The 141,802-nt window shown below is 53.5% G+C and overlaps 2 protein-coding genes and 1 long non-coding RNA gene across 5 annotated transcripts; all 3 read right to left on the bottom strand.

Annotated features, from left to right (window-relative positions):
* Window positions 1-37,187: 37,187 nt before the first annotated feature.
* ADCYAP1R1 (ADCYAP receptor type I) lies at window positions 37,188-78,024 on the bottom strand. Of its 3 annotated transcripts, XM_081147564.1 has the most exons (18): window positions 77,813-78,024; window positions 70,253-70,383; window positions 68,706-68,811; window positions 62,854-62,961; window positions 60,277-60,297; window positions 59,201-59,242; window positions 56,752-56,864; window positions 55,983-56,080; window positions 55,300-55,432; window positions 54,332-54,485; window positions 53,874-53,934; window positions 53,270-53,339; window positions 51,664-51,755; window positions 48,320-48,403; window positions 45,831-45,914; window positions 42,654-42,783; window positions 42,031-42,072; window positions 37,188-40,554 (listed from the first exon to the last, which is right to left on the bottom strand). In XM_081147564.1, exons 2-18 carry the CDS (start codon window positions 70,301-70,303, stop codon window positions 40,366-40,368), a joined length of 1,578 nt encoding a protein of 525 aa, XP_081003690.1. In that variant the 5' UTR covers window positions 70,304-70,383; window positions 77,813-78,024; the 3' UTR covers window positions 37,188-40,365. The 3 variants fall into 3 exon arrangements, with proteins under 3 accessions (XP_081003690.1, XP_081003691.1, XP_081003692.1); XM_081147565.1 differs by lacking the exon at window positions 48,320-48,403; XM_081147566.1 differs by lacking the exons at window positions 45,831-45,914; window positions 48,320-48,403.
* A 39,771-nt stretch (window positions 78,025-117,795) lies between these two features.
* On the bottom strand, window positions 117,796-128,128 carry GHRHR (growth hormone releasing hormone receptor; the record flags this gene model as incomplete). Its single annotated transcript, XM_081146985.1, has 13 exons — window positions 117,796-117,921; window positions 119,604-119,645; window positions 120,646-120,775; window positions 121,317-121,408; window positions 122,069-122,138; window positions 122,711-122,771; window positions 123,054-123,207; window positions 124,619-124,751; window positions 125,448-125,545; window positions 126,577-126,674; window positions 127,340-127,447; window positions 127,570-127,672; window positions 128,072-128,128. 13 exons carry the CDS (start codon window positions 128,126-128,128, stop codon window positions 117,796-117,798), a joined length of 1,272 nt encoding a protein of 423 aa, XP_081003111.1.
* A 2,307-nt stretch (window positions 128,129-130,435) lies between these two features.
* LOC308561850 lies at window positions 130,436-136,137 on the bottom strand. Its single transcript, XR_013999560.1, has 3 exons — window positions 135,648-136,137; window positions 134,825-135,166; window positions 130,436-131,256 (listed from the first exon to the last, which is right to left on the bottom strand). It is a non-coding gene; the product is annotated as an uncharacterized lncRNA (long non-coding RNA).
* Between the last annotated feature and the right edge of the window lie 5,665 nt (window positions 136,138-141,802).

The raw sequence follows: 141,802 nt of genomic DNA, 5'->3' as shown, positions 1-141,802 counted from the left end.
GCTAAGAATCCAACCCACTTCTCCACTATACAGGACAGTATTATTTTGAATTTTTTCCGTAATGGGTCAAACCAAAGCTCTTGCTCTCTTCTTTGGTTTGGATGCTGTGCTGAGCAGCTGTGCGTGATTCTGGGCCTCATATGGTCGCAGTCACCAATGACTGACAGAATGACAGTGACAATGTGACATACAATATCGTCTCTTATCAACATGCTTGCAGCACCATGGTTGTGACTCGGTGGGTGTCCAGCTGTCTTTCCTTTCTACTGGATTTTTGACATATAACAAGGTGTAATTAATTTTTTTATATACTTGCCTTTTGCATTACCGGAAATTCGGTGAGTGTAATTTATTATTAATGCTGCTTCTCTTCCGTGCTACTTGAACAAATGCTCGTTGTTTCCATTTGTATTGTGTGCTGTCGGGTGGGGGAAATGGTAATAAAGGCAGAGGAGAATCAGGCCTATCTGTGCTCAGTGCATTCATCACGCTGGAAAGCTAGCATTTCTTGAGGATCTACTATAGGGTGCGTTTTTACGTGCACCATCACTTCTAACCCTTGCGCCAAACCACCCGAGAAAAGTATATTTATTCTCATTTGACAAGTGAACAAAGCAAAACCCAAAGAGATTAAGTCCCTTGCTCAAGTAATGAAAAAGAGGGAAATGAAAATTTCCAATAAGCAAGCAGCAGGAGCAAGATTCGGAGCCAGAGAACATTATCCAGATTGTGTGTTTTCCCCAAAGCTTTTAAGTATTCCTGTGTGCCGCTACTGCTCTTCAAAAACTCACCTTGGGAAGCCAACACATACCCAACTCTTCATATTTTTATTACATGGCAGCATCTACTTTTGTCACAAAATACAGCCTAGACTTTTCACATTGGTTTCACTTTGTTATATTAATTTTTACTCTCTTATGGGTCTTCTATCCTTTAAAAGGGTTCTATTTTCTACTTTGATGTATTTTGACTTTAAAAAAAAAAAAGAAAGAAAGATGGTGAATTTTCCCAAGAAGGGGGTTAAGTAGGTTTTGTTTGTAAGTAGAGCGGTTGCAGGAGGGTCTGTGAGTTGGTGCCTCGCCCGCGCTGCGCCTTCTTTGGCTCTCAGGGTCCCGAAGAGGGCGGCTCATATGGATGTTGGGGGGAAGAGGGTCCTTCCCCTTCTAAAATGATGAGTGAAAAGGGTCTCTGGAGACAGGAGGCCACCTTTGCTGCTGTGATGGGTGAGATCTCTTCTGATAAAAACCAACAGAGCGGGAGGCAGAGGAGAGAGACAGTCAGAAAGTGGGTGTCCGCTCAGCTTGTCTCGACCTTCTCGGTGACAGGAGTCTAAAAGCTCCCTCTCTCTTCAGCCACTGTGAACTGGATAATTATCCTCACAAATGCAGGCATCTGCAAGAGTCAGAGGAGATATTCTGCACTAATTCATCTTTCTTAATTCTGTAGTGTTTTCCTTCAAAATTTCCAAGGTCAAGGCTGCATTAATATCTCAAAAGCTGCATATATGCTGATTATAAAGGGTACTTCTGCTAGCCCGTCTTTACTTATCTATGTGTTTTTAAGTCATTGACCTGCATTTACCAAGTATGTCAGTAGTTATGAGGAATTATGAGATTTCATCCATCCACCATAGCAATGTGTTGATCTGTAATTATGTGCCAGAGTTGAGTTTCTGTGCGAGAGAAATTGGCCATGAGACAAAACTAAGTCTTCTTAGAGTCCGTGCCTGTCGGTAACGGTCGCTGTGAAAAGCTACCCGGGTCATTCAGATCAAAGGCTCCACTCCGCGGCCTGGACGGCTTAATTTGCTTGTCTGTGCTAATAAATGTAACATTTTTTAATGTTCTGTCCATATTTCCAAAGTTCTAAAATGGATCCAGAACTTTACTGTACCCTTAAGGGGTTCATGTTTTTCTAGTTTTCAGAGATATTTAACTATATTTTATATTAATTAGAGAACCTTGCAATTTATCATGAGAAGAATGAACCAGCAGTAGAAACAGCACAGGGTCTCAGAGCTTGGAGTCCAGTTATAAACTGACGTGGGTTCCAAGGCTGGCTCCGTATTAATGGCATCAGGGTGACCTTAGGCTCATTACCTCAGCTCTTTGTAACTCCGCTTTGTCACGTCAAAAATTGGGTTAATAATAGTTTCTACTGCCCAGATTTGTTGTGATTATTAAATGGGTTAAAATTTTTAAAGTGTTTGAAACAGTGCCTGGCACATAAGCAGGGCTCAAGAAATGCTATTATTATTGGGTTGAAAATGCAGAACTATAGGTATGTAAATTTTAGCCCATTCTTCCACCCCTGTCCAAGAAACAGGTCATAAAACCTTCAAGTGATAGGTGCCCTCCCTATACCTGGAGGACAAGAGCAGCCTTATCTTTGAAGACAAAGGGAAACCATCCAAATAAAGGACCTTGTCAAGTTTCTTCTGGTTCACCATAATTACTTTATTGTATTTCTATCCTATTTCTACACAACTATCCAGTCCATCAAACCAAAGACATACTCAGGTCTACCTGTTTCTTTGGGTCTTCATTTCCTTTTGAGGTTTCTTGTGTCATGGAAAACTTATATTTAATAAGTGTCTGTGCTTTTCTCCTTTTGACCTGCCTTTGTCAATTTAATGTTCAGACCCAGCCAGAGACTCTAAGAGGATCTAGGAAAACTTTTTCCTTCCCTACAAAATCATCAAGCCAAGAGAAGGAAGCCTCAAAGTACATCTGCTAGTGTTCAATTATATAACAATGCTGACCATCTCAGGGATCCAGTTAAAGAGATTTAAAAGGATTTTCTCTCCACCTGCCCTATAGAGCATAATCCTTGTGCCTCTGGGGCTTAGGGAAGCGTAAATTATGAGATTGAACATCATAATGCTCATCAAATGTTCCATCCCAACATTTCTTCCCATATAAAACCTCTCTGAAGGTTTTAGATCAACAAAAAATTATCTTGTATCCTAAATGAAATTTGTATGAAACAGGTCACAAAGGCTGCTCTTTTCCTTTTGTTTTAGATCAACAAAAAATTATCTTGTATCCTAAATGAAATTTGGTGTATAGACCATGTAGCATTCCTGATATTAAGTTTCCCTTGAAAAAAATGCACCTTTGAATTTGAGGATGTGTCTGCAAGCATTGGTGACTCAAAGACAGAGGTGTTTAATTATAGCCGTACAAGAAATTAATATGCATCTGTTCTACAAAGATTAATTTTAGTTAAAGTTTTATCATAAGTGCCTTGATGTTGTAAGATTAAATAGTGAAAAGGTTGCTGGAGATGCTATTTGCTTTGGGGGTTGGGGTGGGGCTGGGGTTGGAAATTGGGTCAGTGGAGCTCATATATTAAAGAATTGTCTGTCGGCTACTGAGTTAGCTGTCACAGTCTATCTCAATCAAGCAGAACTCAGCTCTCCAGAAAGCTGTTATTGATCAAAATAAAAATCTACATTTTATTTGTGTTCAAACAAAGATCCAGGGCTAATATCAAATATATTTGATCACGGAGTGTGCGATAGTTAAATATTCAAGTTTTACTGTACCACAGCCTGTTAAAATTAAGAAGTCTTGGTCTCTTTAGAAACACAGATAGGTTTAATTATTCAACTCAATTTGAGAACAGAAGTGATGGTGAAGGAATGACGGTTTCTTCGATGATGATGTCCCATCTCCAAATAAAGAAAACAATAAAAACGAACCACAACAAACTATCAAAGCAGTTGAGCCTCATCACAGAAAACTTCAGTCTTCCATAATCAATCAATATTTTCTAAAAGACACGCACGTTTTTCTTCATCTTCTGTTTAAATAGCTAAAAAAAAAAAAGAACCCAGCATCGCGATGGACAGACCCCGCTGTTAAAGGAAACAGTGGCTCGGTCGTGTAGGCCATTTTAACAGACGTATCGCTTTAAACGGAGCCGTTACATCTGTCTCGCCTTCTCATTACACATGCAAAAGGAATACAATTCACCAATGCCTCATAAAAAAGTAAAACCGAAGTGATTTAAATGCATATGTATGTTCCGTAGCCAATGCAGCATGCAATCTGCTATGTTTTTTACATGTCCTGGGCACAAATCAGACGGAAAACCTGCTCTCCGACGAGAGGGGCTCGCTTCTCGCCGGAACAAAGTGACGGTTTGTGCAGACGGGTGACAGCGCACACACTGCCGCCAGCGAGCGGTCCTCAGGCGCCCTCCTGGCCCGGGATCCACGACCAAGGTGACGGCTGCACCTTTGGATGCGGGTTGTCTACTGAAATGCATGAATCTCGCCCTGCCTGGCCAGTGTGCTCAGTGGTTAGAGCTGCGGCCAGTGAACCAAGGGGTCCCGGGGTCGATTCCCGGTCAAGGGCACGTGCCTGAGTCGCAGGTTAGATTCCCAGCCTCGGTTGGGGCAAGTGCGGGACGCAACCAATCGATGTGTCTGTTTCACATCGATGTTTCTCTCTCTCTCTTTATCTCTCTCCCCCTCTCTACCTCCTTCCATCCCTTCCACTCTCTAAAAATCAATGGAAAAAATATCCTCAAGTAAGGATTAACCCCCCAAAATTATATATATATTATTAGATTTATATATATTATTAGATTTATATGTATATTAGATTTATATATGTTAGATTTTTATATATATTAGATTTTTATATATTAGATTTATATATATGTTAGATTTATATACGTTAGATTTATATGTACATAAAGCTAATGTATAGGAGAGATTTTCACTCATATATAAAAATTTTTTTCTCTTTCTTCATAAAAGGGAAAATATCAGAAGTATTTTATTTTACTTTTTTTACTTTTCAAGATGTAGGTAGATTTGGTCCCCCGAGGCCTCTCCTGGGCCTGCAGGTGGCCACACTCTTGCTGCCTCTTTACAGGGCTGTTCTGACACACACTCCAGGCGTCTCTTCCTCTTCTTGTTAGAACACCAGGCATATTGGATTAGGGCCCATCCCCCTGGCATCTTCTCAATATAATCATCCTCTGTATACCTTTTCTCTAAATATGGCCCCTTCTACTGCTTGGTGTGAAATGTTTTTTATTGGATTACATAATGATGGTAGGAAATACTAGGGTTTGTTTCCTTTATTATTTGTGTGTTGCTCAATGTTTATACTTGGGGGGTGGAATGACTATGTTATGTTGGTTTCCAGGAATGTTATTAGTTTGTGAAATCCAAAGGTCTACAAACCACTGGTGTATTGGTCAAGAGCACTGTAGCCCCTGGGAATAGAACATTCCAGCCCCAACTCCACCAGTAGCATCTGGAAGAAATTTACTTACTTTCCGGACCTCGGTTTCCTCACTGGCTTTAAGGGGTTTGGGGGCAAATTAAATTACTTATTGCACAGAAATTGCTCTTTTTCACTCAGTATCTGACACCTGATAAGAGCTCAATAAACATGTTATTGTCAGTTATTATTATTATTGCTATTATTACTATTATCACATTGGTTCAAAGCATAACAGAAAAGAAGCTATTGAGACTTCTGCACCCCTCTGGGATGTTACACCACCTGCTCTTAGGATACAGTGTGATTCCTGGATTCGACACTGATGTAGGAACTGAGCAACTTGGATAAACCTGGCCCTCCCCTAACTTCCCATGGAACTACTGCGTCACCTCTCATCTGCAAAATGAAGGACGGGGGGAGATGGTTTCTAAAGGTCCTTCAAAGCTTGGACCTTGTTTGTCTGTCTGAGTCATTTCCAAATGGCTCTAAGCTCCCCATACATAATCTCTTCATCAGGAAGAGGGAATGCGAGTGGGACGGCACAACTCAAACATGCTTGCTTTCCAGTTGCTTTTTTTTTTTTAGGGGAAATCCACATAACATGAAATTAGTCATTTTAAAGTGTACAATTCAGTGCTGTTTGGTACATTCTTAATGTGCAACCACCATCTCTATCTAGTTTCAAAACATTTTCATCACTCTGAAAGACAGCCTCGTGCCCATTAAGTAGCCACATTTCCCTTCCCTCGACCCTGGCGCCACCAGTCTGACGTCTGTCTCTACGGATTTTCCTGTTCTGGGTGTTTCAAATATATGGAATCATATACTATGTAATCTTTTGTATAAGGCTGTTTTCACTTAGCATGATTTTTTAAGACTTTTTCATTGATTTTTAGAGAGGGAGAGAGAAAGAGAAACATCAATGTGAGAGCAGAACATTGGTCGGCTGCCTCCTGCACGCCCCCTACCAGGGATCGAGCCCGCAACCCCGGCCTGCGCCCTGACCGGAATCAAACCGGAAACCTTCCAGCATACAGAACGATGTCCAGCTGACTGAGCCGCACCAGCTAGGGCTCGCGTAGCATGTTTGGAAGTTCATCTATGTTGTAGCATTACCAGTACTCACTCCTCTTTAGGGCTGAGTAATAGCCCTTTAGATGTAAATACTACAATTGGTTCATCCATTCATCCATTCATCCATTGATGGGCATTACGGCTGTTACAGCCACTTCTTAATCACTCATTGTCATTAATGATTTCCAGTGTGGTGATTCCTTTTTGTTTTTAATTTGCCTTTCCTGGCCCAGCAGGGGTGGCTCAGCGGTTGAGCATCGACCTAGGATCCAGGAGATCGAGGTTCAATTCCCAGTCAAGGCACATGCCCGGGTTGCGGGTTCGATCCCGTCAGGGGTGTGCAGGAGGCAGCGGATCAATGACTCTCTCAGCATTGATGTTTCTGTCTCTCTGTTTCCCTCTCCCTTCCATCTCTCTGAAATCAATAAAGATTTTTTTTTTTCATTTTAAAAAATTTGCCTCTCCTCTTTCACAACAAAAGACATCCCAGATCATTCAATGCATTGGGGAGTGTTAAAGGACCCATATTCCAGCAGGGCCCTGCTTCAAAAGATATTTTTTGGTGCAACAGCATCTTCTTTTCTCAGAGAGTGGCCTCGTTTAAGACGCGTGCTCTAAAAACAGCTCTGGTGCTCAAGAGGTTACACTGACATCATAATCTTCAGTGACAAATATATATAAACAAATATAAATATGTTCCAGGCAAGAAAAAATAAAACAGAATGTCTCAGTGAAACCTTAGGAGGGCCGACGATATGGACTGTCCTATCAAGAGAGAACCATGGTCCGTCCAGTCAATTAGATGGCAAAAGTGGTCCATCTTCATGGCCCTTGTCCCCTATCTGGATGGAGCTATCAGGAAAGACGTCTACCCTGGGTGTCCAAGGGCTGCCTCCCACCTCTTCTACTCCGTCCAGTGTCTCAGTCCTCTCATCACCGGCCAACAGCATGAGGGCCTTTTCCCCAGTTGGCTAACCCACGCCCAGGGAGATACTCGGGGTCTGGCTCCTTAGCAGTGTTTGGGGTCCTCTGAGTTGATGATGTGGTTTGGAAGTAAACCAAGTCCATGACCTCTCACGCGGGTTGTCCAAATGTAAGAATGTCATGACACATCCTTGGTTGTGCTTATCCCCCCACCCCGAGATTCTGCTGTTTCACATGATGAATCCTATCTCTGAAAACGCTTCCCCCAAAAAGTTGTGTCTACATCCCACTGAGGCAAACGGAGGTCTGGCAATGATCCAGTCCATCTGATCAACATCGCTGGCGGAACCAGATCATTTCAGCTCCAAATTTCCCCATTAATCAAAAGAGTCTGGTGACGGCTACATCTGCTTTTACTTTGGGTTGTGTGGACACAGTCTAATTGTGCATTTCCTAAAAACAGAATCGTATCATCTGTAGCGTTCACAGGGCTCTTCCTGCCCACGTTTCTTCCCCAGCTTGTTTGCCTGAGCAGATAACTCGGTAATTAAAATTCATAATCAACACATGTTGAGTATTTTTCCTCTCCCCTCTGTTTTACAGTCCTTTACCCTGACTTCTGCGTGGTTTGCCAACTGCTCCAGTTTTCAAGTTATCTCCCATGGGGCCATCACACCCCATCACCTCTGGAGGACAGTTCTGACCATACCTTAAAGGCCAGCTGGAGAATAAAGCAGTGAGTAGTCAGACAAATAAGGGATGGAAACAGCAGAGAGCGTGGTTGGAAGAAAGATTTACCGCTGGGTTTCCCACCATGACCTCCCTTTGCAGAAGGGCTGTGGTCCTAGTCAAGGCCGCGGGCTTGTGCCCCTGGAAAGGAACCTGGCTGAGCCAACCTCGTGTGGAACCAGGAGTGGCCTGGCAGGCTGGCGAACAGCTAAGGTAAGAGGGTCCTTTGTAAAATGTTCACCGGGGGGCACAAAATGCATACGTTCTGCAAAGGAAAACCAAGCTCATGAACCTGACTTGGGTTCTTTGGGAGTTGACTACATAGGAGCCATGCTCAGCTTCAGAGAGGAGACCTCACGAGGCTTCTAAAGTAACCTGAACCACAGTGTCACTAATTTCCTTAACTGGAAACAGACCCAAGAGCCAAAGCTTCCTCTGGGGTCCTCGCATGACTCCCTTCACCATGCTGGTCGTTTCCTTTCTCCTTGTGACTTAGGAAAGCCTTCCCCATGAAGGGACAGCTCTCACTTCCCTGAAACTGCCCTGTGACTCCATCTAGGAGATGAAGCCACCACCAAAAGCCACACCCTGACTGAGCTGCCAGCGCCCCCCCCTTCCACTCCCCGAAGCCTTGCTCCGGGCCACACAGTGGGGCTCCGAGAAGTGGCTGGTTCTTCAAGGTTGAAAGCCCTGAGATCCAAAGGCTGCTGTTGCATAATCTAATTAGAGAGCCACTTTTAACACTCGAGCATTTCTCCCAGGCCCACCTTCTTCAGGGAACAAAAATGAGGATGCCACCTCACAGTTCCAGAAATCTGTGACTCCGAGAGGGTATTTTTAACGCGCCCATTCGAAACAATGTGCCATCACGCTTTCCCTTGGGCTGTGGGCGCAGATGAGGGGCCGTCTGACAGCTGAGCTCTGGACCCGACAGGTGTCGCCCAGGGCAGGCCTTGGATTTTTCAAAGGGTAACGATTGCACATGTGGAAAAACACACATGCGTTTTCAGGATGCACGGCTCAGTATAGCCTCCGCACGTGTATTTCATAGACCAAAAAAGAGACATCTAACAATGGAAATTCTGTCGCCTTATCTGTTTCACTCTACCTCCCATCTGGGAAACACACGCACACACACACATACACGCAGGCACTTTACTTTCTTCTTGAATTCCAAGTAACTTTTAGGATTGCAGCTAGTCTTCTTAGAGTGCTCAGAAGGGCTTTAAATGTTCCCCGAATCCTGAAGAAAATGGGGCCTGGAATTCTTTATGGCAACCAGAAGCTGGCCCAGGAGCAGGAGAGCTTCCTGCAGTTGCCAGGTAAATAGGACACGGTGTTCCCCGCAGCTAAGTGGCCATGTGCCACTTCCCGTGGGCCAAGGGGGCGGGCACCTTTAGTCACACTGCGGACAACCTGAGATGGCCAGGGCAGAGCATCCTCGAGGCAGGACCGCCCGCTCAGCTCTCTCTCTGAGGAAAATCAGAGCCTTTGGCCTTTCTACAGCCCCACTGACCACGCTAGCCTTGGGGGTGGGGAGGATTCCAGAGCTCACCACTGTGGCAAAGAAGTCATTTCGAGCAGAGGCCTCTGTGTTCCTGAACAGGGCCTCCCAAGGAACTCAGTTGTCTTAAATCCACCCTTCACCATGCTGGTCGTTTAATCCACCCCCTTCCCAGAACTTCCTGCAACCAGGGGACATTGACCCTTACCCTTGAAGATGAGACGTTGTCATAAAACTATCATATCTGCCACCTTTTCTCTTAAAGCCCCGCTCATCTTTCCAAAAAGACATTTGTTCGCCCCTAAGTGCCCTTCTCCCCTTCCCCTTCCCCTATTAAGATGGGTGTAAGCCCCAAATGGCAATGGCTCCCTTGAGCCACACCTTCTGTGAACTCCCTTAGGTACCTTTTAAATCTGTCTTTTCTCTTGCTAATCTGTATGGTCAGCTTCACCTGCAGGGCAAATCCTGAACCTAAGAGGGTAGAGGAAAGAGTTTTCTCCTCTACATTTGCCCCCAGACCCACCCTCTCCCCTCCCCCTTGGCTCTGCCCTGGGAGATTCCTCTGTGTAGACTGTCCCAATGGGTTGCCTCATCCTCTGGCTTCCAGTTGGGTTTGGCCAATGGGGGGCATCAGAAAGAGCTCAGAGAAAGAGGCAGGTCATGCTATTGATTCCCCCAGCCCCCCCCCCCCCAGTGCTGTGAAGTCACCATGGGCTACATCCCTTAACTGAAAGGCCTACCTCTTATAAGGGAGCCCGCCCCTCACGACCTCTCTGGCTCCAGGTTCTGGTCATTTCTCCCTCCTCTTACCCCCTCTGGCCTAGGGGTGATAGAAATCTCACTGGCCCCTGGGTACTATAGCACCCCTTGAATTTTTCTATACCCTACTCCACCTTTATATATGGTTGCATATAAACTCATTTAAGTTACCCAACTTGGATGCACTCTTTCCTGCCAGAACCCTCACTGGTATATGGGAAAGACAGAAGACAATCATGGACTTGAAGGCAGTCTCATTGCCTTTGAACCTGAGCCCCATCTCTGGGAAGTCAATGAACTCCTACTCCCCCAAGCCCTCCCTCCTGGTAGGCCAGCAGGGTCCTTGCTGAACCCTTCATGCTCCTTTGGAGCCATGAAAACACAGTCACTTCTCTTGCCACATTGGCCACTGTCCATGTGTTTATTACCAGGATGAGGGACGTAACACCCACTGTGTGCTCAAAAGGGCCCTGCACAGTGGCTTCACCTCCAGGTCCCAGGACAAAGCCCCACAGGAAGACAAAGTCGCCACCTAACATGACTCTCTCTTTACAAGTCAGAGGAAGGCTTTATCTTCTCTTTTGGAACAAAACTCTCCATTCTAGCATCCACCTTAGCCAAAGGCCTCTCTGCTTCCTCTCTTCGGTACCTCTCCCAGAAAGAGGTGTCCCACCTTGTCAACGGCATGTCCCACCATGCCACTGCAGGAAGGTGACCACTTGCTTTGTCGGGTGTTATAACCAAAGATGGAGCAGTGGCTCGCCTGGCCCCCCATACGATAAGGCACAGCTCTAATTAGAATATGCTCGCCCGCACTGTCCTCCTGTTGCCTAAAAGATTCCACAGAAACTCCTTGGACTGCCATCCGAGGTGCATCAGCATCTGGCCTCATGCTCACGCCCCCACACAGGCCAGGACAAGGGAGTTTGCTCTAAGGTACCAGACCGCCGAACTCACCCCTGAAACTTTCTGAGTGCGTTGGGAGGAGAGAGGAAGCAGGTCTGTCCCACTGACTGACAATCCCTTCAGTGATTAACTATTGCGTGTTTATGCGGCGCTGTGCTAGGAATTAGGAAACTACAAAGAACCGGTGCTGAAATCTCATTAAAGAGGAAACACTTGGCACGGGAAACTGCATATAAAATGTGAAGCTCAGTCCCAACGCCTGACCACAATGAAAGACGATGCTTCCTTAGCTGCTCAGGCTTTAGACTCACTCAGGTGCTGTGTCCAAGGTCACAGCATCGAGCACCAGCGCCAGGAATATTGACTCGGCAAATATTCAGCGAGGCGAAGGCCAGGCACGTGAATTCGGATAACACTCCCTAGAGCCCCCGGGGTCCACCCCAGGTCAAGAACCCTTGAAATGTGAGAACCCGACAGTCAAGCTCTTCAGGGACAGGAGGGTGTTACAGGCACTGTACAGAGGTTTAGAGGAAGGGGAACCTGCAGCTGGAGCCTGTGGTCAGGGAAGTTTTCAAGAGGAAGGTGGGCCCTGGCCTTCGAAGGAGGTGTAGGGTTTGGCTACATGGTTATAAGAGGTGAGGCCCAGCCAGGGTTCAAGGGTAGGTGTGCATATATATAAATCTTACTTGGAGGGATAAGAAACATTTCTATCAATAGTATGGACAAAGCCTTGGCGGGGGGCCAGATGCAGAGTGGAGGGGAGCAATGGGGGGAAAAGGGAGACATCTGTAATACTTTCAACAATAAAAATAAATTTAAAATGAGAAATATTTCAACCAAGCGGAAACTTAAGCTGCTATGAGGGTTAGAATCTACGTTTCCCGAAAGTGAGTACTTAGTTTAGACCAATATCCGACTCTCCAGAAAGTCTCTGAATTGGCATCCTTCCCCAGCACTTTGGACAGTGACAGGCAAATGATAAGCGCTTCATTAATATTTGTGGAATTAATTAAATTATTAATTAATCAATTCCGAATTGAGTAACTGAAGCTCTAACTTCAAAAGTCTCAGAAGGTAATTAATGGCTGTGTATGAATCATTTATGTCCAACTTCTCCTTGTGTTCTACTTCTCCCAGGGAGCGAGACAAGTTATACGGCTCTTTTGTTCCTTTTAATAATATATATGCTGCTCCTGCTTCCATAAAGCATTCTCAGGGCCCACTGAGCGAGCTGAGGAGGCCTTGGAGAGCTACAGACAGAAGCGAGTCACGGAGAGGCTGGCGTAGCAGACCGGTTCAGACCATGACTGTGGGAGCCGAGCAGGCCTTGCTTTGCAGCTGACCAGCTGTGTGACCTTGGACAGATGAGTCAACGTCTTTGGAAAGTTGGGGATAATAATATATAACTCATAAGAATGTTTTAAAGATTAAACAACACCAAGGCCATAAAGACAATTTAGAAAACCCTAGGATAACAGCATGATCAGGACCAGCACATCTAACAATGTACCTGGAGCCATCCCTTGTGACAAATGAGGACATCAAGACACACATTCAGCTGAAGCAGCCGAGAGACCCACACGACAAAACTCAAAGACCAAACCACGCAGAGGTAAGTGACCCAACCTTGGTCGATACTGGGGGTTTTTTATTTCATTTACACAACTGCACTGAAAATGCTGGACATTGTGCCGTCTGCTTACACTCCTTGCTGATAGGTGGCAAAAACTCTCTGCATTTCATTTTTCACAATTGCCGAGACACAAATGATGTCGCCAGCCCACTTTCTTTGCATTGGCCCAGCCCGTGTTTACAAGGTTCTCTGCTGGCCACCCCACCTGGTTCTATTCCCAGCCCTGTGCCACCAGCTTCAACAAACACATGCATCTGCTCGTAAGAAACACACTCCGGTCTTTGTCTCTTCCAGGCACAGAGACAAAACAAACAAGTAAACAAAAAAGGTTGATATGATAAAAAGTGAGCCAACCATGATTTTTGGCTATAGGACTCCAAACTGGCTAAACTCATTTTCAAAATCAAAACAGACTCGACTGGGTGACTGCACAATGTCATGGACGGGAATCCAGTTGAGTGGGCTCATAACTCGCCAAATAAAAGTAATAATAAGAGTAGTTAACATTTGTAAGTATTAGACTCTATGCCAGGAATTATGCTAAATCTCTTGTTGGATTATTGCACTATCCATACGACAACCTAATAAAATATAAGACCCGTTTATCAACATTTAAAAATTTTTTTTCATAATCCCCACCTGAGGATATTTTTTCCATTGCTTTTTAGGGAGAGTAGAAGGGGGAGAGAGAGACAGAGACAGAGAGACATATCGATGCGAGAGAAACACATCGAGCGGTTGCCTCCCTCACGCACCACGACCTAGGCCAGGGATCGAGCCTGCAACCAAGGTGTGTGCCTTGGCCGGGATCGAACCCGGGACCCTTCGGTCTAACCACTGGGCCAAACCGCCTAGGGCTATCAATGTTTTTTTAGACAAGGCAGTAGTCACACTGAGGGGTAAGCAGTTAGCCTAGGGAAGAGGCAGATCATGAAACCCAGTGATATACTCACCTCATTTCTGATGTTCAGCCACTGCATTTGTGCATCAGGAATGCCATGGAGAAGCGCATCTTCATTGTAATGTGGCGGTCATCAAAACGTCCTAAAATCCTGTGGTCAAGATCCAATCCTTTAAGCTGGGAATTAGCAAAAAAAACAAAGGTATGATATACTCATCAACTCTGGTCAAGCAGTATTGATTACCATCAATATTATTATTAAATTTTACAAAGGGTCGTGTCTACTTAGGTCCCATATTGCTCTGTCTTAATAAAAACATTACTGACTTGGGAGGAAAACATAGAACATTTCATATGTCTACATGTAACATCCTTACATGTTATACATATTACAAATCATATTGTAAATAATTATGAATGAGAAACTTAAGATTCAAAGACCCTCGATAGGCTGGTTCCTTTATTCCACAAACAATTGTTTTGTTAAGCATCTGTGAAATGCCAGGGGCTGCGATGGGCACTAGAAACAGAGTTGAGAGGCACGGTCTCTGACCTCAAGGAGTTCATCATCTAGGCAAACAGAAGAACGGTCTGCAAAATTAGCAAGTTGGTATTGATGAGATAAATGAGGAAACCAGTTTGGGGCCTCAAAGCATCAGCGAATCAAGGACAGGAAGGGGCCCGATCTGGCTCAATGGTCATTAACGTGAAAAAGACTTTGGAGTTTATTTTGCTACACGGTCCATGACTCAAGAGCCAAATGTTGCTCTGAGACGTGCTGATGGCAGTGCAGTGTCCATAATAAAGCAGGTGATGAACTAGCGCTCTGGGAAGATCGGGTGTGATTCTCTCTGATCCACAGCTCCAGCCGGGTTCTCCTCTGGGTACCGAAATCTAAGAGGGGATGAGAGACATTTACAAACTGGGCAAGATCTAGAAGCTAGTGGGGACCAGGGGAGCGATGAGTCTGAATCGTGCTCCGAGGAACGGCAGGAGACCTGAGACAGAGGATCCAAGGAGCCTCGGTGCTGTCTTCACTTATCTCCAGAGCTGTGAGGTAACAAGCAGATTAGATGTCAGCCCTTCTCCAGAGGCAGATGGAGCAGTGATGGGGGGAAAGTGTGCATGGCAAGATCTTCAAGTGCTACAAAGGCGGCAATGCCAATGGAAAGAAGACAGAAGAGCCCAGATAAAGGCTGTGGTCCATTGCTGGCCCGGCTTTCTTACCAATCTTGTAGAGGGCGTCTGCACAGAAAGAACGGTACCCACAGATGAGTAAACTGAGGCACAGAGAGGTTAATGACTCAGGACCTTACAAATAGCAGTAACCTTTTGCCTCCCACCCCATCCCCATCTGACCACAGATAATCTACCTCTGACGTTGGCCACCTTAAGCACATGCTATTTGTCATCTAGCCCCCTAGCAGCCACTTGGTACATCAATCCCTGGCCTTTAAAACGAATAAGCATTCATAAGGTGTGTTTTTTAATAACAAGTAAGATTATGCATAGGGGAGCTAACCCCCAGTTGAGACTCGTGTGTGGTATCCAGGGCTGTTTGTTTCTTCTCTGGGCCTCAGTTTCTCTGCGAGATGAAGGGTTGAAGGAAAGGGTCTCGAGGCCCCTCACAGCTCTGACACTTCTGTGGCTCCCAGATGCCCTAGGTCGGATGTGGCATGAGCAAAAATGAGCGTTTATTAGGAAATATTACTCAGCCATCTATCCTCATGTTCGTTCGTTGTTGCTGTTTTCCTTTGAACCGTTAAGAAGCGAGGCTAATCCCACTCAGTCATGAAGGTGCGGGAAAATTCGACCCCTCCCGGCTTCGGCGAGGCCCGCGCTCGGGAAGGAAACCGAGGAGGGCGGCCGAGGCCAGCAGGCAGCACTCGCACCCACGGCCACCCAGATCCTTGGGAGCAGCCTGGCCCAGGCGCCCGGCTCTCCGCCGTCCGGGCGGCAGCGATCGGGACAATCCCTGGATCAGACTGACCCCTAGGGGCAGCCCCGCAGCCCGCAGCCCGCAGCCCGCAGCCGCCCGGGCCACACAAAAGGCGCCGCCGGCTTCCAGCTGGAGCGGGAAACTCTGCCAGGAGCGCTCTCAGATGCAGACACCACAAAGCCAAAACATTAACATTTTGCTTGATATTTATTCAGCTTCTCCGCCTTTAATTCCCCCTCGCCAAGTAGCCTCCAAATGTGTCTCTTGGAGTATCAAAGTGATCACTTTGGATTAAAGTATTCTTTCTCAAAAGATACCTTAATTAAAATGTTTGGGGGGGGTGGAGGGTGGCGAAGAGACCTCCGTACTTTTAACTCCTCTATGAGAAAGAAAAGAGCTAAAGGAAAGGGGAGACGGCCTCTTCACAACACGAGATGCCAAGTTACTTTTAAGCCTTTTATTTGCTTCTTTCTGGTAATTGTTCAAACACTTTGGGTAAGGATGTCAATAATAGCAGCAGTAGCAGGTAGCATTTCCTGAGCGCTTACTATAGGCTAGGCCCTGGTCTAAGTGCTTTCTATTCATACCCGTTTAACTATGAGGCAGCTAAGGCACAGAGAGGTTAAGTGACTTGCCCAAGGTCACACAGCTGGCAGGTTGCAGATTCCTTGTAAGCCGTAGCTCTCAAGGTATTTTTCAAACCTAAATTTACACTCAACAACTTTATCCATTAATAGCAAAGTTCTGTTACCACTTAGTTCTGTTACCCTGCACCCCCACACCCAGTTCACAAGGAAAAGTGAGGGGTTTCTCATAGAGAAGGAAAGGAAGGGAGCGGATCTACGTGGTTGGGTCACTGCCATAGGCAAGGACTCAGCACTGGAGACCAATCCCAGTTATTCGGGGCACCCCTTAAGGTTCCTTTGGACGAGACCCTTAAACTGTCGCTCAGTGTCCTACCCTCTGGAATGGGAGCACAGAAATTTACTAGGTCCTTCGTCATAGGCTCTTGTGAAGTTACGTGAGATGGTTTATATTTAGGGCCCAGCACAGTGCCTGGTACAGGGTTAGCCCTCAGAAAAGGTACCTGATTTTTCAGGGTGGTTGTCATCGATTCTTACTGAGCCCTGGCTGTGCAGGTTCAGGGTGGTGGAGAGAAGAACACGTAGGAAGTTGATTTCCACGTGCAGGGCTCCCTTGGGAAGCCCGCTACACAGAAGGAAAGGGGAGAGTCATACCTAAAATCTCTGACGCCAGGAAACAACCAGTGGGGTGGGCCCTGGAGGAGGCGTGTTCGGCCCCATGTGGGGAACGTGACTCATCCCCCTCTACACCCAGAAGCCCGCCCAGCGCTCAGTGGCTAAGAAATGGTCTTGACATCACTGATAAAGGATTCCTGCCCAAAATGTCAAGCCTGAGTCTGATTAAGCTGGTGGCCCTACCTACCAATTCCCGGGTACCGCGGAAGACAGAAGAGCATGGTAAACCGGGCTGAGGGGATGCAGTCCGCAAAGTGCGTCAGGAGAGGACATGTGTGCTATCATACTTGATGTGGCTGTGTTTGGATGACACCTGATTTGCTGTGGGGTGTGTTCCAATGTCTTTTTATAAAACGGTGCTTTGTCAGTCTTACGATGAATACACCATTCTCTACTTAATTTCAGCTACAACATTGCAAGTAGACATGTCTTTTCAAGAAGAAAAAGCAGACTTTGATGTACTTTCGTGTCTCACAATTTCCAGGGAACCCTCGGATGCTAGTCTGTGAGACGGGTGCTCCCTGGAGCACCGGGCCTTCTTGGCAGAGCTGGAAAAAGCAGCCAGACCACCTGGAGCTTGTCTGGAAGGGGAGATTTAAAAGGCCCTGAGTGAGAGGGAGAACCTTCCTGTGCAGGCAGAAAATTGAGTCCCTGCTGCTCCCGTGAGTTCTCCATGCGTGATTTACTGGAGATGGAAGGAACTCTCATCTCCAGCAAGATGAGTGAGAGGCCCAGAGAAGCGGGGCGATTAGTCCAAAGTCACGCAGCTGGGTGTTGGCAGAGGCAGGTCAGGCCTGCAATTATATTCCACTGGGCCTTAAGATTTCTGAAATCTTGTTTTATTGCATCTCAGGAGCAATAAAAACATTCTTGATAATTCCTCCATTGAGGATGAATTTCTCATATTTTTCAGCATAAGAAAGCAAAAATCAAAAGCCAGCTTAGCAGTCAAAGTACCAGCCTCCCGACTTAGTTGGTAAATAACTGGACTTTACAAGGGTCCACTCCACAGTTTTCAGAGGGATGGACGTGATGAATTGGCATTACTCTCGGGAGGGGGCCTGTGCCCTCTGGCCCCAGGCACAACTCCAGCTCTTCTACACCCGCTTGGTGAACCCGCGATGTAGAGTTTTGGAAGAATGAACTTGACCTAATTATGTCTCCACACCAAGACAAGATGATCTTGGTAAGCTTTTGTTCATTTATTTTAAAGGCCTGGTGATAAATTAACAGGTGCAGGGTTACTAGGTCCCAGGCAGACATCTGAGGACCAAGGCAGTGTTGGAAAAGTCTCTGTCCTCGGGGCAGACGGGAGAGGCCACTCCAGCACATTGGCCAGGCACCCTGACGGAGGTACTGGGAGCCATGGCACCGTCACGCCTGCCAGGGGCACTCGAAGACATCTGGTCACTCTTTTGAGAAGGCAGAGACTCAGGACATCAGGGAACATTAATTTAGAGAAGCAGGATGAGCAGCTCCATGTGTGTGGCATCCAAGGCAGGCAGGGAGCACAAAGAAATGGGCCTGATCTTCCTGTCCGGGCACGATTCTGCCTCTGGATCAGGCTGAACGGTCAGCCTTTGGGATCTGCTGCGCAGTCGCCAAAATGGGAAGGAAAGGTACAACGGTGTCCCAGCAGCACCGGTAGGAGTCAGTGTGGCTTCTGCCACCTGGGCCACTCCCCGCAATCTCATCCGAGAGACTGGCGGAGAGGCCTCCATGTGCGGTGGGCGGCGGAGGCCGAGATGACCTCGCTCCCTGGGCCAGCCACTGTGCTAAAACTACCAGAGACGTGAAAATAAAGAAGACCTAAGTTCCTAGGCTTGGTGACGGCATGCTCTAATGAAGAGTCCCACCAGATAAACAGTTATTTACAACGTGTGGTAGAGTCAGGATACAGGCATGGAAAAGGGCTGTGGGGTCTTAGAGGAGAAACAACGACTGGGAAGGAGACACCACAGCAGTGACATCTGAGCAGACGCCGTGTGAGATTATTCACCAGGTTGGGACAATGTCATTCCCAGGACATTGTCAGCCAGCATGTGCAAAGGTGCAGCAAGTTTGCCAACAGAGGAATCCAGTCTCCGGCCTCCCTCGACGGCTTCACAGCCTTTCGTACGGGTGACTGAGAGCTCTGATAGAGGTCCCTCCCCAGTGTGTGATCTAAGCACTCACAAGACTTGTTTTGTTCACGCCGACCCTTATCGTTGGCCAGTGATGGAACGAGCAAGAGGCAGAAAAGTCAGTCCTCTCTTTAACTTACAAAAGTACAGGGAAATACACTTTCAAGATATGGAGCTAAACAAGTCCGCCCCAGTCAGACGCATTAGGACTGGAGGTATCTGCAGCTGAGCACATGCCGTGGGGACCCTCTCCCGGTATTGCCAGAGCAAGGAGGTAACCTGGGGCTAGAGTTCTCTAGTCCCCCAACAAATCTCCAGCCACCTTGGGTTGCTGTCCTGCCATTTGTTAGAAAAGGCTCATTGCTTGCCTGTCTCTTCCTGCAATGGAAGATGTTATGCACCTACCAATTTCTATTTTTATCTTAAATGCTCAGTTGGGAACTTTAAACTTTGTTTTGCTAACTCCCTTGCAACTGAAGCCGAGCAACAGCACGTGATCTGGATTCTGTGATGCTCCTCTCCTAAAGACTTTCACTCCCAAGAGCTCGAACTCTTGGCACTTGGCACAGACACGTGGTGTGAATGTGTTGGAGGGCTAGATGTGAAAGTTTCCATCAGAACAGCACTTGGGGTATTAAAAAGCCCCGCCGTCATAAACAGGGCACCCCCGCCCTCCTGTCGGCATTTTTTGCTGCCCTTGATAGTCCTTCTGATTCCCACAGTGACCCCAGCAGGAAAGCAGCTAAAAACAGAGGTGGAAAACAGAAAGAGAAGCTCCCCGGAATATAAAAACACACTGGAGGTTCCCTTGTGGGATCCCTGCGTGCGAGTCTCTTCTCAAGGTAAAAGTGGTCCCAGCTACTTAACTGCACTAGCAGCGAGGGAGGCGCTGTGAGATAAGGAGAGACAGAGGTGGGGACAGAGACAGAGACGGAGACGGAGACAGAGACAGAGACAGAGACAGAGACAGAGACAGAGACAGAGACAGAGACAGGCAGGGCTCTCCAGAGAAACAGGACGGGCAGGATAGGAGATAGAGATAGATGTAGAGTCACTTCTGCACATTGTTTGCAAGACAATCACCTAATGTAATATTTTGCTGAGAAAATAAGATTTTTTTTCTGAGCACACACGTTTCATTAGGATTAGAAGAGCTCTGAATATGAAAGCAGTTTATGAACTATGATCGACTACATCTATCAGTTATATTGTTCTACCTTATTAGGCCCTTGGTGTCATCAACAGAACCAATATCCGCTGATCCACAGCCTCCTGGCTGACGAATTGAGAACTGTTGCTGATAAGAAACCTCAGTTTGCAAAAGCCATGCTGGGAAGCGCAGAGCAGGTTACGCGAAGGAGATTTCCCCAAGTTAGCGTAGGGCTGCGATGGACACGCGGGCAAAGGGGCCCCCTTTCCTAAGCAGCTGTGAGACTCAAGCAATGAAGGAAAAAAGCAAGCTGAGTCAGAAGAGAAGCGATCTTTCTCATGAGTTGAAATTGTCTGATTTTATTTCTTTTTTCTGGGCCATTTTCCGCAAGAGAATGGGCTGTTAATAAGAAAGCAAAATGGTATTGGTACCTTATGTAAAGTTAGTAGAAAAATGGAAATGTAATCATTAAATGCTTTAGATAGGACTAGTTCATAAAACCAAACCCTCACCTCTTCCTGTAGCTTCTACAAAAGTTTTCTGCCAAAGAGCAACCTCAACAGGAGCCCAGCGGGCACGCGGCTGCTGCGAGAGGAGCGCGTCCTCCTGCGGGAACCTGGCGCCCGGCCTCCGGCAGGAGCAGCTCGGGTGCTCGGAGACGGATGGATTTCCTGATGGAAACCCGCGCTTTTGATCTCCAGGGTCTGCACTTTGCTGGCTATGTTTCCACTGTGGCATTAGGAGGGGGGGCAGAGGCGGGGAAGTGGATTTGGGGGAAGCAGATTGATCAGTGGGACTGGGCTGCTTCGGAAAAGCATCGCGTGGCCTTGTTTCCCACCTGAGACAGAGCCCGTGCTCTCCCCACATCCTCAGCTTCCCTCGGGACAAAGGGACAGCCCCGAAATGCCTCCTCCCCGAGTCTGAAACACCTAGCCCAGCGAATCCCAAAAGCTTAACTCAAGATGGTCCCTCCAGTTGGAATGAATTGGTTTAATAACTTCAATTGCTCGGGGGGGATTTGTTTTATTTTTTAAGTGAGCTGGTCCCTGTTTGTGAATAAAAGTTTCCCTCTGGGCAGGCTCTCTTTTCTGCACACAATTGTAGGAAAACTGAAATCCACGTTTCTTTTTTAAAAATATGTTTTTATTGATTTGAGAGAGAGAAGAAAGGAGAGGGAGAGAGAGAAAGTTGGATGTGAGAGAAACATCCATTGGCTGCCTCCTGCATGCCCCCTACTGGGGATTGAGCCCACAACCCGGGTGTGTGCCCTGGCGGGGAATCGAACCCATGACCTCTCAGTGCATGAGTCCAGAGGCTCAAGCACACCAGCCAGGGCTAAATCAGCATTTCTTAAACGTCTGTGAGGTCATCGCTTTGAGAACATAATTGAAGCTACAGGATCTCTGTATAGAGTGACACATGCACACACACACACACACATACACACACACACAGAGCTCTCACCTAAAAACCCTCGCTCTGCATAATTTTCCACAGTTCCTCACATTCCCATAGTTTCATAACATCACATATGCATTCACATGAGCTTATGCCAGTTGTAGCAAAGTTAAATGCATGTCGCAGAATCCTTGCTGGTAGCTTCCCGGGCGGGTTCAAGTTCAGAAATGACGTAAGGTGTGGATAAGCACAGCAGTAGAGCCTGGAGGTTAGAGCGTGAGCCTCGGTTACCCTGCTCCCTGCTGGGTGACCTGTTGTGACACCTCAGCAAGTTACCTCAGCTGCTTGCTTTCTCAGCTGTGAGAAGGGCTACGATGGCACTGCCCGACCGTGCCAGGCCTGTGGCAAGCTCTCGATAAATGTTGGCAATTATTTTATGCTCACATGGCTCAGCCTCGTTCCCACATGAGCCGTGTCCTGGAGGCGGGACGTGCCCATTTCACCCTCTGCCCATCCCGGGCTCCGTGCAGTGCCTGGCCTGGAGGTGGTGCTCAGCTTTGACTTAATTAAGACTTTAAATATTTGGAAGCAGCTTACGAGGTCCCCCCACAGCCTTAACTCTCCCCTCTCAAAGGCTAGCTCTCCCGTTTCTACAGAATTCCTCATCTAATACGGTTCCCACACTGTCACCATCCCAGTAGTCCTTTGGTTTGAGCACAATGTTCCAGGTGCAGTGTGACCAGGTCAGAAAGGAAACATCAATACCCTTGTGTTCACTTCATTCATCCGCACCTTCCATTCTTGTTTCTAGAAAATTCTTGGAGATTTAAACATGGGAATCGCATCTAATACACAGCTCAGTGCACTTGACCATTGCTGGAGTATTACATTTTCCTTTAGAGAAAAGCCATGCCAGCTCTTTCTAAATCCGTGTGGCACTAACTGCAGCTCACCCATGCAGCGGGTCATTTTCCGCCCTTCACTTTGGACAGTTTCTTCCACTTTGACCTAATTTTCCAGCAAAGTTCACCCGGCCGGCGCGCATCTCTCCCTCCCCTGGACCCCGGAGCTGCAGAGGCGTGTGGCAGTCGTCCCCAGAGGAACTTGGCCTTCAGACACCAAGCACAGGAACCACGAGGGCGGGGGACATAGAAGGAGAAAGGTTATGCTAAGCAGAGATTTTAAAAAGCAAAACGCTGCTTCCCAACTTCTGCAGGCAAAGCAGCTGCACAAATGTCTGAGACTCTGTGCTCCTCCCAAGCGCCAGCCGACAGGTTCAATTTCAGCTCAGTCCTTGAAAGAGCTCAGGGAGCCCGGGGTAGCTGGTTGTGCTATAAATCCATGCTACAGCAGGACAGGAGGGGGGCTGTCCCCTAATAAATATTGATACCGGCTCTGGGACTTTCACACAGTGACTGTTTTCAAAGGGAGAGTCTTTTATCTGAAGGATCAGATTGGCAGGCCGTGGTTTGGAAGCTCTTTCATCAACAAAGTGGGTGGAGAAACACCGGCATAATTATCTTTTAGCTGCTGTTTCTTTTTCCGACCTGCGATTCCACAACTCTCAATCCACTAGTCTCTTTCTGAAGTTCCGTTCTCCAGGGGGTCGCGGAAGGTCTACCAACTTCTTCAAGGTCAAGCTTTGAAGTCAGTGCCTCGGTGTGGTTGTGGCCCAGTCAGAGAGGCTCACGGGGTGTGGCGAGTGTGGCCCTTGGTGGGATGACTGGGGATCTGACGCACAAGAGGGGCTGGCCACTGCGGGGAGAAGCTACCAAAGGCCCTCAAACCCACGGACTGTTCCCACTTACAGTTTCACAGAGAACAGACACAAGCCCAGGGGAAATTGGGGTGCAGCCCCAGGGAATCTGAGAAGGCAGGAGGGAATTTAGGTGGTGTCTTCATCTCCTTCCCCAGAAAGTCTTGCCTCTGGAAGGGTAAGGAGGCTGGGGCCGTGGCCCACGGGTGGGTTGGATGTGTAGGTGCATTTTACAAAGCCAGCAAGGTGGCTACCGGCCCGAGGCTCAGGCATCCCATGGCAACTGAGGGGACATTTTTGGCAAGATATCCCTGAATGGGGCAAGAGAGAAAAGAGCCCACGCACAGAATGCGACACAAGGCAAATCAACATTGGTACATGAAAAAGAACATCGGGCTCCTTCAGAGAACACATAAAAATCCTAAACTCTTAATATTATTATTTTTTTTATTAAACCCTGTGTAAACTGTTGATAGTATAAAATTCATGACTTACGTTCAGCGTGGAAAGCATTGTCCCTTTCATAGTTTTTTCAACATTTTAACATAAATCTGCCTCTTGAATTTCGTGGCCAATATCCTTTTGCTCATTTCTAATTCTGTGTCTGTGTTTTCTTTTTTTCTTGACAAAATCAGCCTAATACTTATCTATTCTATTTTCTCTTTCAATGAAAAAAAATTATGGGACTTATGTTTTGGTTTAACTTATTTTTGAAGAACATTAGTCCAGTAAATATATACCACAAGATTTGAGTGTTATGGGAAAAGATAATGAATCTGGGTAATACAGAAAGTAAGGTGACAGAAAGTTTTATTTAATGTGGTGGTCAGAAAAGAGCCCATTGGCAAGGAGTTTCTTTGAACAGGGACCTATGGCAGGGAGGGATCTAGCCATGTGGCTCTCTGAAGGCAAAGTGTCAGAGACAGAGAACAGCACTGCAGAGGCCCTGACGTGGGAGGATGCTGGGTGGCAGAGATACAGTACGAAGATCACGGGGACGGGGTGGGACATACAAAGGGGGAGAATGGGGGGGAAATGCTGGAGAGTCTGCACTGGACCAGATTACGTGGGGTGGTGTAGGCCAGTGTAAGGACTTTGGAGAGTCTTAAGAACAGGAGTGTCATGGGCTGAGTTGTGTTCCCCCAAAATTCACATGTGGACATGTGACTGTGCTTAAAGATAGGAGCTTTAAAGAGGTGATTAAGGTTCATTGGTGGGTGGGCCCTAATCCAATATAACTGGTGTCCTTGTAAGACCCCAGAGATGCAGGTACAGAGAAAAGGCCAGGTGAAGACATAGCGAGGGCAGCCATCGTCAAGCCAAGGAGAGAGGCCTCAGGAGAAACCAACCCTGCTGGTACTTTGATCTTGAACTTCCAGCCTCCAGAACCCTGAGAAGACAAAATCCTGTTGTTCGAGCCGCCCACTCTCTGGTACTTTGTGAGGGCGGCCCTTGGAAACTGATCCCAGGCATGCTGTGATCCGAGTTCCATCTTTCCTGCAGCCAGGCCTTCCCCGTCTCCCCCTTCGCCTTAGGGCATCTTACTATGACCCCGCCGGAATCTTCGTCTCTCACACCCAAGGTCACATCTCGGGGTCCCTGGAGTGGTCCAAATGTGGACTGGTTCTCTGTTGTCTTCTCCCAATCTGGCATTTGCAACCGTGCGTAGAATTCCTTCATGTTCCCGGCATGGAGAGGCATGTTCCCCAGCTTCCAGGGCTGTCGTAGCTCTGCCCCGTATTGTATTCGAATGGCCGTGTCCCCGAGAATCTGCACACACGGTACTATGTGCACACACTTCCTTCAGCTCTGCGGGAGGTTTGGCAAACCGCCTTCTTGAATGAATACTGGCTATGGTAACAGATTTGTTGAGGATTTCTGGATGTAGCAAGGTTTTGCATTTAATAGTCTTTCTGGGTTATGAAAATCTTCTAACCTACCTGGTAATGAAGCTGCAGACAAACAACATCTGGGCAGATATTTATCTTGTTAAGTTAAACATGCACCTGGCCCCTTAATTATCAACTATAATTGACAACTTCATCATCGCAGAGCACTTTTCTGTCCATGCCACAGTGGTGCAAGTAATTAGGTAATAATTAATGATTCTTTAAGTGCATTATTTCCTGTGAGTTCAATTTTCACTGTATGTCTATTTAAAGAGCAACAACTCTGTTTTGCCCATGTAGACAAATGTGAGAATGAATGAAAACCGCCTTGCTTATCATGGGGATCTCAGAGGCTCATCCATAATCACATCTGACCTTTTTTCTACTCCACGGAGTGCTCCTCTTATTGTCATTCAGCCTTACCAAATAACCATAAAGTTTCAGAGCTAATTAGAGACACCAAACAAATATACATTCACAAAGATTTACCGTCACGTCACATGTGATCGGGAAACGTGACTATATCAATAACCATCCTTGGGGAAAGAAAAAATAAATTATGGTGCATTAGTTAAACAAATATTATCAAAAATTTTACATAATTCTGAAGGTTATAAAAATATGAAAAAGTTTTCAAATTAAGAAAAAGAACATCAAATTCTCTGATTATAATTAGATAAACTATGTATGTTACTGGACTAACCATGGGAGGGAAAAGTTTAGTGGTATCCACAAATGAAACTTATCTCACTAGGATACAGTAAAATGCATGTTTTCTTATTTCACTTTTTTGTTGTTAATCCCCACCTGAGGGTATTTTTTCCATTGATTTTTTTTTTTTTTAGAGAGAGTGGAAGGGACGGAGAGGTGGCAGGGAGAGGAAGGGAGAGAAAGAGAAACATCAGATGTTAGAGAGGCACATGGATTGGCTGCCTTCTGCACGCGCCCTGATAGGGGCCGGGGATCGAACCTGCAACCCAGGCACTTGCCCCTGGCTGGGAATTGAGCCTGAGACCCTTCGCTGCACAGGCTGATGCTCTACCACTGAGCCACACCGGCCAGGGCTCATTTACATTTTTGAATAGGCAATACATCCAAAAGATATAGAAGGATATGCACTGAAAAGTTAATGTTCCCCTCGGACCTGTCTCCCAGTGACCTTGTTCCATTTCCTAGGAGTAACTTTTCTAGAAAGTACTCATTTTTACTAGTCTTTGTATATTGTTCCAAAGACAGTTTATAAATTGATAAAAAAGACATACGCATCATTTTTTTCATACCAGTGGTAGCAGTAATAGCACACACACTGCTCCACACCTTGCTACTCTCACTCAATATCTCTTGGAATAATTCCATGCCATTACATAGAAAGCTACCTAATTATTTTTAATGGTTATGATGTTTTATTATATGAATTTATCATAATTTATTTAACCACCCCATATTCATGTACATTTAGGTTCATTCCAGCTTTTTGCTATTTGAAATAATGTTCCAGGCAATAGCCAAGGTGATGCATTTAAAATGAAAATGAGATCAGACTTCTGATTTGAAGGTGGCATTATAAAGCTACAATTTTTCCCATTATTTCCCTGGAAGTCTTCATACAATAAAAAAGAAGACTCAGAAATATAAACACAGAAACCATAAACATTTTCTTTGTAGCAATGTTAAAAAAGAAAAATCCCACGTATCTCTATCTAGTTCATAGAAAAGAAATAAAGATTAAATGAACTTACATACCAAACCCTGGGTCATAAGAAAAACCTGTCCTAGCCTTACACAGGGGCCTTAATATGCTTCTACAGAAACCACTGGTCAGAAGCTGGTTGAATGTCCTTTGAAGATTGGTAATCAGAGATTTATGTCTCTGGTCATCAGAGAGCAGCTGGTTTCAGGCCAACTCTCCCACTAAAATCAACTAGAAATGCTTGGGAAATATATTTTTTAAATATGTATTTGAAGATATTGGAGAACTACCAAGTGAGGGCTTGAGGAAACAAAAATTCTGGAGAAAGGACATTTACAAAAAGGTAAGCTTGGTATTGACTTCCTACTGCTGTTTGGATCAAGGAATTTGATAATTGACAAATGGTGGATAAGAGACAGAGAGACTGACCAAGGGTGTCCCACATTCTCAGACGACTTGGGGGAAATAACTGAAGGCGGTGTTCTAGCAAACACCCCAGGATTTCAATTGAGAGCCCTAAAGGAGCTTTACTACAGCAACAGAAATGAACCTGAAATAGACCATCCCTTACAAAGGCTGAAGTCCAGCTTCTAACTAATTCAATATGTGACTGCGCTAAAATGATTGTACCGAAATGATTATATCCTACCCTAACTGCTTACCAGAGGCAAAAATAAACCATCCCTAGGCATAGATAACACCATCCAGAGCATCTCCAAATACACACTTAATATGGGGATGTAGTAAAAAAATTGTTACATCAGGAAATAAAACCAGATGGTTTAAATCATGGGGGGGGAGGGGCACACAAATGACAGAAATAGAGCCACAGGTAATTCAATAATGGTTTATCAGACATGGTCTTTAAAATAAGTGACTGCTGTTGTTCAAGAAATTAGGGGCAAGATGGCAGATTTTGTTAGAAAATTTTACATTGTAAAATAAAAAATAAAATATAAAACTGAAATTGGAAACAGATGTGCCTGGACCTACATCACCACTTCTGCCTCACAGTAAAATCTGCCATCGGAAGGCTGAGGAGTTGAAAGACCTGTACTAGAAGCTCCACAATTTGAACACTGTCAGCCTAAAATAAATGGTTAATTAATGTAACAAAAAACCCAGATGTGTACAACAGCAGTATGTGTGTGTATATGTATATGTATATGTATATGTATATGTATATGTATATGTATATGTATATGTATATGTATATGATGTACAGAGAGAGACCCTATAGATAAATAGAGATATAGGTAGAGAGAGAGAGAGAATTTGTTAACTCTGAATAGATCAGAAGAAAATATTAAAAATGTAGCATGAAAAAAAAAAGAAAGACAGCGAAACCATTTAATATGTCTAATTGTGGTCTAAGAGAGAGCGTAAAAATGAACGGGACTGAAGCAATATTTGAAGTGATACTAGATAGAAATGCTCTTAAACTGATATCAAGCCACAGGCCTAAGAAACACTATAAACTCTGAGCAGGAAAATGTCAAGAAAAAACACCCCTAGATTGATCACAGTAAAACTCCTGAGCAAAACTGTAAACCGGGAAGAGGTGTTGAAAATAGCTGGTGGGAAAAGGAAACATTTCCTTCAATAAAGCCAGATGAGAATGAACACTTACTTCTCGATGACAATAATGAACCCAGGCAGCGGCGGAATGACATCGTCAAGGTGCCGAGTAAAATAGCTGCTCAACTTGAATTTTTCCCAGAAAAAAAATATCCTTCAAAAATTAAAAAAAAAAAAAAAAATTTCAGACAATAAAAAACTGAAGGAATTCAGCAGCAGCAGATTTACAGTAAATGGGACACTAAAGCACCTAAGGAAAATGATCCCGGATTAATCAAGGAAATGCAGGAAAAATAAAAAGCAGAAGAAAGGTCCATACAAGAGTGAACCCAAATAAATGTAATCGTATAAAACTAATAACTGTCCATAGGAATCAGTATATAAGACTAAAATGTATAATAATCATTCCAGGGTCTTGGCATTCACAGATCAGTGGTAAAAGTACTAATTTACCTTTTGTTTTAACAAGTCAGCATTTGAAGATGACATGATTGTGTGTAGAAAATTTAAAAATTTACAGATAATTTATAATGCTTAGTAAGTACATTTAACAAAATTGTTTTATGCAAAAATTAATTGTATTTCTTTAGACAAGCAACAACAAAAATCAGAAAGATCATAGTATACTGATGTTTTTCTGGACAAGAAGGCCTGGTTCAAACCAGTGACCGAAATTGTGCCTATTTGTTCACTAAACATTTCCAAGGCGCCATGGTTGCCACCAGCGGCTCCCGACGACCCTTACAAGAGTCTCCAGTGGCTCCAGGGGCTCAAGTCCATACTCTCCATTGACCTTGGAGACAGTTTAAACTCATCAGCTCTGCACAGGGGTCTCCAGCCACAAGCCCCACCTGGCCTCCCCACCATAATAAAAGTCTTCCCCTCCTTTCAAAAGCCATCTTCTCTCAACCCTCTGCTGCTTCCTCTGGGGCAGGCTTCTCAACCTCAGGGCTGCTGACATTTGGGGCTGAATCATTCTTTGCTGAGGGCGCTGTCCTGGGCGTTGCAGGATGTTTAGCCCCGTCCCTGGCCTCTACTTACCACCTTCCCTCCCCCAAGTCGTCACAACCAAAATGTGTCCAGACAAAAGTCCCATGTGGGGCAAAAAAAAAAATCGGAGGGTGGGGCAGGGAGTGGGCCCTGTTACAGGCTCCTGAGCAGCAGCGAGTAGGAAGGGGGCGTCCTGCGGAAACGCCCCTGGAGGCGCTCAGCGGGAATCCGCGCGGCTCTCAGAAGGCACCGCGAGTTCTGCTCCTACAAACGCGCCGCACCAGCCGTGGACCGGGCGCTGCTCTGCACGCGCGCACCCGCACCCGCAAACCCGCACACACGCGCACTCGCACACATGCGCGCACCCGCACCCACACCAGCACACACGAGCGCACCCGCACACCCGCACACGCGCACGCGCGCAACCGCACCCGTGCACCCGCTCCCACACCCGCACGCACGCGCGCCCCCGCACCAGCGCACCTGCACACCCGCGCGCGCGCACAGCAGCGCTCCGTAGGGAAGGCCCTTGCCCCGTTTGCCTGGCTCCCTTCAACTCGTCTTTCACATTCAAGTTCGCCCCCAGCGCCAGCCCCCTGCTACCCGCAAACCCGCCGGCGGTCAGACGAGCGGCACGTGGCGCGGGGCTAGTGGAGGGGACGCGAAGGAAGACGCGGGGGCGGGAGGGCAGAAATAGGATGACTAATAGGGGCCTGGACTGATGGGGTTATCAGGGTATGGTCCCCCCTCCCTTCCACTCTCCCTAAAAATCAATGGAAAATCTACCCTAGGGCGCAGATGAACTAACTAAACAAAAGGGCAGCTTGCGGCGCCCGTGGAACAGCCCCGGGGGGATGCTCAGGGGAGGCGCGGGCTCCAGAGACCGCAGAGAAAGCAGCGGCCGCCCCTCGCCCGGGGCTCAGCCTGCCCCTGGGGAGCCCCGAAGTTCCCGCGCGCCCCACAGGCCCTCGCCCTCCCCCGGCCCCAGGCCCAGCTCCCTACCAAACGTGCGCACACACACACACGCACACACACACGCGTTTCCTCGGCCTTCAACATCACGCAAAAGCTGCCGGTGGAAGAAGCCCAACTTTTACGCGGGGCGCAGAGGGAGGCCCCGTCCCAGGCGCCGCCTTCACTCACCCGGCGGGGACCCCGGAGCTCTCCACGGCGCCGACTCCGAGCGCCGGGTGCCATCTAGCGGCTGACCCGTGTCACCAGCGGAATTGCTACCGGCTGTGAAGCCAGGGGCGGGCCGGGGCACCCCGAGGGGCGGGACGGCGCGGGTTCGGGGAACAAGAAGGAGGGGGAGCGAGTGGGGCTGTTCTGGGCCCCGGGACTCACACATTCAGCTTGGAGCGGGCACCTGGACTGCGCCCAGGACGCCTGTTAGCGGCCCTCCCCAGGGAGGTGGCCTCTCAGCGCCTGGCCACTGCCCTGTGGTCCTCCTGGGACCCCTCCCTGGCCCCTCACTTTGCCTGAGTGGACGATCCCCGCGGCCGGTTAATGTCGTCCCTTGCTGATGTTTTTGTCCTGATTATTAGCAGTCTTATTTCCAGTGCCTGGATATAGTGTTTCTTATTTGGAAATCCAACAAGCTTTTAATTAGAGAAGCAACAGGAAGGGATATTAAGCCGTATTAATGCCTCTGGAAACCCAGCACAGCTGAAAGAAAGATCATCTCATAGATAACAGCACGTTGGAAATTACGGGAACAGCTTCCAGTAAATAACTAAGTGGAAATTCCCAGAGAGGGTCAATTGTAGTTAGTTAGTATTTGTAGCAAAGTGCGGCTCTTAATAACGTGTCTGTTTCGTATCCTTGTGGGAGGCAAATAAGAGTTGGGATTTCCACTGTAGATCAGGATGATTCTGGTTCAATCTTAAGGGCCCCAGACCCTGCAATCATGAATCTAATAAAAGTTTGTCTTAGAAAGAATCCCTTCGCCATCAACTCCCGGAAGGGTCCAAAGATACTTTTTCTTTCCGAGGAATGTCACCAAATGACCCCAGGTCAGGCTATGAGATAGACTCTGAAATAGATTATTTAAAAATGGCCACAATTCTTTCCTCCCCTGTATTTACTCCTTGAGTCTGGGCTGGTTCATTTTGTCCAATAAAATGCAGTGAGTAGCAGTAACAAGACTTTGTCCTACTTGCCGCTGTGTGCCCAAGGCCTGGGAGAGTGCCGGGTCGCGGAAGGCACTTGTGAATAGGCGTTTGTGGAATGAATGAATATCTCTAACGGGCTCATATCTAACCCAGACCTCAAGGCATCTTTCCCCTGAGCCTGAAACTTTAGATATCATCTCTCCCAGGCCTCTTATATGGCACATGTTTCCTTCTGGAATCCCTAGAAGCAGAGCCCAAAAAGGAGACTCTTGAGCAAGCAACTTATGGAGAGGGTGCCCTGGGGAGAAACTGCAGGGGACCGAGGAAGCGGGGAGAGGCAGAGGAGAGAGCCGGGCGAAGATGTCTTTTTAGCAGAGTCGGCCTTCTCCGGACCCTGCAGGGAGCTCTGGCTTGTACATCGCACAACAGAGGTTGTCCCATCCAGAGGCGCGGGGGCTGGCCTGTCGGACCCCTGATCGGCCAGCCACTGGCCGCAGGCCACGCTGGATGGGAAGTGTGGACGGAGAGGCAGTGCTACCCCCGGGCATCCCTCAGCAACGGTCGGGACCAGGGGGCAGGTGAGCCCCATGAGCAGCCCACCTGCAGCAGCTGGACCGGTGAAGGAGCGCTGGGTGGACACCAGCAGCATCTGCTAAGCACCAACTGCATCTTCTCCCTTTGCCTTCCTTTAGCTCTTTAGTATCTTCCCTATGAACAACTTGCTCCTTGAGACCAAGAGCCTTATCTCTGTCACCTTCGTGTCTCCCAAAGCAGGGGAGGGCGGACATATGTCCATGAAAATCTGAGGAATGAATGAGTGGCTGGGTGAGTATACACGTGTTTACAATGAAGTGTGAAGACCCTTAGACACACACTCACTGCTTGAATGAACCCAAACATATGTTTCTTACATTTAGGTGGCCTTCAAAAAAAATTTGATCAGTGTGGGTGAAAGGGGGGGTACGTATAAGCTTAGTGACCTAAAGCAACCTCACAGGGTGGTATGGTATTGCCCCATCCCCCAATGGTCCACCGTTTCAACAAGATGATCATAAATTCCTAACTGGACAGGTCATGGTGGGCACTCAGGCCTGGGGCCTATAACTTCTTTAGCACTAGGTTTGGAAGCAAGCCTTGTCCACTGTTCTTGTGCATCTAGGTTAACACACCATTAAAAATGCCAGAAGTAACCCTCTTTTCCAGACCCCTCAAGATGTAACCACCCTCAAGGGAGCACATAATCTCTTTAACTATCCTGTCATCCAATCCCCACCTTGCTTTCTCCCCACCTTCAAGTAATCTTTCCTATGCTCTCAATTCCAAATCTACGAAAGACACTGCAAACCTGCCATTCTCCCGAGCACTTGAGATCTTGCTCCCAGGCATGTTGTCATTTTGGCTCAAGTAAAATCTTATCAAAATCGAATATACACGCTTGGAAGCTCTTACTTCGAAATAGGGGGGAAAAAGTATTTTTCATCTACAGGAAATGCAAAGGGTTAAATCCACTATGAAATCTCTCTTGGCCACGTTCTTTTCACAGACAATTTAAGTTTTTCCTCCTGATGTTAATTACAGTAAATATTTTCACTTGCTCTGGCCCCTGGTTATCTCACGCATGAGTCACTGTGTGGAAACAAAGGGCTCCTGTGATTTCCAGGAGGGAGCCCCAGGCTGCCCTCGCTGGTAACCAAGTGACCGGCAGAGGGCAGAGCAGACCCGCGCGCTGACTTTCCACCCCTGGGATCATGACTGGGAACTTACCTACACACATATGGATTGGGAGAGAATTTGCTCTCGGCTTTCGAGGCTTTTTATAGTTGCTGCTGCCTCACCAGCTTGCCATTCAGGGTAAATGACCGGTTGTGTCGTGACCTGTTTTAAGTATTTCTCTGCTTGTGATGCAAAAAAATGAGGAGCCTGGACCACTGGCCAGGCCACTGGCAGAGCCCACTTTGTGCTTGCAGGTGGCCTGTGGCCTTGATGTCGCTGGGAGGCTCATGGAAGCCTGGGTCTCACGCAGGCCCACAGAGGGTGTAGACTTCTCCTCAGGACTCAGTGTGTGGGCCCCTCAGGCGTGGGGCTCCAGCCAGTCTGGGGTTCCAGTCAAACCAGAGGATTCAGGCATCCTGGGGGCCAGGGCTGGGCCTGACATTTTGATTGCCTGAGTGAGTCACAGAAGACACAGTTTCCTTAAATTCACCTAAAGATGTAATTCATTCCATCTTCAACCTCATCCCTTGTGCTATACCCCTTTCCCTCCAGTGAAAGAACTTCTTTCCAGAAAAAAATGTAAAAAAATACATTATCCTTAACTCATGGTTTGAGTCCCAGGCATCTAAAGCACATAGAACTTAAAAGATGTGCTATTAACATTTCTTGTATCAGAGCACAAAACCCAACGTGGCCTCGGTGCAGAATTCTATAAGAAAACACCAGAGGTGTTTCACCAGATTCGGGCTCATGGAAAGCTGCTCAGAAGAAAGTGAAGAAATCTTTGCTGATACTACTCTCGCTGCTTCTAATGTGTCTTTCCTCTCATCCAGTTTGCTTATTAATACTCAGGCTCAAGAGCAAATTCTCTTGGGAAAGTTTACTTACCAGACCCCCCCCCCCCCAGGTATATCAGCTGCCTCTAACACATGTTGCAAGAGACTGAAAAGCTAACCCCATCTCATATGTCCAGTAGTGCCGAGCTGACCGTGAGCATTTTGGGGACCCAGTGAAGGGGAAGTTAAGTTAGAGCTACATCCAGTTGGGGTAACAAATAAGCACTGTACTGTTGCTTTATTATATAGTTAGATTATTACTATCCATCCGGGAACACCCTGTACTTACTTAGCATGATATACAAACACAGGGGGCCAGGGATCATGTCGTAACATGAAAATGTCCTATGGGGGCAGAGCAGTGGTGGAGAAACTAAGTTTGACATGCACAGGGCCAGGCAAAGAGTACTATAGAGTTATTAGTACAAACATGTTTTTCTGAATTTTATAGTATTTAGGATGGTTGTCAACTTGTCTCACTCTAAAAGAACCCTAATTATTACACCAATTTTGAATTTAAATGTTTGCATTTTTATTAGAGAGGACCCTCCAAAATTATATGAGTTTCAGGACCCACAAAGCCTAGACCTGCCTTTGCCCGCGTCGCAGGCCGCGGGCTCTCGAAGGCCCCCGCTCTGGGAGGCACAGGGCCTCGGAGCTGTCTGTGGTGCTGGAACCCAAGTCCTCGCGCCTCTCTCCAGGGTATTACTGCATAAGAGCATCTATGCCGATTAATTGTGCCCGGGTACGAAGAGTGGGGATTATCAACTGAGGTGATGGTTAACGCACAGGAATGGGTGCTTTGCCCATGCAGTGACCGTCTAGAGAGAGGAGGGTGGGAGAGAAGACCACAGGTAACTCCCGACTGTCAGGGAAACGCACAAGACAGGGCCACCCGCAGAGCACGAGTGAAGGAAAACACTGACCGGGGAGCCCCTCCGAAGTCTAGGCCTCGGGTAGAGAGGAGGGACCTGGTGGGGAGGGGCAAGTAGCAGGAACGGGACAGACGGGGGTGGGGGCTGTCTGAAGGGAAGGAGAGAAGAATGACTGGGGGTGGCCTGGGAGGGACCCTGGGGGCAGGACAAAGCCTCTTCCCACTGAGTTGGTGGACAAGCTGACTAAGCTGAGACTTCCCTCCCAAGTCCCCATGGGAGAGCCTCTGAGTCACAATAGATGGAAATGATGGTTTTGTACCCGTCTTCTGGCACCCACGAGGACGTGACGACTGTCGGCATCTTGTTTGGGTTTGCTTTGTTTCTGCTTCGAGGTGGGTGCTCAGTTCCTTCGGAAGGTGGGGTTGTTTAGGTGGTGAGAGGTCAGTGTGCAGCCCCCCGTGAATGAATTGCACCCAGCTCCACTGGCTGAGACTGGGCCCCAAGGGAGCAGAAGGCACCTCAGGGGCGCAGTCACGAAGGAGCAGGGACCGAGGAAAGCAGAGGGGTACAAACGTGCCCTCACCCCTCACCCCTCACCCCTCGCCCCTCGCCCCACAGTGGCTTCCTGTGGGTGGGCACAAGCCATTCCCGCAGTTCTGAGGACACTCCAGGGTGCCTCGGTGGTTCAGGATGGAGACCGCACCCTGGTTTGTTCCCAGTGTGGCAGAGGGGACAGAGACATCCACAGGATCACTTGGTCTCTGGTTCCTCACAAGGGCGGGTGAGCCCAGTGACCACCACTTACACCCCTAAAGATTTGCGGGTCTGAGGCCATGGCACAATCTACTGTCTGCTGGCCGGAATCCATTCTCTCCTTCCAGCGTTATGAGGGGTGCAGTGACGTGTGGCCATGTGGTCACCTGTTGGCCAATGCGATGTGAGCCGATGTGAGGCTTCTTGAAAAGTGACTGGACCAGAAAGAGAAACTCTTGGCCTTCTCCCTCTCCCCCCAGCCATCTGAGGCAGAGCCTGCCGGCCTCCCCGCTGGGACACCCCCACAAGACGCCTGGGCACATGTGACAAATGGCCTCTCCGGCTGTAGGGCCACCATGCTATCTCCCCACCGACGCCGGCTCTGCACCTGCTCGGGCCTGCAGTGGCAGGCAGTGCAACACAATCGCCCAGTTACGGCCACCAGGAAAAACGATAAGACATTTATTGAGTCATCTACAGCAGCTGGACATCCGCAAACCCCAGACAAGGTTGAGAGCACAGCGTTGATAGTGGCAGCGGTGGCAGGGGGTCTGTGGGGCTGGTCTGTACTGTGGGAGAGAAACCCAGGCTGACCCAGCTCCCACAGGGGTCCTGGAGCCACATCTGGATGCCAGGGGTCGTCCCGCTGCAGCCCTCGGAAGGGCAAAGCCACAGAAGACGGACACAACACAAGACACACACGGCCAAGCAGACATGTCCCAGGACTCGCGTTCGAGGAAAGGAGAGGAATGGGCACTCGGCCCGCTCAAGGGATGTCCCAGATCTTTGAAGGATTTCCAAGAGGGTGGCAGGGAAATGCTGACATCACCTACATGGGAGTCTCCCTATCCTAACCCAAGAACAAACTGAATCAGCGACGGAGGTCAACCTGGAATTGCGTGTCCATCGGAGTCCCTGGCCTCCGCCTCACCCCTGGTGCTGGTGGTCTTTACAAGTGGGATCAAGGTTAACCCGGGAGGGCTCAGAGCAGCTGACAAGCAGCGAGGGGAACCTTTCAGGGGTCTTCACCCCAGTAGCCATTCCCACACCTGTGTGGTTATCGAGCCCTTTGTCACACAGGGTGTCTCACTCTGACCCCATCCCTGTCCCGTGGGATGGAACGCAGATCACGTCCGCCCATTTCTCAGATTGGGAAGCAGCTGCCCAGAGAGATCAGCCAGGGGTTGAGGCCCAGGGTAGCACGCAGGTCTCCCCACACCACAGTGGCTCCATCACTCCTCTTGTACTTCTGTGGCCAGAGCCCCTGTCCTGCGTGAGGCTGAATGTTCTCTGAATAGAAGCTTTACCGGGGGTCTCTCAGGCTCCCGTGCAGGGCTGGGCTCATACTAACGGGCTCATCTCCTCACTCATGTGTAAAGCACCCTGGATCCCAGCGTGGTGGCAGGTCCGGGCTAGGCCCACCTGTATTTTTTCATCAGCCTAATGGGTAGGTTTGACCTGCAGATCTCCAAGGTTCCTCCCAGCTCTAGTACCTTGTGAGTCTCCCCAAAGAAATACAGGGAAGGAGTCAAGGCCAAACAACAGATAGGTGGCAAGCTGGGAGAAACCCAGGTCCTCACTCCCTGCTCAGGGCTCCCCCAGAGCAACCATGGTCGCGAGGCCGAGCAGGAATCCATGGTGATGAAGTGCTCACTGCTTTCATTTTGGAGCCCCCTTGAGGGCTTCAGGGGTACTCAGAAAAACAAAGGAAGCCTCTTCTAGCCTTCTTTCTGGGAAGGGACAGGGTCAGGAGGAGGGGATGAGAGCACCCTTGGTGGGTGATGATGGAACTCAGGTGATGTCAGCCTTGGACCCGGCTCCAGCTCCCCAGCCTTACTCCCTGGAGTAGCCAGTTGAGACCTCTACTCCTCTCCAGCCTAACTACTCCCAGGGCCATCACCCCTCCTCATTCAATGTGCTTTCTTACCTTCTTCAGACCAGGCAAATACCAAAATCCTTGCCCAGGGCCCATTCCCAGTAGATGACTGGTGTTTAGACAGAGAATCCAGAGGTGCATTGAGCTGGACAAATCATCTAGTCTTACTGCCCATTTTACAGATTTGAAAACAAAGGATCAGAGAGGGAAAGGTTTTATACCCAGCCCTCATGCTCTCCTTGCACCGCCTGTGACCCTGAAGGCCAGCTGCCTACGCTCCTGGAACATTCAAAATACAGCAGGGGCATCTGCTCACAAGACGGGCAATAGCTGGTTGAGAGAGAAAAACAAAGTGACAAACCAACAGGAACCTGGGACCTCCACGAGGACCCAGGCCCAGGCTCAGCCGCAGTACATGGAACTCGGGGTAGATTTCGTTGTTGCTATTTTGTGATGATCTATATATAAAGTCAAAGCCTCTTCCTCCCCAGTGAAGCAGACCTGCTGATGGGGCAAGGGTAGAGAAATAAGGTCCTGGGGACCCTCCCAGGATCTGGAGGTGACCACTGCCCACCCAGTCATGGCATCTTGCCCTGGCCAGGGACAGGGCTGGGTCTGACCTCATGCCTAAGGCACCTGTCCAACCGTCCCTGTCCCTCCCCTCCAGCCCACCAGCTTCCACTGTGGTGTCCAAGTGAAGAGACACACATTCCATTTCTGTGATTAAACAGCACCGCCCCCCCCACACATACAAACATACACATCAAAACCTTGGGTGTACATGTAACAGTGACACACACCCTTCTACCTGCTTTCGACCTGAACTGAAGAATTACTAAAACATAGAGCCTGGAGAAGCGTTAGAAGCTCCCTCATCTCACAAACAGGGAAACTGAGGCCTGGACAGGGAGCGCTCAGTCCACAGTCTCAGTGGTCTGAGCCTGACAGGGGCAGATCCTATGTCTCTGAATCCCATCCTGTGGCCCCTTCCAAGCAGCTCAGGCCCCTCAACAGGGCCCAGAGTGCAAGGTGGCTGGTGGACACCAATTTCATTAATGCGCTTATCTGCCAGAGCAGGGGCAGGGGGCGGTCACGAGATCCGGTGCCAGATGGAAGGACCGCGGCACACCCCAAGGCCAGCCTGAGTCACAAACGTGCCCAGGAAATGGCAGGCAGCTCCTTCCTCCCCCAGCTTTGACGAAGACCCAGGGTTACAGTTTTCTAAACCACACAGCGAAGCCCTTTCCAGCCACTCCGAAGGCCTCTCCAGACATGAACAGCTCCACAGGCCCCAGGCCCCTTCCTCCTGCTAAAACCAGGCAAAGTCTCATTCCCGCCCACCCGCACGCCGCAAGCATCCAGACCACCATCACGAGCCACATCCAGACACACTGGGACAGCAACGCCAAAAGCTGACAGGGCACGAAGCCGGCGCCACACGCGGGGCAAGGCGCTCTAGCATGTTCCTCCACCTCCCCGGCCCTGCTCCTGGCCCAGTTCACTCTCAGGCTGTGGGGAGCCAGGACTGGCACCAGCAGCTTCCGCTAACAGGCGTGGTGGGTGTGGCTTCCCCTTCAGTATCTAGGACACCTCGGCATCCTTCCGTGGTGACTCAATGGCAGGAGCACACGGGGGGAGGTCCTCACTGAGGTCTCGAAGAGATTTCAGTAGCTGAGCCCCAGCCCAAGAAGCTGGTGGCTGGGGCTCCTCATTGTCCATGGAGGTGGGGTGAGGGTGGGGGTGGAGGAGCCCTGGGCCCCGGAACTGGGCCCACAGAGGTGTAAGGTGCTTCAGGACTCACTGACATCACAGGAGAGCATCTGTTTCACCCTAGTCATGGTTTCTACATGAGGGGAAGGGGAGCTGGGGGGGCTCAGGGATTCTAAGTGGCGGGTGGGGCTGGGGAGCAGTTTCTCTGAGGCATCCATCTCTCCCTCTACAGCTGATGCCCAGGGCAGGAGGGGCAGAAGAGAGGCCACCAGATGAACCCCTGCCAGCCGTGAGTCGGGGTAAAATAATGGAGATGGTGAGTCTTCTTCCACAGGTCCTTCCACACTCTTTCCATCTCCTTCCCAATCATATCCACATTTCTGGCTCAGCAATTTTCCTTGGGCCAAGTGAAAAGCACCAGAACGTTCCCTGACCTTTAGCCTTACACCCAAACTGCAGTCTCAGACTAGAAGAGCCCTGGAGCTGTCCCTTTGCCCAGATACCCAGGAGCTGGGCACCCGGATATTGTGATGTTGGGTGAGCAGGAGGGGCCTTCACATCTGGCCCACACTGAGGACGCTCTGGCCATCCATGCTAGACCTCTGGCCAGCCTCAGGGACTGGCGAGCACACTCAAGGAGTCCACATTGAGAAGCAGGCAGGCCTCACCCGAACCCCCAAAGCAAGGTCGTCAGCCTCACAACCAGGTCAGGCGATCGCTGAGGCTGGAGGAGATGGGGTAGGTGGAGCTGGGACCTGCTTGAGGTGGGCAGGGACACTGGACAAAGGGATCAGGATGGGACAACTTTTCCAGACTTGAGGAGTATTTACATGTCTGGGGTCAGGGTCCAGGGGTCCGTGGTGGGTGGGCCCAGCGCCAAAATGGGAAGGGGGGAGATACCCATCTGCGCCTGCATTCTTCTTCCCCCTGGGGGAGCCTGGCTTCCAGCCCAGGGCCTGCCCGGGGAGAGAAAAGAGGCAAACATGCGTGGCGGGCGCCCACCGGCAGCCCCAGCCTGTGTGCGGACGGGAGGAGGGCGGAGGGGCTCAGGTGGCCAGGTTGTCGGCCGGGAGGCCGGCCATGCGGATCTGGGAGCTGCTCTTGCTCAGGATGGAGAGCTGAGTGCCCCCGTTGACCCCGCTGCTGGCCAGGGACGGGTGCCGGTGCTTGAAGTCCACAGCGAAGTAGCGGTTCACCTTCCAGCTCCGCCACTTCCGCTTGATCTCCGCCTGCACCTGCAGGGAGCAGCAGGGGCAGTCACCTCCAGAGGGACATCCTCTCCGACCTCACCCACTTGCCTCCTGCCCTGGGACCCTTCCAGACTGGCACTGCCACCTCCAGCAGCGCCCAGTCCACTCCCAAACTGCAGCCGGCAGCTCCGGCGACCCCAGTGGGAAAGAAAGGCCTCTGAGGAGCTGACTGCAGCCCCTTGCCCATGTCACTGTCTGAGCCAGGCCCACTAATGGCTTCCCAGGGTCCATGGCCTTTCATGTCCACAGTCAGAGACTAGCCCATAGGAGGCGTCGGGGAAGCTTTAAAAAGCTGGCCCTGGGGGCAGACAGATCGGGGCAAGGAGCCCACTCTTGCTGACCACCACATTGGGCTGCATGCTAGACACACCTGGAGAGTGTAAAAAACCCAGACAATCAGACCATGCTCCCCACAATCACATCCACACCTCTGGGTAAGGCCTCCGCATGTTTGAAAGCTTCCAGGGGCTCCAGCATGCACTCGGGCTGAGAACCGTAAATCATGCACCGTAAAACAAGCACACCCCTGTTTGCTCTTAGCCTAGTGGGGGGGCACCCCATCTCAGCCTCCATGTCCCACTCAGTCCACACCTTAGTCAGTGCACAAACTGCACAAATGGAGATGCGCGCCCCTCCTGTGTCAGCTCCCACATCCATGGCAGGCCCCGGGCAAGCCTGTTACTCCCATTCTCTGTCTCCCTGTCTGCCTCTCCTTGCCTGTCCTTGTCTCTGGAGGGCGTCTTGGGATCACTGAGCCCAATCTTCTTATTTCTCACATGCATAAGCCCGCCGAGGCCTCACAGCCAAGACCCAGGCTCTGGTGCTCCTGACCACGCTCAAAGCCACCACCCAGCCAGTCCCATCTCAGCACCTCTGTCCTGGGTTCTGCTCAAAGCATCGCCCTAACTGGTTAGATCCCGAGACCCCAAGAGCACAGCACTGGAAATGGAGTATTACTAGAAGGTTTCTGCCAAGTCCCCACAGTCCCTTCTCTATAGGGGCTGGGGCTGGGTTTGGGCAGGCAGGCTGTCTGTGGGGAGCAGTGCTGAACTGTGGGCAGCTCCCCGATCAGCACCCCGGCCCACCACAGCCTCACAAGCCATAGGCACCATTCCTATGCCTTCCCTTCCTCACTCTCAGTTATTTACTAAGGCATATCTATGGTGAGAGCCCTCCCAGGTGGGTCTGTACTCCACAGCAGATGCCTTTATGGGGGTGGGGGGCTCTGCTCCAGAGGCTGGGCTTGGCTACACAGCAGACAAAGTGGGAAAGATTCTGGCACAGGGGGAAGGCTGTAGGAGACCCTGGCACCATGCCACCCCCACCCCCCCGCATACAGTCTGGGAGCTGGCAGAGCCCTGGCCTGGATTATAAGCCCTGTGAGGCCAGCAGGCCACCTCCTTATCTGCTCCCCAGCAAGCCCACCTCCACCGCTGGGAGGCCAGTGGGCCAGGGTCTTACCTCCCCATTGAGAAAGCAGTAGAGAACAGCCACCACAAAGCCCTGCGGAGAGAGAGCAAAATCACCTGAGCGTGCTGGCCAGGGGCCTCCCACACAGGGTTTGTGGGAGGTGGCACCAGGAAGCAGAAAAATACAGTCACCTGGAGAGGGGCACCTGCCACCGGGGAATCTGAGGTAAGATGGGACAAGTTCTGCTCCACCGAGATGGCCACAGCCATGGAGACCAGTGGCTGATGAGAGTCCCCTCCCATGGACACACCTGGCTTCGGAGCTCACAGGGTGCATGATCCACAGACTGAAGTCAGGACATGGACACAGAGGTCTCTGAGGCCACTCCACTCGCACCTGTAGCCACTGGTGAGGGATGGGGAGCTACCGCCTTAGAAGGCCCAGGAGAGGCCTGGCTCAGGACCCCAACACAGTGACGGGAAGACATCAGCGTGTCTTCTCACGGGAGCCAGAGCACAGTCAGCAGAAAGGGCTCTCCCAGCTCCCTGCTAGTCTAGATCACTTATTTCAGAGATGGAAACACAGAGGCCTTGTTTAGACTAAAGAAGTTTCTAGAACCACCAGCAGGTTAGGGCCCGGGCCCTGGATTCCTGACTCCTGTCCCCAACACGCACCTGGAAGGAGCCCAGGCCCAGCTCAAACACCAGCCTCTCCCTCTTGCTGACATACTCCGGGGAGAAGGCAAATATCGTGTAGTGGATTCCAAACAGCGGGATGAGCAGCAGGGTGGATCGGGCCAGGCGCCTGTCGGGAGAGAGTAAGACATCTGTTCCGGGGGCCACCAGCGCTTGGGCCAGAGCCACAGAGGGCAGAGAACCCCAGTCCCGGCCCTTCCTCTCCCCCCGAGCTAGAGCCCCGTCCACAGACCCCCTCAGGGTTCTCCCAGCTCCAGAGCTCCCTGGGAGGTTCTGGAGGCACATCCCCCCGTCTGCAGGGCCCATGCCCCACTAGGCCACATCAGTATCTTGCAGACCCAGTAAACATGCACATGTGCGTATGTGATTTGCAGACACCCTCGTGGGGAAAGTGAAGTCAAGGCAAACACAGGGATGGGGTTTGGAAGGACGACAGGATGGGGCCTCAGCAAAACAAACATTCTCCTGTTGCAAAGGGAGCTCCGTGTGGCTGAAGAGTCACCTTAGGGGCCACAGGGGCAGTTGTGTTTCTGAGTCCAGGGCTAGCCAGGGGCACTCATGGAGGGTCACAGGGAGGTGCTGAGGGCAGGGAGGTAGAGTGAAGAGCAAGGAGAGACTTGGACTGGATCCTAGGACTGACTGACTGTGGGCATGAATGATTCCCACCCAAGCAGGAGGAACCTGCTACCAGGAAACTGAGTCAAAGAGAGAGAAAGTTGTCAGCATGGAGGCCAGGTGGGCAGGGAAGAAAGGGCCAAAGGGATCTCTTGTCCCCAAGCCAGCTCTTCTGGGGTTCCTCTGTCTGCCACTGACTCCCTGGCCCGGTGGGAAGGGTTTTGTTCTCAGGGGCAGGGCACAGAAGCCACGAGAGCATGCACAGTGCGCATTCTTGTGGGCCCTGCTCTACGAAGAGGGGCCTCCCAGAGGGTCTCCAAGCGTGGGACCCCATCTCCACCTACCCCAGCATACTGGCTCTCTCTGAATCTCCTGAAGAGGAGGTGTGCCCTGGAGGTGTGGTTCACCCCCTGGGCCCTCTGAGTCAGGGTCCACAGGTGGGCAGCTGGGCATGGGGGCTGCCAGTCGACTTGGGGCAGTTACACTCTGCACCCCTCCCTCTTCCCCATCCCAGGTTTTCCGGGGGAGAATGTTCAGTTGAATCTGGGCTCTAGATCTCAAAAGCAAATCCATGGAGCTCGAATGAGGCCCTTGGCTTTCCCAAGGGAAGGAAGGAGGGAGGCAGGGAGGAGACGCGGAGAAAAGGGAAGAGCAACCTGGGGAGACCTTCATGTGGACCAGGGCCCATCCCTGGAAGGAAGAAGCCCCTCGAGGGCTGGGCGCCAACCCACTCTCCCCCTGCTCACGGGCAGCCCATTCTGCAAGACCTGGGGTCCCTGGACCAGGGCTGGTGCCAACATGGTCTGAGCTGTGGCCCCTCGGAGCCCAGGTCCGGTGCTGCAGTGGTCTACCCCTCCATCTGCCTGTTCTCAAACGGCGGCTCCTGAAGGCAGACCTGGCACCTCACCTATGCCCCCCAGCTTCCGGGGCCAGCGCGTGCCAGGCACGGCTCTCACGCTGTGGAAGCCTGTCCGGGAAGGAGTACCTGGACCACACAGGCCCGTATGAAAGCCTCAGGGACCTTTCACCTGAAGGTGACCTGGGCTCTCGGGCCCTGCTCATGCCTGGCACCCAGAGCCTGGCACCCGAAGACAGCAGGAAGTGTTGGCTAAAGAATGACAATTTGAAAAGAAGGCAAGTGGTTTGGAAATGCAGGCAAGTGTTCATTTGGGGGGGGGACCCTCTGTGATGCTACCTAAAGGGACTACTTTACAAGAGCCTCTTAATTGAAGGGGCCTGTGGTCCCTGCCCTCCTCCCTCCTGCTTCTTCTCCCACAAATGGGACCATTTCCAGGGACTTGTCCCTGCAGTGTGAAAAGTGCCCTGGAAACCAAAGAGCCAAACCTCCCCAGCTTTTGTGGTGGCAGTGGGTGGCACGGGATTAGTGTGGTGGCAGTAGGTGGCACGGGATTAGTGTATGAGAAACAAGTGACCTTTCAGGAGTTGGATCTGGCCCTGCCCAACCCCTGGCAGGTGTGGTGACTGGTATTGGGGTGTCCTACCGCACAGTCCAGGGGTAACACCTTCCCTCTGGCAGCCCTGAGGCAGCCCGGAATGGGCGAGGACTCTGCCGGGGACCCAGGACATCCCAGTGACCCCTTTGGCAGATGGGGAAATGGAGGCAGATGGGAGGTCGCTAGGACCTAGAATTCTGGGACCTCCGTACTTCAGAGCTGACCAGAGGCCTTGGAGTGGGGACATACGGTGTGAACCTCAAGACGCTTCTCTGAGGACAGTCACAGAGTCAGCGTATGATCTGATTAACCCGAGAGACAGGGACACAGGGCCTTGGCATCTGTCCCCCCGCCCCGAGGAGGCATCCATGGCAGAAAAGTCCTAAAACATATCAAGAAGGGCTTCCACCAGTCAGAGCTGCCCATCCTTGCTTAAAGGGACGTCCCAATGAGGTGGCCGCTCCCATCAGAGACACCCTGGGGCCGAGAGACAGGACTCCCTGGGTTCAAATCCGCACCCTGCCAATTATGTGACCTGGAGTGAGTCACTTCACCTCTCTGTGCCTCAGTTTTCACATCTGTAGAATGGGGATAATACAAGCACCCACCTCATAGGGTTCATTCAGAGACTGAACACCGACCAGCACGTGAGTGTGAGCGTGGTCGCTGCAGCGAGGGTCCCTGTCCCAGGGAGGGGGACCGTATGAACTCAGTCTCTAAGACTGGCAGAAATAATTCGGCAGTTCCAAAGACTGGACCCAGGGAAATCGGGCATTTGGGAAAACCACACATCGAAGCAGCAGTGATCGAGGGTTCCAGGCCCTTGCTCAGCACCAGCCAAGCCACGGATGCCCCCTCAATGGCTGCAGCTCTGTCCCCACAGCCTCCCGTCCCAACCCCCCCACCAGGGTGCAAAGAACTCACAAGACACACAGACGCCAACATGCAACAGCCAGGAGGGGGCCCAGGCTGGAGGCACAGGCCGAGCTCTGCTCTCCCCAAGCCCAGCGGCGGGACGCAGGCTCCAGGCGACGGCAGCATGCGTCTCCCTCCCTCCAGGACACGGGCCACAGCCACGCACACTTACAGAGTAATGGTGGACAGTTCTGACATCTTGCAAGAGTGCTGCTGAGCCCGCTCTGGCCTGCAGTAGCATTTCTGCACGCAGCTGCTGGGTGTGACAAGATCAGCACTGGTGTCAGCCGGGGCACCGGGCAATGAAGAAACTGAGGTGGGACTTAGAGCCGCACGGTCACGGGGAGGGCAGAGGAGCCCAGGGTGTGGAGGCAGGACCGGGCAGTGACATGAAAGATGAGGAAGCCGAGGGCCAAGGCAGGGTCAGCTCTGGACACAGAAATACACGCCCACACGTGTACACATCTGTGCACACACATGCACACACACGAGCACTGGGACCACTGACATGGGGGCGGGGGGGGCAAGAAAACACGTGTGTTTGGAAGGTGTGGGGGCCTGGGCTAGGTCTTGGAGCCAGAATTTGTCTCCAGAGTTGGCTCGAGGCTCAGAGCGTGGCCTTGCTAAAGGTCACCCAGAGAGGTGGGCAACTGGAAACACACCACTGACCCCGTGGTGCCCGGCCTTGGGGGACGGAGCCTGGAATAGGCCAGCTGTGGGCTCGATTATGAAGCCCGACTCGATGTCCACTGATCTCCCCCCTACATTTCTCTTCTCCCCCCCGAACCTTCCTCTGTCTGAGCCCCCAGGCACCTCGGTGTGTGCATACGGGGGCGGTGGTGAACAGAGGTGGCCTGGACAGAAGGGACTCTTAGTCTAGACCTAAACTATCCTATATGACAGCCACTACCCATCTGCGGCTATTTGAATTAAAATTAAATCAAATTTAAAATCTACACCCTCATTGGCCCCAGCCACATGGCAAGGGCTCGACAGCTACATGTGTCTAGCGGGTCCCACGTGGGACAGCACAGATCGCAGGCATCCACCACTGCTGAGAGTTCCAGCGCACGGTCCGGCCTGACTTCCTGAGAGAAGTCCAATGGGCAGGGGCTGAGGGGGCATCTTCTGGGCACTGCCCCACTGCCTGCAGAAACGAGTCGTCTGCAGGGGCATCTGCTCGTGGGCCAGGGTGCCAGTCTCACTGGACATTCCACTGGGCAAGGCCCAGAACTTCCACCTCCACAGAGAGGCCTCAGGCGGAACGTCCGTCTCTTCTAGCCCTTCTCTGTCCTGCTTATGCTTGGGGTGGTATGAACTAGGGAGACCTTTTCCTCCCCTGACAAATAAGTAAGATTGGGGTTAAGACTGCACTAGACCTGCCCACTTCACAAACCTTCCTCAGGCGCCATGTGGCTCTGAGCTCCGGACACCTGCCAGTGACCTGACCAATCTTGAGGGGGGAGGTCTGATACAAATGAGGACAGAAATCCATGAAGAGATTCACAGATTCGCTCTGTGATTCCAGCTCTGAGAGCAAGCCTGGAGGACCCTGGCATCGGGTGACATGTCATTTTGCTGAGGCAAACATCTGAATCACACATTTCAGAGATGGGACAAGCCGAGGGCTGCCCAGCATTTGTGCCTCAGTGGGGAGCGCGGTTCTCATTTAATAAACAGCATCTCAATTCCCACCGCACTGTGAGGTGGGTGGTACCGGCCCATTTTATAGACGAGGGATGCGGGATATGGTGCTCAGCTACTCAGAGTGGGGACCCCAAACCCGCAGCATCAGCACCACCTGAGAGCTTCTTAGCAGAATCTCAGGTGCCCCCCCCCGCACCTGCTGGCTCAGAATCTGCACTTTAACAAGACCCCCAGGTATGTGAGAAATTTCCTCCTGTGTCCTCAATGAACGTCAACGAGTGCTTCGTATACATAGGGACAGGCGGACACATGTATGTATGCTGTTCTTTCAATTACGCACATATAAGTATGTAATTTTAAAAGCTTGGCTGGCTATTCAGGAATGGAAGCCGTCCTGATCCCTCAACCTTGGCCTACGTGAGGCACAGAAATCGGGGTCCAGGGGCCCGAGAGCCCAGACTGCCAATGTCACCTCCTACACACTAGGCTTCCACTTTCACGAAGAATTCTAAACCCTCAGCTGTTCTGTGAGGCCTCTCCTCCCGGAGCTCCCAAATTGTCCCTGCCCTTCCAGGACCCTGGATACAGTAAAAATAGACTCTGATTTCTTCAAAGTGTGCTCGAGGCGGAACTCAGCTGCTGGTAGACATGTGCCTCTGATGGGGGCTGGGGTGGGGGAGGAAACGGGGGAACCTGGCACCGGGGAGGGCTCTCAAAAGAAAAACTCTGGTCCCCAGGAAAAGGCAGGCTAACCCTGACCCCGGCCCCGAGCTGAGCCCTAACCCCTGCCCAAGACCAAGTGGAGCCTGAGCACACGCTGAGCCCTGACCCCGGCCCAGACTCCATGCCCAAGTCCTGGCCCGGATGCTCATTGTGAGTTCTCCAGGCAAGAGTGTGGGTGGCTCAGGGCCCCCGCCCAGCCCAACAGGTCCTTCTGGGGCCGGCCGGGAGCGAGCGCAGTCTTGATCTACAGAGGACAAACCCTTATCACCTGAGCAGCTGGCACCAACCTACAGGAAAGGGAGTGAATGCTGGGCTGAGGGCACAGGCAGGGGGTCCTCTCGGGCTTTCTTGGGGACTCCCAGGCTTACATTTGTTCTGGAAACAGAGGAGAAAACCGAAAAGCTGTTGGTGGATCCGAAGGGCTTCTCAGCCCCACACATAACCCTGGTGGCCCGAGGGGACTCAGGCATGGCCCTAAAATCTCTCCCACCACACCCTGCCCTTTCCAGTCCCCCGCAGCCTCCCCTCCCCCACAGGGGACATCTGTCAGCTCCATGCCTGCCGGGTGGGCAGTTCCGTACAAGGCTGGGACCCACTGGGGCCTTTTCTTCCAGGAAGCCTCGTTTATGTACTTGCTTAACACCGTCTTCCTGACTGGGAAGTCCCTGAGGAGGGAACGATGGTGCAGTCAGGCCTGGGGTCAGCGGCCTGCCTGCAGGGTCGCTGTGCCCTCCGGCTTTCCTATAGCCAGCTCCCTCCGCTGTGACACAGGCAGTATATTTCGCATACACGCACTTCATATACCTGTCTCGCCAGATCCTCTGGGTGCTCGTGAGTATTAAATGTGCATGCACTGCCCTGGCTAGTGTGGCTCCGCGGTTAAAGCATCGGCCAGAGCACCAAAAGGTCTTGGGTTCGAGTCTCGATCAAGGGCATGTACCGGGGTTGTGGGTTTGATCCCTGGCCCTGAGCCTGCTGCCTGCGGGAGGCAACCAATCAGTGTGTCTCACATCGATGTTTCTCTCTCTCCCTCCTTCCCTCCCTTCCACTCTCTCTAAAAATCAATGGAAAAAATATCCTTGGGGGAGGATTAACAACAATTACAAATTGTGCAGGGACTGAGTTGCAGGTGTTTTCCAAGCTCTAAGCTCTGAGCAGCGCTGTCCCTTTGGTCACCCCTCACTTTCACCACCAGGGCCTTTTTGACCCTGGAAACCCCCACGCTCGTCCCTGAATTCAATCGGATCACCCTCCCCACCTGGTGGGTAGACCACGAGTTTCTAACCTTTGGGCTTGAGATGAGCACAGTTTCACTTTCTCTATGAAAAGGATTTGCTGAGATTGGAAGGGGAATTTTTTTACACAGTAGAAGCAAACCGATTAGCTGGTTCCTTAAACACTTGCGCTTAAGCGTCCAGGCAGCCCTCCTCGTATTGTACTTCGCAGACAGGGCTTTTTTCTTTTTTGCAAATTGAAAGTTTGTAGCAACCCTGCCTCCACTGAGTCTATCGTTTTCCCAACAGCGTTTGCTCCCTTCGTGTCTGTCACATTTTGGTAATCCTTGCAACATTTCAAACTCTGTCATTACTATTCCATATATTACGGAGATCTGTGATCGGTGATCGTCAATGTTACTATCGTAATTGTTTTGGGGCACCACAAACCGTGCCCATATAAGACAAACTTAATCGATAGATGTTGCGTGTGTTCTGACTGCTCCAGCGACTGCCAGTTCCCCGGTCCCTCTCCCTCTCCTCCGGCTCCCCTGTTCCCCAAGACACAACAATACTGAAGTGTGTTCTGGCATCAGCAGTGTCCTTACTCAGGACGCAGCTGAGCCCCTGTGTGTCTCTGCACAGGCAGGGTGAGGGGACGCTGGAAGAACCCCCAGAGGAGAGGTCCCAGGACCTCCGGAGGGGAAACAGATCCTACGAGGAAGCAGGGAAGGGTAACTGAGGCTGCCGGAGCTCAGAGGAGAGACGAGGCTGCCTTGGCTACACACTGGCTTCAGGCCTCTGAGATAAGTGCTCGCTGGGAGCCAATCCACCCTCGAGCAGGGGAAACTGCAGCCAGACACAAGGACACAGTTTCTGATGCTGGACAGGGAGGTGAGGAGGCGGCAGGCCCTGCTGTGTGGGGCCTGAGACGAGGCAGGAACGACCTCTCTAGGGCGCTTAGTTAGTTGCAGAAAACAGGCCACACTGGTTCCCCAGTGCAGGGCCTCGGAGACTTAATGACATATGATGATGAATAACTTTTGACTATATAACATACACATATAAGCAGAGGTGGGTAGAAACTTGCAAAAGAATGAAAAAACAGTGAATGAATAAATGAAAAGAGGTCTTTCACACTATAATGCAATCATCCTCTATGCAGAAAAAACAAAGCTTAGGAAGCCAGGCCCTGTGCTGACCTCCCACCCCAGGGTAAGGGCTGCCACAGGGGGCGGCGCCTGGGCTGGGCACACAGACCAAGGGAAGCCCCGAGGAGCCTCAGGAAAGGATGCCGATGGGTCTCTGAGCTCCTGCCTCCCTCTCTCTCTCCAGCAGAATGACTAGGTGGGGAGCCCTCTGCTAGGCCCTCCCTGCTGCCCTACTTGTCTCCCGGGGCAGATATTCAAGTTCTGAGCCCCAGGTTGGGGTCTCCGATGAAGGCAGGACAAAGCCCCTCGCGGATACAATGAGAATAGCTCAGCACCTTCTAACCTGCTCTCCTCTTTAAAGCCTGAAGCAACACATGTGGCTTATACCCTGCCCACAGACAGACCCCCAAGACTGCCCCCAGATTCTCTGTGCCCATCCGGCCCCTCCAGCCAACCACAGGGGTCTGACGTTCTGCCCCAGCGTTAGAAGTGCCCCCACAGCCCGCACACCTGGCTGGTCATGCTTCTGACCGCGAGGCAAGAAGAGTGAGACGGCAGGCCCTCCGTCTGATTCAGAAGGGGTCGGGCGCCGGGAGAGGGGTGGGGAGAAGCGAGGAGGGAGAAGCTGTTGGGGACACGACTGCAATACACGTGTAGGAAACAGACCAAACGGCAGTGGGAGTGAAGAAAACCCTACGCTCAGCAGTAAGAGGTCACCCGCGAAGCCCATCGATCCAAACATATCAGATGCTCCTTCGCTGGGGGAAGAGGGAGTCATAGCGCGAGGGCCAGACCCAGAGGCGGAGCTGCTCCAAGGGGAGGCCAAGAAAAAGAACCCCTCTCCCATGGCCCAGACCAGCGAGAATGCCCACGGGACTCGCTGGCGGGGCTGGAGCATCACGTGGGCTGGGATGGGAGCAGCAGGCAACCAGGGGCGTCATGAGCTTCCCAAAGAACCAAGATCCCCAAAGGAAATCCGACTGCCGAACAACCAAGATCTAACTACCCTCGGGCGTCTGACAACTTCCATCTTGACTCTCCCAGGGTGACACGACATCTGTCAGTCTCCTCCATCTCTTTGTCCCAGGAGCTCCTGGGTTGGCTGAGGACAGGCGGGCGACTAGATTTTAAAGGCACTTTAATCAGAAAGAGACCCTGCAAATGGCCACGCTAGGCTACCCCGTCCCCAAAACCCAGGCCTCTCCCGTGGCCTGTGCGGGGGCCCACATAGCCATCGGGGTGGTGGTGGCATTCACCCCGTGGTACTTACAAGTAGATGCTGGACTCGTTGCCTCCCATGTCCGGAGACTGAAGCTTCTGCACGAGGATGAAGATGATGCCGACGAAGAGCCCGAAGTTCACCTGAGGGGCGGAGGAAGAGCAGAGGGAGGTGACTCTGGGCAGAGGCTTCCACACTGTGGCCTGTGCCCAGGCTGCCGGTCCCCCAACGGGGCCCTCCCCCGTCCCACGGAGGTGCCATCGAGACTCGTAATCCAAGGTGACGTCCGCACGGTTGCGATGATAGGAGCGATAGAAGCAAACGAATTCCACAGGGCTGAGAAACGGGAAAGAGTGTCCTGAGCGGCCCAGGAAAGTGAGCCATTTCTGGGAGAGAAAGGGCACATAGGGTCGAGGTGATGGAAACCTTCCAAAGCCAGGCAGAGAAGCTGCTGCAGAGGTGAGAGCTGCCCTCTGGAGTAACTCCAAGTTCAGAGTCGCTGAATGTGGGCAGCTGGAGTGGACAGCCACACGCGCTATCCATTAAAGGCCTGCCTGGGAATAGTAACAGCAGTTACCTGCAGATGACGATCAGGGGCAAAAGCTCTAGACCAAGTGGGAAGCAATGTGCTGCTCCGTGAGAAAGGCTAGCAAATAAATAAAAAGGAGGCACCATGAGAGGACCTATGAAAACATGCCACAGTGTCACAGTAACCAGCCTGAGGGGGTGCTGGCCATGGGAAAAGCTAGTAGATTAGCAACATCGAATAGAAAATCTGGAACCAAATAGGATACAGTGAGTGTTTAGGATACAATGGCATTTCAGGATAATGGAGAAAGGATGATCTATTTAATACACAGAATTGAGAGCCTGGAACGTCTATCCATTGGGGGGGGAAATAAAATTAGATAAAACTGGGTATCATTTCAGATCAAGAAAATAAAATTTCAGATGGTTTCAAGCATGTAATAGCCCGATCAACAAAAATGTGACAAAACAATTAAGAAGCGTTATCTTTCTATCATAGGTCCGGAAAGTCCTTCTTCAACAAGAAACGAGGCTCAGAATGTGTAAAGAGAACGTCGATGCTTTGACTGCATAAGATTTATGCCATCTTGGAAATACACTTACAGCATGTTTACCAAATGAAGCGTTACAATCCTTCAAACAGAAGAAAGACCACAACTAGGCTAGAAAAATAAGCCAAAAGATAAATAAAAAGGAAATAACCAGGATAAAAACAAATTGTCAATAAATGTTTGGAAAAATGCCCTGCAGCACTAGCAATATGGAGAAATGTGCATTAAGGCACTGAGCAACCATTACCCCCCGTAAGACTGTGCAAAAATGTAAATGATTTTAATATTACAAGTGCAGCAGACAATTGACCCAGCCATTCCCATTCTAAGGATTTTTTTCTAAATAAATCTCAGATATGCAGAACTATCCTTACTAGTATCTTGGGTGATGAGGAAAACTGGGGTGGTATAAATGGCCCACTCTCAGGACAGCTAAATCACATGTATGTCCATGTTGCAGAATATAACACAGCCAGGAAAAAGGAGGCTGGCTTGGCCAGCGACCTGTTCACTTCCTCTCCTGAAATGCCTTTGCGCCCAAGCCACCATCTTCCCTGCTCTGTCCCAGGGACACTCACCATTATGGAACCAACCACAGGGCCTTTGATCACCCACCACAGAGGAGTGCTGTCATTCATGTCCCAGCAGCTGAGAGAGAGAGAAGGGAGAGATTATGCTCAGGGGACAGGATGCCTGCAGGACAATGTCCTTGGCCCCTGGGTGGTGCTTCTTTGCCTGCAGCTCCCTGAGGAGGGGCGGCTGGCAGGAGAGCTCTCAGGTACCGTGGGCCTTCCCTCTGCTCCCCTGTCACAGCAGAGATTGAAGCCCAAGAGTCAGAGTCACCAAAGGGCTCCTGGGAGAGGGCCACATTCTCTCTTCACACCTGGGACTTTTGGATGGGGGACATTCCCCTGAAACTTCTTCCTCCCTCCCTAAAAGGAAGACAGATGCTCAGCGCTGGGACCAGGCGCAGAGCGGGGCTCTGACCATGCCCATTCCCACTGCCCAGCTGAGACGTGGCTGGGCGGATCCACCTGTGGTGGGCACAGGGCGCAGTGGGTGCCCAAGGCTGGGGGTCCAGTCTGGGCCCGGCGTTGGTTGGTTTATCTGGGGCAGTTAACGTGGAGTTGGGGCAGCTGGGGAGAACCCACATGGAGGACCCTCCCTGGGGCCCGCACTCACCCTGTGTTATCAAAGTAGAGCCTCAGCCCAGCCCACACTGACACACAGATCGTTGGGGACCCTGCAAGAGCAACAAAAGGAGCCCCGTGACAACAGGAACACCAACAGATGCAGTGTCCCCTCAGACTTGGGGCTCCTGGTGGCTAATGGGCCCACTCAGACATGGGGTTCTGACCCACAGGCATGACCCCTCTCAGACCTGGAGTTTTGGGGACCCTGACTATCTGTTCCACCCAAGGGTTCGTGTCTCCCCCAGACCGTGGGCTATCTCCTCCCAGAAGGACTCCAGATGGAGCATGTCCTCTCAGAAGGTGGACTTTCTGTGGACAGAAGAGCAAGGAAGACTCCAAGGAGCAGATGTGTGCCATCAGCGGGGACGGGAAGTGTCTCCTCCCCTGACCTGACACCCCTGTGGGATGCTGAGGACATCCAGCCCTGAGGCCACGCCAGTGACCTACCCCAGCCAACCATGGTGTACCAGTAGAAGTATCTCCTCTCGGGAAAGAAGGTTTCCACCAGCAGGGTGAACAGGTACAGGCCCTCGATGAACAGCCAGAAGTAGTTGGACACGACGCAGTAGTGGAAGAAAACCATTACGGCCTTACATTCCACCTGCCGGGAGGGCCGAGGGGGAGAGAGTGTGAGCCCCATCCCCTGCCTTCCCCCCAGAATCCAGCCCTGGGACCAGAGAGGATCCCAGGGGCCCTGAAGCTCAGGCTCACACACCCCATGGGTCTGAAACACTCAACATTCCTGGCTCCGAAGAGTTTAAAGTTGCAGCAGCCCATGCTTCGAGTGGAAGCTGCCCATGGGGGCAACACTGCCCATGTGGGAAAAGACAGGGTGGGGGTGAGCACAGAGCCCCACCCCTCCCCAGGCTCATTCTCCCCTTTCCGACCCCTTCCCCGGCCCCACAGGCTAGAGGAGTAGGCAGGTCCCTATGGGAGGCCCCTTGATCAAATGAGGGCTTTAGATATCACAGGGGTGGGGGATACCCCTGGTCCCCAGAAATCTCACGGAGACCTCCTCCACGTGTGCCCTCCCGGGTCAAGGCCCTGTGCTCTGGGCCGCTCTGTCATCCTGCCCCATCCAAGCCTGTCTTCTCTGCTGACCTCCGAAGGCTGGAGGTCTAGGGAGGCAGGTGGGCTAGAGAGAAGGCCAGCCAGCCAGCCCGCCAGCCTCGGGGCTCCGTCACGGCCGGGCAAGCCCTCTCTCAGCCTGCATTCCTCCTCAGCCAAGTGGGCCCGGCCTTCCCACCTGACCTTCCACTGCTCTGCCCAGGGCATGCACATGCCAGGTGGCTACGGGTGGCCTCGTGATCTCTCCTGGATGCTGTGTTCGCTGGGGGCAATGGTTAACCTACAAGAAAGCCCCCAGGCGGCGGGTGCCCCAGGATGGCGAGCCCGGCAGGGCCCAGCGCACTCACGGTGGAGACGAAGCAGTGGCTGCTGTCGTGTTCCTCGTACAGGATCCAGTCCTTGATGAAGACGGAGATGGCCCTCAGCATGAACGACCCGAACAGGTTCATGTGGATGAAGTTCCGGGTGCAATGCAGCTTCCTGCACCGGCGGAGGGAGAGGCCTTGGAGCGCCGAGCCTGCAGCACGGCGACCCGACGCGGGGGCTGCTCTGGGCCAACCACATGGCCTTGTGTCCACGGGGCCTTCCCTCTAGACCACCCCCTTCCTCCCGCCTCTTTAAGGTTCAGGCTGAGCCTGTATTCCTCCTCAGCCAGGTGGGCCGTGCCTTTCCACCTGACCTTCACCTGCTCTGCCGAGGGCGTGCACACGCCAGGGGACAGGCATGGGATCACACAGGGGAGTCCCCGGCTACCGGTGGCCCCCGTCACCTAGCCCCGTGACTCAAGGCCAAACTCCTCCCTCCAATGACCCCTCTATCTAGACCAGGAAGATACACGCGAGGCATGTAGGTCTCCCGCCCTGGGCAGGCCCGCTGTCCTCTCCCGCAGTCAGGTTCCCCATCAGTTATCCTAGGAGGGGGGGAGACGCCTCCCGATGCAGTCCCAGGACTGACATCCGGGGGGTGCAGCACAGGCCCTGAGCTGGGGTGGCCGCGCTCACTGGAGCAGGGCTGGGGCTGGAGATCTCACCGGAAGCGACACAAGATGGCCATGGCAGTGGTCAGGGAGACGAGCGACGTGCTGTAGCCAACCGTGTACAGGGCCTTCACCGACAGGTAGTAGTAATCCTGGAGCAGGGTACAGGACAGGCGGGGCTCCACCTGGGGCCTGCCCCAGCCCCAAGCCCAGTCTCCCAGGCCAGGGCCTGCCCACCTCTGGGCCCAGCGCCCAGCTCCTCCTTCCTCTCTCCTCTTGCTGGTCTCACCTCCTCTACGAACACACTCAGTGCCTCTACCACAGGGACCTCCCCAACCTCCCAACCCCCCAACCCCCCAACCCCTGCTGAGCTGCTTCCTCCCCTCTGTACAGTGTCTGCTCTCATCAGATGCTCAATAAATGCTGTTGAAAGCAGAAGCACTGACCAATCCGGTCACCCGCCTTAGCCTGGAAAAGGTCCAGGAGGACCCCTGCTGGGCCCAGCAGTAACCCTCCGGCGGCTAGGCCACTGGAAGGCTGGATGTCCTGGAAGAGTAGCCAGGGAGGTGGGGGACACGTGGTGCGGGCTGGAGGAGCTCAGGCAGTGAACCAGCTGCTTCTCAGTCCAGAATGAGTGAATGTAAGTCCCGCCTTCCATGCATCTGGCTTGGGTACACAGCCGGCGCTCATAAATGCTACCCAGGGACCTGAGATTCCTATAGTCCCATCAGGAGTCCCATCAAGGCCTCTGGTAGGAACACCCTGCCGCCCGCCTCCTCAGCCCCCCACCTTCACCACCTCCAGGTGGGGGGCAGGCACTCACCTGGTCCCCGCTCTCAGATTCATTATATTCATCAAACCCACAAGCATCAAAATAATGAGGGAAGGGCTCTGACCAGCCGTCCTTCGTGCAGTTCCGGCCTACCACCCTCATGCCTGCAGCAGAAGGAGAACTCAGAGGCGCGAAGATGACTTAAGAGGTCCCTGAAATTCTTACTCCAAAGTTGCTTCACAGGTGGGGCTTCCCGGAAACCCATATGGCCCTCTGAGCAGCACGGCAACTCAGGTTCATGAAACCTTCCACTATCCACGGGAAACAGTGATGACCTCAAGCTCGGCCTTTACAAAGGACAGGGGGTGAGGGAGGTGCAAGCTGACCTCTTAACAAGGGGGCAAGGGACTGGGCTGGGCTGGACCCAGCCTCCCCGCCTTTTGGAACTGGCAAAGGCTCACCAGGGACAGGCCTGAGCCCCTCTCCTGGGCCCTGGGTCAGCACTCATGGAATTCTGGTGAGCTGAACAGCCTGGGATCCTAAATGCAGATTCCAGACCTATGTTGTCCCTCCACCCCCACCCGGGATTCTGGTCCAGAAACCACCTCAGGTGACCGTGGAGCAGAGTTCCCCTCATACGTTCGGAAACTCCACCCCAGGTGACACTTTCACTGGGAGCTCTGGGCCTTCCCACAGCTGCAACATCGGCACCAAGGGGACACAGGGCTTAACTAATGAGGACCAGACCTCATTAATTAGCACAGGTCTTATTTGGATATACACTTTGGTTTTTTTAAAAATAAGTTTGCCTTCCCAGGTTTAGAGGTCTGTTTCCTGTCACTAATGTACTTTAGTTTTCTTTTTGATGGACATTAAAGCCCATTTTGTGGGGCACTGGAGGGGGTAGGAGTCACTGTGGTGGCCAGGCTGGCGTTCACCCCACCTGGGGCTGTCTAAGCCTTTAACAACTGCTTGGTTCATCCCTCCCTCTCCCGGTCATCTGTAAGAGTGACCCACCGATGGCCAGGGGTAAGGAGAAGGCAAGCAGCCCCCTCTGCCTCCAGCCCAGCCCCTTAGTGTGGCCCCAGACTGGCTCCTGTTCCCAGACTGGCTTCCTGGGAAGTCATCTGGTGCATTAGGATATAGGGGATGGTTCTTCCATTCACAGGGTTTTGTGTACAACAAGAGACATCTGCAGAAAGGGGCCCCAGCACCCAGGCTGCTAGAGGCATCCATCCTCTGTGGCCAAGGCCACCTCTGGGGAGCGTTAGAAGGAGGCAAGAGCAGAGGCCAAGACAGGAGACCCCAATCCCATTTTTCTATCCACATGTCCTTGCCGGTTGAGTGGGAGGCTCTAAAAGCCAATCTTTTAGCCCAGAGAGGGAAGGCACATTCCGGGGCTCCAGGGAGCCACAGAGGGATGGTGACTCTGCCATAAGAGAGCTCTGCCCAGAGCGGGAAGACTGTCTCCACAGCTCCTGGGACTCTGAGTTCCGTGACACAGGATGGGAGGGCATCCGGCAGGCCCAGGGAGAGGAGGAGTCACTTGTCTCACAGCTCCATACCCACTGCTCCTGCTTTCTTCCAGCAACCCAGGCCCGGGCTGCTGCTAGCAAGCTCTTTCCAAGCCCTGTGACCACTTCTCCAGAGAGTCCACACGTCCCAGGGGACCGTGGCCTTGGCCACATCCCTCCCCTCCCTGGGCCTTGCCTCCTCTCCATTTCGCCCACATCAGGGTGGTGGGAAGAAGAAAGAAAAGCTGCTCCAAAAAAACCCTTTCTTTAAGTGTCCTAGAGGTAGGAGCTATTTCCTTTCTTTTATTCTTCTTTCCCTTTTTCTTTTTATAACACAGTGTGGGCTTGTGGAAGTATCAGCCTCTTTGCTCAGCACTCTGCCATGAATTGGCCACTCTTGCTCCAGTGCTCTCCAGACTGTCGGGGCCCCACAGCGACTGCGCCTGGTGACTTCAGCAGCCTCTCTGCCCCCAGCAACTTCATAGGAGCTCAGAGCAGGGCTTCTCAAAGTGGGCACCCTCCCCGGACCAGCCCATCAGCATCACCTGGGAGACTAGCTAGGAATGCACATCCTCAGGCCTGCCCCAGGCCTAAGCATTAGAGACTCTGGGTGGGGGGCCCAGGAATCTGAGTTTTAACAAGTCCCCTGTTGGGGGTTGGTCACAGTGAAAGTATGAGAACCACTGTTCTACACGTGGGAGCGCAAAGCTATCAGGAGCCACCTAAGCCAGGAGCTCTTTATTTGGGGTCCACGATGGGGCTTCGAGAGGTCAGTGCTGCCCTGAAATGGATGCACGATGTTCTGTCTGAGCACTTGAGTGCGAGTTTCCAGGGAGAAGATCCACAGCTTTATCAGAGAAGGAGAGGGACCTGCTAAAGGCCACAAGCCACAGAGAGGCATCGTCCAGTCTGGTAGAGGGGTCCCCACGCTCACACGTCAGTAGATGCCCCCAACTCTAGCCAGCCCACGGTTGACCCCGACTTACCTGAGAGATCCAAGGAGTTCAAGTCTTCGAAATCAAACTCTCCTGCAAAACACAGACACGGGCATGAGTCAGAACACCCGGCCCTCCGCTTGCCAGGGTTGCCCACTGCTGGCTCTCTACGCCAGAAGGCCAAGGCTGCCCCTGGTCTGGAGGACAAGGGATGGGGTCTCAGCCAGGAGGCGGCCTAGCAACGGCAACCGCACACCTTCCTGACACACTGCACGTTCTAACGTCGATCTCACTTGCTTTGTGTGTCTGTGATGCTAATGATGCGGCTGACTCAGTTCTCCGCCCTGGGCTGCAGGAACTGGAAATGGGACAGTGTCGGGGCGAGGAGAGGGCCTCCCCCAGAGTGGGAGAGGAAGGAAAGGCTGATTGGGCCTTTTCAAGGAAAAAGCGAGGAATAGCCACAGGAGTCCTGGACTTGGGGTTGCTTTCCTCTTGGGTGCTCGCCCCTCCAAACCGCTCTCCTCAATGGGAACCCAGGGCTTTAACCTCAAAGACTTTATCCTCAGTCCTTTTTCTCTCTCTCCTTACTCTTTCCTCCCACCTCCACCTAAGCTGGCTCCCCTCCTACCAATGAACCTCCATTTCCCCTCTATTTCTCCAAATCCTGTTTCCAAAGTCCAACTGACATGCCACCTCTTCCAGGAAGCCTCCCTGGACCTTTACATTGCATGCGGCATCCTTAGGTCACTTTTGTTCTGGAGCTTGTTGTACATTCCAACTCCGAGGCTACTTGGGGGTGTCAGTGTCTGTGTGGGCTCACGCGCACACTCAGGCCTGCACGTGCACACATGGTTGGCTTGTAGCCCCTCCATGGGTGAGTCTCGGCCTGCCAAACAAGCCCATGAGCATCCCGAGGCCAAGGGCCGTGTCTTCCATCTTCCTGTGCACCCCAACCCACCTCTAGGATGGCCAGAGGGGGAGGGCGGAGGGTAGAGGAGGGAAGAGCCTGGTCCCTAATGAGCCTCTCATTCCACCCCCACCCATTCCCAGCAGTCGGAGCTGGGCTCCAGCTAGATGGACAGATGGACAGGTGATCAGCAGTCTGTCTTCTCCAGGGTTCCTCTTACCGATGGTTTCTGTCTCCCAGACTGAAACAGAGAAAAAGAGAGAACACACAGGTGAACAAGGGCTGAAGTGGGGTCTGCTCTCATTGGGCCCTGCTGATTCCCCTCCCCTCCCTCTTCTCAAACGCACCCCCAAACTCTGGAGAGAGGCTCTGCTGGGGGCCCAGACCATGTGGACTACAAACAGGGGACCAGCCAGACACTGGAGATTTCTACCTCTCCCTCTAGACCAGGACACAGTTACAGAGAAATGAGCGGAGGCATCTGAGAGGAGAGAGAGTTCTCCTGTATCTCCATAGCCCGCAAGGCAGCAGCTACCCCAGCGAACACCAGCTTCAGCCCTGGGGACCCAGAGGTGAAGTGAGAAATGCCATTCTCAACTTCCTAAGTAGCTGGCAAGTCTCGCTAACTCGGTGTTGTGAATGAGAAGCTAAAAGGCCCTGTCTTAATGAACCATTTAAGATTCAGGTGTAAATGACACACTCACCGTGCAATTGCCAGAGGGAGCGGCAGAGTCTAAAGGAACGTTTATCTTAAGAAAATCTTATTTTACTGCTGATTCAGTTTGCCTTTTTTTTTAAATTATTATTGACACCTGACCCAGAGTAGATGTTCAGTAAACTTTTAAGTAAATGAATGAATGAAAGGAGTCCATGGATAGAGGGTGTGATTAACCTGGTTTCTACGGGAATGAATTCGAGACTGGGATGCATCACGGGGCAGGTGCATGTCTGACATCCCACCACTCACTGCGCTTCCCTCCTGTGTCTCCTCTTTCAAAATCCACCTCCTATCCTGCTCAAGGCGGGATGTGGTGGCACCCAGTCCCCTAGTTGTCAGGATGGGAGAGCTTGACTGCCACCCTCCTTCTGGGCTGGCAGGAGGACTGGAGGTAGGAGGTGTGGCTAACAGGCCCCAGAAGGGGAAGCAAGGGAAGGGGGACGCAAGGTGGGGGCGTTGCAGCTAGACACTGCCTTCTCTGGTCTTAGGATAGAAGCCCAAGAGAGAAGCCTGGCACCCCAACACCTGTCACACTGTCTCCCCGACACTTCCCGCAGGCACCTGCCACTCCAGCAGAGTTGAGGTTGGTGGAGTTCCAGGTGTAAACCAGAATTTGCCTCTCTCCCCAGACAGGACAGGGAGGGGCCAGCAGAACTCTGTAGGGGAGTGGGGTTTGGAAACTCTCTACTTCTAGAAGGACATCAGCCGAAGCCTCAGGTGAAGGAGGAAGCTGAGGCGCGGGCCGCAAGGGACCTGCCCATGGCCACACACGTGACTCAGGTGCCTCCTGCAACCCAGGGCTCAGCAGTCAGTGGGTGGTTCTCAGTAAACCGCCTGCCTGGAGCCCAGCCCCCACTCAGTGCCCTCGACTTGCCCACAGAGGTTCGGTGGAGGGCCAGAGTCTGGCCCTAGGCTCTTCCCCGGGTCAGCATGGTCTGGCCAGACACCAACCTTCTTTGGGAGTCCACAAGGCCTCCGCTGAAGGCAGAAATAATCTCACACCCAAAGGAGAGATGTGGTCTCAGACCGCTCCCCACACAGATGTGGTCATTAGGGCCTCATGCCTGTGGTTAGAGCACTGACTTCTCCTGCTCCATCTCCCTACATCCTGAGTCACAAAGCCCACCCACTGCCCACCCACGGACTCCCACATGGGCTGGGGCCCCTGAATATCTCCAGAGCACTTGGAGATATCCCCCCACATAAACACACCTCAAACACAGACATGCCCCAGACTGAGCTCTTTACAACACTGTGACTACCCAGCCTCTCCTCACAGGGAGGTTGCCATCACATGCTGGTCACCCAAGCTGGCATCTGCAAGTCACACAGCTCCTGTGCATCCAGTATCATCTCACAGGCACCCAAGGAGCTCCTGGGAGATGGGACCCCCAGCTCCTCCTCTCCTGAGCCCCCATAGCTGCCCGAAGACAGCGAGGACCAAGAACATGCTCTGCTCAATGCATACAGGGTGCCTGACAGTGAGGGCCTGGGGCCTGTGCCTGATCTAAGTGGTGTACAAGTGTGGACATGGGCTGGTGTCTTGTGTCCAGCTGCCTGAGGGGGGTCTCACTGTGTGTCCCTGCGTGTGTCTCCCTGGGCTTCTGAGCATCTCAGATGAGTAATAATGACAATAACATCAGCTAACCACTGAGTATTAAAACGTGCCCAATCCTGTGCTAAATGACTCCCATGTGTACCACTCGAGTCCCCAGTGACCAGGCCACATTCCTGTTTCAAAGACTAGGGGTCAGAGGACACAGGGGTAAATGCCTTGCTCAAGGTGGGCAGCTGGGTAAGTGATGGAGGCCACGTGTGAGAGCCCAGCTTTGCCCCACCCAGGATGTTGAGTCCCCATGTGGGCCTGGCAGACATGTCTGAGGGAAGCCTCTGTGTCCATGTGCAGGCTGTCTGTGGTTCCATCCCTCCTGCCCCGATGGGAGCTCTGGAGCTGGGAACAGCTATCAGTATGTAGGTGCCCAGTGTCCTGATGCTCGTGTCCCAGAAAGAGGTCTGTGGCCCAAGTGTGGGGAGTGGGCTGGACTGAGTGTGGCCGGAAGAGACCCCGGGGGAACCCACCTTGGTCGGGATCGAAGATCTGGAAGAATTTGGGGCAGCTCACAAGGATGATCTCGCCCACATGGGCAGGCTTCCAACACGTGATGTTGTCCCACATCCCGGGGCAGCCTGTGGGAAAAGAGCTGTGTGAGCCAGGCCCCGCCAGCAAGTGCCTCTCTGTGGCCTTGTCACCTCATTTCCCTAAGACGGTCCCAAGGCCCAGCACCATGGGCGTGGGGGAGGCAAAGGGATGGGAGTTCATCAGGGAAAGAACGTGTAGGAGGGCACCCTCTGGACCCCGTTTACAGGAGGGCAGAGGACATGCATGTAGTGATGTGATCATGACAGAGAAGTGAAGTGACAGACAGCAGAGCACGGAGCGTCAGGAGAGGGTCTGCATCCTGCTGAGGCGTCTATACACACGGGCTGTGGAGACGGCCACTCTGCCAGATAAGGGACAGCCAGCAGTGACCCTGTGTCCCGCCTCCCGGGGCTACTGCGAGGAGGAATCAGTTCATAGGTGTAAAGCTCCGAGCCTCCGGGCAGAGCACCAAGCTCACTCAGTGCACATCCCTTACCATTGATATCATCAACTTCATGATGACAGTTGGGTGTCCCTGGGAATCATTCCCCCAAGAGGGGCCTGGACAGGGAGATGGACCCAAGCTCTGCAAGGTGAGAAGAAAGGCCAGCAGAAGGCCACTGACAGGTCACAGAGGAAGCCTGGATAGGCGCTAGGCAGGGAGGGGGCCTGGGGCAGGCCTCCTGAGCCCACAGCCTTTCTGCTCAGGTCCATGACAGACCAGCTTTTGGGTGCTGTGTGGACCAGAATGTGCTCTGTCTCTCAGAATTGAGACCTAGCTATTTTGGAATTCACACCCAGTCACAGTAGCCTATAGCATCCTGCTCCTGGAATGACCAAGTTTGGGAGCCCAAAGCACCACAGAAAGCTCTGAGGGCCCTGGCCGGTGTGGCTCAGTTGGTTTGAGTGTTGTCCCATGCACCAGGGGGTCTCCAGTTCTATTCCCCATCGGGCACATGCCCAGGTTGTGGGGTTGCGGGCTCAATCCCTAGTAGGGGAGGTGCAGGAGGAAGCCGATGAATGTTTCACTCTCACGTGATGTTTCTCTCTCCCTCTCCCTTCCTCTCTAAAATCAATAAAAGCATATTTTTTTTAAAAAAAAAGGAAACCTCTGAGGACAACAAACCAAGAAGGCAAGGACACTGGGGGCCACATGAGAGAAGCTGTGTCCCAGGTCTCACAGCAAGAGGCCAGTCATTGATGGTTCCTGCCCGCCCAGCCCAACCTGACATCGGGTCCTTGAAAGGGACCCAGGAGCACAGCATTAGCTGCTGTGGCCCATGTTGACCGTGGAACAGCCATGGAGGGTAGTTACATCTGGCCCATGTCCCAGGAGCCACGTTAATAGATATTCCCTTAACGCGGACCAGCCGGCCCTGGCAAAGCCAGCTGCTACCGCCAGCTGACGCTCCTGAGGTCCTGGGGCACCTTAGATGGAGGTGAGCAGGCACGGGGGCTGAGGGGTGGGGGGGGTGCAGGGCCCAGGCAGGAATGGCACGAGGAAGGAGGGACTCCCTGGGTGGAGGTCCCAGGCCTGGAGGCAGGGGAGGGGATTCATTCTCTTAACTATTTTCTGAGCCCCTGCCACTTGGACACCCCCAGCCTCCCTATTCCCCTCCCGTTGTAGCCCAGTTCTCCAGTAAGTCTGCCTGCCCCCTCCTGGCTCTGCCTGCCCCCCACCCCAAGCCTCTGTGGAACTTAGAGGAATTCAGGCTGGGGGCTGGGGCGGGGGGCAGGTCGGGGGGCAGTGCCTGCTTGGTGGGAGAATGCCCAATCTCCGGGGCTGCACCCACTAAGCCACCTACACAAAGCAGCAAGGAGAGGCAGTGCCTCGTGACAAAAGCGGGAGAAAGGACCACTGGGGCAGGCTGAACAGAAAGGACGCGAGAGCCATTAGCCTCAACTGGAACAAAATGAGACACTAATCTCAGGTTGTCATGGTGATGATTCTGTCCAGTTCCACACTGTGTTCAAAACCCACGGGAGCAGAGGCACCGAAGGGACTCAGACAAAGGCACAGTCGTCCCTTCGAGGATGCGTGGGTATTGTCAGAACAAGCCCATCTTAGCATACAGTTCGAAGGTAAAAAATGATTGCACTTTTCTGAGAGTTATTTTACAGTGTTTCTGACCTGTGAAATGGGAGCTCAGTGCGGGGTGGTGAGTGGGAGGACTCCAGATGCAGCCCTCCCCTCGAGGTCAGCAGTTCTCAAAGTGTGGACCCCGGTTCAGGAACAGCACTGGGAACTTGCCAGAAATGCAGATGCCCAGGCTCCATCCAGACCCACCGAGTCAGAAACTCTGGGGCCAGGCCTAGCCATCTGTGTTCTAACAAGCCTTCCAGAAGATTCTGATGCAGGCTCGAGTCAGATTTGGGGGTGAGCTCCCCGAGTGAGAGCCCCTGCAGACCCCACTCCTCCCCGACGCTGGGTGCCTGTTTAGTCTCAGAGCAGCTAGGAGGTGGAGGCAAGAGGCTGATCTTGCTCCAAGGATGGGGAGCCTGGGCCCAGCCCTGCAGTGGTCCCTCCTCCAGGCCTCTCCTCTTCTGGTGAGAGTGGAGGTGGGGGCTGGGGCCAGGCAGTGTGCACCCCAGACTGGCCTCAGAGGCCAGGTAGAACAGCAGTGAGCAGGCTTCCTCTGCCCCTGCCAAGGCCGCTATAGGCCTCCCTCTTCCATCTCCTCCAGAGTCTGGGGACCCGCAGGAGGACCACACCTGACCGGTACCTGCTGCGTAAATGCAGGTCAGGCCTCCTGCTGATGGAAGCCCGCAGCCCTGCAAAGAGGAGGTGCAGGCTGGCCGGGCTGAGGGGAGAGAGCAAAGCAGCCAGCCCAGTAGGCAGGGCCTACGACCCGCGTGGGTCTGGGGCCCTCGGGGGTGCAGAGCCAGGTTCCCATGCACAGGGGTCCTTTCCTTTCTCTCTGGCACAAGGCCACTGCGGCACAAAGGGCACCCCCAGCTGGGCCTGCAGACCTGGGGCCTGTCCCAGAGCTGGCTCGGGCCCTCAGTGTGACTTGGCCAGCAACTGCCACCTCTGGCATCAGCCTCTCCACGTGTCACGTGAGAGAAATGGACTGTGTTTTCTCAAGTCCCACTTAGCACTGAGGGGGTTGGAACAAGGGACAAACCACTAAATGCAATCCTCACTAACGGTCCCAATAAACATCTTCAAAACATGCCGAGGATGCTGCAGACAGAAGCCTCGAGCCAGAGGGCTTGCTCTCAGCCTCCAGCACCTTGCCGGGGTTTCCTGCCTCCCTCACCTGCCTGCTCAGCTCCCACACTTTCCCCACTCGTCCAGCATGACCCTGCCCCTCGGCTTCCACTCTGAAGGCCCCTGAACACGTTACCACCCGATGTTCTCTGGGGAGGTGGGGGTCCTGGCCTCCGGTGAGGGACAACGATTTAAGGAGTGCTGGTGCCTTCCTGGGAGCCCCCCACCATCTCCCCAACTACACACAGTGCCACACACCTCACCTCTAACAGATCAGCCTCCTCATTCCAACATGAAATACTTACATATAAATACATTAAAAATACCTAAACACACTCAGTCACTGGAACAAACTGACGGATTTTTTTTTTTCATTTTCAAGCGTGTTTCAGGGACATCAGCTGATGTGTGGCCAGCGTCCTGTGCGCAGTGCATGTGCTTGGGGACAGAAGGGACAAGGGAGGTACAGAGAAGGGGGACAGCAGGAGGGCTGGCCTCTCTCGGTTCACCCAAGCACAGATTAATAACATAATGTACAACTGCTGATTCTTGGTTACACTCAAATGGGACTCTTGGCTCCCAGCCTGGTTTACCCGTACCCGGGGAGCTGTTCTCTGGCCCCAGGTAGCATGAGCACCATGTCCGGCCCACTCCTTCCCCCGGTCTCCCCAGTAAAGGGGTCCAGGAACAGGCAGATGCTCACTCCCTCCCCCCACCTCCTGCTCTGCGGTTCCCAGCCTAGTGTGTTCTCCCCACTCGTCCAGCCTCAGCTTTCACCTGCTGTCACCTGCCTACTCGTCCCTAGGGCCCAGCTCCGGGGCTCTCAGCCCAGCTTCTCATTGGAATCACCTTGGGGCCTTTCAATTCATGAGGGGCTGAGGTTCTGCTTTAATTGCTTTGGATTGTAGCTTGAGCACATTTTTCTAAAAGCTCCCTGGTGATTCTGACGTGCAGCAAGGTTTGAGAGCCACGGATCTAGTTTAAACACCATCTTCTCAGTGAATTCTCCCAGAATCCCTTTCTTCCTCTCCTGAGCACACCTGGGGTGAGATCCCCTTCCCAGCACTGGCCTGCCCCCTCCAGGGAGGCCGTCCAGTCTCACTCACTCGTCTGCCAGCACACCCCTGTGGGCGATCCTTCTTGTCCTCTTCCAGCCCGGGCTCCACAAACACCTGTGCAACAGCCCCACCTCCAGCCTCTACCCTTTCCTCCCAGATGCTTCTTCCTGCCCAACCCCAAGTGCACCTGACACCTACGATGCAGGAACAATGGCCCTGGGCTGGGAGGCAGGACACCTGGGCTCCAGGTCCACCTCAGGGCCCCATTTTCCCATCCCCTAGACCAGAGTCTTGGACCAGATATTATTTCGGTCTCCTGCAACTTGGGTACCTATTTGGGCCCCCTGCCTCAGTTTCCCTGGCTGGTGAGGCCTAGAATCCACATCCAGCCTCAGTTAAAGCTGAGCCAGAGCTTGGCTGGAGGGCAAGGTCAGCGTGGCCAGGAGCAGCTCCATTACCGGTTAATGTTCACTGTCTGGCTGGGGAGCTCGGCCTGGAGGGACCGTTACACATAACTGGGCTGCAGATTAATCAAATATTTAAACAGATGGTGCTTAGAAGATCCTCCCCATTCATAGGAGGAGGGAAAGGTGGGTCCTTCTAGTCTGGGCAGAGAGCCCCACCTTCCAGTGACTGAGGTGTAAGCGAGGATGTTGAGGCCTCCAGGGATGCCCTCCCAAGTCCCCAACTTCCTATGCAGACCCTCTCCCTGGCCCTGCTGGGAGTCAGGAAGTCGAGGGTGCCCTTTCCCTGTGGGCCTCAGCGTCCTCTCTGCACAGTGCGGGAGTTGGGGGGAGGAGGTGACACAGGACCCCTCGTTCTCAGCCAGGGGCCTTGCCACTGCCTTGGGACATTTGGAAATGTTGCGAGGCATTCTGGGTTGTCACTGGGATCAGGGAAGCCATGAGCATCTGATGGGGGAAAGTAGGGCTGCTAACTGTCTTGCAGTGTGTGGCCCCTCCGGCAGAACGGCAGCGCCCCGCCCCAGGGGTGCTAATAGCAGCCCCAGGACAAGTACCACCCAGTCAGACCGAGCACTGGGGCTCCCACTACTGCCCCATTCTCTGGCTTCCAATGGAGTGAGCAGAGATGGGGAAGGACCCCACACCTCCTGCCTTGGGTTGCCCAGATGCTCTCCAGCTTGGGCACCGGTAATAGCTATTCCCCTGTTGCTACCAGGCCCAGGCTACCTGCTAATGAGCTTTCTGACAGCCACTGCCCAGCCCAAATGTCAGCTCTATCCCGCCCCCCGGGAATCAGACGTAGCCCCATATACATAAAGCCACCCAGAACAGCCACTTCCACAATGAGGCATCCAGGGCCAGCCATTCCCAAGGAGGGCAAACCCAGTGTCCCTGCCCAAAGCAGATCCAGGACTCCACCACCCCAAAGGGCTTTCTGAAGGACCCAGGGACCCGTCCCCACCATCTTTCTTTACAAGGTGGCTGGAGGCTGGGACACCCATTCTAAAGGCTAGCCTGGATGAGCTGGGGACACCATGTCCTCCCACCACCCTACTCACCTCGGGAGGAGTTGTTCAAGCCCATCAGCTCATTGGCCCTCTGGATCTTCTCCAGACACAGGGCTCGCTCCTGCTTGAACATGCAGTCGGAGTGCATGGCAGCAATCTGCAGGGGACACAGGGATGAGTGGTGGGAGGGAGGGAGCAGGAAGGTTCATCTATGAGCACCGTTCCCTAAGCCAGGGGGGTGGGGGGGAAGCAGGGAAAGGACAGTGACAGAGAGACTTCGGGGCCAGCAGGGACCCTGACATCCACTCTGTCACAGATACCATGAGGGTTCTTTACCAACTCGGTGTGTGGCCTTGGGTGAATCCCACCCCATCCCTGGGTCTCAGTTTCCATGTCTTATAAAAATAGTAGCAAACACATATACAGCTCTTTGCCACATGCATGCATTATTCTGTCATATATCATGTGTGTATGACATATATGTGTATATATATATCCAGAGTACTATAAAAGTAGGTACTATTTCTACTATTTCTCGTTTTACAGATGTAAAACTTAAGCACAGAAATGTTAAGTAACTTGCTCAAAGTTACACAGCTTAGTAGATTGTGCAGCCAGGATTTGAACCCAGGCAGTGTAGCTCCAGAGACCACGAGGCTACTACTGCACTTTAGGGGAGCAAGCAGGGAGTGGGAGAGAGGAGGGGCTGGGAGAGTGCATTATCTCTCTCCTTTGGGGGCTCAAGAAGGTACAGGTGAAGCATTCGGTGGGCCTACAAACCACTCTCATTTATTCTTGCCCCATTTTACAGAAGAGAAAACCGAGGCTCAGAGAAGTTAAGAAACTCCTGCCCAAGGTCCCACAGCTGGTTAGTGGCAGATGCTGGATTCAAGTATAGGGCCAAGTAACTTCAAAGTCCACTCGTTGCTATCATGACAGCTGGGTCCTGATGCTGTCGTCACTAACTCAATTTAGGGGACAGGAATGGTTCCGTAATGGGATGTTGGGGAGCACAGAGGCAGGCACAGGCATCTGAACTGCCAAGGGCCGTGTTTGGTCTGGCCCTGACTGTTCACACAGGTGTAGGTGGCTTCCAGAGAGGGGACTGGCCTGTCTGTGGTCACAGAATAAGACAGGGCAGAGGCAGGACTCTCAAGACAGCTATACCCAGCTGGTATGAATTCCCAGCTCGGGGCAGGGGCCAAGGCCTGGGAACCCTCCCACCACCCTTTCTCTGGGAGAGACAGGAACAAAGAGCAGGCTTCGGAGCTCTGACCTGGGCAGGGGACAGGGGTCAAAAGAGCCTTCTGCAGCCCTGCCCAGGGCCCCTGCCCAGTGAGTAGGATCTGTACTGCACCGCCCCCATGTCAGCATCATGATAGATCTGTAAACCACGTAGCGATTTCTGGCCAAGTCAGTTGAGGGTCTTGAAGATGGGGTCCCCTTTCTAATTCACATAAATGCACTGGATGGGCCAGTGGGGCTGCTGGCAGAGATACCAGCTTAGGGCACACCACAGACTCAGGTGCTCTGGGGCAGGGACTCAGGTGAGCCTGCGGCTCCGGCTGGTGGTGGAGGGTTCAATCCTGGGGCCTTACCATAGGTAGCAGCAGGAGAACAGCCAGGGAGGCCTGCACGATGCTGGCCATGGCGCTTCTCAGCCTGCCAGGAGACTCAGGCCAGGGCCACCTGCCTCCCACTCAGCAGCCGCTGGTCAGCCACAAGGTGTCTGGGGTCAGAGAGAAAGGAGAGGCATGAGTCCTGCAGGTCCAGTGGCAGAGGAGGGGTAGGGCCAGTCTGCCCTTCCCCCTGACCATCTCCCCTGCCTGCCCCAAGCCTCTTAGCCTCCGCGGGGAGCTCCTCATGCCTTCGTCCATGCTGTTCTTTATTCTCTGTCCCACAAACATGTGCTGAGCACCCACTCAGTGCCAGGCACAGGGCACACATGGGAGCACATCAGGAGAGGCCCCCACTGGACTACTGGGATGGTCTGGATGGCTTTCTCCTCTGTGGCAGACAGCTGCCTCCCCACATCTCCCTCCACAATGAAAGTTTAGCTGTCACACGTGTGTCCACCTCTGGAATGGGTGTGACAGTGAACTGCCACTTGTCCATAAGGCATCGCAGGCTGTCCTCTCTGCTCCTCCGCCCTTTCCAATGCCAGACAGTCCGAAAGGAACCAGGATGCGGGAGGAGCTCATGGAGCCAGGCCACCCCCCAGCTCCAGACTACTCATAAGGAAGAAGAGCACTCTCACTTGCTCGCTCATAGAAGGCCACTCTGCTCCAGCTGCCGAGCCTGGTCCCCTAACCAACACAGCCTCCTGCACCCCGCCTACACCCACGGCACCTCCAGGACAGAGCCTTCACCTCCGCGACACGCAGAACAAAGTGGCTGCCCAAAGGCCAGCTGAGGCCTCAGAGCTGCACAACTGAAGCCACCAATGGGGCAACAGCGTGTAGGGAGTCGGGCAGAGAGGCTGTGGGAGCCCCAGCACACTCCCTGGTCTGGTCCGCTTCTAAAACTGATCATTCGCACATATTCCCATCAATCCAGTAACTCCACGCCTGGAAATCTATCCTGGAAAAATATTTGCACTTGAACAAAAAGAGGCATGAGTGGGGATAGTCGCTGCAGCATAATTTAAAACAGCATCAACAGCAAACAAATGAGGCAGCAGAGCATCCATCAAGCAGACACTGTTAGTGGGCCCCGGCACAGCCATCCAATGGAATACTACACAGCAATTTAAGAATCATGTTTATTACTATTAAATTTATTGAAAGATTGAATAGGTCGATGTCAGGGCCACCACTAACTCACAGGTGCACCCTGACACTAGTCCTTGCACACCCCCACCAGTGGGCAGAGCTGCCATTACCCCAGGGCCTTATGCCCTGGCCCTCTGCCCATCCATGCCCCCCTCCCTCTCTCTGCCTCGCTGAGCTGCCCTCGGCCTCTCCAAGCTCAACTGGGTGACAAGCAAGCACCCAAAGTGGTCAAACAGCCACAGGCAGGCTCAATGAAAGGGGCCTATCTTACCCACCTGCAGCTCTGCCTGCTTAGGGCCACTCAGAGACACCGAAGGAGGACTTGGGTATCCCCAAGAGGTGCTCTGAGAAGCCCAGTGGCCATGGGGATGCTGACCCAGCCTCTCCCCTGTGGTCCAGGAAGAACCACCCGGGCTAGGAAGGCACTGGCCTCAGGACTCCTGGGTACTGGCTGTGCTGGACACTCAGGCTTTAGTCTGCACCCCCTCCCAGGGCTCTCCCACCCCTGATGGTTACAGGCTGTCTCTGGCATGACTTAGCACTAGTGGTCCCCAGGGGGCTCGGTCACCTCCACTACTGCTGGGGAGCTCAAGGCCCTTTCTGACCTACCTGGGGAACACAGGAAGGCCTGACCCACCCCTCAGCAGATGCTGGAGGCTGCCTCTCTCCGCCAGCAGGGGGCTTAGAGAAAAACCTCAGAGCAGGTCTCGGAGACCTGGAGCTGACTCTCAGGCACGGAGACCAATGTTGGGCCAAAGGGTGGTGAGATGTGAAGTCAGGGAAGCCTCCCCTAGGACAAGGCCTCAAGCACCTCTCTCAGCCCCTCTGGCAGGGATGCCAGCAGCCTCAGCCAGCAGCCTGTGCCGACCCTGGTCCCAGATGCGCTCTGATCTATTAGCCCTGCGCTCAACTTGGGCCACCCTTCAGAACCCCTGGAGAGTGTTTAAAATACCCCTGCCCAGCTGAGCAGGACGCTCTAGGGCCAGGGCCGGGCGTTGGTGTTGGTTAAAGCTCTCCAGGTGACTCTCACGTAGAGCAGAATCACAAAGCCTGACACTAGCACCTTCATTAGCACCAAGAGTGGTAGCCCCAAAGATCTAGTGACTTCCTCGGCTCTGGCTGCTCTAGAGGCAGGGGTGGGGAATGTCGGCCCATGGGTCATATAGGGCCCCCGCAATCATTTGGTCTGGCCCTGCCAAGGCAACCACAGGCGGGACTCGAAATTCAATAAATCTAGGAGCTTCATAGCTAAATTTTAAGTTGATAATTTTGTATGGCCGAGAAAGATGTTATAAATATCCAAATGGCCCTTGGCAGAAAAATGGTTCCTCACCCCTGCTAGAGGGCAAATAGGTGGCAGCCTGCAAGCAAGGAGTTAGTGTATTGAGAACTGGCTGACTCCTGATTCTCTCTCTGCCTCTCTCTCTCCCTCCCTCCCTCCCTCCCTCTCTCTCTCTCTCTCTCTCTCTCTCTCTCTCTCTCACACACACACACACACACACACACACACACACACACACACACAGCCATAGACACAGACACAGACACAGGTCCACAGAGAAGATCATAAGGACATTTATCCCCAGGGCACCCACTTGAAGGCATCAATACAAACAGCAGTGTGTCAAAGGAGAAGATGCCTTCAGGGCTAACAGACAACCAACACACACACACACACACACACACACACACACACACACACACACACCCCTTCCCAGCAATGCAGAGGCAGCTCACAGAACAGAGAACAAAGATGTGGGCAGCCACAATCACACCGCGATTTCAGATATTCAGGTATGTTTATCAAACGACTGGCATATATCATCACACACACACTCACGCGCACTCGCTGTGCAAAGGCACTCAGCTATGTAGAGGCAACGAGACCCAGAAGGATTCAGATGCTGGTGGAGGGACTCTGACTCCCCCAAGCTGCCAGCAACCCTCTCACTCACGGGACAGGGCCTGGCTACTGCAGCCTGGGGTGGGACACTCTCCCCTCCTTCACGACGGACCCTGGGCCCTTTTGGCCCAGCCACAGAAGTCGTTCAGGATGACCTGGTCACCCATCTTCCCAGGCTCTCTCTCTTGGGTCCAGGCTCTGCCTGGGTAATTTAGCAACTGATTGGAGGACAATAAACTCTGCCTCCTGACATTTACTGTGGTGGACTTAGGAACAAGACACTTAGCTCTTCTGTGCTTCAATTTAATTATCTGTAAAGTGGGGATAATAATAACACCTATCCCATAGATACTATGGTGAGGCACCAACAAATTCGTAGAAGTAAAACTATGGAGTATATAGTTACCTGGGCTCCCAGCAGGGGCTATACATGTTAACTAGTAGTAGTATTATCTTACCAGTGGTGTTCAGGCTTTGCACCGTCTTGCTGTCACCTCTATCCCCAAAGCCCTGTGTCATATTCGAAACGGGAACAGCAGGCCAGCTGCACCTTTCTTTACTAATGACTAACATTAATTAAACACTCAGTATGTGTCAGGCACGCTTCCAGGCAATAAATATGCATTAACTCATTTCACCTGCACAAACCTATGAAGGACTCACTACCATTATCCTCACTCTGTAGCTGAGGCGACTAATGCACAGAGAGGCTAAGCAACTTCCCTAAGGTCACACAGCAAATATGTGGGAGAGCTGGGAAGTGAACCCAAGCCACTCAGGCCCCATCAGCCCAGCAATAGACCTGGATAGGGAACTGACAGGAGCAGCCAAGTCCTCCAACAGCCACTTTGCCAGGCACACAGAAAGTTGGCGTCATCAGTCAGCACCCAGAACTAGTGGTGACTCACCGGCTCCCAACTCCCCTCACGGAGTGGGAAAGGACTCAGACCCTCCAGCCATCCCCCCACTGCCCCACATCCTGCAGGACCCTTTCTACAGCACCCCAGCTAAGAACGTCCACCCCTCTCCAGCGGCTGGTCCAGGCCCCTGGGGAGCTCTGGTATCTCTCCACCTGTCTTTCCAGGCCATCCTTAGTCTTGTAGACACTCCCACAGTGGGAGGGCAGCACCCCACCCTCCCTTTCCACTGGGACACACAGCCCTGGTCTCTCTCCTGCCCTCGTCTGGAAAGTAGGGGCATGTCCAGGTGTCCCTGCGGTCTCCCTCCTGCAGAAGGGCACAATCCTGGGCACAGAAGGTGAATAGAAAAGGAGCTTCCGGTGAATTCCAGGGATGTTTTGTTTTGTTTCAGTCACGAATGTGGTCTCCAAGTGTCCTTCGGGTGGGAGATTTGTCACATGGACATAGAGGAGGCCTATCTAGGGTGGGTGCTCACGCCAACGGAGGATGCCTCTCCTGGCACGGACCGATTACACAGAGGGGCACTCCGAGCTCCAGGCGGAGCGGAGGGCAGCATCACTCAGCCCCTCGGTTCTCCAACCTCTTAAACCACCTCTCACCTTGTACCCAGGTCTTGGCAAACCCCTCCACAGGCCCGGCGCAGCTTGTCATCTCTTGATTTTTATAATTCTAAATGGTCAAGAGGGAAAAAATGAAAAGGCTCCCATTTCATGAACCATGGAAACTGTATGAAATTCAAATCTCAGTGTCCATAAATGAAGCTCATCAGAACACAGCTATGCCCGTCTGTTCCCGTGTCATCTGTGGCTGCTTTTACACTACACCAGCAGAACTGAGTAGCTGCGACAGTGTGTCACTAGCTAAGCTTAAAATACTGACAATCTGGCCCTTTGCATAAAGCTCGCCAGCCCTCGTCCTAGTCTCGTGCAATACAAGCACCTCCTGTATTCAGTCCAACGTGCACCTGGATCTTCATTAAGGAGGATTCCTGTGACCTCCCCTGGGCAAACGTCGGAGTCCCAGGCATGTCTAGACCTGTGTGAGGGTGTGTGTCCCGGTGTCCGTTTGTCTTTCTGCTGTCACATGTTTTGCCCCAGCTCTATGGCAGGTGTCATGGGAAGCCTATATGCCTCCCTGGCTGTGTGTCACTCTCTCTTTGTGTGTCACTGTGGGGGTGGCTGTCACCATGTGCCTGTGACGGCATCCAGGGCTCGGTACAAACACATCGCAGTTGATTTGCTGCCTGCGTGTTGCCTGGCAGCTGGACCACTAGACTCAGATTCCTCTGTGCAGAGGTGGCCGAGGCTTCCAGGGCCTCAAACCCTCCCAGGGTGGAACCCCATCCCCACCCCACTCAGGCAGCCCGTCTGGGGCATCAGACTTCTGCTCACACGCCTCCCTGACAAGAAACCCACTGTCACACAGGTGTAGGCTTCATGCTGGGTGGCCCCCTAGAAGGGGGGGGGGGGGGCAAGGCGTTGCTGGTGCTGAGCTGAGCTGAGCTGACCTGAGCCTCATCTCGGCTCTCCCTCTGGCAGACAGCACAAAGTGTCTGTCCTGGACTTTGTCGGTGCCAGCCCTTGGTCAATGAAATCTGCCTCCCTGCGAGGCCAGAGACCTGGGAGACCTGAGGCCATGTCCCCGGGAAGAAAGCCACCTTGCGGCCTTAGCTCCTGTCCTTCCTGGCCTCTTAGTTGCAGACGCTGATTGTAAGTACCCATTTTGTGTGTGTGTTTGTCCAACACAAATGGAGAGAGTATCCCAAAGGAAGAGCCTGGCAGAGAGGGTGGCTGCAGGAGGAAAAAATGGGTTCCGAGGCTTTCTCCAATCAACCCCCTGCCAGGCTTTAGTCTGATTAGTCCTTAGAATGCAGAAAAAAGGTCCTTCGAGAGACTCCCCACAGACGCCTCCCCTCATTGTGAACGGGGGGAACAGACTCCCGGATCTTGTCCCAGACAAGAACCAGGGATGAACTGCCCACGGTGGGAGAGGAAGAGATGGGCCGCCTCCCTGGTCACCCCACACACACTTGTTGATGATGGATTGGTTGGAAGATCTGGCCCAGGGCCTGCCCAGTGTCTTCTGTCTCTAATTTATACGTTCATATTTCGGCTTGTATCCAGACTGGCACCTCTGCTTGCCCTCTCCAAGGTCAGTGGGGAGCAGGAGCCCAATTCTTTTTGTACCTGTGGGCCCTATCAACGCAACCCACCTGCACCCAGCACGGAACTCAGATTGGGGCCTCCTGGGAAAATCTAGGTGCTGCTGCTACCCACCCCCACTACCCAGGCTCAAACAGTGCTTCATCCCCTTCGGAAGCCCACAGCCACTCAAATGCCTCCAGCCTGATCTTCAGAATGCTTATCTGCCTCCATCCAACAGTAGCCTCAAGGCAGGGAGCCCCCACAGATGTGTGTGGCCGCATCCATCCCGAACACACACACAGGGCCGCTCACAGGAAAAGCCAACTGCGTGTATGGTTTTTTTGTTTTTGCCTGCGTGGGTCTTTTTTAAGGGGGTGGCTTTGTGGGACACTGTGAGGCTGGGGGGTGGGGAGAAAGGGGAACTGACGCACTTGCATTAAAAGCATGCCCGTGGTCTGGAGCATGAGCAGGGGTCCACCACCCTCCCCCAGCATCTTCGGAAGGAGGCCTGCGCTCCTTCCAGGGAGGAGGCTGCGCGCCCCAGCTCCAGGTGAAATACCAGCTTCTGCTGGCTCCCTTCTGAGCGTCTAGCTCCATCCACTGGTGCCCTGGCCCCTTAGGATGCCCCAAGTCGCCAGCATCCCGCCAGGATGCGGCCCCCCTCCGCCCCCAGCTGCCGCAGGAACTGGGGCCTTTAAGGCAGCACGCGGGGGTCTCGGTTGCACCCACACTTCAGCCTCGGAGGCAGGTGCCTTTCTCCCACAGGCCCCCGGATGGCGTTTCCTCCCGGGACCACCAAAACCATCCCCACCCAGCCCCCCAACCCCCCCCCCCCTCGCTGCGGGAAAGGAGAGACGAGGCTCCTCCGAACAATCCCGAATGTGTCACCATAGGGGGGCATTCTGTTCTGGCCCCTGCCCCGCTTCCTACAGAGCACATCGCTTGCTCACCCCTCAATCCGACCTCCCGAGACCTGCGGGATCCAGCACCCGGGGACCCTCCGGCGCCACCTTCCCAATTCGCGGGGGCGCGCGCCCCGTGCCCTGGGAGTAGAGACGGGTCCCTATGGGACGCTACGGGGCTCTCCGGCCGCAGTGCGCTCCCAGCCCTCCCGGCACCGCGAGGGGCGCGAGGTCGCGGGGCCACCCCACCCCCTAAGGGCAGTAGGGATCGGTCGCCCGGAGCACAGACCCCAGACTTTGGGGGAGGGGGGTCAGACTGTCGCGCAGGAAGGGAGCAGCGACGGGAGGGGGCTTCATTTTGGGGCCGGGAGGTTGGCCCCGCGCCGCCCAGGCCCGCTCAGGGTCCGTGGAGGACCCGGCTTGCAGATTACGGAGCTGGAGGAGGGGGGGTCTGCAGTCCCCGAGGGGCGCAGATTCCCGCACCTGGGGAGGGACAGGGGCGGCGGGGCGGCCCTTACCTGCTCCCGGCTGGGCCTCGCCGCGGGGCTGCGGGCTGCTGGGGGGCCGGGGCAGACTCCGCCGGGAGGGCGCGCAGCGGCGAGTCCGCGCCCCGCGCCGCCGGGGGATGGGAGCGTGTGCGCCCAGGCGCGCGCGTCGACCCCGGGTCCCCGCGTCCGCGTGAGAGCCGGCCGCCCGTGGCCGTGGGTCCCAGCCCGGCGGCGTGCGTGTGCGTGTGCGCACGCAGGGCCCGCGCTCGCCCAAAGCCGCCGCTGCCCGTCGCCGCCCGCGGCCCGCGCTCCGCGCCCCGCGCCCGCCCTCCCGCGCCGCCGCGCCGCCCGGCCGAGTCTGCCCCGCGGGAGAGGCGCCGCCTCCTCCAGGCGCGCGGGGGGGAGGCCGCAGACCACCGCCTCCCCGCGCTCTCCACCGGCGCGGGGCTGGGGTGCAGGCCAATGGGCGCCCGGGGGAGGGGTCAGGCCGGCAGCGGGGGTTGGGGGAGCGGGACCCCGCCTGCTGCCCTGGCCGGCTTGGAGGCAGACGCCCGCGAGAGCTGCGGGGCGGGCCTGGGCGGCGGGGGTGCGGGGCTGAGCGCTCCCCCTCCGTCGCCGGGCTTCCGCGGCTCGGAGCGGGGCCTCCCCTAGGGCTCACCGCCTTCCTTTCCACCAGCCCCAAGACGCGCCTTCGCCCTCCCACAGCCTCACGGCTCTGTGTCTCCCGGAGCCTGTTCCTCCGCCTCCAGGAAGCCTTCCTTACCCTGCAAGTCGTAGGCTCTCCGGGGGTCTGTGCCCCCCAAAGCCCTGGCAAGATCAGCTGTCTTCGCGGTGCCTGCCTGGATGTCTTCAGATGTGCTCTCCTTCCTGGAGGATGCTGGGCGGGGGCGCACAGGGGAGCCCACAGCAGCTTAAAAGGATACTGCTCTGGAGCCAGACTGCCTGACTCCAGGCCCCAGGGCCAGGGCTAGCTCTGTAAGCTGGGGCAGGTGGCTTGACCTCTCTGAGCCCCAGGTTCTTCATCAGTCTTCACACACTCCATAGGAGGTCTTCACTGATTTTCTTTATTCGTTGAAGAATAAATTACTCTTGCGGCTGTTTTTGTGACCCTACTGAACCTCCTCCTAGTACAGATGGGTAAACTGAGGCTTAATAAGGAAAACTAGACAGGTGAAGGTCATGGAGCCAGTGGGTGGTGGAGCCAACTCTGAGAGCCAGCGCCCAAGGTATTTACCTCTGCCCATCCCAGCCTGCCATCCCTGCGCTCACTTCCTGGTCACTGCCCCACATGTCAGCATCCCAAGGGCTCCCCCACACCCCCATTCATCTTTCTGCAACCAGGCCCTGTCCTTCCCCATTTACATCAGTTATTGTGCAGCCTCCCTGTGGGCCCAAGCCTTGGGTGGAAGCCTCAAGGAAGAGGAGGGATGAGAGACAGGAGCCTTTCCTTGAGTATTCCAGTCCAACCAAGGAAGAGTCCATAATGGAAACTTAAAGGAAGTATCCGAGGCCCCAGAAAGTTGCGAGGAGTTCCCCGAGTCTGCACAGCAAGTCTATGGTTTCTTTTCACTGCATAGTGAACGCTGGCCCCGCTGGTACCACCCCACTGTTGGTCACCATGACTCTCATTCCTTTCAGTCCAGGAAAGCTTCCTGGAGGAGGAGAACATCAGTCCTCCGTATCAAAAAAGAGTGAAACGCTTCTGGAAAGAAGAGGGCCTGGTGCTGTGCTAGAGTCAGACAAACAGACAGACCAGATTTCCCTCTGGACCTGGCTTGTTGCGCTAACCCCTGGGAGCCTGCTTCTGGTATTTGGACAACCCTGGCATTGTGAGGATCAGATGAGATGCTGAGTGTGAAGGTGCTCTGTAAACTCTGAAAGGTAGTCAGAGGGAAGGAAAGGCTGCCAGGAGCCTCAGCATCAGGAGGGAAACGTGGGTGAGGAACGCTGGGGGCCCAGGAGTGTAAGGCAGGGTGGAGATCAGTCTTCTACTGCAGGCCAGTTCACCCTGGGAAAGTCGATGGTCAGGCCCCAGATGAGGTCCCCTTGGTTCTGAGGTTTACATTCAGTTCCAGATTTATTCCCTTTTGTGTACTCTGGGTTCTCCAGGTCCCACAATAGGTCCTGGATCCCTTGCACTCTGTTCTACGTCATGGTGTGGGCAGTGAGCAGACTGGCATGGGCACACCTTCCTCTCTGCCTGGGCAGTAGCCAGCCACGGTAGGAGCCCAGCCATGCCCTGCTCTCAGCTTTCCCGTCACCGCTTCTCCCTTTGCTTCAAGGCCCTGGATGGAGGGTGAGCTCCTAGCTGACCACGTGTAGGGGGCAGTCAGGGCTCCAGGTTCCACTGTGCAATTTGTACCCCACTCAAAGGGACTTAGCCAAGGGGCGAGTGGGGCTAGAAGTGCAGCTTCTGCTCTGCCCACTGCCCAGTCCTGGCCTGGCACACGGAATCCACCCAAAAGGGGCAGTGCTTCTTGTCAGTCCTGGAGGAGGCACCTCTCTAGCCTTCCCGAGGTGCTGTGTCGGCTGGCAGTCCTTACAGATGGATCGCATCTGGGCCCCACCTCATAGTATCAGCCTACCATCGGGGGAGATGAAGAAATGAACATCGGATTAGAGGCCCAGGGGTCTGTCTAGTCCCGTTCTCTGTGAATGAAGTGCCTAAGCACGGAGGGGCCACAGAACCAGCCCAAGGACGTACAAGTAACTTTATCAGATTGGAGACTGAAGCCCACGTCCTAGTGCCCACCTTGCATTGTTTGCCCTGGTGGGCTGCCCCCATTGTGCTGGAAAAAGTCCAACTCTGGACTTTCTTGTTCTGGACTGTTTTCTGCCAGTCCAGGCTTATGGGCTAATGGCCATGGTCCTTCCAAACAACCTTGGTTCTCCTTGAGCAAGAGACACTCCAGCCAATCCTGTTCCCCAGACCGGGCCTCTCCAAGCACAGAGCCAGCATCTCCCTCTTTTTCCAAGCCCGCCCACCCATGCTCAGCCTGCCTGCCTGTCTTCAGGACAACTAGAGGCCGAGGGGCCGACCTTGGGAATGGTCTCCTCCCAGGAGACCCCTTGGGTTGCCTTCTCCCCCCTAGGGAGGGAGGCTGGGTGTATCCTCAACAGCTTTTCCCTTCCCTGAGGTGCTCACTGCCTCAGCTCCCTTCCACAGCCAACCAGCCAGCCAGGCGGGCAGCAGCTAAAAAATACAGGTTTTAATTCAATTTTCTGAGACGTGGCTGAGGGAGATAGATGCCAGGCCGCCCTAGCCAGCATTCATCTCTCCTGAACAGCAGTTTCCAGTGAGGCCCAGGCCCCCACTCCATCCCGCCCAGCTTTTACCCTGCTCAGGCAGGAGAGCAGTCCCTTCCAGGACACCTAAGCATCTATTGTAAAGAGCTGGTGTTTGCTGAGTGCTCACCTTGTCTTGGGCCAGTGCTTCAGAAGCCTGCTGGTGCTATGGAATCCCTAGGGAGCTTTAAAAATACCTCCCCACCCAAGATCGTTAGACAATCAGTCCGCGGTGAGGCCTGAGCAAAAGTTTTTTTTAAAAAGCTCCCCAGGGGATTGTAATGTGCAGCCAAAGTTCAGAACCATGGCGGTAGGCCCTCTGCCTGCTGCTTTGCCTGTGAGCATCCCGTCGAGGCACATGTGTGCCCAGAACCCGGTAGAGGAGTGCCCAGATACCGTCCCCCAGGCCCTGGGCAGCCATAGGCAGCCTATTCCATTGTCCCCAGGAGCTATATGAATGCTGGTGTTTTCTACAGGCTCCAGGGCATGAAAAGGCGGGGAGTAACAGCCCTGTGTGCATTAGCCTATGCAATTCACATCTGGGGAGTATCATGGACCTTGAATGCTGGACTGTGGAGCTTGTGTTTCTTTCCACATAGGAGCAAAATGCTGATCCTGGGTAGCTTCTCCCTCAAACCAGTGGGAGCCATAGACCTAAATTGTGCAGCTCTGAGGCAGGTTTTATTCAGAAGGCCCCCTGGGTCCCTTCCTGCATCAGATGTCAGGGATGCTCCGAGGAGCCCCAGGTGCCTTAGCCAAGGTCCACCGGAAGGTCTGGAAAACCAACAGGGCAGAATCAGGGAGGCTTTGGAATGCTGAGCCCCCTGAAGGTGTGTAAGCACATTGCCCCATAAAAGTCCCCTCTCCCTCAGATCCACAAGCCTCGGGGACATTCCAGGTGGCAGAGCCTGGGCTCCCCTGGGACAGCACCCGTTCCTGAAGCGGGTACTGCAGGCCAGATGTTTGGATCTCCCTGCCCTCTTATCCAGGAGGCAGCATCCTCATCAGATGAGCCACTGCCATCTAGATCCTTGTCAGTTACCCATGGACACTGCACCCCGAATCCTGGGAATGCTCTGAGAAACCAAGGCAATGACGTCAGGCTGTCTAGATCCGTGATTCCAGGAGCTCTAAAAATCCTTGCAGCTGCCTCCCCGACCCGAAGCCTAGAGTATAGGAGGAAGGGAGGCCCATCTTCACAAATGCCTGAGAGAACCTCAGAGCTGAGCAGTCCTTAGTCTTCCTGTCCCACCCCCACAGGGTGTGACAATAGGTGAGGATGACCAAGGGGAGGGCTGTGCAGAGTAGGGGAGGGGGGATCAGGGGACCAGGGGTTCGAAACCCTAAATTCTAAGTGCTGACTTAACTGGGTAGCACCCCATTTCACAGATGAAGCAAACGAGGCTCAGAGAACAGAAATGATTGGCTCAAAGCCAGCAGGCTGATTATGGCAGAGCTGGGGCCACATACCAGGTCTCTGGACTTTCAGTCCTGTGCTCTGCTCTCTGCCCTGGATCGCGATAACTCTTAGAAGGAAAGGTATACTTCCAGGGAGCTGGAAAGAGTGGGTACATTGGGAGTAGGGTGGCAAAGCTTGGAGTAAAATGAAAAACACGTGACAAGAGCCAAATGCCCTCAGTCTCCTTGCCCATGTGCACAAATACCCAATGCAGTCTTATGTCCAGATCAGCACACACCTGAATATGCATACTTTCTGCTGTTTGTGAGTATACTCTGCACACCTACACACATGCACTTCTATCTGATACCTATGCCTGGAGGTTCATTCACAAAGGGTCTAAGCACGCACACACTCGCACACACACGCACGCGCATGCACAGGGCACCATTCACAGCTCTGCAGTGCAAAACTACATCTCCATCAAGATGGAGGTGTTTTCTCTCCTGCAGAATTGCAGGCAGGCAGTGGGCCTCTGTGGAGGCAAAGCTTCATCACTGTCAGGAGGTTTTCATCAGACAGTGACACTTCCCATTCAGCCTGCACAGTCCCCGCTGCAGGGACTCCACTGCTCACCCAGGGGAGCTGGATGCCCTGCAGGGGCCCCGGTTGAAGGAGAAAGCATTATTCTATTCTCATCTCCAATTCTTTTCTATCCACGGGGCTTTCTTGTCTTGTCCGCCCAACCCCCCATCTTCCGCACACTCTGGACTCGGTGCTCAATGTTCTGTGGAAAGGAACACGCCCCACCCCCCACTCCCCCACTCCCCCGGGCATCCTACAAACAGGCCACATCCTGTGTGTTCAAGAGCCACATTTTACACACCTTGCCCTCTGATGGTTACAGCTTGATCACTGCCTTCGATCTGCCCCCAGCTCCTGTTGGGGTGGGTGCCTGCACCCCCTTGGCCTGCCCTCCCCTCCCCCTTGCAGGTCTCACAGCCAAGGCTGGGTCTCATGTACTGGTGCTTCAGTTTCCTGACTTGGCTGCCTTGGAAATAACAGTGCACCCGCCCCAAGTCCTGGCTGTAACTCAGTGGCACAGCCAGCACGGAGGTGTGGAAATTACAGATAATTCGTGTGGGAGGAGGCAGCGAGTGTGAGGCATGGCCACAGCCGTTCCCATCAAAGCAGCTCAGGATAATAGCGGGCCTATAACAGGCGGAGTCCTGACTCGGAGTCGTGAAGATGATGCTGATAATTACATTAAAAGTAGGGCAAATATAATGTTCTTTGACAACCAACTTTGGGGGCAGGTTGGCAGCTGATGACACGATCCTTTGCCACCATGGGTGAGATCATTGTCTGTAAGGAAGTAACCCGGGGGTGGGGTGAGGTGGGGTGGGGGCTCCAGGCCCTGAGCAGGGGCTGGGAAGATAGCTGGAGGTGGTGGAATGGGGTTGACCGGAGGCCTTGCACACTTTTGCTCAGGGGCAGGGTTTGTATATCAGGTTTCTATTGCTGTGTAACAAGTTACCACCAATTTAGCAGCTTAAAACAAGACACAGGGATTATCTCACAGTTTCCCTAGTGCAAGAGTGCGGGGGGTAGAGGGGTCACAAGACTGACATCAAAGTGTCAGCTGGGTCTGGGGTCTCATCTGAGGCTCAGAGTCTTCCTCCAAGGCTGTTTCAGAGTCTGTCCATCGTGGTCCTGGGCTGGGCCCTCAGCTCTCCACCACAGGGCAGCTCCCTCTTCCAGGCCATCGGAGAGACTGCTGCCTCTCTTTGACTTCTGGACCCCCTTTTAATAACTCAAGTTTGACAAAATTAGGGACTTTAATCACACCTGCAAAGCCCCTTCCCCTTGGCCACATAACTGGTCTAACCAGGAAAGTAAAAACCCATTCTATGTATAGGTCCTGGCCACGTTCAAGGAGAGGGCCTTGTATGGGCTTGTGCACCACAGGGCAGGAACCTTGGGCCTTACAGTTCTGTCCACCACAGTCCCTATCACCTGGAGACTGGAAGGTGAGGGATGGGATGGGGGCAACCAAGTAACCAAAGCTCCCTGAGGTCGGAGCCTGTGTCGGTCTTGTTCCATCCCCAGTGCTTGGCATGAAGCTCAGAAAATACTGATTGGTTGAATAAGTGAGTCACCAACTCCGACCTCCATTGTGCAGGTGGGGAAACCAAGGCCCGGAGAGAGGAAAGAAATGTGTCAAGTCATCCAAGGCAACAGGTGACAGAGTTCAAACAATGATAACACTACCATTTACTGAGCACTGACTATATGCCAGGCACCTTGTTAGGTTCTTTTACTGGCTCCTTGAATCTTTATAAAGCTGTGCGATTAAGGATTGCAATTATCTCAGATTTACAGATGGAGAAACCAAGTCTCGGAGGTGAAGTAACTTGTCTGAAGATGCTGCTGGCACAATCGCAGCCGGGACTCAGGCGCACTTGGCTGGATCCCAATATCCCTGCAGCTCTCCTTCTCTGCTGTGTCGCCTGTATCTGCAGGCAGGACAGACTGGGAGCGGCATCTGGAGGCCCGGTGTGCCGGATGGTCAAGAATGCCTGGCCGCCGCTCTCCCTTCCGTCCCAAGGCGATGAAGTCATCACTCTGTTTCACACTGGGCCTGACAAGGGGGGAGGTGTCTCTTATTACTCATAATTAGCCAGCCCGATTAGTCCTGTCACCAAGAGATTGTCTCTTTTAGCTCTTTCCTTTGTGGTCTGAGGACACTTCTCTGAAAAGGAGGGGAGCCGTCTGCATGACCAGGGAGGAGAGGAGAGGACACAAGGGAATCTGACCTGACTAGAGAAGGGGTCTTTTCTGACCACAGAGACAAGCATCTCTCTAAGCCGGCCCTTCCCAGCAGGTCCCCAAGGGAAACCTTTTTCCAGGAAACCCCAGAGCACAGAGAACAGGGGTCCTCGCTGTTGGAAGATGGGATCTGGCTCACTCCCCAGGGAAGCATTCTTCCCAGATATGCATACACATCACCCCCCCTCACCTTCTGGAAGTCTCCGGTCAAATGTCCCTGCCCGCCCTGGGAAACAGGCCCCTCCCAATATCACTGTCCCCCTCCTTACCTTACATCACAACACAGTGGTTCAACATAGATTTTGGAGCCAGGATGCTGGGTTCAAATCCTGGCTCTGCCACTAGGACAAGTTATTTAACCTTCTGTGCCTCACCTAGAAAGTGGGACTAAATAACAGCATCTGCTTTTCAACATTATTATAAAACATAAATCAGTTAATATATGTAAAGCCTTAGGACAGTGTTAAACACCAGGTAAGTACAATAAAGTATGGATTAGTCCTTGGTTCCATCTTTTTCTTTAACACACCCCTCACTATCTGACACATAGCATTTGTCTGTCTGTTTCATTTTTGTCTCCCTTACGGGAATGGAAGCTGCTTGGAGACAGGTTCTTTCTTTGTTGTGGCTCCATCTCCAGCACCCAGAGGGGCAGGGCAGCGTTTGCTGGATCCATGAGTGGATCCCAATGGCAGTTCCATCTCCCTCTGCACCTCTCAGGAGCTCTAACTTAAAGAAAATAAAAATGAAGCTGCTGTGCTCCCTTCACCTTCTAACTTCTGTCACCCTGATTCAAGACCAGGGACTGTTTCTGGAATGACAGGCCCCTCTGGAATCCAGTAACCAAATTCTAGAACTCAATTAAATGGTCTGAGACCTGTGTCAGAGAACCCTGGAATCCTAGAATATTCATGCATTCCTAGAATGAACTCTGGGACTTGGAGAATTCCAGAATAGGACTCTGGAATCTCAGAATGTAATCTCGGGATTGCTGATAGGACCTGGGAATCTTGGAAAGGGGGCCAGAATTTCCAAAGGGACTCTTGAAATCGGGTCATTGGGAGAATCTGTGAGACCAGCTGGCGGGGTTCACTGGCTTCCAGCGATAAAAACACAAGTGGAGTCAGTGCTCACAGGGGAGAGGCAGGGAGAGGGGCCAGGCCATGGTGGGAAAGAGCTCCCAGCGAGGGTTGCTAGGTGCTGGACTGGCCAAGACAATGAGGCTGCTGGGTAGGTAGAGCCAAGGGCTGCATCCCAATCAGGAGACTCGGAGGCAGGGAGGAAGGGGCTTGGGGCAGCATGCAGGCAGGGCGGGCATGGCCAGCCCTAATCCCATTACAGCTAGCCACCCAGCTGCCAGGGCTGGCTGGGCACCAGGCCTGGCAGTGGCCTCTCCTCCAATCGCAGCCTCAGGCTGCAGAGGGCTTTGAATTCAGAAGGTCATTCATCTTGCTCTGAAGTCCATAGCCCAGAGCAGGCTGTGTCTTGAGCCCCAGGGAACTAAGGGCTAAGAGGAGGGTGGTGGCAAGGGGCCTAGGGGATGGAGGAATCTCTCAAGGAAGCGGACTGGCCCAGGGTAAAACGGGGGTACGTGGTAAGATATTTTGGATATAAAACAGATTAGTGGACACCTGACACTACTCCTACCCTGAGAACGGACTCAGCCCCAGCCAGCGCTTTGGCTGGACACTGAACCCTGACCTTGACTCAAATTAGCCTCCAATCCCAGTCTCAGAGGAAACCCCTGCTCCAGCCACAGATTGACCTCTAACCTCTAACCCTAACCCACGACCAAGCCCTGATCCCAGCTACAAATTCCTCCAAATAATGCTTAATGAGCCCATGGAACTCTGCAAATAGGATTCGCATCAAAGAATCCAAAAGACCACTAGGATTCCTGGTAAAACAGAGCCGCTTGAGACCTGCGGGCTTCTGGAAACTCACAGCTGCAAAGACCTGGGCTGAGCTCCATCTCAGAGCCCACACCAAGCTGACTTTCCCTCCCCCTGGCGGAGGGTCTTCCGTCCAGGAGCAGCTCTGCTCCACCCCGAGCTCCTTCCAGTATGAGACAGAGAGCCTGGGAGGAGGGCAGAGGGCCCAGGTGAGCCAGCCCAGGGTCCAGGTGCCGGCTGTGGCGAGAGAGCTGGGTGAGCGACCGCACAGGCGGCCTGGCGGTGTTGGAGGTGGAGGTGGCCGTGGGGATGCTGACCCGCACGATTCTGACACTCGGAGATGGCGATACCAATGAATCCCCATAAGCCTGGAGGTGGCCACATGCCCCATGTGGGTCTCCCCACTTTTCCTGTCTTCCCTCAACCGCACTTCTTTCCTCCTCTGCCACCACTGTGGCTTCCCCTTGGCTGGATTTAGTCTTGGAAAAGGTCATCGTTTTTCCTTAACGAGCCCGAAGCTTTTAGAGGAGGAACTCTGGAACCATCCAAAGAGCAAATCAGTCTGGGAGTCTGTGTGCTCCCCCCTTTCCTTCTAGCATGTCCAAGGCTCAGGGGCAGCGGCCTTCCCACCAACACGCTGCCCCCTCAGGCACCTGACACGTCGGGCACACACACTGCTCACTCCTCGAAGGCCAAGGGAGTCCTGTCTGGAAAGGACGGTGGACCCACAGGCCTCTCAGAGCTGCCGTCACCTGGAGAGAGGAGGGAGACACCACCGCTCATGTTCCGGGTGCTGAGCCAGCCACCACGGGGCGGTGTGGCCAGCCTCACGTGGCCCATATGACCACAGGATGGAGGGTCACGGGAAAAGACCCTCCACCCCCTCGGCATCTTGTTCAGTGCCTCACCAAAATCATTTCCTTTGGCCAGAAGCAGGAATACGTAGTGCAGAGAGCTCTTGTCTGACGGTGAGAGACCCGCATTCTATCTGGGGCACAACACCGCTTCTCACCGATATTCCTGCCTGGTAGCCCCCCACCCATTTCTCAAGGGGGGTGGCTGTGGGCATTTTGGTGAGGATACTTCTTTATTCCAGGCTGCTCTTTACCATGCAAAGCATTTAGCATCCTTAGTTCGGTCCCCATTTCTGTGTGCCAGTGGCACTGCCCAGTTGCTCTGACGTTAAAAGCACTCGCACGCATTTCCAACCCTGCCAGTTCTCCACCCCCGTGGGAACTATGTGGAGAGACTGTCTCTCACGCAGGACTTGCAAAGGGAATGGCATCAAATCTTTCTATCCAGCACCATCCACCACCCACCTCTGGGCTGTATGGGAGAAGGTAAGGGGTTGACATGAAAACAAATCAGGATACATTTGTGGGGAGCTGGTAATAATACCAAGGGAAGGCAGGCAATTAAAAAAAGGGGGGGGCACTTCCCCTGACCTCAGTCAAGGGAGAGGAACTTGAAGAGACTCACGTGGAGAGCTTGGCAATTCTCCCTAAAATTGGGTGACACGGAGACTGACAGCTGACAGCACAGAGACATGTCCCAGCATGAGGTGTAGGAAGAACTAGACCAAGAGATTAGCGCTATTCATGGAGATTGCAGAGCCCATGCAGGGTTGCAAGCAAGGGATGTTAAACAGAGTCACGTAGGCAGGAGGACGGTTGATTTAGAGCCCTGGGCACTGTTAGTCAAGGCTGCTAAAGTTGTGGCACAAGGATAAAGCTCTACGAACGTTTGTTACATAAATTATACCTGAAAGGGGCCTTAAGCACCATCGATCCACCTCTCCACCCCCTTACCCCGGCCCCTTTTTGCAGACTAAGCAGCGGAGTCACTGAGAGCAGCAGTAACCTGCTGGGACTAGAAGGAGTGGCCTAGTTCCCTCTTGTCCCTGCGGGGGCCTGTTCCCTTCACACACTGCGACGAGTGGGCCTTGCCAGCTTCTCCTGGCAGGACACACTGCTGTCAACAAACCCACTCTAGGTGTGAGCCTCGGACAATGGCCTGCAAGCTCCCCCCTGCAAGGACACCTGGTGACCCCGTGGCCAGGTGGCCTGCCTCGCGGCCGGGGAGGCCCGAGCTGCAGATGGCGGAATCTCAGACGGGCCCTCCTTGTTAGTATCACCCCCACTGGCCCGCCCCCGGGGGTGTGAACCAGGACCAGGGGAGCCAGCCACTCGGCAGAAGCCCAAGCAATCGGATTGCAGAAATCTATGAAAAAGAATGGATTTTCTTACTGCGCTCAGAGTCTTTAATTTCCTGTGTTTGCCCCCAAAGGGCTTTTTCATCGACAAAGCACTTTGTTCTGTGGGCAGTGAGGTTGGAGAGAAGCTGCTGATGGAGAGATTAGCGATCGGTGACGCGCAGGGGCTGGTGACTGGGTTGACAGCTCCGAGGAAGCCTGGGAGAGCCAAACCAGCCTGGGTTAGGGGGCAGGAGGAGGGCAACCCAGCCACGACGGGGCAGGCTGAGAACAGAAGCCAGGTCGGCTGCAGCCAGGAGGCAGGTGTGGGCGAGCAAATTGCCAAACCAGAAACAAGTGTTCCTGAGAATAGATTTCTGGAGACAGGCCTTTCAAATCAGCTGGGAGACACAGGGATGGAGGGGTGGAGGCCAGCCAGAAGCTTCTAGAGCCAGAGGCAGGGACCCCAGGAGCTCAGATCAGAGCCTCTGCCCATCCCTCCCTGTGGGTCCTGAACTCGAAAGCTTGTCAGGGCCCTGAGCCGAATCGGTGGCTGCGGCAAGGAGGAGAAACGTCTCCCCTGGGTGAAGGGAGCAGGAGTAGCTTGGGGAAGACAGGTTTACGAGAGGGTGCAGCGGCAAAAAGCATTTTCTGCCTTCAGCCACAGGAGGGATGCGTGTGAGGGGGTCTGCTCAGGTTAGCTACAAGGAACTGCAGGCTCATGTTCCGACAGTTGGGATGGCAGTTAGACGTAAGGAAGGACTTTCTGGCTACCAGATGAAGTGAGCGGTGAGTTCTCCTGCTGTCTTGCTCTGAGTGGCTGGAGGCTCGCAGGCTCTGAGCCTGGAAACTGACCACACCCTCCTCTTAGGTTCCTTCTTCTCTTGCCTGGTTCTCCTCGTGCCCCACTGGCTTCTCTCTCTCGGCCTCCCTTTCTGGTTCCTTCTCTGAGGCTCCCCCCAAGTGTCCGTGTGGTCCAGGCTCCTTCCCAAGCAACCTCCTCTCCAACATCGGCACCCTCTGTAGGCGATCGCTTCACCCCCCACCCCCGCCCGTGGCTTTAATTCCGTCCATCTGCTGCTGACCCCAAAATGTCTACCTCCAAACACCTTTCTGCCTACCTAGCTGCCTTTTTGTTGTTGTTAATTTTCTTTTGTTAATCCTTACGCAAGCATATTTTTTGCATTGATTTTTAGAGAGAGTGGAAGGGGGGGAGAAAGAGAGAGAGAGAGAAACATCACTGTGAGAGAGACACATCAATTGGTTGCCTCCCGCATGCGCCAGGACCAGGGCTGCAGATCGCACCATGCCCTTGGCCGGGAATGGAACCCGAGACCCTTCAATGTACCGGCTGACACTCTAACCACCAACCCACAGTGGCCAAGGCCCTAGTTGCCTTCTTTATGTCTCCAGTTGGATGTCTGCAATCATCTCAAACTTAACAAGACCAACACAGAGCTCTGAACTTCCCAGCCTCCCTCCACCTCCCACTTCCCCATCTCAGCAAACGGCATCACCCTCCTCCTGCTGCTCAGAGCCAACCCTCGTGAGCATTCTAGATCCCTTCCCTTCCCCCCTACTTCCCCCAGTCCACTCCATCGGCGAGTCCTGGAGCTCCGGAATCATCCCTCCTCTGTCTGACCGCATCTTCGCCCTCCCCCAGTGGTCATCCTCATGCAACATGGTTAAGCACCCAGATTCTGGAGCCAGCTCTACACTTACTCCCTGTGTGGCCTTGGGCAAGTTACTTAACCTCTCTGGGCCACAGCTTCTAAACATGTAGAGTGAAGATGATAACAATATCTCCTTTATGAAGTGGTTGTGAAAATTAAATTAAATGATCTATTTTTTAAAAGAACAGTGCTTGGCACACAGGAAGCAGTTTAATCAATATTATCACTGTGTAACTCAGCACCAGCCAGTAGAAACGTAATGTGAGCCACAAATGGAAGCGATATATGTAATTCAAAATTTCCTAGTAGCTGCATTTAAAAACTAAAAAGAACCAAGTGGAATTAATTTTTCTAATGATACCTTTTGTTTAACCCAATATAGCTAAAATATCATTTTAACGTAACGAATATTTTACGTTATTTGTATTGCACTAAATTTGAAACCCGGTGTGTGTTGTACACTCACAGCACCTCTCAACAGACTAGTCACATCACAATGCTCACAGGCCTCATGTGGCCAGGGGCTGTGGTGTTGGCCAGTGCAGGTCTCAGTAGTCTCGATGCTTCCATTCTTCTACAGCAGTTTCTCAACCTCTGCACCACTGACATTTTGAGCAAGTGGTGGAGAAAGGATTTGAACCCAGAGTATATTTAGAAAGCGCTACATGTGAGTACAGTGACCCTGGGTTATTCAAAATCAACAGCAGCCCTGGAGGACACCGGTGCTTGGATCAGGGTTTCACAACCTCAGCACTGTTGACATTTTGGGCCAGATAATTCTTTGTCGTGGGAGCCATCCTGTGTCTCATTTAGCAGCATCCTTGACCTCTACTCACCAGACGCCAGTAGCACTCCCACCCCTATCCCCATCAGACATTGCCAAATATCCTGGAGGTGAGAATCACTCTACTTGGGTCTCTTGTGTTTAAATTCCTCTAATGGCTTCTCAGTGCACTGAGGATAAAGACCAGACTCCCCACTGTGGTTGGCAGAGTCCTGAGACCAGGCCCCTGTCTGCTGAAAGCATCTCCTCTCTCCTTGGCTCCCACTCTAACCCACCCCACCATTCTTTTAACATTGTTTCTTTTTTAAAATTTTTTTAGAAAAATTTTTCCTTTATTGCTTTTGAGAGAGAGAGAAAAGAGGAAGAGAGAGAAGAGAGATTTCTGTATTCATTGTTTGATTCCTACATGTGTCCAGACCCACAACCTTGGCCTATCAGGAGGATGCTCCAACCAACTGAGCTACCCAGCCAGGGCAACATTGCTTCTGTAGGTGATGACTTGTAAATTCACATGTAGCTACTGATAAACAGCCTGATTTTCTTAAATGATTCTAGGAGCTAACCTTTGAGGAAGCAAACTCCAGCCTTCAGGCATTTTGGCTCCAGGAGATTTGCTCACCTTCGAGGAAAGCCATAGCACTCTCAACTAAGAACCCACAATCCCCTCTGGTTTCATTTGTTCTACCTTCCCTCCTCCTTGCACTGAGAGGTTAAGACAGCCTTTGTGACTAGAGTTCCACATCCTCTCAAGCTACCGGCTCTTGAATAAACCTGCTTTCCTTCCATTTCCAATTTTTGCTCAGCAGGCTGCTTCAGGTGCAATTCGGGTTCGGCCCCCACAGAGATGGTAAAGGCCAGAAATCCATGCACTGCAGAGCCATGTCTGCCCAGAAAGGGTGACTTTTTCTAATTTTCACAACAGGGGCCAGAGGGGCTGACAATATCCTTGCCTATCTGGCTGCCTGGTGCTGCCAGGTGCCCAGTCCCAATGGAACTCCCCATTGAAACAGTGGTCCCTTCTGGTGCCTCTGGCCTTGCTGGGCCTCGTGAGACCCAGCTTGGATGGGAAATGGCTGGATCTTTGCTCTAGACCTGGGAATCTGCTGGAGGTGGGACACACCTCCTTACCCCAACCTCACCTTGTGGGTGCTGGGAAATCTCCCCCACTCCCCTCACCCTCACCCTCAGCTATCCAGATGCAGAAGCAGCAGTCCCCAGGACTCTCTCTCTCCTCTCTTCACATCTCCCTTGGGTCCCACCTCCCAGGACCAGCTCCAGCTTCCACATCTCTCAGGACCTATGTGGAATGGTGGCCTTAACACAAGAGTGACTGTAACCAACGAAAGAACTGCCCAGCTACCAGAACCTTCACATCCTGGCAGTGGCCAGGGGATAGGCTAACAGCAAAGCCAGCTGGGAGAAGGACCCTCACCAGTGGCATGGAGTAAAGAGCAGAAGGTGGCTTCTGGATCTTGGAGCAAATGGTTCTGGAAACCCTGTTTAATAAATGTTCAGTGTCCTGTTAGGACTGTTGGGACAGCTCTCTGAAGACTGCTCAGGGCCCATCCCACAGGCCTCTGACATCCTGGCTCTTGTCTCAGACCATTAAAGTCTGGAAGCCTAGAGATTATCCCCCACCCTTCCATACATGGGGAAACTGAGGACTAGAACCGTGAGATTCCAAATAGAGTGTTCTGGAAAGAAAGGGTCACTGAGAGGGCAGTGCTAGGAGGATGAGGTGTAGGGAGGGCAGCCAGGGACTCTGAGCGACTTTCCCAGGCCCCCTGGTCCCAGCCCTCCCCCTTCCTGACCCCACTCAGGCTTTGTCTGATTGCTCCCTGTGACAGCTGGGGGGGCTGGGCCTCGCCCCGGCTCCTGCCATCAGCCATCTCTGTGTGGCACTAAAGATGTGTTCGGAGCCAGGCCCCGGCAGCGAGCTTGGCAGGCAGCTCAGCGTTGCCTGGGAGACCACAGAGGAGGAAAGCTGCTCCACACAGCTACAAGGCTACCCAGGGACAAGCAGCGGGTGGTCCCAGAGGTGCCTCTCTGGGGGGGCTACAGCCTCAATATACTTTGCTGGGGTCTCCCACACACCCATGAGGCAGACAGAAAAATTGAGGTGCCAAAGCATGGAGAGGCTCACTCTAGTCACACTGAGGGTCAGTGGCCAGGAACAGAGAACACAGCCCTGGGCTCTGCCCATCTCCTGGAGCTGCAGCCCAGGAACACACAGCCAGGGGGCATGTTGTTATCTGAGGCCAGCTCCCCACTCTGCCCCTCTGGAAAGACCTCAGGCTCTGCTAAAGGCCAAAAACTCCCAGCTCTGGCCCGGGATGAGCAAACACCGAGGAATGGAAGCTGGGCTCTGTGCTGGGCCCATGGGGAGCCAAAGCAGGGGGGGGGCTCAGAGCCGGGAAGTCCACCCCTTTCCTCCACACAGGAGGAAAGCCAAGTGTGTGGGCTTGGGTGAGGGGAGAGTGTAAGCTCCTCAGAAAGGCTGTCTGGCCTGGTTCCCTCCTCAAAGCTGGAGAAGCAGGGGTGGGGCCTCCCTCAGACCTGCAGAGACCCACAGCGGGGGGCCTGGATGGAAGGTTTGTTCTCAAGGTGCACATGGGTGTTTTGCTGCACGTGATTCTAAAATAAACACTCCCTTTTTTAAAAAATAAATAAATAAATGAGCCATTTCAATACTCAATATTGTGGGGGCTGGTGGGGGTGGGCTATCAGCAAGGAATGGGGAAGGCATGGAAGTCGAGTCAGAGAAGGGGAGGGACAGGGGACAAGCCCGTCCTGGGGGAGATCTGGAGATAACCAGGGCAGCTCCAAGCACAGATCTAGACGAGTCTCTTCTCACCCAGGAGGGGGACGGCTGGAGCTTTTCAGCACTGACATTCAGGCATGAATTAAATGGGGACACAGCCAGGTGGCTCTCCGGTTCACACAACTGAGTGAAATTGCCCCACAGCCCTCTCCTCCATGTGGCAAACGGAAATCCCCACCTGCTGGAGGTTGTCAGTTGTCTCCCAGGCAGTGTCAGCACCGTGGAGCTGCCTGCAGCCCCGGGGCCTCCCACCCCCAGCCCCCGCCTGCTGCCTGAGCTGTCAGCCGACTCCCCAACAGGCTGATTATCCCCATCTAGGGAAAACAAAACCTGTCAGCAGCTGCCTGGGAACAGGCCTGTCTTTTTGTGAAAAGGAATCCAGGAACACTCCCAGCTCTGATCTGCAATAGGAAGTGAGTAAGCACCCACGGCTTTCTCCTGACGCAAGGCAGCAGGCTTCCACCAACATCACCTCCTCCGAGAAGCCTTACAGGCCTAGGCTGACCCTGCCCAGGCCCACTGCAGGCTTCACTGAGCCCTCCCAGGCTCTGCAGTGAGTTTTTAGTCAATATTCTCCTGTGCAGCCCCAGAATTTGGCCTGTATTTCAAAAGTGGATGCTTGGCCCTGGCCAGTGTGGATCAGTGGTTAGAGCATCTTTGGGAAGGGAACCAACATTCTCTGAACGCTTGCTTCTTCCACTGTGCCAGGTAAAGTGATAGCATTTCCCACACTGATCTGATCTAACACTCACAGCATCACGAAGTGTTTGGTGTCAAGCTCCCCACTTTACAGATACAAAAACTGAGGCTCAGAGAAGATATAGGTCCTCAGTGGCAGAGCAACGATCTGAATCCCAAGCCTCTTGCTTCCTGAGCCAGGGCTCTTTCTTCACCATTGGAACAGGGTTCCAAAGACCAAGCCTCAGGAAAGGAGCACTGTTCCTGGGCTGGCCGCCACACAGGCGTCACCATCGGCTAACTGTTAAGGGGCCTATGCCTAACGCCAGGTGCACTGCTAAGTGTTTTGCCAGAACTGATGCGTGATAAATTTCACAGCAACTCTTTGATATTCGTGCTTTTAGAATCTCCACATTGCAGATGAGGAAACCAAGTCACAGAGAGGTTAGGAAACTTGCCTAAGATCACAGCTAGCAAGTGGCAGAGTCTATATCCTTAATAACATTCAGGCTGGAAACAGAAACTGCATTAGCCAGAATGATGCCCTGGGGAGAGCTCCCATCCCCCCCACCATTTGGCAAAGTGCAGGGCGCCGGCTCTCCTGTCCAGCCTGCCCGCAGCTCCTGAGGGGGCACCCAGAGTTCACCACACTCTTTCCCTGACTCCCCACCCCTGCTGTGAGTTCATCAAGGGCAGGGACCAGATTCACCCTCTTTTATTTCCTCTCTGGGGAGCAGAGACCAGCACCGAACAAAAAGGGAGCATAATGCACTTGCATTTACGTTTTACACATGCATTTACGTTTTACACATGCATTTACGTTTTACACATGCATTTACGTTTTACTCTGCTTCCAAGTAGATGGAAGGTGGCTCTGAATATTGGGATGCGGAATTAGGACAATACAATTAATTCTTTCAGGCAGAGCTGCTGGGGTCCAGCAGCGGTCTGGGAGATGGAGTTCTCTGGGGCAGCTGTGAGGCCCCAGGAACCTGGGTTCACGTCCCTGGCTTTGCCACAACCAGTATCGTGTAAGTAGCTCCTCCCTCTGGAGTCTCAGCGTAAAACAGGTAGGTGAGTGTATCACGCAGAGATTGAAGCCAATCGCTGATTTTGCTAACTGCCGGAGCCCTCGGGGTTAATCAGGGACACTACAGTGGCTGTTGTGGGTGGGCCAGGAGGCTGGGGGTCAGTAGGTGGGCCCAGCGCCCATCCCCACCACAAGCAGAGTGACTACTCTCCTGTATCTCAGTCACTGAGCTTCTGCTAGAAATGTTTGGAAAACTACACCGGAGAAGACGTTCCCTAAAGTCCTTACACTATAAAGCCGGCTCCCCCTCGCCTTGCTGCAGGGCCCTCTGCCCACACCAAGCCTCTGTTCTGGGCACAGCCCCGTGTTCCCAGAGGGATGTTTGAGCCCAGGGGTGACACCCTGGTGCCCCTTAGCAAGGGGGATACAGTTCAGGGGCTCGCACCTAGCGGAGGTTGAAACAGCAGAAGCTGGGACCCTTTTCTCCCTAGACTGGAGCTCGCCCTGGGGCTTGTGCACTGCTCAGGGAGCCATGGATTTCTGGGGCCACCCTCACCCCTTCTCAGCTCAGTTACACAGTCCCCAGGCTGCAGGCAAGTTCGAGGACACTGTCTCCTCAAGACATCACCTCGGACATGGGCAGGAAGGCGGGTGGCCCAGATAAGCTCCTGTCCACCTTCGGGGACTGGATGTTCCAGCCACCGCGGCTTCGGGGATGACTCAGCACCGCCCAGAGGGCCGGTGCTCCCAGGTGCTGGCTCCTCTCAGCCATCGGCATGGCTGTGGTGCTGACTTGGATCACGGTGGCACCGTGGGTGGCACAGAGCCATCCGCTCTCCCAGCCAGTGTCCCTGTGACAAACTTGCTGGTATACTTTGTCACCTTAAAGCCTGAGCCTCCCCCATGGCCTTGCCCTCAGCCTCCTTGACCCCACTCACCGCCACTCCTGCTCTGCCTCCCCTTCAATGATGGTGGCCCCGACCCTCTTCTCACTCTTAGCAGAACCTCTTAGGCAGCACTTATGCCGCCTTTTTACTTTACAGCTGGGAACAATTAGGACAAAGAGAGGTTACCCAAGGTCTTTAACAAGGTCACACAGTAAGGAAGTGGTCCAGGTATAAGGCATCTGACACAAATCAAGTTTCTTGGGATGGTCTGCTCAATTTGGAACCCCTGTGGTTGGGTGGGGGGCTGGGGAGGGGCATTGCTGCCTGTGGTTGGGTGGGGGGCTGGGGAGGGGCATTGCTGCCTGTGGTTGGGTGGGGGGCTGGGGAGGGGCATTGCTACCTGTGGTTGGGTGGGGGGCTGGGGAGGGGCATTGCTACCTGTGGTTGGGTGGGGGTCGGGGAGGGGCATTGCTACTGGTGGTCTCCCTCCCCAGACCACCAGGGTAGTACCCACGTGGGTACTGCAGGGGAGGAGCTGGCCTTACCCACCTGCCAGGCTCAGAGAGTACAAGGCCAGCTGGAAAAAAAACAGTCGTGCTCTGGCAGTGGCTCAGTTGGCTGGAGCATCACCCTGTGTACCAAAAGACGACAGGTTCGACCCCCGGTCAGGGCACATGCTTGGGCTGTGGGTTCAGTCCCTGGCTGAGGCATGTACGAGAGGCAGCCCATCGATGTTTCTCTCTCACATTGATGTTCCTCTCTCTCTCTCTCTTCCTCTCTCTGAAATCAATAAAAATAAATAAAAAATTATGTAACATTTAAAAAAAAAATCACACCCAGACACAAAGAAGTTTTGATAAAAGAACAGAGAACAAAAATGAGCTCTGGGAAATTAAAATAAAAAGAGTGATACATTTAAAAATCAATCAAAGGCCCGGCTAGCGTGGTTCAGCAGTTGAGCTTCAATCTATGATCCTGGAGGTAAGGGTTCGATTCCCGGTCAGGGCACATGCCCAGGTTGTGGGCTCGATCCCTCGTAGGGGGTATGCAGGAGGCAGCCGACCAATGTTTCACTCTCACATTGATGTTTCTCTCTCTCTTCCTTCCTCTCTCTTTAGAAATCAATAAAAAAATATTACATTAGAATATTAATTCTCTTGATGACGGAGTCTGGGTGCCTCTTAAATTTTGCACCCAGGCCAGCACCTCCCTCTCCCTGCCCCTAGTTCTGGCCCTGCAAATGGCATTCTTGCCCGACCCCCTTGCCTGGGCCTGCAGCTTGGGACACACGTAATCCTTGCTCCAAGCCTCCGACGCAGAGGGGGCTGCCCGCGGCGCCGGCCTGCCCGGGGGGGTGGGCTGCAGGCAGGGCAGTCTTGGTTTCTGGAGACCTTCCCGGGAAGACCCAGCACAGCCCTTCCTGGCTCCCTCTGCTCCCGGGGCAGCCTCAACATGAGCAATGGCTGTACTGCCCTATGTGGGCTGGGAAACTCCTGTGGAGGGAAAACCCGCATCCCTGCAAACTCCTCTTTCTGGAAAAGCCATGCAAACAGTCCGGGCACAGAACCCTTCAGCTTCCTGAGAGAGGAAGCTTAATGCCTGCTCCCGGCTTGACCAGCTAATGCTCTTGTGTTCCACACTGGGCTCAGGGACCTTTGAGATCCAGTGTGGCTGATGTTGCGTGATAGTAATTATCACTCACCACGCACCAGATGTTATGCTGGGCTTCAGGCAGATCTCTCAGTGCACTCTCATGCCACCTCATGAGGCAGATACCATTTTCACCTGTGTTGTACAGATGAGGAAACTGATGCCCAGAGAGGTCAAATGACTTGCTGGAGGTCACACAGCTGGCAGAGGGTGGAGCTGGAATTGGCACTCTGTCACCCTGGCCCCCATATTTGGAAGCATTCCGTCATTCAGACTCTACAAGAAGTGTCTAGAGTTCAGATGGGAGTCAGGCCCACTTGTCTTTGATCTGTAACCTCCTGACCACGGCGAGGTCCCACCCTCCCACCCCTCCCACCCACCCCTATTCCCTCCTTCCTGGCCCTCTCCTTCCAGAGCATCTTGGTCCCCAATTAGTCAGAGCTGCAGGAGGCCTGCCAGGGAAGAAATTAGAGTCACGCATCAGCTATTCTTTACTTACCACCTGACGACTAAGGAGGATCTATCTTCTGCACAATTAAATGAAAAGAGTTTTAATATCGGCAGGCAAAGGACTCGAGCGTCGATGGAGAATTAGGTTAGAGCCGGCAATTGGATTAGCACTGAGCTGCAAGTCAAATGAGGACTCGGACACGGCTGGGTCATCTTTCTCCCTGTGACAGACCCTTGGTGGGTGGGGAGGCTGGGCTGCTGGGACTGGCCTGACCCCCAACGCTGAGGACCAAAGACTAGGAGGGGCAATCCTCTGTGAAGAGAAAGCCCTGGGCCAGGGGTGGTAGATGAACAGAAACAGGGGTCCTCCCAGCCAGGCAGCCACCCCCACCACTGAGAGTAAGAGCTTATCGGCCTCTCATTCATTTCCCCTCTGTCCTGCCATCATCTCCCTTCCCTAGAGCTGCTGCAGCCAACCCCCCACCTGCCTCTTCCGCCCACTTCTAACCCAACCTGTAAACCTGCACACACCAGTCTCCCCAAGCCAGCCTCCTGCCCTGAAGCTGAGCACAGCAAAGACGCCAGTCAAATAGTTGTCCTTTCCTTGTTTTCTTCCAATTTTTCACTGAGTTCTTGTCTTTAAACTTAACCATGTGGCCTGGCTGGCATGGCTCAGTGGTTGAATATCAGCCCATGAAACAGATCACAGTTTGATTCCCGGTCAGGGCACATGCCCGAGTTGTGGGCTCAATCCCCAGTCTGGGGCGTGCAGGAGGCAGCTGGTCAGTGACTCTCTCTCATCATCGATGTTCCTATCTCTCCCTCTATCTCCCTTCCTTTCTCTGAAATCAATAAAAATTTTAAAAAATCAATAAATTTTTAAAAAAATTTATCCATGTGAATTGCACGAATGCACTCTAGCTTTGCTAGGTGACCGTTTGGGGGCAAATTCCTGCGTTGCCTATAAAGAGACGGCATGTGCATGTCACTCACTTGGTTTCTGGCGCTCTCTGCCTTTCCCATGCACCACAGCTGCCCTGACAGAGCAAACACAGATCCATGGCTGGAAAGAAGGCAAGTTCTTCCTATCAGCTCCCTGGAGGTGGGCATCACATCTCCCATTCCAAACAGAGCCCCGAGAGTCAGGCAGTCCAGCCCTGCCTCGTGAAAACATGCCAGCCAGTCCATTTGTGCAGACATCCAGAACCAAAGATGCAGCAGCCAACGGGGTCTCCTCTGGTTGAGGCCCTCCCCTATCCCTGACAGCAAGTGCTTCCTTCCTCTCCCCTAAGTCTCTCTGGGAGGAGTCCAAGCATGCTGGCATCATCTCAGGAGAAGACAGGAATCAGCTGACGATCACCAGAGAACGCCAGCCATCTTCCCCCAAACTCGCAAATCCAACAGCCAGAGTGTGAACTAGGGGTCCCGGGTTGGTATCTGCATCATAGAGGGTAAAACTAAGGCCCCAAGCCCTGGCCAGTGTGGCTCAGTGATTAGAGCATTGGCCCGTGGAATGCAGGGTAGTGGGTTCGATTCCTGGTCAAGGGCACATACCTGGGTTGCAGGTTTGATCCCTGGCCCTTGTCAGGGCGTGTGTGGGAGGCAAACAAGCGATGTGTCTCTTTCACATTGATGTTTCTCTCCCCCCCCCTTTCTCCTTTCCACTCTCTCTAAAAATCAACGGAAAAAATATCTTTGGGTTAGGATTAACAAAACAAAACAAAAGAAAATCCCTGAGGCCCCAGGAAGTAAATCGACAACCAGCAAATTAGATATGGGATGAGACTGTCCTGAAATTCCCTGATTCCAAGATCAGCAGGTGGAGAGTACACCTGCTATTGTCCGTCGGCCCACACTGTGCCCAGTCCTGTGCTGAGCTGTGCTTGGCAGTGTCAAGAACAGTGCGGGGTCTGAGACTTTGCCCTATTTATGAGCTCACAAGTTAGCCTGCTACTGAAGATACAGGACTTCTGCCTGGGTCAGAGAAAAAGGACTTTGCTACTCAGGGCAGAAGCAGTAACCAAAGTTTCATGTTGATTAACTCTGGTTCTCTCATGCCACCCATAAAGGCAGTGCAAGGGGCCATAATGGGTGGGCCACTCAGTGGGTTATGTTATAGGAAAGGAACACTGAGCTTGAGAGAGTCCTCACTTTTCTATTAAGTGGAAGGAAATTTCCTCTCTGCATGGTGACAGATGTTGCCTCATCTCTCAAGGTTGCTCATGGCAAGCATGACCTTGAGGAATAGCCCAGGTGAAGAGTGATCAGGGTCTTGCATTTTTGGCATACCCAGGAGGAAGGTTCTGGAATGCCCAAGGTCCATCACAAACTGTCTCTCTCAACAGGGGGAAGATATAGGAGGAGGGGCTGGCATTGTTCCTGCCCTGAGCTTACTCCAGATGACCATACTCAGGGGGGCTGCCTTGTACATGCACAGGGGACATCTCCTTGGAGTCCCACCTTTTCATCACAGAAGCAACATCATGAGTCAGGGCTGGGTTCCCGGGTATCCCACAGTAAAAGCAAGTAGGCGAAAAGAATCGTCAAATGAGGTCTGAGTAAGACCATCTGAAAATACTGGAGAAATAGATCTAAATACATGCAAAATCCCAGACTAAAACTGGACTCCTATTACTTCATGAGTGTATCAGTTAGGATGAGCTAGGCTAGGCTGCAGTAACAAAAACTCCTCCAAACCTCAGTGGTGGAAAATCACGCAGGAATTTTTCTTATTCATGCTACATGGCCGTTGTGGCTCGTGGGGGCTCTGCTTCAGGCTCCAGGCCGGTCAGACTGATGGTCAGCCACTATCTGGAACTTTGCCAGGAACCAAGGCTGAAGGAAAAGAATGGATGGGGGAGCCTGTGCTGGCTCTTAAAGGTTCTGCCAGATGTGACCCCCATCATGTCCGCTTACATCCGTCACCCAGGGTAAGCCATATGGCCATAACTCACTTTAGGTGGCTGGAAAGGAAGAAAGCCAGAGAACGTGCACCCTAGGCCACCCCATCGAGGATCTGCGCTCTCACTACTCTACAGAGAAATCAGAACAGGGAGTCAAGCCTGGGGCATCATGAGTGTGCTTGATGAAAAATAAACAAAGCAAAGTTCCAATCAGCACACTCCTGTCCCGGCTCTGCATCAACAGTGGGTCATGGATACACACATTTTTTAAGTTGTCCCAAAATATTTAAGATACTCGTGTCCCAAAGTTGCTGATTCTCTACTTTAACTGACCATTTCAGTTACTCAACGATAGTCTTGTATCTTCCTTAAACTAAATACTCCCTGGACCCCAGGGGATAGTTAAGTAGCTCTTTACTGAAGAATTCGAATAAATAAATAAACTTACTCCAAACTGGGGGCAGACTTTGGAGGGGAGCCCAGGTGGCCACTCTCTTACACCCTAATCTTTCCCTTCTCTTCAAGTCTCTTCGCCTGACAGCACTGCTCTTCCTCTTATCAGATGAGTAACCTTTGCCAAGTCATGTAAGCTCTTTGTGCCTCGGTTTTCTCACACATAAAATGGGGGTGCCGGCAGTGTCTACCCCATAGGGTTTTATGAGGACTAGTTAAGATGACACATGCAACATACTTAGAACATACAGCCTAATGTCTAATTATAGCCTAATATCTAATAACTAATGTCTGAGATAGAAAAGCATTTGCAGTTTTTATCATTGGTCCATGGACACACACCCTGCTCCCAAGATTAGGAAGTTTCCTGACCCCACTCCCTCCTGGGGTCATGTAAGTGATGCCACCTTAGGCGTTTGCTAGGTATCTGTGATGTCCTCTTGTACATTTTCTGCTGCCCCCAGGTGGGGAGAAGGCACTTCTACCCCTTCCGTGTCCATGAGGAAGTCAGTGGGCGCCTCTGGCTGCTCTTTCTGTCCAAGCAGCGCTGTGTCTGGTTTTCTCCCTCACCCCTAAAAGCAAGTACAACTCCCACTGAGAACTGAGTTCCTGTCTAGTCTCTCTGGAGAGTATCAGCTTCTCCAGCTGCCCCAGTTTTGACCCTAATCCCTGGGAAATAACAGGCCAGGTGTGTGACCCGAAGGGTGGATTTGTCTCTTTCTTGGCGGAGCATCTGGACAACTGGGTTTCCATGGGAACTGACAGTGTTGATGCTTTCGGAGGCACCCTGTCCAGAGAGCTTCCCACCTGTCCTAGCTGCTGGGCTGCTCTCACGAATATCACAGACCCTGCGGCTTAAAGAGCAGGCATTTCCTTTCTCGCAGTTCTGGCGGCTGAAGTCCTGGATCAAGGTATCAGCAGGGTGGGTTTCTTCTGAGGCTTCTTTCCTTGGCTTGTGGATGGCGGTCATCAGTCTGTCTTTGCGTGGTCCTCCTTCTACACCTGTCTGTGTTCAAATTATCTTTATAGGACACCAGTCAGATTGGATTAGGGCCCCACCCCAATGACCTTACTTTACCTTAATCACCTCTTGAAAGGCCCTATCTCCAAATACAGAAACTGGGGGTCAGGACCTCACCATATGAATTTGGAGGGCCAATTAGGTCCATAACCCCTCCCATCCTCAAGTCTCAGCCCCAACAGCAGGGTGGAGGCACGTTTTGACCCATCTCAGTCTGTGCTATGAGTTGCCTGCTCTGTTATCGCCACTCAACCATCTCCTCCATTGCCCCCAACTATTTCACTCTTCCCTGCTCCAGCCCACACTCACCTTCCCACCTCTAATCTCCCACCTGGTTCCCCAACTGTCCCTGGAGAGCAAGCTCCCATGGGCTCAGCCAGCACCCCTGCCCCTGCCCCTCAGCCTGGGGTTCCTTCAGGAGAGCCAACATCCCCACTGCGCCCCATAGAGACCCCAGGATGTGCACAGGATGGACTTGGGCTCCTCTGAGAGGCCAGAGCTGCAGACAGGAAGAGAAGAGAAGGGTCTCGTGGGGAGGCTGGGGAAGCGCCAGGCCCCCCTGGCTCTGGCAGTGACATTGGGATTTGGGAGCAGGAAGAGGCCTGTGGAATCTGCTTTTCCTCCCGGCCCCACCCCTGGCCCCAGTGAGCCCTGGCCCAGGCTTCCTCCGTGGGAGATGACGGCTACCAGATGTTCCAGATGCTCCCAGGGGCTCCTCGGCCTCCAAGTGCAGCAGAGGGTCAAAGGGCAGCCTTGTCATTTCCTGGCAGAGGAACCTGGGCTAACCACGGGCCTACGGTTTGTAAAGTTTCCGTGTGCCTCATCGCACTTCTGTTTTGAATACTTTTTCTGTGTGTGTCTCTTTATTGCCCTGATTGTCTGCCCTTCTCATTGTCGGTCTTGCAGCTGCACACGGCTCGGTAATGGAGAGGGAGAGGCTACACCAGAGCCCATGCAAGTCTTGTTCTGCTCTGATATTTACGTGTCTATACCCCGGGTGCCTGGAACAAGTATCTGGTACACAGGAGAACATGTTCAAAAAAATTGTTTGAATGAAAACAAGGATGGGCAAACCTGGTCTCAGGCCCCTGGTGTGCTGTTTAGACTAGAGAAGTGGTACCAGGGGGACACAATAGCTCTGTAAACCTGGAGGGACAAGCAGCATGTGAGGGTCCTTAAGAGCACCAGCTGGGAAGACAGGGAACTTGAACTCTAAGGCCTGGTTCAAAAAAGGTCAGGAGAACAGAAACAGAGAGAGATCAAGAGAAAGCACAGTTGGTAGTAAGCTCCCTGTCACTGGAGGCATGCAAGGTTAGCTAGACACCAGGAGTCCAGAGGGAACATACCAGAGGTCCTGAAAGCACAGACACCGAACTCTGACTCCAGACCTGGCCCTACCTCTGGGCCCCCGGGACCAGGGCAGGCTCTCGCCTTCTCTGGGCCTTAGTTTCCCCCTTTATAGTATGGCAGAAAGATGTATGGCCTTGAATTTCATGGCAGCCCCTCTAGCCCTGAAGACCCATATTCTTGAGCCTTGGAAGAATTGGCCCAAAAGGGTGGGCGGTCATCGCCCCCAGACTGCTCTCTGGAGGGAGAAGGAGAGGGAACAAGGCAGCAGGGAACCCTAGTGGAGGCTTACAAGGCCTCGGTGAGAACTGGCTTTGCCCTGACTCCCACACCTCCAGCCAGCCCCCAAAGGCCCTGGGCCCTGAATCGGTGGCCCCGATGGTGCTGGAGGACTGGATGAAGGCTTAGCAGGGTCAGGGGCCATGCATCCTCTGGGGCGGCCCAGGCTGGAGGCAGGGCCTCCAGATAACATCCATCAGGCCGTGGAAGGGACTAGGGCGAGGAGACAGGAGGCCTGGGCCTAGGCCTGGCCCAAACTCTGATTCTCTGTGTGGCAAGTCACTCTCCCTCTCTGAGTCCCAGTGTCCAAATTGACCAAGGCTAGGCCTGGGCTCTGCTGAGAAGAGGCAGGACAGAGGCAAGGTGAAGCAGACAGGGTCCCAGCCTTCAGGAGCTCGGGATGGGACTGACATTTGGGAAAGGAGCAAGCAGTGACACGTGACAAAGGATAAACATGGCAAAATCTGTAAAATGGGTTTGCTATCTCTGCCCTGCTTTCCCGCCTCTTTGCGAGAGCAAAGCAATAAAAGCCTGTATCTGAGTGTCACTTTCCAGTCCTGGAGTGTCCTCTGGTTTATCATCTCATTTGATCTCAGCAAGGTGACCTAGAAACTTGGTGTCACCATGAGGAAACCGGTGTCACCATAGGAGCTCTTCTCCCTGTCCCTGCTTCATATCCCCGTGGTCCCTGGTGCTTCCCTGTCACACTCATGTCATTGTTTCCTGTTCCCTTGTCAGCCTCCTCACTGGGCTGTGAGCTCCAGGAGGGCAGGGTGTGTCTCGCTGGTTCACAGCTGTATTTACAGAACTGGGCACCGAGGAGGGCACAGGTGGGGCCAGGCCCTGAATCTGAGCTGGATCCCACCCAAAGAAAGGCCTAGAACCACACGGGAACGTCAAAGAAAGGTTCCTTTGGATGACTTTGGTTTCAGAGAATTATATGCGGAAGTTTCTAAGAAGCCCTGGGGGAAGTCAGAATTCTGGACCTCTTTACATGTGTTTTCATTCTATTTCAAGTCATTTCCACACACATTTTCCCACGCCAGCTCTGTGCTGGGCACAGTTGAACAAACTAAACAAACCCCCACCTCATGGAGCTTACGTTCTACTGGAGGGAGAGATTATAAACAAGGCAGATACGTAAGTCTTGCAGAATTTTAGCAGCAGGTACCATGAAAAAGAAAACAAAGGGAGGACATGGCATAAGACACGGCACGTCTGGTGTGAGTATCTGCGGGAAGACTGCTCTGGGCAGAGAGAGCAAGTGCAAAGGCCCTGGGGCAGGAACAGCAAGGACGCCAGCATGGCCGGAGCCAAGCAAGTGAAGGAAAGAAGGAAGCGGGGGCCAGTAACAGAGCACCCAGGCCTTCGAGACCCTGTGTGGGCCACCGTAAGGCCCTTGGCGTTACTTTGAGGGAAACGGGGAGCCGCTGGAGAGTGTGGCAGATATTAGGGTTTATTTGGGATTACACTGTTGTGGAAGGCGGGGCAGGAATAGCCGCCTTATTGCTCTCTGAATCCAGGTCCAACTAACTCCAAGCTCAGTGCTCACTCTGGTCATGCCTCCGAGAAGAGAGAGGCTGGGGGTGGAAGGGACCTGTTAGCTGTGAGGGCCGTGCCCTAGGTGGGGGGCATGGGTCAGGGCAGAGGGAAGAAAGCCAGAGGCCCTGGGCAGCCTTACTGGGCTCTGAGCGGCTCTGTGAAGGAGTGTGGCTCCCTCCGCAGCACAAGAAATGCGGCTCCTGCCCTCTGGCCGCCAGCTGCGGATTGCGTGGGGAGAGGGAAAGGAAAGAAACGAAAGCCGGCGCGGGCCCAGGATTGCTCAACAGATTCCGCTGGAGTCGGGTCCAGGCTCTCCTCACGCTGGTCCTCCCCACCCTGTGCTCCCAGCTCCCCGGGAGCCTCCGGAGTCACACTGCCTCGGGGTCACAGAGCTGCTTCCAAACAGACCCCAGAGTCCTGCAGGTCCCTGGGGGAGGGGCCTCAGGGGACCTTGGCAGGAGCCCCCTTGGGGTACAGGAGGGGGGAGAGATGGACATGGAGGTGGGGTGGGAGGGTCAGAGCACATCTGGCCCCTGCCTACCCGTGATCAGAACCTCCCTGGCTGCCATCCAGACCTAGATTTGAACCCAGCTCTGATGTGCGTGAGTTGCCTGACTTGGAGCAAGCAGATGAAGCTCCTGGAGCCTCAGTTTCCTCATCTGTGGAATGGAGAGAACACGCTACTTAAAAGATGGTACAAGCTGAGTGCTTGGCACAGAGCTGGGCACATGGTGAGCATCCATGGCACAGTGGTCCCTTCATCATCGGTCAGTCAGTAAGGTCACCGCTCTCTCCGCATGGCCCCCAGCCTGGGCTTGGCTCCACAGTGAGGGCCGGGGGACTTCTGGGCTCAGCATGATGGGAAACCTAGGCTGGCTGGGTTGATGCAAGAACCTAAATAGGACACGAGAAGTGAGGCACAACCCTCAGGACCATTTTCCAGACTTTTGGTTTGCTTCACCCACAGCGAGAAACGCATCTTTCATTATGAAGCCACATAAACATGCGCAGATATGCAAAATGGGAATTAAAGTTTCATGAAACAGTACGCGCCCTCACTAGATGGGCTGCACTCTCCTTTCGATTCTCTTCCATTTCATTAAAATTATTAAATGCTGCTCACAACCCACACATAAAAAAGATTAACGAGCTCATGTGAAGCACGGCCCCAGGTCTGGAACGCGGTGGGGCTCGCAGTTAGCCTGGCTCAGGGCTGTGTGGGCTGGTGGGGAGCATGTCCACAGCCGCGTGATTGTCCTCATCAAGTCCCTGCGGGGCCGCTGAGAGACCTGGAGAGAGGACCCGGGGCAGATGCTCCCGAGAGGCTGCTGCAGACCCTCTCGAGGAGGGCCCTTCCGTAGAGCCGAGGCACCTGCAGGGGGCCAGGGGGGTTGTCTCTGGGCAGAAGAGACCAGATGGCCGCTCACCAGACGGACTGCACAGTGTGTATCTGGCCTGGGAAGGACCAAGGGACTTGGGGACCGGAGAGTGGCAATATAGCATGGTGGTTAACGCAGAGCCTTTGTTGCCAGACTGCCTGGATCCAAACTCTGCTCCATGAACTCCTAGCTCTACAGCCATTGGCAAACCCCCTAACCTCTCTGTGCCTCAGTATTCTTGCCTATAAAATGGGATGATGGTAGTTCCTCAAAGGGTTCTGTGTGGGGGGGGGGGGTGATCTAGAAAAGTCCCTGGCATTGTTAACATTTCTATTGCTCGGTCAGATGGAGGGGCTTGCTGGTTCAAGGCCAGCCTGGCTGTGTGCCAACATATGCCATATGGGGCCTCTCTGGGTTGTCTCTCTCCACGGCCCTCACACCGAGCCAGGTTCTCACTGAGACTGAGGGGTAGGGACCCAGAGAGCCCAGCTCAGGCGACACGGATGAGTGTCCCCCATAACTGCCCTCTGCAGAGGAAGTTCTCTGCCCCACAGCCTTGGCCCTGGAGTCAGACAGCCCTGCGTTCCTAGCCCAGCTCCACTAGTCACAGCTTCACGCCCTGACGCTTGCTACCCGATCTCTGTGAGGCCAGGTCTGTCACGGGCACCACTGGCAAGGTCCCGACCTTGCAGGGCTGCTGCGAGAACCAAACACCGTGAAGATGGAATGAACCAGCGCCGTGCCCGACACTCCGCAGGCTCGTGACCGACACTGTCCTCCCCCTCCGGGGCCTCTCCGCCCAGTCCCCACCCAGTCCTCCCCGGGAGCCCCAGCTCTCAGCACAGCCTCCCCCGAGGCTCTTCCGGGCGCTCGCTCTGTAAACCGGCCTGGTGGCAGCAGCAGGGCCTTAATTTTAGTTCTGCGCCGGGTAATTTTCCGTGATTACAGGCCCTGTCGATGCACAGCACTGCAGCTGCTAGGAAGCCAGCGGCCTCGCCGGGGCAGGGCTGGGGCCCGCGCGCACACGTGCCCACACACGTGCCCACACACACATCTTCCAAGAGTAGGACCCAGGGGACCTGAGCCAGGCTGCACACACACCACACACACACCCATTCCTGCAGGAGGGACTTGAAACAACACACAGGCGCTCTACCTTCCCTGCGACGGATGACGGCCTGACGCAGGGAGACGACAGGGAGAGGGAAGGTTGTAGGACCAGGGCTCTCACCTACGCCCCCCTGCAGAATGTTCCCTCTCTCCCCTCCTCATCTTCTCTCACCCCCTCCCCTGTGCTCTGTCCTGGCCACACCCACTTTCTCATGGCCCCCGGCCCACCCCCCCCAAGATTGTGGGTGTCTGAGTGTGTAGGTGTGAGGCAGGTCAGTGGATGGACAAATATTCATGAGACATCTGTGAACCTTGACCCTGACCCCGGGGCCAGCAGTGAGCAAGGTAAAGGGAGGCCTGCCAACACGCAGGAGCACGCATAGGATGCAGCTGGTCGGCATCACTTGCAGATTCCACGCTCGTGAATTTGCCGCCATCTGACACTCGCTAGTCCCCCGAAAGGCAGCACTCAGTGGTCAGCCGTCCTCGACACGCACAGAGTGGTGAAGAGCTCGAGTGGCCCGATGCCCGTGTTCCCAGCTGAGGTCCCACAGGCGACACTCTGCCTCCCTGTTCCAGCTCCCACGCTGTGAACTGGTGTCCTTTCTGCGGTCTTTGTGGGGCCAGGTTTTTCTCCTTGGGGGGCTTTTTGGCGGCGATTTTGTTGATTCAAAGCGGCCCTAAGCGCAGAGCTGAAGTGCTGTCTAGTGTTCCTGAGGGCAGGGAGGAGGTGAGGGGCCTTATGGGGAAAGTATACGTGTTAGATAAGCTTCACTCAATCACAGGGTGTAGCCTTGGCCTTGAGTTCACTGTCAACGCATCGATGATATACAGACGGTCCTGACTCATGATGGCTTAATTTACAATAGTTTGAATTCTGAATTGTGAATTTTGATCTTTCCCCGGCTAGCGATATGTGGTATGACACTCTCCCGTGACACCGGCTGGGGGCGGTGAGCCGAAGCTCCCCGTCAGCCCCACCACCACAAGGGTCAACAGCCCCTGCTCTACAGTGCCCGGTGGTGTCAGCATTTCTGGATATTGTGTTTTGTATTTTCACATCCCATCGTGTCTGCAGAATGCCCATCTGTGGCTCCTACTTGTGGTGAGAGGAGGAAGCCAATGGCTCTTGAGATGAAACTCAAGGGTATTTCACTGTAGGGTAACTGAAGTGTTCTGAGCACATTTAAAGGAGGCGAGGAGGCTACGCTATCCTGTTCGGCAGGTTAGGTGTGTTAAATGCATTTTCGACTTACTATATTTTCAACGTGTGGTGGGTTTATCCAAACGTAACCCCATCGTAAGTCAAGGAGCATCTGTGTATTAAATAAGGTGTCTGTACACAGACACACACGGTTGTGAATTAATGGGTGGACAAACATGTCGCGACACCGGCATTCAGGAACCCCACGCTGGATTTCTCCCGGGGGCTGCGGTGCTGTGTCTGCTCGCTCAGAGTTCACGGCGGCTTTATAGGGCATAACCACCGTGAACAATGAGAATTGGCTGTAATTACTGCTAATTACATGTGGCAAATCAAACAAGGAAATGCAAAGTGGCAGTGAGGGATGTCACTGGGAGGTCAGGGTGGGCCTCTCTGAGGCGGTGGCATTGGCATGGAGTGGGGATTGGGGCTAGGACCGCAGTCATGGAGAGCGGTGGGGAAAGAAAGAGCGTTCCAAGCGACGGTTGTGTCGAGATGAGCACAGACGGCAGGGTGGGGGTCTGGGGGGGCGTGAGAAGGTGGCGTGGCCAGGGCAGAGCACAGGCGAGGAGGGGCAGAAGCTGAGGCTGGGAGGCGGGCTGACCCAGGCCGCGCAGGGCCCTGCCCGCTCAGGAGAGTAACTTGAGTGCCGGGACTGATTGGCTTTACCCCTGCCGAGTGGGCCGGAGCCCGGGGGCCGTAGCAAAGGCAGGCTCTGAGCTTGAACCTCCTAATGGAGATTCAGGAAATACTCCTGGGGTCGGGCAGGAACCCCTGGGCGGGTGGGGTTAACACTCACAGCACTGGGGGACCAGCAGGGGAGCTGGCCTGCGGCCTGCTATGGGAGGGATGCCCAGACACCCGCGTGGAGCTGTCGAGGGGACGGCTGCACCCGGAGCCTGGGCTTGGTAGGGGCACAAGGGTGGGAGTCTCATGTGTGCCCTGGGTGAAGGGCCTCGCACCCAGCTGCTGGCAGGGCCTGGCAAGGCCCCCCCTGAGGGATTTCACAGGGCCCTGCTAACCTACCCCGACCCTGTCCTCCAGGCCACTTCCTGTGCTCGAGCAAAACACAGCGAAATCCCAAGAAACCTCCACAGGCACAGATCTCCTCTTTTCGAAAGATCTAATTCAATCCAATAGTCATGTGCTCTGGCAGCAGCTCCTCCTCCAGATCATTTCTTTCTTCAAATACTACTCGTCTTTTCTGGCCCCGCACCCCACCGTCTCTGCCAGGGCACTTCTCTGCCTGCTCTGCCCCACGCCGACCCCTGACGTTCGACCCCCACAGCCTCTGTTCTCAGCATGCATACATGCCCCAACAGCAGGGCGGAGGTCTCCCGGTCTTCCCCTCCACTCACTGCGGTCCCCGGGGCCCAGCCCTGGCGAGAGGCCGGCAGGAGATGAGATGAGACTAAGGCAAAGGCCACAGTCAAAGCCAAGATTCCTGCAGGGCCCAAGTTGAGGGCCGAGGCTGTGCTCATTTAGGGCTCCAGTTGAGTTCAGACTGAGGAAGGGGCTGCAGAAAGGACTGGGGCTGTAGATGGGGCTGGGGCTTGGCCTGGGGTCAAGGCCAGGACTGAGCTTCAGGCTGGCCGGAGCTGAGTCAGCTGGTGTGGGAGGCAAGTTTGTTCCCATGGCTGCTGGGCTGAGCAGAGGCTGGCCCGGGGCTGGTTGCCTCCCACCTGACTCCTCTGGCCCACGGATGCCCAGGAGGGACCCTGCCTGGCAGGGATCTGTCCAGTGCGAGCCCAAAGCTGCTCCATGCCAGCACCGTGCCTGGCAGTGCTGTGGGCCACATGGGTACCATGGTGATGCCACCGCAACTAGCCTTTCCCATCCGGTAACCATGGGAATGTGCACAGGGCTGCAGATGCTTATGCAACACCTCGATGCAGGGAAACAACTGCCCCTCAACTCCATCCCCTCTGCCTGCCTGACCCGCTCCTGGGGGAGCCTACAGGGGGATCTGCGAACTTGGGTTATGTCGTCCACCTGCCATCCCCAGGACCACCCCCCAACACACACACACAGCACCCTGTCTCTGGAAGGGACGTTTGGGTTAGAATGGCCCTACAGGCCCTACAGGTCTGGGGGTAGGGGGGAGATGGCGGGGAGAAAGAAAGCCACGGTTGTAGGGGGTGGGCAGAGGGAACCAGAGGAGAATTCTGACAGCTGGGGCAGCTGGCCGTCTGCATGCACGTGAAAAGCTCCAGCCACCCTCCGCCAGCCCCAGGACCCAGATGTCCTGTGTCACAGAGACAGGCCAGCTGCTGATGGACTGTTCTGTCACTTCTCACAGCTGGAGGCTGGGGCCTTATAAACAGAAAGAAACAGAGACAGAAACAGAAACAAAGAGAGAAACAGAGACAGGGACAGAGAAAGAGAGAGAGAGAGACAGGGAGAGGGAGACACAGAGACAGAGATACTGAGAGGTAGAGAAAGAGACAGAGACACAGACACACAGACACACAGAAGGAGAGGCGCAGAGAGACACAGAGCAGGGAGAGTGCCAGAGGAGAAATATCCACACAAAGAGACTCACACAGAAGAGACAGAACAGACTGTCAAAATATAAATTAAAAATCCCAAACATCTGCGGTTTGCGGCTTCTTGCTGGTTTCCAAAGCCTGGCTCTACCTCTGAAGGCAGCCCAGCTCCTATTGGTCCCACTCCTCCTCCCCACCTGTTGGTTCTTGTCGAGACCCCCGCACCCCCCTCCCCCCGCACCCCCCAGCGGACAGCAGCCAGGGCGGGGAGGAAGTGAGGCAGGGCTCCCAGCCGCAGCAGCAGGCCCCTCCCGGCCTTAGGCAGAAGCACCGAGTACGGAGGGACTTGAGGGAGCTCACCTGTCCCCAGGAGCGCAGCGGGAGGGGCGCCCACCCCACACCAGGAGACCCCTGTGTAGAATTTCCCACTGACCGCTTTAGGTGGCAGACGCAGCTGTTCACACCAGCAACACTGAGGACGGAACACCAGACACGCCACGCGGTGGTCCCGAAAGGCCAAACTCATTCACCACCACGCCTGCCAAAAACTCACTTCCACCTGGCGCTGGCTTCCACCTGTTGCTCTCTCCCAAACCCTCAGCCTCTTGAGTTCGAATGTTCTGGAGTTGTCGGCAGCTGTGTTTCTAGGCTCTAGCAACTACTTAGGAACTACTTAGTAAGTGAATGAATGGGTGGCCCAGCAGAGCCCAGAGCCCCAGCAGGAAAGGCCAGGGGCATTCTCGGGAAAGGCAAAGCTTGGGTGTATCGCCCACCATCCTTTCCTGCCAGACCCTACCTGCAAGCAGTGCTCCCCGAGCTGAGATCTGCCATATTCCCGCTTCCTGCCCAGCAGAGGGTGGCGCTTGGCCTGGTGGGGTTCTAGGGTCTATACAACCAGCCCGTGTCCCCTCCTCCAGGAAGCCTTCCCCGGTTGCTCCTGCCCTCACCCACACCCTGTCCTCTGAGCTTCCACCACCCAGAGAGTCTGAGCCCACACCCCTGTTCTTATTCACACCCAGGTTATGGCTCATCCCTGGGGATCTCCCCGACATTTCTGGGGGCTCTCCAGGGACAGGAAACGGGCCCCTCGCTTTTGTTCTTGCCTCCTCCCGGCAGCATAGAGGAACACAGGCTGGCCACAACGGGAGGGAAGCTTCTTCATTCCCTTTAGGAAATTCCTTCCAGGACCTGAGTGGAGGCCCCAGGAGGAGGCTGCAGTGGGCGATGGGAAATTTGCTTTCCCTGCACAGAGCCAGGGGCCCTGGGGGACCTGCTCTGCTCAGAACCCTGCCCAGGGCCTGGGGCTCAGCCAGGGAGCACCGGTCAGCCCCGCCAGGGTCCTCGGCCGGGTCGTTCTGCCACCTCGTGGCGAAGTTGAGCTTTGCTCATCTCAACGGCCCCGCTGCCCGCGATCCCACGTCCCGCTGAAGAGTCCTGGAAGTCACCTACTGACTGACTCCTTACGGCCAGCCGCGCAGGGGTGTGCTGGGCCCCTGGAGGAGGGTGGGGTTTGCCAGTCAAGGGACCGGCCCGGAACCCTCACTGTAGCCTCAGTGGAAGAGACTAGACAAGGGCAGGAATTGGAGGCTCCGGTTGAACCAGAACGAAGCAAGGAGCCAACTCCCAGCCACAGATGAAGCCTCTAGGGAAGGGACAGACAAGTCGCATGAGCGAACTGCTACTGCTGGTCACCACCACGAACTCGCTGCAAACACTGACCGCTAACTACCAACTGACACTAACCCCTGACTGCTAACTACTCACTAACACCCCTATCAGGCTGACAGACATTAATGATCCTAACGATGTAGAAACCAGCTCCCTTACGTGGCTTATCCGACACACCTGGGCCAGCTCTTCCCGGAGGCAATTTGCCAACAGGAATTAAAAGACTTATCATGCGAATGACATCTGCTCAAAATTTGTAGGTCTCAGAGTTCATTCAGAATTTTTATCTCTTTGAGATGCACACGAAGAATTGTATGCAAGAAAGTTAATCACGACTATTTATTTAAAAAATTGGGAGCAACCTCCACCGATAGATTTGATGCATAATTATTAGCTAAATAAAAAACATATACAGACTTCACAAATTACGCAGCAGAACAAAGGTTGGCAAGTGCTCTGCAGCAGCCATCCACTTACTCTTTTTGGTGACAATTTTAGTGAGATATAATCCACGTCATAAATTTCACCTGCTTAAAGTGCACGACTCCGTGGTTTTACCACGTTCGCAGAGCGTGCGACCATCACCACTAGCTAATTGTAGAACATTTCGTCACCCCTGAAAGAAGCCCGGTACCCGTCAGCAATCAGCCCCCATTGCCCCCTCCTCCCACCAGCTGGAAACTTCTAATCTATCGTCTATCTCTGTGGATCTACCTATTCTGGACATTTCACGTAAATGGAACCACACACTATGTGGCCTTCTGTGGCTAACTTCTCTCACTTAGCGAAATGTTTCCGGGGCTCATCCATATTGCACCCTGTGTCAGCATTTCATTCCTTTTATTATAGAATAATAGTCTGCGTGGATATGCCTCATTTTGTTCATCCATCCACCAATCGATGGACATTTGGCAATTACGAGTGATGCGGCTATAAACACTCATGTGCAAGTCTCTGTATAGACACGTGGGTTCAGTTCTTTTACCTGCACACCAAGGAGTGGGTCTGCTGGGCCCTACAGGAACCCATTGGTGGACTTTTTGAGGCACTGCCAGGCTTTTTGCCAAAGCAACTGCACCCTTCGACACTCCCACCAGCAACATATGAGAGCGCCGATTTCTCCACACCCTCATCAACTCTTGTTTTTGCCCATTTGCTCATTGCAGCCGTCCTGGCAGGTGTGAAACGGTATCTCACTGCGGTTTTGTCATTGACTGTGGTTTTCCCAATGACTAATGATATCGAGCATCTCTTCATGGACTCACTGGGGCATTTTTAAATTGTGTATGTTACTTTTAAGCATAAGAAACAAGACACAAATTTATAAATATCATATGATCCCAGATGTTTCAAAAATGTACAGAAAAAATGTTTTCAGAAAACATACAAAAATATCAATGGTAATTGTCTCTGGGTAATGAGGTTGGGGATGACTTTTATTTTCTTTTTTAATCCCTTCTCTGTCTCCCAAATGCCCCGCAATGAGTACGAATTTCTCTCGTGATCCGAGGCTGAAGGAAGGAACGCACGATAGGGTTTTTAGCCTGGGGTGCACCTTGACATTGGTGTGACCAGGAAGGTGCTGGGCTGTTGGGCAGCACGGCCCCAGTGTGACCTTGGGTTTCCTGCGGCCGCACCTCTTTTCACTAGGACTCCATGACTAGGCAGGAGGGTGTCCGTCAGAGGGGATGGCAGGGGAGGCTTCCTGGGGCCAGGGAATGGGGCCAAGCGTGCAGGGAGATCTGCTTTGCGCAGACCAAGAAAGGGAGAGACCTCGTTCTGACCTCAGCGTCCATTTCTGCTAGTTCTCTGTCCTGCAATCTCCCTCATTTTCCTCCCTCCTGCCAAGGGACAGGGTGGGCAAGGGATGGACCATGACGCTGTGTGACATCAGGGGCCGCATCAGGCCGGGGGCACAAGAAGGCACACAATGGAGATGACATATGAGAGAGACCTAGAACTGACTCAGCTCCACTCGAAAAGAAAATATACAAATGGATGGACCTAAGCCATTTCCAGAAGCATTAACCCAAAAGGCTAACAGGCCCAAGGAGAGTGGCTCACTCACTAGTCACCAGAGAAATGCAAATGAAAACAACTGAGATGCCACTTTACACCCGTCTGACTTGCAAACGTTAAGACGCTGGGTACTGCCAAGTGTTAGCGGCGCTGCTGGAGGGAGCGGAGACTCTGCAGGCATCTGCAGCGCAATCTGTCGCTCTGTCACACTAAGAAAAGCTCTAACCATGACCGGGGCACGTCTACTCACAGGCCCATAAGGGGCCTGTGAGCATTCACCTGGAGGGAGGGGGACACAGGGCAGGTCACCCATGGGAGGTGGCACCATGTGGCACCAGACAGCTGGCAAATCAAGGGGCCGGATGAGCGCGGCACCAGGGAGATCTCTTAAAACCCAGCGCGAAGGGGAGAGGCGCCCTAAGCAGCGTGTCAGGCACGTAACGGGCCGCGTGTGTGTGAGCGAAAACACTGCGTATTTCACAAGAAACACAAATGTTCACGTTGAACACATTGGAATGTTTGCCTGTGGGAGGAGGGCAATGGGAGTGGAGGTGGAAACAAAGGAGAATTCATGTTAAAATAAATTAAACAGGAGATCCCTGCACAGGCAAATAAATGATGGTGATGTCGCATGGACTGAGGAACGACGCGTGCGCCGTGCCCCAGAGATCTGAGTGAGGCGGCCGATCCCTCACCTGCAAGGCAGGGGCATCCACTCACATGGGGATCTACTCGTCTACAAGTTTATTGGCTCCTCTGGCCTCGAGCTACGGCCCAGACGCTGGGAAGAGGCACATGAGAAGAACAGAGACAGAGGAACCAGGGAACCTGGGTTAGACACACGGGGACCTAGGGGAAGTGTCAGGGACAGGACAGCGAAGAAAGGATGCCCTGCCCAGGGCCCTGCCCAGCCTGGGTGGCCGTGTGAACTGCGGGCTCCCAGGTGGCCTTGGTCCCACTCCTCTGGAACGTGGTGGACCATCTGTAGCTGCCCAAGTTCAGGCGTAGCCTCCAGGCAGGGGATGTAGCCGGCCTAGCACACAGATGTCAGCACCTTAGTCCCCGAGCGGAAGGGCACTGTCCACCTGGCGTGAGTCCTCCGGGCTGGCAGAAGCTCAGGGTTGTGGCCATGCCATCTCCGTGAGAGCTCAGTCCTCACCTCCAGGGACAAGGGGGGAAATGTGAGAAAGGTCCTGCTGCCACTCTTTACTCAGTCCCAGGGGCCTGAGAGTGTGGGGAGAGACCATGCAAGAGAAACGGACAGGGGTGCCTGGGGCAGCAGAAGCCATGGTTGGCCACAGCCTCTGCTAAGTACTGCCTCTGAAGGATACTACTTCCTCCTTCCTGTATATATTTCTGGACATTCCCTTTAGCTCCTTTCTCTATGTTTTAGCACTGCCTTTGTCTGGGCCCAGATAAAGACATTTCTGGGTGTTTTCTTGAGTTTCTGGCGAGATAACTATTCTGTCCCCCATGAATAGCTTAGATAATCCCCTGCTCTGGGGTTCAGCCCTTCTGTGGCCCACTGAGCTGAACTGTGGCCACTGGGAAACCTGTCCAGCAGACACGACCTAAAGGGTGAGAGGACCCCACACTTTGCCTGAGGATCTGCAGTTGAGGAGACTGAGAGCAACTGAAAGAAAAATAGCCTCGGAGGTGCAGGAGGAAATGTCTGTATCTTCACATCTCCAAGGGGCTGTCGGGGTGGAGGGACCTGAGGCTGTGGCCTGCCTGACAGAGCTGAATTAGGCTGTGGTGAGAGACAAAAGGGAAACAGGTTTCTGTCCAGCATCAGGTGAGCTGTCTGACAACAGAAAGAGCTATAGAGATAGTGAGCTCCCCATCCCCAGAAGTATGTAACTCCCTGGTCCCCAACAATGCTTCCCGGCACAGAGTCCTTTACAACTCTCTGTGGAATCCCCTTTCTCAGGGCCCATCGGCCTCAGCCAGGGCTGTTCCTTGCCTCTCCCTGCATCCCCAGGGCCCATCAGCTAGAGTCTGGGGTGTGAGCAAAGACTATCAGAGGAGAGAGAGCCAGTCAGATGTAGCAGGTGAGGGGAGAGCAGCGCCCCAGAGCTGGGGGACAGGCACATGCACCCGGGTCTGCCGCAGAAGGCCGAGCCCGCAACAAACCCATGGCCACTAGAGGGAGCCCATAGCGCGGGGCCTGGCTGGCTGGGCACCGGGCTCTGATCTCCAGCTTCTCCCCGCAAAGCAAGCCTGTCCTAAGGAAAGCATGCAAGGTGCCTTCTGGGTGGGATGCTTTAACTGGCTCCTCCGCCGCCTTTCCCTATTTCTACATGTGCATCCACACCGCCTATTCCGTCTACTCCATGCGTGTCCACCTATTTGGGCTGCTCTTTGTGTGTCTCTCGTCCATGTTCCCTCTCGCTCTCTCTCAGTGTCCCTGGTCCCCCCTGTTTCTGCACCCAACTCTTTTTCCTTAGGTCTCTGTATATCTACCTCTGGCTTTCTCGGTTCCTCTGTCTCTTTGCTCTTTCTTCTGGGGCTGGCTTATTCCCTCTCCCACTCTCCCTTTTTGTTCATTTTTAGGAACACAGAGCCACCCCTGGATCCCTCTTCTGATCCTAAAAGGCTTCCCCCACCCCTTGCAGAATGGAGAGTAAACGTGGCCCAGCCCAGAGGAGGGAGGGGTAAAAGATGTTTACAGGAAGCATTCAGGTCCAGCTTGATCCAGAAGCTCAGGACAGACTCCTACAGAGGATCACAGGAGTCAGGGTTTGGCCTGAGCTGGGATTGACAGAGTGTGAACAGACGACAGAGGCCCTGGGACTGGTGGGAGGGAAGGCGATGAGTAAGGATAGCTGCAAAGCCACATACCTCTTGGTTGAGGAAGCAATACAGAGTGGCAACAATGAAGCCCTGGGGACCAGAGAGAAAGGACCCCATCAGAATAGCTTGGCCTGGCCTCAAGGTGTTTCTGCTACCTTTCCCCCCACCTCCCACCCTCAGGCTGTGGCTTGAGCCAGGTCTTTGAGACAAAGGGAAGTTAGCTGCATCACTTACTACGTGCCAGCCTATTGTCTCATGTAATCATTATAGCAAGCCTGTCATCTGCACTGTTGGTCTTATGTCTCTGATTTTCTTTACCTGTGCATCCCCCAGCACTGAGCACAGAGCCTGGCATATGATAGGTGCTGAGTAAATATTGAATAGATTGGATGGATGGATGGATGGATGGATGGATGGATGGATGGATGGATGGGTAGGTGGATGGGTGGATGGATGGGTAGGTGGATGGGTGGATGGATGGATGGATGGATGGATGGATGGATGGATGGATGGATGGATGGATGGATGGATGGATTGGTGGATGGATGGATGGATGGATGGATGGATGGATGGATGGATGGATGGATGGATGGATTTGTGGATTTGTGGATGGATGGATGGATGGATGGATGGATGGATGGATGGATGGATGGATGGATGGATGGATTTGTGGATTTGTGGATGAATGGATGAATGGATGGATTGGTGGATGGATGAATAGATGTGTAGGTGGATAGATAAGTGGATGGATGGATGAGTGGATGGATAGATAGATGGATGGACCGATGGATGAGTAGATGGGTAGGTGGATAGATAGGTGGGTGGGTGGGTGGATGGATGGATGGATGAGTGGGTGGATGGATGGGTGGATGGATGGGTAGATGGGTGGGTAGGTAGATACAGCATAGTTGAATGAACAGGAAGATGGACAGATGGAAAACGGACAAATAGTTGAATAAATAGATGAGGGGCCAGGAGGAAGAATAACCAGCCAGCAGCCCTCACTTTACCATGAAGCCAATCAAGCCTGTGGTGGCAGCATTTTCCTCCGGCCAAGGACTCCGAGGGAAGGAGTACCTGCGGGCCTCACCTGAAAGGAGCCCAGCCCCAGCTCCAGGGGGAGGCGGATGCCCAGGCCAGCGCTGTCGGGCAGGAAGTTGAAGACGATGTAGTGGATTCCAAACAGCGGGATGAGGAGAAGGGTTGACTTAGAGAGGCGCCTGCAATAGAGGAGAAGCCTCATGCTCCAAGGCTAGAATCGCAAACTCCCACCTGCCCCCCCTGCTCCACTTTCCACCAGCTCCGCATGTCAACTCTACCCAGCAAACTCCATCCCCCCACATGTGCCCTGTACTTCCTTACTTTGGGCCTCAGGATCCTGCTATTCTCTGTGCCAAATGCTTGTCTCAGTTTACTCCAGTCAAAGTCTATGCATGTTTCAAAGTCCAGTTCAAAGACCACTTCCTCCAGGAAGTCTTCCCTGACCATATCCCATCCCCACCCCCTATCTAGAAAGGATCTCCCCCTGCAGGCTCTCACAGAAATTGATCCCCATGCTCATTTGTCTATTTGGCCTGGTAACTGGACATTTGGGGCCTCTATCCTTCCCATCCTATGGTCTCCTGGAAGACAGGGACCAGATCTGTTCGGGCTCTGGGAACACAGGGAGGAACATGGGCCAGGATCATGAATAAAACAGAGCCACACTGACTCCTGCTGCAGTTATGTCCCAGAACCCCCCAATACATGTGTGCAAGTTACCAGTACTGAGACTGGGTGTGGAGGCTGCCCTGAGCTGGCTCCAGTTTCCTCAGCAGGATGCGAATAATATTGAGAAAAAGCCCAAAGTTCACCTGGAAATAGATGTGCAGAAAGGTGGAAGCAAGGGTCAGGGGGTGGCCCTGGTGGCATGTGGTGGGGCTCTTTGGCAACCAGAAACCCCAAGTCCTTGAGACACAGGGCTGTGCAGGTGGATGAATGCACAGATCATTGCTTTAGAATGTGTATCCTGGAGACGGGGAGGCCCCACGAGCCAACTTCAGAGGGCAGTGGCTCAGGGTCCCCCTCCCCCTTCCATCCTGGGACCAAGGGTAGGAGGCCAGGCCTTGACATCTGCATTCAGTAGCTCCCAGGGGCTCTTGGGAAAGCACTGGCCTTCATTTTGCACCATTGTGAAATTGGGAAAATGGGCACATTTGCCAAGGCCATGCAAAGCAGTCCTGGCCGCCCTGTTTCCTTGTGGGAGCAGGTGGTGGGTTTCAAGTGCAGCGGTCCCCCCCACCCCTGCGCACCCAGCCTCTCAGTGCCGTAGTAGATGAGCTCTAACCAGAGCACCAGATTCATCCTAGAAGGGGCCCGAGCGCTGGTTGAGACCACCCCCTGGTTTTACCAATAGGATTGAGGTCCAGAGGGGGCCTCACAGCCTGGAGTCGTGTTTCCTACTATGTAGGGCCCCTCGGTGGACCCAGGGAGGTTGGCTGAATAAAGCAGGGACACTGGCCCCAGGGACTGACCCCAACAGAGAAGACGATGGGCCCTTTGATGATCCACCAGTAGGGGGAGCTGTCGTTCAGGTCCCAGCACCTAGGGAGAGGACAGGCCAGGACAGAGGCTGGTGCCCTTTTCCGTGGTAACCCCGTGCACCTCCCTTCTCCCCACCCTCTACCTCCCCGCCTCCTGGCTCCTGGCTCTGGCACTGGAACCTCCCCCTCCCCCTCCTCACCTCCCATGCAGCCTATCTTGCCTTTCAGAGAGTTGGGTCCCTTTTAGAGGGGTGCCCCCATCCATGCTGGGCTCACCTATTCTCTCTACCTAGATGGATAAGCTTCTGGAAAGTCAGTCTGCTTGCTGATTTCTTGCTGGCCCCAACACTTCCCCTGTTCCAGGAGGCCCCCACTAACACCAGTCCCTCCCCCCAACTCTCCCTGAGCCCCAAAGTCCTAAGAATCTGAGGCCCCTTCCCACCCAGGTTCCTATTCCTCCTGCGCTATCCATGGACGGCCTCCACATCTACCACCCCTCCCAGCCTGGGAGACCCTGAAGGCAGGACCGGGCTCCTCCTCCTCCCCAGCCTGGAGAACAGCCACCTTGCCTGACTGTCCAGCCCACGCCCCCTGGGGACTTGGGACGGGTGTAATGAGGTCACCCAAACTCACGCAGCATCCTCGAAGGCCAACTTGCAGCCCACCCATGTGCCAGTGAAGAGCAGGGGAAACCCTGTGGGGTAAGAGGGGACACGAGGGAGGGGTCTACATCTTTGGCTCGAAGACCTGCTCCCACATCCCACCACCACTGCCCACCACACAGGACACAGTGAAGGTGGGATCAGGCGAGAGCCCAGAGGTGCCTCCTCCAACAATTTGCTGTAGGGCTACCAATATCCCCTCCCCTCTCTGGTCACTGTCACTGAGCTAAGGGGATCTTTGTGTGAGCTCTCTGGGCATTTGCAGCCCTCCACCTCACCCATGCTGCCCCCCCAATCCAGCCTTCGGGACTCACCCCAGCTAGCGAGAACCAGCCACCAGAAGGTTCTCCTGGTGCTGTGCAACGTGGAGGCCAAGAGGCAGGTCAAGTAGACAGCTTCTGCCAACAGCCAGCTGAAGTTGGTCATGGTGGCGAAGTGGCAGGTGGCTACAGAGACCTTGCACAGAACCTGCGGGCCGGGGACTGGGTGCTTCAGAGCTGGGACACCCATGGGAGCCCACTCAAGTCTCCCTACCCCACGCAGGCCCCCTCCACGCTGGCTGCCGCAGAGGGGCTGCAGTAATATAATGTGGCTGTTAAGAGCACATATGTGGGATCCGATGCCCTGGGTTCAAATTGACCACCTATTAGCTGGCTCACTTCCCTTCTCCTTAGCTGTTCATTTGTAGAAGGAAAACTTCCAGTACCTATGGCCTCGCCATAGGGACTAAACAGAAACTGTATGATTGCTGCTACTTTCACTTTCATCACATCTCTCCTGAGCTCAAGTCAGTCCCTAGAGCTGTGGACAGGGAACACCATTGACTCATGCACAGCTCTGTCCAGCCAAAGTCCATGCATCTTTCAAAGTCTAGTTCAAAGGCCACTTCCTCCAGGGAGTCTTCCCTGACCATGCCCCGTCCACGCCCTCATCCATCCCTGCAGGACTCATTCATCTGCCAGGGGTGAGGAGCACCACCTCTGAACTCACATGACCCAGGCTTGGCCCCAGTCCCACCACTAAGCAGCTGATGACATTGCCAACTGTCCCTCATCTACAAATGGGACTAAAATGGAAACACGTAGGAAAGAAAAGGCGATGATACATGCAAAGCAGTTAGTGATAGACCCAGCACGTAAGTGCTCAATAGACATTGTTATTCATCTTCCTTTCATTCATTAATTCAGGTCATCGCTTGGTTTGCTCTTTACTTGTCTGTTCAGTTCTAGCACAGCCTTCGAGCACCTTCTAAGGGCGGGGCCCCCACAGTCCGCCCTTCTTTCTTTCATTTTCAGTCTCCTCCAATTCTCCCACCTCCCCTCCCCCATGATGGCTTCCCAGTTTCTTGGACAGGCCCCAGGTTCTCCTGGGCACAAGTTCATTCACCCTGGTCCTTCCAGATACCGTGTCCCCGCTCCCCTGCTCCGTCATTGCTGCCCACCCAGCTCCCAAGCCATCTCCCTCCTGAAGCCCCTCTTGGTCTCTCCCAGCTCTCAGCTCCCTTCGCCCGGTGCCCCCATAATCTGGTGCATTCTGTGTCCTAGGAGGGAGGTACTAACTCAGGCCACCCCTCACATACCCACACCCATCCCAGACAAGCTGTGCTCGAGGGCGGGTGGAAGGAAAGACTGGGCGAGGTGCATGGTCTAGGGTGGCATATGGGATGGGAGGTGCCACGTGGCATGGAGTGGAATGCGGGAAATGACATGGATGGGCACCAGGGTCCGTAACTGGCAGCTCTAGGACCTGGGTGGGAAGGCAGGGGCCATGCCAGAGCCCGGGTTAGCCAACAGGGCTGCCAGGCTGGGGCAGGCGCCTGGAGGTGTCTACCCGGGCCTCCGCGCCCACCCGCCCAGCGCCCCCCACCCACGGCTGTTACAGTGGAGAGGCTGCAGTGGTCCGTGTTCTCGCCGTGGAGGAGGGTGGTGTCCTTTAGGATCACGGCCCCGGCCTTGAGGATGAAGGTGGTGAACAGCTGAGTGTGGATGTAGTTCCGGGGGCAGTGGAGCCTCCTGCGGGGGTGGGAGGGGTGCGGGACAGATGGGAGATGGAGGAGGGCAGGTGTGGGAGGCTGAGTGGGGAAGGGGAGGAGCTGAATTGGCTTGGACTAAGGAGTTATTAAACGGGGTTGGGCTGACCTTGAGTTTTAGCCTTGCAGGACAGCTGACTAACCACTGCCCAGGGCTCAGAGGTGAGGGGACAGAGAACTCCAGTCTCTGCCTCCAGGGAGCTCATAGTCTGGGGACAGAGGCAGAAATAGCAGGACATTGCCCAGCGGAGCCTCCTGGGTGATTGTGGAGACGAGGCTCATCCCCGTGGACAGAGAACAGCACAGGCCAGGTCCTGGGGCTCAAACCCTAAAGTCTGGTGGGGGGAGTGGGGAGCTTAAAAGGGCCAATGGTCAAAGGGTTGAAACAGTCAAGAAGGGCTGCATGGAGGAGGCAACGAAGATTCTTAGAAGAGGGTGGGAGCTGGGCTTTGAGTTTGGACAGCTGCAGATGCGTGGAGAAGAAAGCAGGCAGGCAGCACATGCATATAGAATAAGCTCCCCGTGAGCCACGGTGTAGATCTGGGCGGGAGTCCCGGGAGGGTCTACCCGTGGGCGAAGGAAGGGGGCAGCTAGAAACGGCCGTGGCCTAGGTCTGGGGACCTCCTGCATAACCAGGACGGGGGAGCAAAGGGTCTGGGGCGGGGGTGCAGGTGCGAACCTGAGAGCAACCAGGATGGCAATGGCCACCAGGAGGGCCACGATCGAGATGCTGTGGCCCAGGGTGTAGATGATCTTCACCGTGGAGAAGTAAGATTTCTGGGGAGAGGGGAGACAGAAAGTCTCAGAGACGGTGCCTCTGGGGAAAGGGGGGCTCAGCAATCTAGCAGGTGACGGTCTCAGTTCTCCCCCGAAACTCCCCACCTGGGGCCAGGAGTGCCAAGGGGACCACGGGAAGCTCCCTCGGTGAACTGAAGCGTTTGTTTTTAACCTGTCCTCTGCTTGACCCTCTGCTGCTGACAGAGGGGTGGGGACAGGGGTGCTTCGTTCCCCCTGCTCGGGGCTGGATGGGGCGGGAGCAGCAACGCCGCATCCCTGGGGAACCATAGAGGCCCAGGAGGAAATTGGGCTTGTTTATTGACATCCAGCTTGCGTGTCAGCTTGGGAACAAGATGTCCTCAAATAAAGGGGACAGCCAGCGACAACCATAAGGAAAAGCTCCTTCTCTGGTCAAGTGTTTGGATCAGTCAAGGTCCAGCTTGGACCCCAGAGACAGAGACAGGGGTTCAAGAGGAGAATGGGAGCAATCACGGGCCCTCTGACTCGGTCTTTTCACCTGAAAAATGGCCAGACTCATGCTTTACCCTGCAGGGCTAGGGGAGAGATATGGGGTTATGGGCGTGGAGGCACCTCGAAAAAGCCCCGCTCAATTCGGAGGTGGGGGGAGTGCCAGCTACAGTAAGGGTGACTGTGGCCACTTCTGGGCAGGAGTTTCCCTTTTGCCCCCAGCACAGCCAAGCTCACTGCTCCACAGCCCGACTAGACGGGGCAGGAGCTGGCCCAGGATCACCTGGAACCACCCAAGACTCCCTGCCCTGGAGGCCTGGGCACAGAGAGGGCACACCAAGGAGATGGTGACCAGCGCATCTCCTACCCTGCCCTCTCGTCCCCACCCTCCTAGCCATGTGGCCCACCTGCCACACTTGAGCAGATTAGCAAAAGACCCCTCTTCCAGGCACTGGCACCTTCTGGGCATCTGCTGTAACTGCTGTTCCAACCTGCTGGCTGCAATGGACATGCAGCCCCCACACAGACATCCACTGAGGCCTTGCCTTCAAGATGCCTCCTACCTCTTCTGTCAGCAGCTCCAGGGGCACCGGGCAGGCCACAGGATAGGGCGGGAAGGGCTCGGACCAGCCCACGATGGTGCAATCCCGCTTCACTGCGCCTGGGGGGCAAGAGGAGGTGGGAAGCAGCTTCCCCCCCAACCCCGGGAGGGATGGGGGAGCCATGGCCATAGGGTGGCCCTGGCAGGCTGCACGCACAGCCCCTGTAGGTGGCAGAGAGAGGGGAGCCTGCTCTCCAAAGGCCTGGGTTCCAGGTCCTGCCTGGGGCACATTCTGGGGCCCTCCCAGCCAGCCTCAGAGTTCCCATCTGTTAAACAGAGAGAATCGTTCTCTTGGGAGGCAGAGTCATGAGTTGGGCTCCCAGGGTCCTCAGGGCAGGGGGAGAAAGTAGGCCCTCCCTGCTCCTGGGGGGACTGCCCACCCCAGACACCCAGGCCAGGGAGTGGAGGCAGAGCAGTGCCCCCCCCCCCCGCATTAGGCAGCTGGGGGCATCTTGGCACAGACAGCCCTCCGGCTAACATCCAGAGAGTGAGGCCCTGGGTCTAGCACCTCCCTGCTCTGCTCACTAACCCTCACCCCCTGCGAGGTCACAGGTCAGGAAGCCAAGGGTCGGGTCGGAGGCAGGCTGACTTGCCCAAGGTCACCCCGAAGGAAAGGAAGTTGTGTAAATCCAGGTCTGCCTGCCCTCCCGCCAGGGATGTGTCTGCCACATTCTAGCACCCCCGGATGAACACGGCCCCTCCCTGCCTGCCACACCCCGCCTCACCTGGCTCCGCGCTGAAGTAAGAGAAGAAGGCTGGGCAGGGGAGAGTCACCCACTCGCCAGGGCCCGCCGTGGGCCAGCACAGAAGCCCGTCCCAGGTCCCGGGGCAGCCTAGAAAGAGGCGTGGGAGCAGCGTGGAGTCAGCCCGGGGACAGCCCCACCTGCATCCTGAGAGGTGAGGCTGGGGGGCAAAGGAATGTAAGAAGCCGTCCCCTCTCCTCCAAGGCCCGTACCCAGGGTGATGTTGGGCATCCCCTCTGCTGCTTGCAGACACGCACTCTCATCCTCTCTCAGCCGGGTGATCAAGTCACACTCTGGGTGCACGTGGCCCAGTACCTGCAGGAAAGAGTTAACGGGATGGACCGAGCCAGTTGGGTGCTTCAGGGAAGGGAAGGGAAGGGAAGGGAAGGGAAGGGAAGGGAAGGGAAGGGAAGGGAAGGGAAGGGAAGGGAAGGGAAGGGAAGGGAAGGGAAGGGAAGGGAAGGGAAGGGAAGGGAAGGGAAGGGAAGGGAAGGGAAGGGAAGGGAAGGGAAGGGAAGGGAAGGGAAGGGAAGGGAAGGGGCCACAGGTATTAAGAGTTCTCCAAGCCACGGTGCCACCTGCTTGTTGGGGAGAGACTCCTACAGTTGGGAAGGGCAGTGGGGACCCCCTGGGCTCTAGCTGGACCCCCTATGCCCCCATGGCTCCTGGGTCCGGAGCCCAGCCAGAGCAGGAGGATCTGAACTGGCTACTCACAATTGGTAATGGGCTCAGTAGGCAGAGGATACAGGCCCCCCACGTCCTGCTGTCCATGGTGGGAGCTCAGCAGGGCTCCCTCAGCCAGCCTCGCGGAGCCCTGGCCCTCTCCTGTCCCTTTCCAGGCAGCTGATTGCGTAGGCAGAAGCCAAAAGAGGGGACAGAACCAGCTGAATATTCACCAGGACTGTAGAACACTGTGCCCAGCTCTGCCCCAGCCCTGGCGTGGGACTCCGTGTCCCCAGCTGGGAGGGGCTGAGCCCCTCCACCCCCTTCTTCTCTGTTTGTAAGTCAACACGGGTGACTGTCCTGATAGTGAGGGCCCAGGGAGGTGACAACTACAGGACACTTCTTGCCCCAGAGGTCAATTCTTTACCACTCTGCTGGCCCATTGTGGAAAGACGCCCCCCCCCCCACACACACAAGGAGACTCAGAGAAGAGGCCAGAGACATGGACCAGCCCTCAGGGAGCTCCCAGCTTGGTTGGTGATCCCAGCCTCATCCCAGGGCTGGAGGGTGGGCTCAGGGCTATGGGGACCCAGGTCGGGTGGGATAAGGTGTCAGTGGGGTCTCTGGAGAGGAAGATGAGTTGAGGAAAGGAGGGTGACCACGCACCTGCAAGGGCGGGCCAAGCAGGTGTCATATTGGCAGGACCTGGTTTCTTTCCCCACAAGGGTGCCAGGTGGGATGGTGAGGGGAAGGCTGCAGATGTCAGGGCTCTGGGCTTCATGGGGGTTGAGGGGGCGCTGGTCAGGGTCTTTCCAGAAGTCTCCGTGGCCACAGGAAGAAATGAGGCTGAAAGGTATTCACACAGCCCTTCGTGCACCGGCCATGCCCAACGGGGCAAGACCGTTCTCAGCCCCTCAAGTTATTTTTCACATTTGTTACCTGATCATTTTTATTACACTTTTACACCTTAAAACGTGGAAGCCAAGTTGACCAGCTAAAGGCAGTGTTCTGAATATCCTGGGTCTTGCCCAGCATTTGGGGATTTGAAAGCGCATTGCAATGGCCCAGGGCCTGGGAGGTGCTGACACTGGTGTCCCCAGAGCTCACTGGGCTGGACGCAGGTGACTCTAGACATGTTTACAGCTGACACGAGCCATGAATGATGAGGCCCCCGCCCCCGCCACATCTGGGTCCAGTAACCGGTTTGCATCAGCAGGGTTTTATGTTTCCACCTGTCCTCATTGGCAACAAGGTGTGAAGAAAAGTAAATTGAAAAGAAAATATGAGCCACCCCAAGCCCCAGACCCCCGGCCCGGCACAGGCTTGAACAGGATGCGGCAGGCTGCACACGCACGAAGCTCGGCCCGCGGCGGGGACCCGCGCAGCGAGCGCCTCTGCTGCAGGCCGGGGGCTCCAGGCAGGGAGAGCAGAGCCCTGAGAAGGTGCGCTTAGAGAAAAAGCCAGAACCTCTGTCCTTCAGCTACGAAGCAGCAAGAGCCCAAGGACAAATGTTATTCATCACTGTTGATCATTACTGTCAGCGTCATTCGCATTAATGATGGTTACTAATTGATATTATTGTCAGATCATAATAATTATCATAACAGTGTATCATAATAATTATTATGACCTGAACTAGTGGTTCTTAACAGAACAATGTATCCCCCAGGGAGCATTTGTCAATGCCTGGGGACAGTTTGCATTATCCCAGCCAGGGGTCAAGGTCAAGGAGGGGTGGGAAGGTGCTACTGATGTGTAACGGGTAGTAACCAGGGACGCTGTTAAACACGCTACACTGGACAGGACGGGCCCCCACACCTTAGAGCAAATGATCCCGTTCACAAGGGCAATGGGACTATGGTTAAGAAACCCTGATCTAACCGTTCATGTTCCCCAAGGATTCCCCCTGGCCCACTGTCCCCTCTGAACAGGGAAGGGTCACTGAATTCCCATCTGTAACTATCCCTGTGTCTACTCAGGGTTCCAGTTCTGCCTCCACCACCTTCTAGCTATGCAACCTTGGGCAAGGTATTGAAACTTTCTGAGGATCAATTTCCCCACCTGAAAAATGGGGAGGATTCCCTGCTTTGTAGGGTTGATGGAATAGGTGGTGAAGGAAAAGCAAATAAAACGCCTCCTGCAGAGCCTAGCCCACCGTGGGCGATTATTAACGGTGATACGGAACCGGGATGAGCCATCAGCAAGTAAGGTCAGAACAATCGAGTCTTTGTGTGGAAAAAATAAGGTTAGATCTCTGGCTCCCATTTACGAACTATAAAGCCTAGAAGTTTGAAAGCCCTGACTATAAAACAATAAAGTAAGGGTTTTTTCCCCTCAATGATAGAAATTTGTTTTTATGACCTTAGAAGAAAGGAGACTTTCTAAATAAAAAAGAAAAACTATAAATAAAAGATTAATGTTCAACCACATTAACATTTTATAAAATATGTATGTTCAAGAAAAGACAAACAGGTAAAACTACAAGCAAGTCACAGACTAAAAGAATATTTGTGACCAAGAATGGCAAATAAAGAGATGATATCAAAAAATATTTTTAAAATACCTACAAATCAATAATAAAGGGAAAACAAACCAATAGAAAGTGAGCAAAGGACCTAAACAGACAATTAAAAAAATAAGTAAAATATAAAACCCATGAACAGAGACTCTCAACATTCCTAACACTCAACATTCCTAACACTCAATAAAAGAAGACTTAAAATAATAATGTCTACCCTTTTTTCACCTATCATATTGCCTAAAATTGTAATGTCTGGTAATACGATGTTCGGAAATAATGTGGGGAGATGGTACTTCCACTCTGTGCAGGTGAGAGTGAACACTGGCAGGCACGCCCACCACCCACTTTGAAGAGCGGTGTAATATGACCTATCGAATCTATAAATGAACATACCCTACAGACCAGAGGTTCTGCTGGGTCTTTACCCCAGAGGGCAGCGTTGGTTATAATGTGTAGTAAAAAAAAAAACACAACACAAACGTCCAGCAGCAATAGAATAGCTAAGTAAAAGGTGATATATTCACACAGTAAGATTCTTAGAGCCTTAAAAGCATGAATTAAATCTATTTATATCAACAAGAGAGAGTTCAAAATAACATAATTGAGGCCTGACCGGGCGTGGCTCAGTGGCGGAGCGTCGGCCTATGGACCAGGAGGTCATCATTCGATTCCTGGGTCAATGTTTCTTTCTCTCGCTCTCTCTTCTGTCTTCGCTCTGAAATCAATAAAAGAAGAAAGAAAAAACTCGAGACCCAACTATATGCTACCTACAAGAAACTATTTTCAGGAAAAGGAATAGTGCTATGCTTGTACAATTAAAAATTTTGAAAGATCGCAGTCACTGGTGTTTCATTTTTCCCTTCCGCCGGGCGGACACTGAAGGCCTCGGGGTCGTCTGTCTGTCCCACAGCAGGGGGCTCCTTGAGGGCAGGGATGGGCAGTTTCTGCCCAGCATGTAGCCCACAGCACAACCCCAGGGCACCGGCCACAGATGCCCTGCCGTCCTGTCCATGTCCGGTGCCCCCTGGTGGTCCTGCTGAGCAAGCGCAGCCCCTTCCTGACGGTGGCTGATGTCTCGGGGTGGCGGCTGCCTTGCCCGTTGCTGGGGCTGGGGTCTTGTAGCTAGTGGTGGGCTTTGGGGAGCAGATATTTCTGGATACTTGGCCAGATACCCCTTGCTGGGCTGAGCTGGAGGCAGAAGGTACTCAGGACAAGGCCAGAGTGACCCCTATCCCTGGCCAAGTTTTAGCCCCTCACCCTGCTCCCCGACTCTGTCCTTTCCACAGGGGCAGGAACCGTCTAGCACAGGAGCAGGGGCCCTGGCGCCTCAGAATGGATCCTACAGACAGAAGCCCCATCCTCAGCCCTGCAAGAGGGCACCCCACTTAGCTGGGGCTCTTCAGGGGCACCAGCTGTCTGGAGCCACCGGCCACTGTCACACAGACCCTGTAACTAGGCTCTCCATGGGGTCACTGTCAGAGTTCAATCTCTCTTCAGGGTTGGAGCTCAGCCTGCCATGTGTTTGGGGTTTTTAGGTGGACCAGTGTTGAAGCTGAGACTGGGGGTCAAGGTCAGGGCTAAGTTTGGGGCTGGCTCCGTCTCTGGCCAGGGTCAGGATCAGGGAGAGAACCAGGGCCGAGAGCCCTTGGGGTGCCACTAATCAGGATGCTATGATTTGTGGCCTCTGGATGGCAATGCGGGTTCTGCCTTGAGGCTTCCAGGTCAATTGCACAGTCGCAAAGTGATTTTTCTGCTGAACAGAAAGTATGGTTCCTGCAGAGCACCTGCTCGTTGGGGGGCAGGGGGCAGGAGGAGGGATGGCCTCCAGCCAGGCTACGTGAGAACAATGTGACACTTTGTTTTCCTCCAGCGGAAGGAGGTGCTTTGATTTGTACATGGGTAACTCATCTCTTGTAAATTTTAAACTTCGTCGCAGACTTTGCCCTTCTCCTGGAGCAAGCTTTACCTAGCCAGGCCTGACGGGAGGGGCTCCCCTGAGGGAAGCGGACCCAGCTGCCCCTGACATTAGCCCAGCAAGGACAGTGTCCTTATGTTGCAGAAGAAGAAACTGAGGTGCCCACGTTTGCACAGGAAATTATTCTTTCAGTTGGGTCGGGGACCCCAGTCCCTCCTGGCTCCCAGCCCTGGGTGCTGTCTGTGGACCCAGTTGCACGCTGTGACTCACCATGAGGTACTGAGTCTAAATTTCAGTGGCTTATTTGGTCTTGAAGGGGTTCTACACACAACCTCAAGGCGCTGGGAGCAGAGCCCCAGGCACTGGGAGAGCGTCAGGGTGCAGATGCCCACCGAGCCCCAGAGAGAGAAGAGAGCAGGGCGCACGCCCCCCACGCTGTCCAGCCTGGCCTGCTCCCCGGGTGGGGCACAGCACCGCCTCCTGGAAGAGGAAAAGCCTGGCTGCTGAGAAATAACCGACCACTTTGCCTAATCTCTTCATAGGTGGGGACGCTGTGGCCCCAAAAAGGCGGGAGACCTACCTAGGGTCACCCAGCCAGTCAGAAGCAAAGCTAGGGCACTAGCTGGCCAGCCACCTGCCCCAGAGCAACAGGAGAAGGGGCAATGCCCATGAAAAGTGACCCCAGATCCAGGTGGGGACAGAGCCAGGGCTGCGGGCTGAGGAGGGATGATCAGAGTGCGGCCCGAGGGGGGTTGAGAGGCTCCGAAGCTGGTGGGGGAGGGATCTGTGCGGCATGGAGCTCTCCCTGGCTGCAGCGTGGCCACGGTCAGGAGGGGACAGGAGTGGCCGGGGAGAAACCAGTGGTGGCAGGTCCCCACAGGAAATGCCCTCCTGCCACAGGCAAGGTTCACATGGACAGATCTCAGGAACAGAAGGTAGAGGGAACATGCCAGGAAACCATCTACAATATGCCACCATTTTTATCAAGTTCACAGGAGGGACATTAAGCAATAGATTGGTTAGGTGTGTATACATGCATGGAAACAAAAAATTTTTTTAAACCAAGGAATGACAGACACAAAATTCAGGATATTGGGCACCTCTAAGGGCTCTTTGGGGAGTAGGGAAATAGACACAAATTTCTGGAGAGGTTGTAGTTCTTGGAGGATGGGTTCATGGGTATTTACTATATTATTAAACTTTATGGTTTATAATAATTACTATGGATATAGAGCTACAGTGTGTCAGGCCCTTTTAATAAGCACATTACATCCATAAGCTCAATTAATCCTCACAACAGCTCTATGAGGTGGGTCCCATTTTACAGGTGAGGAAACTGAGGCACCAGTGGTTTGTTGGAGATTGCAGCTAACAAGAGACCCCGGGTTCTCACCCGGGCAGCCTGATTTCAGAGACCATGGTCTAAACCATTGTACTCGTGTAGCAACATGTATTATTGTATAAGTATGTGATGTTTTAATGTGATAGAAAATTGCAAGTGCACTGGGAAAAGTAGGAAGGAAGCTGCCCCTTTGTCCCAGGTGAGATACGGATGTCCCGCACCTGCTCCCTTCCCCAGGTATAATCTCTCCCCTCCCTTCCCCTCCTGTGTCCCTTCCTTCCCTCCCTTTCCCCTCTACCAACCCAACAGCCCACCTCTGTCTTCTCTGGGCACCCCACACTGAAGACACTGTGCTTTCCTGGGCACCCTGGGTGGCCTGGTGCAGTCAAGGCAGCTGGACCGAGCCTGGAAGACTCATGGAGGAAGCAGCCCTGTTCCCCTCTGTGGGGGTTGCTGAGCCTGGGGCTAGGCCCAGGGGAGCCGGCACTTGGTCCTGATCTGCAGGGGGCCTGCTCCTGGGGTGGCAGGGGGTGGTGAGTGCAAGGAGGGGCTAGATATCCCTGCCCCTCCGAGGCCTTCTCCTGCCTCTCCTGCAGCTCACCCTCCCCACCCAAACCAGCTCGGCCCCTCCCAGCCCCCGTATTTAGAAACCATCTGTGCTTGTGTCCCTGCCTGCCCCTACTGTTTGTGCAAAGCCTCAGCTGTTTCCCCTGATAACCCGAGGACCCGAGGTTCTGGAAAATGGGGAGGGGCTCAGGGCAAGTGGAGTTCAGGGGTGCTCTGCTTGCCCCTCCCTGCTCAGGAAACTTCAGGGGCTCCCCATGGACGCAGGGCCCGGTGCAGAGAATGTGCTCAAAAGGCAGTAGCTGTCCCCATTTAAAAATTTTTTTAAACCAAGGAATGACAGACACAAAATTCTGCTGTTGTTGCCTCCAGGAGCAATGGCAGACGGCTTGGCCAGCCCCTCCAAGTCCCCAGAGGGAATTTAGAGTATCACAGCGAGGGGAAGGGACTGACCCCACTCACCGCAGGCCCCTGGGCGGGCTCCCTGGTTCACCGCGCGCCTCCCGCCAGCCGACAGGGAGCAACGCGGGGAGCACGGCCCGGGCTGTGGCTCAGCTCTGGAGCTGCCCTTTCGAGCTGCGGAACTGCATCGGTGGCCTAAACCTCTTGGATTCGTACTTTCTTCATCTATAAAAGGTGAGCCTTGTCGCCCGCCAGCGTGGCTCAGTTGGTTGAGGGTCATCCCATGCGCCAGGAGGTCGCCTGTTAGATTCCCGGTCGGGGCACAAGCCCAGTAGGGGGCGTGCGGGAGGCGGCCGATTGACGTTTCTCTCATCACTGATGTTTCTCTCTTCCTTCCTCTCTCTGAAACCAATAAAAACATATTTTTTTAAAAAAAAATTAAACAGTAAGCCTTGTCTGTTTTGTTCAATACCCAGTACCCAGAATAGTGCTTGACACACAGTAGGAGCTTAGTAAATATTTCTCGGTGGATGAAGGCGGGAATCGCTAGCTCTCAGCTCATGTATGATCATCAAGCAAAGCATCGCAGATGGAGCTCCCACATAGCGCCCCACGTGGCAGGGACGTTACAAATGGCAAAATGCCCCTTCGCTGATCACTCGGGGTTCCAGCCTCCTTCTGACCCCAGCCCGGGAGCGCCGAGCCGAAGGGGCCTGCTCGGGGCACTCCAGGCTGACCTCCTCCTGCCCAGCAGAGCCTTCGGGCCATGACCCCACCTTTCTGCCTACCCCACGTTCCCTCCAGACAGTATCTGGGGAAACAGTGCCCCCAGCCACCCCTTGGTGCCCCAGCCCCCTCACCCTTGGGGTCCAGCCTGCAATACCTGGGTCCCCTGGGCACCCTTTTCTCTCTTCTCTTTCATTCAGCGAATGTTTCTCTCCCCCTGTAACGGGTCAGGTGCAAGGCGGGCAGCTGAGTGGGCTGTGGTCGGAGCAGGGAGCCTGGACATCATGCCTCGGGCACCCACTGTGCTCCAGGCAGTTCTGGGGCGATAAAGGCCTTTGCAGGGATGGGTTAGGGCTTCCCCACGGGGACAAGGGAAGGCCAAGGCAAGAAATGGCCCCAGTAAAAGGCAGCCAGAGATGAGGCGCAGAGAGGAGACGGGACTCGTCCAAGGTGCCACAGGAAGTCGGTGGCAGAGACCGACCTAGAAGTCCTGGCCCACTGCTCATCCACTTCCAACGGCTCTGGCAGCAAGAGCACCCTGGTGCGCCAGGCATGCCCGGCCACTTGGGTGGCCCTGGTTCTGGAGGCCCCGGATGGGGATCTGGCTCGGCTCAGGCTCAGCCCCAGCCTGTGCCACCTTTGCCCACAGCTCCAGGAGCCTGGCCGGGACGCCAGCCCCCGCTGCTTCCAGCACAATGGAAGGCCAGTCAATGATTCACAGAGGCTCTTTTGGGAGGCCTTCTCCCCACGTACCAGGCACCTGCTGCTGGCTCCTGGACAAGCTCCCCAGGGAGACAGGACAGGGCAGGATGGGGGTTAATCAGTGATGGGCCCAGAGGAAGTCACTGCGAGGAGGAAGGGCCTCCCCACCCATCCCCAGGCGGAGCACAGCCCACTCCACCCCCAGTCCTTCCTCCCTCTTCTCTCTCTCTGTGTCTCTCAACCACTGTAATCTCTTGGTTTCTCCTAAAAGCCGGCTATTTCTATCTCTCCTGGGCACTGTCCCCCCCTCCCCCCTCAGTCGCTCTCATGCACACGTGTACATACACTAGCTGCTCCCACTACCCTGTACCCCAGCCCCCTCACTCTGAACTCAGAACTTCTCTCTGGCCCTCTTCCCTCCACCTGCCCTCAGGAGATAAACCAAGCCACCTGGGGTTTTAAATTGGGGAATCTGAAAGCTAAGGGGCCCTCAGAAATAATGCCCAGGCCAACATTTGCAGGCTGTGTTCTGTAGAAAAGCAGTCCCCTGAAACAGCAATACGAGTTACTTCTGGGAGAGCTCTGTGGACAAATACGTGTGGTGAGCCCTGGCTTATAAAGTGAAGTGGGTTTTTTTATTGCAGGACTTGTCAGAGCCTCTACTATGGTTAGTCTCCTCCCAGAGGGCGATGTGTTTTCTTAAATTGCCTCATCACAGGAGCTGGGGCTCTCATTCTGCGAGGACCACAGAGGGCAGGTGACTCACCTAAGCCCAGCTGACTTACCTGAGCCCATTCACTCAGGCCTTGGCCAGGCTCAAGAATGGCACCTGTTGGTAAAAGCCCCAGGCTGCTAAGCTCCATTTCAAATCTAACTCTCTAGGATTTTCACTCTGGAAAATCTACCTGAGGGCGGCCTGAGATGGCTTCACACTTAGGGAGGAGAGAAATGGGCAGGGAGCCCTCAGAATTTTCTGGAACGGAAGATGTGGGCCCCATGGAGGCATCCTGGGCTTGGTGTCTCTGGGCCCCACATTCCTGGAGGCAGATGCCTCTGCTCCTCCAGCCCAGGAAGTCGCTGCCAGACGTGGAAATTCTTGGAGTTCGTTTCGGATGGAAGGAGTCCCGGCCCATTGGTCATGACCCAGGTGCATCAGCGACTCCTGGAACTTGACACAGCTTAACAGAGTCATTCTCACCATAGGGACCAGGAATCCTGGGCGTGGAACAGAAACACCTCCCCGAGTCTGCAGAGAAGCAGAGAGGAGGAGAGAGGGGGAAAGTGAGGCAAGAGACAAAAAGGTACAGGTGTGCGGAGGACCAGGAACTCCTGCTTGTCCGAGTCTTCGCTGCTGAGACCCAGAAACATGGGCAGAAGCAGAGGGCACTAGACCAGAAAGTCACAAATACTTTGTCAGAGTTGCAGGTGCATGCTTCGCGTGGGCACGTGCCAGGGGGCCTGCCAAAATGAAAGGGCCTGTGCCCTGTGACTGTGAGAGGCTGCCTCCAAAACCAGCATCAGGCAGTAATCTGATGGAGACACAAAACTAGCTCCTTAAACACTGAACTCACCCCCCAGTGCCTAACTTCACAGGGCACGTTAGCCGAGGAAGCGTGAGACATGAAAGCAGAGGCTGCCAGCATTCTTCCCCAATGTGTGATTTATTAGGCGCTTCTCACTGAAAAAAATTCTCATTGGCCAAAAAGCCCCCCAAAACAAGAAAAAAAAATGAACACCTTATGTGTAATCTGTCCAACAAGGGGACCTGACTTGGCGACGGGGAAGGGAGCCAGGCCTCCACCAGACCCCCCAGGAAGCTGCCTTTTCCAAAGGCAGATCAATACCGACTGCCTGGAACTGAGCGGCTGCTTGTCTGCTCTGTGGGTCTGATAAAGTGTCCTTGTGTTGGTCACAAACTCAAGCTCGACTGAAGGGACATTTCCTTGGAGTCCAAATAATCAGAAAGCTGTGGTCGGGTCATGTCATCCACTGGTTACAATCCAGAAGACCCTGTAGGAGGTTCCACGGTCAACTTCGACATTACTGATTCCTTCTCCATGGGCCTCACGTCACTCTCCCAAAGTGATACTCAAAATACACACACACACACACACACACCCCTTTTCTAACTCGGACCTTACTGAATGGACTCCTCTCACACATATATGAATTGGATGCTTTTTGCAGTCCACCCAGAGGTGACTGCAAAATACATAACAGCCACATGTGTCAAGGGGACCAATCCACCAGAACTGCCCTCAAGGACAGTGATGGATAAGGTCCTGGTGGCCCCCTGCTGATGACAGGGTCTATCCCTCAAATCCTGGGCTGTGGAGAGGCCCAGAGGTGCCCAGAGCCTGGAGAAGGTAGCCAGGGAGGCGAGGCGGGGGGAGGGACGCCTAAGGAGCTCAGCCCAGATGGAGGTGTTTTAATATTTAAGAGCCCGGGGAGGCCGTGCTGACCCATAGGGCTGAAGGTCAGTCGTGCCCTCAGCTCGTTCCCCGTCAATACGCTGGAAAGGACAGAAAAATAAGCAGAACCCTATATGCAGAAAATGGGATTTGATTGGAATGAGGTAGAGTCAACTAAGCAGAACCAGCTCGTTAAAATTTCTGGGTCCCCTTCACCAGTGGCCTCTGCACACGAGGGCCCAAGGCATTGTGGGAACTATCTCTGGATTGCTGGGACGAAGGTCCAGCAAGCAAAGGCCTCATCTGCCTTCCTACCTCCAGAGTCGCCCCTTTCCAGCAGTAAGGACAGGGAACATCACCACCTGTGGGTCCTCAGTCCCCGAGAATGGCCTGGCCCTGGCCCCCCAGCTCGCAGCAAATTCCATTCATCGTCCTCATTGTATTCTAAACCTAAAGAAAACAAGGCGTCATGCCCAGCAGCTCGTCCATAAAACATTAATCACTGTCCCCCTCCTTGAGAGGCTCCTGACCAGTGAAGGTGTGAGCTACAGGAGGGATGGAAAAATCCTAATGGGTCAGCACGTGGCCGGGCCACGCCGAGGGCGGGGGCCCCTGGCACTAGTCCCTCCAGTGCTTTTCCAGACCAGCTCCAGACCTTGGTTCCAAGGACACTGAGGACCAGCCTGGGAACCCCAAAAGGAAGAGAACCCCCCTGCATCTACCAATTCCCCCAAAGGTGCTGTGGTCCTTGGGGCCAAGTGGCAAATGGCTGCGTTGAGCCATTCATAGCCGTTCATTCAGTCCCTCCTTGAGCCCACAGGAGCTTTTGAGATAAATAAAGATGCTGGGATCAGAACAGGGTCACAGGCCCCACGGAGGCTGAATGGCATCTAAGCCTGACCAGTTGACTGACTCCAGTCCAGGGTAGCTTCAAAGATCCATCCTTCTCTGGTAGACCTCTCAGCACCTCTCCAGGGCCTGGAAGGAGGAATCCCTTTGATCATGGAGGAGAAAGGGAAGTATTAAGAGATATACGGATTCCTGGATGCTTAGAACCCAGGACTGATTAACCCAATGCTTGAGGTCATCTATATGTGCATCTAAAAAGCTACTTGAGATTGAACTGAGCATTGATAACTGGATGATGTTCCTCTAAAAGGCTTTGGAAAATCAGGGTTCCTAGGAGGCCTCAGAATAGGTGGGGCAACTGTGGAAGTGCAATTTTTTTGCTCTTATGAGTTTAATGGAGAGACAAATATTCTAGGATAGTAAATGCTGGATTACATCCTGCTTCCTGCTGGGCCATGTGCAGAGGACACGGCCTTCCGGGCCAGCTGAATTCTCTCCATGTGCACATCTTGGGACCATGGGGGAGTCCAGTGAAGGAAGGGACTTGTTATCTGGTCTCAGCAGAGACCCAGTGGAAGGGGTGATAAGTGCCCCCCACAAAAGCACCTTACATGTTCATTTGCATGAATGCTAGGCATCTGAGGAATAAAGGTTGAGTCATGGAATCTTTCAGGAAATTTACTCTCCATTAAAGTTTGATGAAAAAAGTAACAAGGGCTCTGGTTGTTCCAGAAGCCCCATGCAAGTTCTGATTATTCCTCCCAAACCTCTCCTCTATGCTGGGCTGGATAGAACATGAGCAAAGCGGAGTCAGGAATGACCCTTGAGAGATGGGGTACCTGAAGCACTGAACCCACAGGCTGGAAGATGACAGGGAGTTTGGGACAGCCTGGCCCCAAAGCTTTTGCCCCAAGGCCCGAATGGTTTCTGAGGCCCCTTCATAGTGCACTATTATTCCTCAGTGTGCAGCATTGGCCTTCCCTTCCTCATGTACTCTGATGGGAGAGGACAACCTCTGGATAAGCAGGTTTAGCTTTCCAGATAGAGAAGCAGTCAGGACTTAAGGGCACTGGGGAGGCCATGATGGTGCCAGTGTCAGAGGAGCAGCCTGGGTCCAGGTGGTGCCAGTGTGTCTCAAGCAGACACTGTGTCCAGCTGCCCCCAGAATGAACAGTGCTTCTCCTAGGGCTAGAATCCCCTCTAGCCAGGTGTTCTTTTCCCTTCCTCTTTCCTCTTAACACATTTCAGGCAGAGGAAGCCTGGCTACCCAACTGGCCCAGAGCTAATCTTAATGGAGGTCATGAGAAAACAGGTGAGCACCACAGGGTAGAAAAAGCCCCATCTTTGAAGTCAGGCAGAGCAGGATCAAATCCCAATTCTGCCACCAACATGCTGTGTGGCCTTGAGGAAGTCGTTTCATCTTCAGGGGCCTCAGCAGCCTCTGTAATTGTGGGCAGTCATCTCTACCTTCCAAGGATGTTGTAAAGTTTTGAAAGCAATACCAGCTCCCCGACCTCTTCCTTGGGCCCTGTCTCTTGGCACCAGACAAGTTATAACTAAACAATCAATAAGAAAGGTCCTGTCCTGGAATGTCCAGGGGTGGCCAGGAAGAGCACGGATTGAGGTGGAGGTGGCTGGGGCCCATAGCGGGGAGTGGGAGGGCTTCGTGCCTGGGAGGACAGGACAAGATAAGAAGACAAGCCAAGAAGGGCTGTGTGAGATAGCCTTGGCATACTCTCACAGTTGGGCCTATGTTTCTGTGGGTTAGTCCATATCCTATTCCCATAGCCGGGCTGTACTCAACCTAGGAGATGCATGCACAGTTTAAATTGGCTGAGACAGCCCAGGTGCCACTCCCAGTGGCTCAGTGCAAATCCTGTTCCAACAGCACTGGCTCAGCCTTCACTGGGGTGACTTAGCCCCAGGCCCTGCTCAGCCACCCTCCCATCACCATCAGCCAAGCCCTCCAATGAGGGAGGCAGGAAGTGTGTGTCTCTCAGGAGCATTGTTGGGTTGCCAGACACCCCTCCTCTGCTCAGCCCACATCCATGGTAGCACCTACCTGTGTGGCCTCTGTGACCTCCAAAATGTTGATGGTTCCCTGAGCCAGCCAGACTCCGGGCCACCAGCAAAATGCAAGCCTGCTCATTGGAATAGGGCCTGTCCCCTCTAATGGGGCCCCCACTTTCCCAATATAGTTGTCTCTGCTTGGAGAAACTAGCCCTAAGTGTGTGAGCATGCAGGGATATCAGGGTTCTGGGCCCAAGGGTCAGCTTGACATGGACTTTGTCCAGAGATTTCGGGGCATTCTCTGAGTATCCATCTCCCCTCTGTTGAATGGGGACATGCA

Source organism: Miniopterus schreibersii (assembly GCF_964146895.1).
Source record: "Miniopterus schreibersii genome assembly, chromosome: 9".
NCBI lineage: Eukaryota > Metazoa > Chordata > Mammalia > Chiroptera > Miniopteridae > Miniopterus > Miniopterus schreibersii.
This window is presented reverse-complemented; position numbering and strand designations above follow the sequence as displayed.

What these genes read in the sequence shown, in the direction of transcription:
- ADCYAP1R1 (XM_081147564.1), bottom strand. Translation starts at nt 70,303, where the DNA reads ATGGCCAGCATCGTGCAGGCCTCCCTGGCTGTTCTCCTGCTGCTACCT. An exon ending in CTGGGAGACAGAAACCATCG is followed by an intron (nt 59,243 to 60,276) that starts GTAAGAGGAACC and finishes TGTGTTTTGCAG; the next exon opens with GAGAGTTTGATTTCGAAGAC. An exon ending in CAGCATTCACTCCCTTTCCT is followed by an intron (nt 45,915 to 48,319) that starts GTAGGTTGGTGC and finishes TGTCACACCCAG; the next exon opens with CAGCTGCGTGCAGAAATGCT.